At 40.5% G+C, this 144,179-nt stretch overlaps 2 protein-coding genes and 1 long non-coding RNA gene across 8 annotated transcripts in view; 2 read left to right on the top strand and 1 right to left on the bottom strand.

Moving 5' to 3' along the window:
• ZNF236 (zinc finger protein 236) overlaps nt 1-42,950 on the top strand; it is a 52,075-nt gene extending 9,125 nt beyond the window's left edge. For all 5 annotated transcript variants that reach the window (XM_082235247.1, XM_082235250.1, XM_082235248.1 and 2 more), the window contains exons 6-33: nt 1,003-1,175; nt 2,885-3,031; nt 4,953-5,024; nt 7,494-7,658; nt 8,638-8,851; nt 10,298-10,570; nt 11,714-11,917; nt 13,643-13,787; nt 14,889-15,149; nt 15,871-16,121; nt 16,577-16,678; nt 19,774-19,925; nt 20,335-20,435; nt 20,738-20,889; nt 21,465-21,677; nt 21,816-22,086; nt 22,853-22,956; nt 23,814-24,179; nt 24,781-24,926; nt 25,289-25,532; nt 26,601-26,780; nt 27,373-27,531; nt 28,125-28,303; nt 29,538-29,669; nt 30,754-30,951; nt 32,518-32,647; nt 33,662-33,838; nt 41,334-42,950. In XM_082235247.1, coding sequence (XP_082091373.1) covers nt 1,003-1,175; nt 2,885-3,031; nt 4,953-5,024; nt 7,494-7,658; nt 8,638-8,851; nt 10,298-10,570; nt 11,714-11,917; nt 13,643-13,787; nt 14,889-15,149; nt 15,871-16,121; nt 16,577-16,678; nt 19,774-19,925; nt 20,335-20,435; nt 20,738-20,889; nt 21,465-21,677; nt 21,816-22,086; nt 22,853-22,956; nt 23,814-24,179; nt 24,781-24,926; nt 25,289-25,532; nt 26,601-26,780; nt 27,373-27,531; nt 28,125-28,303; nt 29,538-29,669; nt 30,754-30,951; nt 32,518-32,647; nt 33,662-33,838; nt 41,334-41,449 — 5,027 coding nt within the window. In that variant the 3' untranslated portion in view covers nt 41,450-42,950. The remainder of the gene's footprint in view (nt 1-1,002; nt 1,176-2,884; nt 3,032-4,952; nt 5,025-7,493; nt 7,659-8,637; nt 8,852-10,297; nt 10,571-11,713; nt 11,918-13,642; nt 13,788-14,888; nt 15,150-15,870; nt 16,122-16,576; nt 16,679-19,773; nt 19,926-20,334; nt 20,436-20,737; nt 20,890-21,464; nt 21,678-21,815; nt 22,087-22,852; nt 22,957-23,813; nt 24,180-24,780; nt 24,927-25,288; nt 25,533-26,600; nt 26,781-27,372; nt 27,532-28,124; nt 28,304-29,537; nt 29,670-30,753; nt 30,952-32,517; nt 32,648-33,661; nt 33,839-41,333) is intronic.
• Nucleotides 42,951-49,972: 7,022 nt separating this feature from the next.
• On the bottom strand, nt 49,973-128,623 carry MBP (myelin basic protein). 2 transcript variants are annotated; one of them, XM_082235039.1, is made up of 8 exons: nt 128,552-128,616; nt 106,658-106,751; nt 76,624-77,051; nt 62,523-62,630; nt 59,562-59,597; nt 57,650-57,679; nt 55,212-55,334; nt 49,973-51,729 (listed from the first exon to the last, which is right to left on the bottom strand). In XM_082235039.1, exons 1-8 carry the CDS (start codon nt 128,597-128,599, stop codon nt 51,673-51,675), a joined length of 924 nt encoding a protein of 307 aa, XP_082091165.1. In that variant the 5' UTR covers nt 128,600-128,616; the 3' UTR covers nt 49,973-51,672. The 2 variants fall into 2 exon arrangements, with proteins under 2 accessions (XP_082091165.1, XP_082091166.1); XM_082235040.1 differs by lacking the exon at nt 57,650-57,679 and having other exon boundaries at nt 128,552-128,623.
• Nucleotides 128,624-130,790: 2,167 nt separating this feature from the next.
• Nucleotides 130,791-133,899, top strand: LOC309539706. Its single transcript, XR_014222971.1, has 2 exons — nt 130,791-131,011; nt 133,747-133,899. It is a non-coding gene; the product is annotated as an uncharacterized lncRNA (long non-coding RNA).
• Nucleotides 133,900-144,179: the final 10,280 nt, after the last annotated feature.

The following is a 144,179-nucleotide window of genomic DNA, read 5'->3' as shown; positions in this document are numbered from 1 at the left end:
GCTGATCCACGCCAAAGTCCACACTAACAGAAAAAAACCCCAAATGCCTCTCAAAAAGCTACAAACTCATATCGTCCTTTAAGAAACAAGCGAAACATCTCCTCAAAAGGCAAAAACCACATTCACCTCCCCAAATCATCCCTGCTCACCAAAAAAAACAAGCAGGCAACCCTCCTCCCACCAAATGGGCAGAACATCCTTTCAATTCCCCAAACTTATGAAGTAGCAATGGGGTCACTCCAGCTGCCCTGCTCTCTTCCTTTGTTTGCTGAGAGGAGTATCTCTGGGACCAAATGGAGCCTTGATATATGCTCAGTTTGTTTATTTGCCTTGAAGAGTTCCATTTTTAGTCATTTAAGTACTTGGTAAAATTATGGAAATGTAATCAAGTATTTCTTAGTTGTGGTTTAATAGAAGCATGAGCCCCTCATTTACTCGGTTCTCCCCAGGATTGTGAGTTATGTGATTGACCCTTTCCATCCTCATGATCTTGTTACAGCCCTGCTCCATACACAGCCCAGCTACAGCCAATCTGTGTGCATTGAGTAATGGAGCTTCAGGCTGTACTGGATGGAGTGTATGGAGGACTTCCCATTGCTACTTCAAGCCCAGGTTTACAGTAGCACGGTGTGTGCATATGCAGATTCTGAAAGCTGATATAAGTGTGTCTTGGAAGTCTCCAGGACTGTTCATCCAGAAAAAGTTGGTGGGGCCATTCGCTAAATAAGTACTTTTTATTGATGGGCTAATAAGTATACAAAGCAATATGATACTTATTTATGTATAGTTGAGAAGGATGATCAGACAAAAAATTACAATGTTTAGGGGGCTATTTTATCTACGAATGTTTGCTAGAGGGAAAAAATACGGGTTTCCAGTAGAGTATTGTAATCATAGCTCTGTTTTACTGTACTGTTTTACGCCAATTGCATTTAGAAATTGTTACCAATGAAAACTCATATTTCTGTTTTATGTGTGTGTATAAATATTTATTTTTGTTAGGTGAAAGGCCATTTAAATGCAGTGAATGTGGAAAAGCATTTAATCAGAAGGGGGCATTGCAAACCCATATGATTAAACACACCGGTGAAAAACCCCATGCCTGTGCCTTTTGTCCTGCAGCCTTTTCTCAGAAAGGCAATCTTCAATCACATATTCAGAGAGTTCATTCAGAGGTAAATAGCACAGCTCATTTCTGTTATTGGCTACACACTTTAAATGGCAACAGGTCCTGAATTAACATCTTCATCTATATTCAATGCCTGCAATTTCTGAAACATTCATTTTATGGTCTAATACTAGATAGAAGAAAAACATTTGGTTTCTTTTGTTTTCGATGCATCTATAGATTTCCATGGAATTGTAGTAGATAATTTTCAGTCACGTTTTTTATTTCTTTCATGAAAAGTTCTTGCTTTCTGGGGAAGGGAGGAAATTTTTTTCCCTTACATTGTTTTTACACCTGCCCCTTCCCCCTTTTTGCCCCTTCAGTGCAGCCACTAACAGCTATCATTACTTGCCCCCTTGTCTGTTAGATTCCATATTGTCTTCACAGTCACCCTATTTTCATCAGCCTCTTCCAGACAGGAGAGGAGAAGGACTTGCTCTGCCTGATTGCTGAGCAGCCTACTAAGGGGTATCGTCGTTAGAAATATTGGTGGATGATAATAGTGAAGTAGCAGTGATAATGGCAGAGTTCAGAAAGAATAAGATGAGGAGGTGTTCCATTGAAAGGGGATGGAGATTTAAGCGTGAAAGGTGTACAAAGGGCAGAGGCAGTATGAGTTCCAAAAAAACCATCTGTGAAATGTCACTGGTAATAGTGCTTGATATCAGCTGTAGTAAAAAAATTTATATAGCTCCTTCTGGAGCACACAAAAGCAGTTGTTCACTAAACTAATACTCCCCTGGTAAAGAGCTGTTTTAGGGCAAAAGTAGAGATGCTAGCAATGTTTTTCATTCTTGGCCTGAATATAAGCTTGAGAAGTTTGAAGTTTTTATCTCAAAGAAGAGCTGAGCATTGCAAGGTTCCCAAATCATTCTCCTTAGACTAAAGGCCAAGTTAGAAAGAATTCCTTACTTACATAGTCACACCTGAACCCTTCTCCACTTCGAAATTTAAACAATACTTTACTGTCCAGGAGAGCAGGGTTGGAGCACTCTAGAACAGGAGTGAGGAAGTGGAAGATGAGATCTTTTCCCTCTCTCCCTCTCCCATGAAGTAGGTTTCCCGTGGTCCTTCAGAATGTGGTTCTGGCTTCAGTAGTTGTATTGGCTTTGGAAAGAAGCTGAGCTGTTTCCTGTTGTTGGAGTTAAGTAACTGAGCTTACTTTCTGAGCCACTCTGACACAAGCTGGATGGAAGTCTCTCATCACTATTCAAACTTAATAGGTTTTATAGAATGTTGAATCATCTTTTTTTGTCCTATTTTGATTTGAGCTGCCATCCTCTTTGTGCTTCACTTCCCTGTTCCTACCTCCCAGGTGGCTCCATCTCTAATCTGACACTTTCCTGCTTATATTTTATGCCCCCCCCCAATTTTAATCACAGCATTTATATGAGGTACTAATTAATTTACTTAGTTTCAGCTACCAATCAAGCAAGCCCATTGACATTGTTATTCATGGTTCACTGTGTTTTCCATTTTTGGGGTGGAAGATAGTGTTCATTTGGTGAGTGGAAATAATTACGATATGCACAGTGCTTAATAATATGGCTGGGCTTTTTCAGATCTTTAATGCCTTGAGTTCATCTGTAATGCAAATTTCACTGCTCTGTTAGCTGGGGAATAAAACAGGGCTAAGGAGATACTGGCTATAGTTTGTTGTGGTTGTAATTGCAAAGTTTTAAGACTGAGCATTCCTCTCCTATTTTGTTCCTAAAGGTGAAGAATGGCCCTACGTATAACTGTACAGAATGTAGTTGTATCTTCAAAAGTTTAGGCAGCTTAAATACTCATATCAGCAAGATGCATATGAGTAGCACACAGAATACGACGAGTTCTACTACAGAAACATCTCCCTTGACAACGGTAACCTTTACATTCTCATCTCTTTTGGTAAAGGGAAGCAGACTCCCAATGTCTTTGCTCTTTGAGATAAATATTCTGTTTGTGTATGTGTGAGATATGTCATCACACTTGCTTTAGGTGAGGCAAAATCCAGCAAGAATTCTTTCCTTTAGGTCCCTCTGAAATTAATGGTTTCGCATCACCACAGTCCTCTTGGGCAATGCCTATTCATTTCAGTGAGGCGTGCCTACAGAATTGCCAAGTGAACTGTGCCATTGCCTTAATTTTTCTTTTTTTAAACAGGCGAGTGATAGATTCTTGACAAGTAATTCATTAATTCATTGCCTGGTGTCCCTGTATTGGGGATGTGCACTTTTGATCATTTAATCTTGCCTTGTAAAGCTTGCTTCCCCTTCCTCTAGATTCATCTGTGTATAGAAGATCCAGTACCTTAAGCTTTGTGCATCTGATGAAGTAGGCTCTTGACTGTGAAAGCTCACAGTGTTAGCCTTTAGGGAGCTGCAGGAGTCGTTGTCATTTTGATACAACAGATTTAACACAGTTACTTTTTAAAAACAACTTCAGTGTTTTTATTTTTTTTAAAGGACTCTTTTGACTTTCAGGTATTGCTGTTTTTCATTATTGGAGAAATGCTGGTTTTGTTTGGACCTCACCCTAAACCATATTTAAAATTAAACTATGGTTTAAACATGAACAAGTAGCATACTGGAGCATGCTGCTCAGTTGTCACTTCTGTGGTCCTCTGCTACTCCTTTTGTGTGCCAAGGAAAGAACAGACTGGAGGTTGGCTTCATGATGTACAAACATATCACTTGTGGCTTGTTTCTTGCAAACAAACTAAGTGGTAAGCCCCAAACAAACTGGTTTCTGCTCGTGGTTTGGTTTAGTGAGAAGCAAATCATGAGCATTGTTTCTTATATAACACAAAGCCTGGCGGTGTTTTGTTTCCCCTACCTTCCGGTGTGCTAAAGGAAGGATCAGTGGAGGAGTACAGTGGGGGCTTTTGAGTACCATGCGTTATCATGCTGCTTGTTCATGTTAAATCATAGCTGTATTTCAATACAGTGCTCAGACTATTGCGTTAAAGTCACACATTGCCTTTCTCTTTAATATTCATGTCAGATGCAGAATATTTCTTCCTTTCTAGATAAAATGCACTTAGGGAGAAATCCTGTGCACTAAAAGCTGGCCCAAAAGCAGGCCAGTGCAAAGTTACACCAGATCCAAACCCCGTTCAGCGGCGGGGCTACTGCTTTGGCTGTACTGAAGCCTGGCAGAGGGAAATCAATCCTTTAAACTAGTGTTCCATGCTGGTTTGCCAGGTCATGTGACTGAGCTGAATGGGTTTAGGATTAAGCCTAACCCTTCTCTCTGGTCCTGCCCCTGCCACACCCCTTTTAGGGCATGGTTGAGTCTGAGATCTGTTGTATCTTAAGCTGGTCATTGTGGTGGATATTGCCATAAACTGTCCCCTTAAGGAAACAAATTTAAAGAAAAAAACATTGTGAATTCAAAAATTTAACAAAACCAATTTTATGCAGTAATGTCCTTGTGGCTAAAATAAAAGGAAACAGCTAAGTGTATACTTTAATTTGATTAGCCATTATCTTGCTAGAGTTTTAATAGATTAGTTACCAGCAGTTGCCCTTATTCATTTAAGTGCCACTTATATCCAGTAATCAGGTATACGCTAAAGAGGAAAAGCAGGGTTTTGTATCTTAATTGCTAGAAAAGTAATACAGCTGAAGTAGCTGTGTAAATTAAAAAATGTGATCTAAGAATATGTTTTTCTGTATAATTGAATACTTCTTAAAAAAGCATTATACTGTTTTGCTTGATCTTAATTGGCAGTGGCAGTATAACCTTTTAGATTTGCATATTTTATTTTTGTACAGTTAATGCTTCTATTCTTTTTTCATAGGATTCTGTGGCTCAGCCTCTGACTTTAGCAACAGTTAATTTGCTACAGCCTGTTGATAATAAATGGAAGAATGTGAGTATTCTAATTCTTAGCTTAATTGTGTTGCATTGTTATGGTAAAACATATCTTGCAAAATTTTCCACATCTTTGGATTGTGCTACAAAGTTTATTACATCTCCGTAAAACAGTTCAAAGATGTTGCAAGCTACTTTAGAGACTTCAAAGAACTTTATGCTGTGCGTTTCCACCTTAGGACCCTATTTTAATCATTTGTAAGGGTAATTTTTGTGCAGCTTGCAAGAATGGGGGATGATAATTCAGTGGGAAAAGAATGTCGTGATCCTGTTGCCAGGGTTCACAGAGGGTGCACTTGCATGGTGCATGTAGTCACACGATAAGGGCGATTCCCTCATGGAATGGGGCTGAAGCCAAACCTAAATAGGTGGCTAATGCTATCAGAGTCAGTATTGTATGCCATTTTTTTTTATTTACTTTCAAATGTCTATACCACACTGCCATAACAATATAGCAAGGTGGCGTACAACATATAAACAAGGCTATAATAACATCAGTAAATACTTGTCGGTAAAGAAAGAAAGAAATGTTGCAAAGTTCTGTCTAAACAATATAGCTTTTGAAAGATCTAAATGAAGACATAACTTCTGCTGAACCTCTACTGGCAAGGAGCCTCACAGAACAGGGCCTGCCACCAAAGGCTGAGATCCTGGAAAAGGCTCACAGAACCTCAGGAATGTTGGGTGTGTGCATTGTGGTTTAATAAGAGGTTGATGCTCATGTAAAGTAGCTAAGATTGTAGAAGCACATTTCTGGAATGGGGCCAGTGTGCTTGGTGTGAAAGTAGAAAAGCATTGCTATTGCTAGCTTTTTAATACTTATTGACAGGGTGGACTTGATTTAAATCAGATTGATTTAAATCACGGTTTAAATTACTAGTCAGTAAGACTTGATTTAATTTTTTTTGTTTTTTTTACAGAAAGACTCATTCTTGCTGATATAATCTTAATATTTACAACCAGAGGAAGGTTTCATTTTTGTAATAATAAATTTTCAGAGTAGTTTTTTACATTTATATCAAAAATTACTGATTTGGTTATACTGTTAGAAATACATAGATAATTATGAAATTATTGTGAGGTTTAATAAGTTAACTTTATATTTGGACAACTTTTCTGCTGTACTTTATTGGAAGGAGAAAAATAATCATTTCCTTAATTACAATTTAAACAATTTATTTAACTAAAGCAATAACATTATAGCATATATATCCATGTTTGTTAACTGATGTGGTTAATCATTTTTTGTTGTTTCTTTTAAAAAAACAGAGTTTTAGCACACATGAAAAACTTAAAACAAAACCCTTATTTCCAGGTGAATAGCCTTTGGACTATAATGTAACTTAAGTAGAAAACTATCTTTAGAAAGATTTTTCCTCCTAACACATTTTATTTAAAAAATCTGATTTAAATAAAAAAAAAGTGGGTTTTTTTAAAAAAATCATTGATTTTTATCCCCCCTGCTTATTGATAAAATTTAATAAATAGATGTTCAAAATAGATGTATCTGTGTTCTTTGAAAGTCTTGAACTTTTGTTTGTGTACCCCCCTTACAGAAGGATAATTTTATAATTTAAATTACACCTGTAAATTGATATCTTATTGCCCCTTTCGTAGTTATTTTATTTTATATTATATATTTCTATATTTTGCACTTTTTCTGCAAATATTTAACCAGTTGGCAGATAAATTGGTTCATAAAGGGGAAGAGCATGCTAATATGAATGCACAACAGAAATGAATCCTGGATGTTATTGCTGCAGTACCTTGGAAATTATTGGCTTGCAAGTTCTGTTTCATACTTTCTCATTATTCCAGATATTGTGTGGTTAGAAATGAACTGGTCTTTCAGACTTGACGTTTACATATGGTAATAAATTAAGGTTCATTATTCATTAATGTACATCCTTTGGGGGGGGGGACGACCATATGTGCATTTTTCTAGATAGCCCAAGTTTCTTGAAGTTCATCAGTACATTCATAGTGGTAGTTGAACTAGAACTTTTGAAACCTTTTTCATAGTGATCCAGCTTATGTCCAGAAAGTAAATGGTTGAGCCTCCAAGGGGTGATTTTAAGACAACAAGGTTATTTGTACAGTCTTAATTTCACTTCTTTCATTAACACAAGTTACAGCCAGATCAGTATCACGCAAAGCTTCAATCCTCTTATGAGCAATCTACAAACTTTCATTTATGACTAAACCTTTTCTGACTGATAACAGTTTGTTGGAGTATTTTACTCGGTTGTTGTATGATCCACACTGGTTTTTTATTTGTTTCTGAATGCTATTCATGAATGACACTTTTGAAATACTAGCTCTTAATATAGGGATTACTGTACAATACATGAGTAAGCCAGTCCTGTAAAAAACAACAACAAACAGTTACTTTCCAAATATTTTGTATTGTTTAATTCCTTTACAAATGACATTTGTATATTTAAGACGACATCTCTCTTGTCAACAGACAGAAAATCCAGTAACTTCAGTGGCAGGACATCAAGGTCAGCAGTCTGTAACTGATGTCATTCAGCAACTGCTTGAGTTGTCAGAGCCAGTGGAAAATAATCAGTCTCAGCAACCTGGTCAGCAGCTCAGTATGGCTGTGGGAATAAACAGAGACATTTTGCAGGTAGGGTAAAAGAAACTATTTTGGAACCTTACCTACTCTTTCCTAAAATTTAGTAGGCTGGGTGGGGTGGAGGAAACAACTATCTTCCCTATACGGCGTCAGATCACCTCTAACTTCACCCTGCTAGATTGTGCTGGGAGCTGAGAAGAGTCACATGTGGAGAAAAGAGTACTAGATACATTAGGCTATGGTGAGTGGTCCATGACTGCTTTCATCCTCACCCTAACACAACAATAAAGGAGTGGGTGGTCCTCCAGTTGTTAGACTTCAGCTCCCATCAGTTCCAGCCAGCATGGTCAATGACCTGGTAATGGGAATCATAGATCTACAACATCTGAAAGGCTTCCCATCTCTGCCCTAGTGTTTGCTGTGTTTGATTCCCAGTAGCTGAGGTAAACATAGAAAATTATTGCTTGATGCAAGACTCCTCTGTCCCTAGTGTTGAGCATTCTTGAGGGAATGGCAATAGCAGCTGCTAAGTACTTCTTCCAGTGAGCTTCATTCTCCATTCTTCAGTGTCCAGAGCTGTCTTAATACTGCTTAGTCTCAGCTTTAATAAAAAAAGATAAATATAGGAATTTTGTTTTTTAAAATAATGGCATTATATGACAATTTTTCTTTTAAAAAAGCACTGCTAATTAAGCCTGGTAAAGCTGTAGCTTTTTGGAAACAGAGAATGTTCCTCTAGTTTGACAAAATTCCATTGGGTAATGGATTGAAATTGTTAGGAGTTCTGCTCTGATTTTCTGAAAGAGAGGGTGCTGCATTTGTTAGATTCTAAATATTGCTTCTAATATAACAAGTGACTGTTGACTTCAGATTTTTTCCCCACAAGTTAAAAAAAAAAAAGTTATCTGAAGACTTCAAAATAGTCAAAATAATAATTCTTTGTATAGTTGACTTATTGCATTCTTGCCAAAACCTTTGGTCACATATTTATGAATCATGCACTCAGTTTAATTCATTATGTTTGTCTTAGCAAGCCTTGGAAAACAGTGGGCTGTCTTCAATCCCAGTCTCAACAAATGCAGACTGCAGTGAAAACAAGACTCCTTCAAGTCAGGATGAAAATGCAGAAGTTCAGAATCAAGTCAACACTAGCAATCCAGAACCAATTAAAGAGCAAGAAAATCCAGAAAAAGTAGAGAAAAAGGAAAAAAGAGTTCTGAAGAAAAAATCCCAGTTTTTACCTGGTAATAATGAAATTGTTCACTATACAATACCATTTATTATTGTTTATCACATCCATTTTTCCTTCTTGTCACCATCCCGTGGAACAGATACTGGGTCATTTCAATTCACTAGGAGTCAGGTTCTTTGAAGACAACTTGGCTGGGGATTAGACTAGGATGCAATTTCTGCTTCCTCATTGGAGCCAATCTCTTGTCCTCTTGGGGAATTGGGTGGAAGATTAGATGGGTGAAAATATGAGGTTGGGTGTAGTTTATCAGTCTTGTAAACTTACTCCCCTCCTCCTGGAAGTCCAGGAGGGGTGAGGTGATCACTTTCTGGGTTCTTGATCTTGCCAATCTGTACCAAGGACTCATAACCAGACAGGACTCTTAATCCCAGTATTTCCAAGACTTGGGCATCCTAACCTTCTGGCTAGAAAAATTCCAATCTCCCTCTTTCCATGAGAAAGTTAGCTAATTCTTGCACTGTGCAGAACAAATAACTCTTAATGTGCTCTTCACATCAAAGGGAATGGATGATATGCAGGCAGATAGGTTAAGCAGACAGGATATTTAAGATACCTGGAGTGCATAATACCCTAGTTTTAGCAATGAGAGAGTCTACAATCACATTTATCACAATCCTTTTCCTTGTGGTGCTGTAGCAAAGGATTCAGACCCATTGTAACATCAGTTCCCATGTTCTGGTTTTTCTTGAAGATGGGCTCAAGCAAGGCCTTAAGCCTGATATTCTCAGTGACAACAGACAGACTGTTTTTAGCTGGTGAGGTCCAGTAGGTCTCCTCATGTCCTACTTCTTAGCGCTGCCACACATCTCCCCATTGTAAACTAAATATAATACTCCACCAAACATCTCTTCCGAGGTGTTTACTTTTTAACTCTTAGTCAAGACTGTATTTTTTGTAGTTATTAACTCACAGGCCAGACCTCTGGCCAGACCTTTTCTTAGTTCCTAAAGCCAATTCTCATTTCCATCTTACGCTCTAAAACTTCAGTCAATTCCCCTCCGTTTGCCACTTTTGAGGAGAGTTATGACACCTTAAACTATCTTACCCATGAAAAAACAGTGCTACCTGAATATTCTACTCTTTCCAAATATAATAAACATCTTCTCTTAATTAATACATTTTTCCAGTAGAATTTATTTACGGCAGTTTATCAGTTTAAATAAAACCTCACTGTATAATCTAATTCCATTTATTTCCCCTTGCTTGTTTTATTTTAATTTAATATTATGATTAAAGCTAGTTTCTTATACTTACAATTTTGTTTAAATCTGAGAAGAGCCGTGACTAAAGGGAAATGGAAGATGTCATCACTTTGTTTACCATAATTTAATATTGAGTCTCCTTTTCAAATTCTGACTTCTTTTTCTGAGACTGTTGTATTAATTGTATTTTAAGTAGTAAAATATGTACTTCTGTGATCTCTAAAATTGTATTTCAGGTACCATACGTGAAGAAAACGGAATACGATGGCATATTTGTCCATATTGTTCTAAAGAATTTAAAAAGCCCAGTGATCTAGTGAGACACATCCGCATTCACACTCATGAAAAGCCATTCAAATGTCCGCAGTGTTTCCGGGCCTTTGCTGTGAAGAGCACCCTCACAGCACACATTAAAACACATACCGGCATTAAGGCTTTTAAGTGCCAGTACTGTATGAAGAGCTTTTCTACCTCAGGAAGTTTAAAAGTGCATATTCGCTTACATACAGGTAAGCTGTCACATTTATCTTTTTGTAATACTGAGAGAACTTCCTTAAGAATAGGAAAGTCTTACTGAAAGTTGCTTATGTGCCTTTTACATGCAGGACATTTTATCTGATTAATTAGCAAGAAATCTGAAAATATTTTCCACCCAGTTGTTGTTGTTTTTTACAGTTTTAATCAGTAATATGAAAAACTTCAAATATTTTCGACTTCCAGGTTTGAAATCTTGCCAAGTTCTCACTTTAGCAAGGGATGTTAATTTTTTTTAATTATTAATTCAGGAGCTTCATCTGCATGTCTATTTTAACCAAAGCAGGGCGAGGCAGTGAAATTGTATTGACTTCATGCACTGTTCATAATATTTTACAAAAGAGTTGCCATGTTAGTCTTTTGCAGAAAACACACCAGAACTTTGTTTTTGCTTATCCTCTAATTTACTAGTCCTTAAGATGCCATAAAAGTAAAACTCTTCATTGGTTTTGGCTGTAATATGTAACTGATGCTCAAGTGATTTTCACCTTATGTTTCACATGTATTAGCCCAATAATGCATGATCCTTAAATGACAAAATTGGGATTATAGATGGACTTTATATTACATGTTATGTATGGATAACATGTGGTGGAAAGACGGATGGATGGATGAAATCTTGGTGTTCCACCACAGATTGGTTATACTTACTTTAGTCAGTGTTTGACTGGGACAGTAGTTGACTTTAAGATGTGATTTGAATAAGCATCCTGTAACATGTGCAATATTATTTAAATGTGGATATTGCCAGTGCTGTACTATGTTGCTTTTGGATGTGTATTGCCACCCACGGTCAGGTGTAACTTGTCTCATTTAGCTATGTTTAAGTAGAGCTGGATTGGGTAGTAAATGTTTTGGAGCATGGAAGAGGAGCAGGAAGAAGTGTGCAAGTCCAAATATTGCATATGAACTCAGTGTCCTACACTGGTAGGACATCAGTATCTCACAGACTTTATTTTGCACAGACTTTATCGCACAGACATATTTCACATGCTGAATTATGTATAGAGGCTGTAAAGGGGAAAGTTTCTAGATGAGGTCAAGAAATACATTTACCCTTTTGTCTTGCTTTCAAAGCTGTAGAATATTAAACACATAATACGCTATTTTTTTTTTAGGTATTAGACCTTTTGCTTGCCCACACTGTGATAAAAAGTTCCGAACTTCTGGTCACAGAAAGACACACATTGCCTCTCATTTTAAACACACGGAACTAAGAAAGATGCGGCATCAGCGTAAACCTGCAAAGTTTCGTACAGGAAAGACGAGTGTTCCAGTACCTGATATCCCTTTGCAAGAACCTATACTCATCACAGATTTAGGTAAAGTGTGCACAGTATGATTTGCTTGCATAAAGTCTTACTCTTTAGTTTTAGAATAAAACTAAAAACCAGGATTCCCAGTTGACCAAAGAGATGCCTGAGGAAAATGCTTGTTGATTGCGTTTGGATGGTCATTACTGTGAAAGCTGTTATGTAATTAGGCATGTAGCTTACTTTGTAGTCCTCTGAGCCATTGATTCGGTTAAAGAGACATTTTGGATAGAGCACAGTGTCTGCGGCAGTAATGCAGTTATCATGACTTGCAGCATTACACTTATAACACAAGCTCAGTATGTGGTTCATGGAACAAATCAGATTCGTATGCCTGTAATTGTGTGAAAAGCTGAAAGAAAGCTGTTCCGGAGGGGGGGCGGGGTCACCTGCCCCAGCCGCCCCACTTCGGAAAGCTGTTCCGAAGTGGGGAGGGGGGGCGGGGACACCTGCCCCAGCCGCCCCACTTCGGAAAGCTTTTCCGAAGTGGGGAGGGGGGGCGGGGTCACCTGCCCCAGCCGCCCCACTTCGGAAAGCTTTTCCGAAGTGGGGAGGGGGGGCGGGGACACCTGCCCCAGCCGCCCCACTTCGGAAAGCTTTTCCGAAGTGGGGAGGGGGGGCGGGGTCACCTGCCCCAGCCGCCCCACTTCGGAAAGCTTTTCCGAAGTGGGGAGGGGGGGCGGGGTCACCTGCCCCAGCCGCCCCACTTCGGAAAGCTGTTCCGAAGTGGGGAGGGGGGGCGGGGTCACCTGCCCCAGCCGCCCCACTTCGGAAAGCTGTTCCGAAGTGGGGAGGGGGGCGGGGTCACCTGCCCCAGCCGCCCCACTTCGGAAAGCTGTTCCGAAGTGGGTAGGGGGGGCGGGGTCACCTGCCCAAGCCGCCCCACTTCGGAAAGCTGTTCCGAAGTGGGGAGGGGGGGCGGGGTCACCTGCCCCATCCGCCCCACTTCGGAAAGCTGTTCCGAAGTGGGGAGGGGGGGCGGGGTCACCTGAAGGCGGTTTCCCTAGGAACGCATTAATTGATTTTCAATGCATTCCTATGGGAAACCGTGCATCGCAAGACGAAAAAACCGCAAGACGAAGAGACTTGCGGAACGAATTAATTTCGTCTTGCGAGGCACCACTGTACCGTATTTAAGGCTTTAAAGAGAGTTTTAAGTTTTAACATTCACATAAGCTAAAGTAACAATAGTATCTTCTTTTCTCCATATGAAGTGGAAGGAAGGGTATAATTACAATAATTACATTTTATTTATAATTGCATTTCATTTAAGAGCAGGAATATAGCTCTATTTGGACAATCAGGATCTTGGCTTAATATGCTGAGATAGGTACAAAGGTCAGGCACCTGCATGCAGCTATGTTACTCCTCCCTTCTTATAAACACATAATCAAGCCAGGAAGCCTCAGTCAACCAGAGCTTCTCGTTGCATTCAGACTGGGAATTATGGTTAATTACTTCTAAGCAAGCCAGAACACAAAGCCATGATTTAAAGATGGCTTCAGTATTCTGGCTGTTTTGGAAGCCCTTCACCATAGGAAGTGTGGTTCCTGACATGCTTCATCATTCATGTGAAGAGCAAAGCAATTGTGGGCGGCTGAAGTTTGTCCATATCTCAGTTTCTTAAGCTAAGAGCATGACAATTTGAAAACAGCTGCTGTTAGGTGTTACAATTGTTTTAGTATTTGAAACTGTCTCAGTTTGATCCGTCTTTTTCTTTCCTTCTCTATACAGGTCTTATCCAGCCAATCCCAAGAAATAGCCAGTTCTTCCAAAATTACTTCAATAATAATTTTGTGAATGAAGCGGATAGGCCGTATAAATGTTATTACTGTCATAGAGCATATAAAAAGTCTTGCCATCTTAAACAGCATATACGGTAAATTCCAGAGCAAAGATGTGGGTGGCTGAGAGAATGTTCTAAAAATTAAAGAACAGGAAATAGTTCTTTCTCTGTATTCTCACATCTGTCCTGTGCTGCTATACTGCCAATATACTTGCTGTTTCACCTTTGTTCCAAAGGCATAGAACATTAAGGTTTAGAAAGCACAAAATACAGAGCTGCAGGAGAGTGTGATTTTTTTTCTTTGTGAGATTAAGAGGGAATCTTCACTTCCCTAAATAGTGCTGACTTTGTCCTGTGAATAGTGAGGTGCCCTGTATACCCAAATTAGATAAATATATTAAAAGAAATAGATGGTATAATAATGTATTTATTGCATCATATAATTTTATTATACGCTAGGGCTCAGCACCCCTAAGTTTAGATCCCCCCAAATCATGATGCATTATGCCTAGCTTATTCCACCCTTCTCCCTTTGAACCACTGATTCTTCCTTAACAATCAGCAATAATGATAAAATAATTTTTAAAGTACAGCATCATGTTTATAACTTGGGCTAGGTAGCAACAAATTTATGGGTTCAATCCTGTAACTGGAAATAATTATAGATGTAGAATAAATAATTACTTTTAGGTTTATATATTTAAAAAACCCAGTTATAATGTAATTTAGTATGACTATATACTAATAACAAACTCATTCTCCAAGTACTTATTTGTTGGCACCATCTACACATAGTAGGAACATACTAGTAGGATTGGGGGAACCCAGAGCTTTACAGAAGCATGTACACATGCACACACCCATCAGAAAAAAATCTGTAAGGGAGAGAAGAGACATCAAAACAATTAAGTGAGGACCAAACATGTTCAGTGAGCACAAAACGCTGGCTAATGCTTTGTGGGGGAAGGCGGAGGGGTGGGTTGGAATGGCTTGAAACTTGGAACAGCAGCATTTCATTCAGCAGCATTTTGTTGCAGGTCCTACTGTGAACGTATAATAAAATACTTAGAAATCAGTTTTGCTGATTTGGGAACAGTTATATGAGCGCCCCTCTTCCACCTGATCATTAATAATCTTGAACTTGAACATTTGCTCTTCCTTCCGTCACACTTTGGCATTTATTTATCTTTTAAGATCACATACTGGTGAGAAACCATTCAAATGTTCTCAGTGTGGAAGAGGCTTTGTGTCTGCTGGAGTATTGAAAGCACATATCCGAACACACACAGGATTGAAAGCTTTCAAGTGTCTAATATGCAACGGGGCTTTCACAACTGGCGGGAGTCTAAGGAGGCATATGGGCATCCATAATGACCTTCGACCATATATGTGCCCATATTGTCAGAAAACATTCAAAACCTCATTAAACTGCAAAAAACACATGAAAACTCACAGGTACGTGCATTTTAATTGTATGCTTTCTACGAGCACTTGATCTTGTATTGCTACTGTCTGCTTGGGCAGCCAACCTTTTCAGTTTGGGAATTTTAAGGGGTCTTCTCAGTGTGCCAATAATGAATTTCTAGCCAACTTCTAAATGAGTGATTGGGGCTGGCATGGTGTCAGCATTTGGCTTGGTCATGCAAGGGTCAGGGCCCCAGCAGTTATACATTGGTACTACTTTTAAAAAACATGTTCAAGGCCTATCACTGGATAGGGAAGCACTAGGCTGGACATCTGTAGCATCTCCCTTTGTCCAGTGTTTGGTCCTGTCTCCAGTCTAGTGTTATTTTGCAATCTTATGTTGGGGCACAGAGGACCCTTAACAGATGTATTTTTTGGGGTGGTGGAGTAGGAAAATGTAGCTTGTGTGGGTCTGGAACGTCACATATTGTAGGACCTATCTCAATGTTCAGCTAACAGTGTCAATGACACTGTTGTCCTTGCAGCTCACTGTTTGGACAGCAACACGGTGCCCATTTTGTAAGTAATATTTTGTTGCAGGTGAACAGAACGAAAATTTGCTATGATTGAAGGAAGATAGGAAGGTAGTCAAATACAAACTAAGTTATTTTGTTATCCTGAGGTTTTTTAGCTAGACACACAGTTAAAAGACACTCCTACTGTCAACCTCATATTTTGTTAGTGCAATAGAACTGTCGTCTTCCTCTTTCAGGTATGAGCTTGCACAACAGCTGCAACAGCACCAGCAAACTGCTTCAATTGATGATACAACAGTAGATCAGCAGAGCATTCATGTTTCTACTCAGATGCAAGTTGAGATTGAAAGTGAAGAGCTGCAGCAAACTGAAGCTGTCACAACAGATCAAGAAACTATTTTAGATTTGGACCAGCAGCAGGTTGTGGACTCGGAGGAAACTGAACTGAGGCCACAGTTGACTGATCAACCACTTGGTCAAGAGGAAGGTAAATGTAGTAGAAAAAAATGGTAAATAAGTTAGTTTAAAGGGAAATTTGTTTAGCAGCTATCCTTAAATGTTGTGATTAGGTTTAATGAACCTGATTTTTTTTGTGAGTCTACTGTTCAAAGCTGCAGCAGTAGCTGAGTAGTGATATGAATGGTCTTATTAATGCATCATTTATTGGGGACAAATCTCAACTCAGTATGAGTTTCAGGCTTTCTTGAACCTTCCTTTCATTGCAGAAAGAAAGTCACATTAGACCCATGCTGCAGCTCATTCATTGAACATGATCGGCATTAGAAACAGATGTGACAGCTAGAAGCTAAATGATACCTTAAACCTGGGTTATGGTTACCACAACAGAGTGCCTAGGCATGCTTTTTATAGCAAGAATACAAAGCTGAAATTTAATGGACTGCAGTAAAATCTTATGTTCATTTTTCACCATTTCATTTCCAGATAGATTTGTGACATCCCAACATGCACTGCAAGAAAATATGAATCAGTTTGAGCAGCAGACTATAGCACAGCAATCATTTGATCAGCAAGCATTATCACAAGGTTAGTAAATGTCTAAATAATACTTTTCAAAGTGACCTATGAGTATGTTTTTGCAATGTTTGAAAACTTCAACAGCGTTCAGCTGCACAGTTACTGCAATTCCAGAACGTCACCACATCTACAGAAAAAGGTTGGTGCTTGTGAAACTGATTGAGTGGAGTTTCAGAGCCAATCTAATTTGTGAAACTACAGGTTTAATTATTTTCTTTTAGGAAAGTTTTCTGTTTTATTCATCTCATAGAAATGTAATGCTAGACAAAGCATGGTTTAAAATCTGTATTGTACAAGATTTCTATTTTACTTGGAATGCTCTCTACAGATTTCCTATTCTTTGAAGGTTATTTGTTATTCCTGGAGCCATTCAGAAATTTTATATCTCAGGTGTGTGTGTGTGTGTGTGTGTGTGTATGTATGTATGTATGTATGTATGTATTGTTGTTGTTTAGTCGTGTCCGACTCTTCGTGACCCCATGGACCAGAGTACCCCAGGCACTCCTGTCTTCCACATATAGGTACATATAAAGAAACATGTGTTTAACTTGATGGACCCTCTCTCTTTGTCTACATATGTGCTTCATTGTTCTTAGTTTGTTTTTTTTACTAGTAAGATAGGAAAATGAAAGTCTGATATTTTAGTTGCATTGTCCTTCCATGATGATAGTTCCCCTGTTGTCAGGGAGAAGGAGGGTCTTGGGGAAAGAGAACATCACTCTGAGGAAAAGGGAAACAACTCCTTAGGAAGGGACTCATTCTTTGGGGGATGAGCAGCTATCCTTGTGCTGAGGATATTTCTCTGGCGGGTGGGGTGGATCCTGGCAGTGGGCAATTTAAACATTAGGAACATATACCTATCCCCTAGATTGCCTGGTAGATAGTTCTGAAATGGAGTCAGTGGTTGTGATACATGGTGGTTTCTTTCAAAAAATGGAAGTCTTGTCTAAATGATGAGAACAAAAAGGAATATAAACTTTGGCAAAAAAAGTGCAAGTGTAAGGGATGCTTAAAAAAAGAATTTGAGAAACACCTTGCTAAGAACATTGAGACCAACATCAAGTACTGTAGTTCTTTAAAATAAATTTTAAAGTGTTCTCCTTCTGATTTCTCTGTCTTGTGATTATGGATGTCAGATTTATGTCCATTTATCCTTTGGCGTAAGGTTTGGCCTGTTTGTCCAATATAGACAGCTGAAGAGCACTGCTGACATTTGATGGCGTACAGTTTGTTAGAAGATTAGAAGATGAGCCATTAAGTAGGCCTGTGATGGTATGTTTGATGTTGTTGGGGCCGGTAATGGTATTACCCGGGTGTATGTGGCAACAAAGTTGGCATCTGGATTTATTGCAGGCTCTGGTCCCAGTTTCCATGTTAAGTTTGGTTGCTGTATTATTGTGGGTGAGGAGGAGTTTAAGATTGGGTGGCTGTCTGTAGGCTATGAAAGGTCTTCCTCCGAGAGCTTGAGACAGAGAAACCAGTAGGAGAACACTTCAGTCTCCCGGGACATTCAATACAAGATCTCAAAGTGGCTGTCTTATTACAAAAGAATCTCAGAAATAGACTTGAAAGAGAAGTTGCTAAATTACAATTTATCACTAAACTGAAAACTATGGCGAGACCTGGTCTGAACAGCAATATTGGATTCTTATCCCATTACACAGGCTAAAACGATTCTTGGTCCTTTACATACTGTCCCTTTAAAAAATCTCTTGGTTTTTCTTTTACTTGTGGGACTGTCACTAACGGACTTACCATACCCATTAGCCAATCACCCATTCCCTCCGATCCCTCTCATTATATATAGGGGTCTGATGACTTCTGTTTCAGAGTATCTGAAGAAGTGTGCATGCACATGAAAGCTTATATCTAAAACTACTCAGTTGATCTCTAAGGTGCTACATTATAATTTTTAAATTCATTTGGAAGGAAGGAAGTAAATTTTTATTTATACCTCACCCTCCCTGGCCAAAATCATTAAAACACAATCAAACAATAGATCAGCAGGCTCATCTCAGCTATCTGCCAATCTCCGATTCCCACCACCCTTCTGAGTAATACCCCTCCCCACCTTCTCACTATATAGAAGGATCTGGCAACTTCTGTTTCAGTGTATCTGAAGAAGTGTGCATGCACACGAAAGCTTATACCAAGAACTAACTTAGTTGGTCTTTAAGGTGCTACAGGAAGGAATTTTTTTATTTTGTTTTTTTCAGTGTGAAGTGCTGGTATAACATAAATTTCATGAGAGGAGCAAATAACTTCATTTTGAAGAGGCACAAATATAGTGGAATAGGAATTAGTTTGGGATAATGTTTATGTTGTTATTGTTTGTACTGAGTCTTACATTTTTGTGAAACCAATGTAGATAAAGAAAGCTGGGTCAACCTGTTAGACACATGTACACATAACATTAAATTCAGAATGTGAATGGCTCTGAGCTAATTGAGACTTTTTAAGGAAACTTCAAATTATGAAAAAACTTGGGTGATTATCCTTATTGCTGTGGCTGTTTATTGGATGCCAATAAAGTTTCTTTTTTTCTGTTTTCTTGTAGATGAAGAGGAAATAATTATTGTCTTTCCATAAGTTACCATTGTTTTGTTCTTTATTAGCTATGGTTTGATCCTATTGGCTATTGTATTGTCTCAGCAACACCTAGGATTAAGCTCTACAAATTCCATATCATTTTGGTGCCACTATAATGAACTTTTACCAGCAAGACTCCAAATCCCTGACCCTCCATGGCAAGGAGGACAGGGATTTTAGGATCTATTAATTTGCAAAGGCATGTTCAACCTATGATTTAAAAATCTATGGATCTATGATTAAAAATTGGTGCAAGGTTTTCCCTTACATCCCTTCTTGCTAGGTGAATCGTACTGTTGAGCTGTTATAGTTTGCAGAAAGTGAGTTGCTTGCATTGTAATGGATGAGTGTGAGTTATGTACTGTATAATAATAATAATAAATTGTTCTTTATTAAGGTCTCAAGGTGCTTCACAGGATTAAATCACAATATAAAAACACAAAATACATAATAAAAAACAAAAACAATCCAATAACCTCACACCTAATAAGGCTTTGTCATTTGTCTTTTGGTAGGTTTTACTGTTAATGATGGCTACAGTCAGCAAAATCAATTTCCAGCAGTACAGCAGCTTCAAGATTCAAGCACTCTTGAATCCCAAGCTCTTTCAACAAGCTACCACCAGCCAAATCTACTTCAGGTTCCTGCACCAGATGCTATTAATGTAGTAAGTATTTACTTGAAAGGTTTGTAGTTTTTTTAGCTTTGTGGAACTTGCATTCTTAGGTCAAATATTGCTACTTCAGAGAGAAGAGCTGTACCTCTTCACCAACTGAACATTTTGCCTCCCCACAATGACCTGTAATGCCCAGGACATTTGGGGGAAATGGAAATGGTGACTGGACCTTTGAGACATCAGCTGTTCTATAGTCACCACCTGCAACAGCAAAATAGAGTTAAAAAGAATAAAGAATCTGTCACCTTTGCTAAAGACAAGCTTCCTTTAGGAGTAGGCCATTTTATTGCCACACAACTCTACTTGTTTAAATGTAGAGTTTAGCCATCCTCGTTACATGTTTAGGTGAGTTGATTTTAGTATCGTATTGACAACTGAAAAATTAATATTTGCTTCCCAGACCACCCGCCTGATTCAAGATCAGTCACAAGAACTTGAGCTGCATCCTCAACGCTCTCAGTTTCTGGAAGATAATGAAGATCAAAGCAAGCGTTCTTACAGGTTTTTTGAACTTTACAATTGGCCATTCTTATGTAGCTGTTGAAAGGAAAAGTCCACTCTCTTACTGAACACAGTGGGACTTACTTCTGAGTAAACACAGATTTGCAATGTAAATTGGTTTATGGGCTGAATATATGTCACTGGGAAACATTTAAGTCGTAAATTCATGAACTACAATTCTGTATAATAATATCATTTGTTGCTAGCAGTAAACCAGGAAGCAATGACATGTCATATTTATTTACAGGCCATCATCAAAGTTGACTTTTCATTTCATTCCAATTGAACTTCCATTTTTGTAGGTGTGAATATTGCAACAAGGGTTTCAAGAAATCCAGCCACTTGAAGCAGCATGTACGTTCTCACACTGGAGAAAAGCCTTATAAATGCCAGTTGTGTGGACGAGGATTTGTTTCTTCTGGGGTTCTTAAATCTCACGAGAAGACACATACAGGTGATAAAGCAGTAGTAATATTTGATTCTTTTGCTAGTCATTTTAAGCCTTGTAATTCTCCTATGTCCAAAAGAAGAGCATGACAGGTAAGAATTTCCTTGCTGAATTAAACCAAAGGTCATGTAGTCCGGCTTTCTGTTCTCAACAGTGGCTACTGAGCATATAAGTCATTGCCATCTCCAGAATTCAAAGTATTCTGCCTGTGATACGGAGATCCCATTCATCTGACATGGGTAATGGTTATTGGTAGAACAGCCTTTTAAAATGGTCTAAATTAGAGCATTTGGTGTGGTGTTTAGAATGCTCGACTAAAAATGGGGAGAATCAGTTTCATTCCCCACTCAGCTATAAAGCTGATTCCATGGTTTTGGGCCAGTCACTGTTTCTGCTCCTTGGAGGAAGAGTGGGATAAAAATATAAAAAACAAAAAACAAATTTGTGACTATCAACACGTTTCTGATAACAAATTGAAAGCAAGTTGCTGCTATGTGCTTGGAATTGCACCTTAAATCTGACTCATTGTTGAACATTTTCTGTTAGATCACCAGAAAGCCTATTTGCCCTTTTTCCTTCAGGAGTTAAAGCATTCAGTTGCAGCATTTGCAATACATCCTTTACTACTAATGGAAGCCTTACTAGACATATGGCAACTCACATGAGCATGAAACCATACAAGTGCCCATTTTGTGATGAAAGTTTCAGAACTACTGTGCACTGCAAAAAGCACATGAAAAAGCATCAAACTGTGTCTTCAACGGCAGCATCAGGTGGAGAAACAGCAGGAGGAGGTGAGTTTTCCCCCCATATGCATGAATAATCACTTTGATATTTAAACAGTGTGATGTTCACAGAGGTTGTTTGATTATTTTAATGGGCCTCTAAAAGTACTCTATAACATGTTATTGCTTCTCTATTGAAATATGCAGAAGATGATGATGAGACCTCTGAAAGAACATCATCTAGAAAATCTAGACCTGGTGTTATCACTTTCACAGAGGAAGAAACAGCAGAACTTGCAAAACTCAGGCCACAAGAAAGCGCAACTGTTTCTGAAAAAGTTCTTGTCCAATCTGCTGCAGAAAAGGACAGAATTAGTGAAATCAAAGACAAGCAAGCAGAAATGGAAGCTGAGCCAAAATATGCCAACTGTTGTACTTACTGTCCAAAAAGCTTTAAAAAACCTAGTGATTTAGTCAGGTAAGAAGACCTGCCACCCCAAAGCTAAAGAATACACAAAGCACGTTATTTTTGCAGCTCTGTTTTAATCATTCTGGCCACAGTCTAAAGAATTCCAGCATTTATTGCATGCCAAGTTGTTTATTAACTAATTTCTTAGTAGCAGCTGTTCATATCACATTGGATCCACTTCTGAAATGTGGAGGAGCTTCAAATGTAGCTTGCAATATGGCATGGGAGGCAACAGTTCAAATTAAAAGTGTCTGAAGTCCTACTCATAGGACTTTCGCAGTGATGGTGCCCTGTTTCTGGAATGCCCTCCCTAAAAAGGTCCACCTGGTACCTGCATTACAGTTTTTTCAGCACAAGTTAATACATTTTAATTTGTTATCTTTCATTATGGTTGCTGATGTTAGTATTTAATTGTAATGGGTTTCAAATAGCTTATTATCTATATAGTTGTATATCACTGGTATCTTATATGCTGAGGGGTGGTATAGGAATGTTTTAAATAAATTAAAGCAGTCCCTGGATTGCAACCATTTTATGAAAAACTTGTTAAATGAAAATCTGTGGCTTAGTAGCTCCAGGTATAATTGGACTTGGAAAATGTTTCCAAACATGTTTTTCCAACTTGCTTAGCAAACCACATTTCAATGCTCCTCAATTTTTTTAGACCTAGATGTTTTAATTGCTTTGTAAATATTGGTGTTAGCCAGCAGACATTGAAAAACATATAGTATTCGCATAAGCATATAGTGATTGAAGAACAACTATTTTTGACTAGGCATGTGCGTATCCATACGGGAGAAAAACCATATAAATGTGATGAATGCGGAAAGAGTTTTACCGTAAAGTCTACTCTGGATTGCCATGTAAAAACACACACAGGTAAGCAAGATGTTTTATAATTCCAACTCTAATGAAATGTGCAGGTGAAAAAAACCCCAGGAACATCAAAACACTTGAATTTTTAAGGATGATAATCTGGCTGGGATGTTTGGGTTTTTATGGAATATTACAGCAGTGGGTGGTTGTTTTTAGTGTTGAAGGGTGCTTCCAGATGGAGGTTTATTGTGGAACAGGTGCTGCTAATGCATGTTAGCTTTTCTCACTGTCCACCTGATGTCATTGTCATCAAAATGGCAGCCTGTACTTAAAAAAATATGAATCAGATATATTTTTTTTACTGTGGAAAAACCATTGAGGAAAAATAACCCATTATACATATGCAACCATCACTAGTGTGGAACTGCCATTTCCCCTCCCCAGACAGTATGTGCATGCGTATTTCTAGCAGTTTGCCACACACTGAAAGCATGCTGCAATTTCAACAAGCCAGATGGAGCTGTTTTCTTGAAATCACTGCATTTGTGGGAGATGACTTTGGATACTGCGATCACAGTACATACTTAATTATTATTATTTATTTATATGGAGCTCTTATCAGCTAAATATCAGCCTTGTGCAAAACTTTTGTATTAAACACTTGCTACAGCTGTTCATATTTTAAACCATAAGTTCAGGGACATCCTACATTGAAATATATGTCCTTGCTCATTGTCTCACTTTCTGTGTGGAAAGTGGATTGGGAACGGAAGACAGGAACATGTAGGGACACAATTTTCTGACACAATGTTTGACAGCGGTCTCCTCTGTACACGCTCAACAGAATTGCAGTGGGTCATAGCTGTAAAGAGATTAGGATCTTTTTTTTTCACCTGACAGACTGTTTTCTTACTCTCCAGGTCAGAAGCTCTTCAGTTGTCACGTATGCAGCAATTCATTTTCTACAAAAGGTAGTCTGAAAGTGCATATGCGCTTACATACGGGAGCAAAACCCTTTAAATGCCCTCACTGTGACTTGAGGTTTCGAACTTCTGGACGGAGGAAGACCCACATACAGTGTCACTTTAAACCAGAGGCCAAGAAGGCCAGGAAGCCTGCACCTCGCACTCCGGCTGAGGGACTACAGCCAGTAAACCTTCTTAATTCATCCTCAACAGATCCCAATGTTTTCATCATGAATAATTCTGTTCTGACAGGCCAGTTTGACCAAAATTTGCTTCCACAAGGTCTCGTTGGTCAGGCTATACTTCCTGCTTCAATGTCAGGTAAACACTGTCGTTGTTCTGCTTGGGGTTTGAAGCCTCTTTCTGTTGGTATTACCTGATAAGGAAGAAGTAGGACTATGGTTCATGCTCTGAAAAAGGCACAGCTTGGGCAAGATTCACAGGTTTGGCTCACTCATTGCTCACTTCATCGGCTCACTTGGCTTGAGCAGCGAAGATCACTCTGAGGAGCTGTTGCATGTACATTCCTCTTGCACCCGCACTACCTGCCACAGTTCAGTGGCCCAGTAAGCCAAAGGGAAAGTTTGGCTTGGGAAAAGGTGAAGTGACTGCAAACAAAGCCCCCATCCTTTAGCCAGTCTGCCCACCTAGCTGGGAAAGGAAAGTGGGGAGGGGAACGGAACCGGTTAAAGTTGCCCCCCACCTGATAATCTCCCCCATCTACATCGGTTGCTTTTAGGATATGCCGGATAGATGAAAGGGAAGGGCAGAAAGAACTAGAGGAGAAAGGGAAGGGCAATTATCTTTGTTTACAAGCACTTCTTGTGGGCTGCTTATGAATGCGATATGTTTATCCATAGAAGATAGAACTTGTTGGCATGGCTTCCTGAAAATAAAGGATACTAAATGTTTTCCTTTATAGCTGGAGGTGATTTAACTGTATCCTTGACGGATGGTAGTTTGGCAACCCTTGAAGGAATACAGTTACAGCTTGCTGCTAACTTGGTTGGACCAAACGTTCAAATATCTGGAATAGATCCTACCAGCATCAACAACATTACATTACAAGTATGTTTATCCTGTATTATCTTTTATAAACAAACAGTAAATTTTGCACAGATAAATGCAAAGAGACTGCCTTTGTATATATACTGCTCATGCATATCCTGGCTTATTAAACCATTGGGGGGGGCAGGCTTAGCATTATGTGCAAATGATGTGATTGTAAATAGAAAACATCTTAATAATCTGTGCAATTATCAAGCTTTAGCAAAAACTAGATTTCATAACTTAACTCTTGCTACCATGGTTAGAGTTTTCTTTAAACTAGCTTACTTCGAAGATGGGGAAATACTTTCTCTGAGAAATTCTATAATATTTTGTGAGGAGGTGTCATCTATTTGCATCTCCTATATTCATTTTCTTTTCAGATTGATCCCAGTCTTTTGCAGCAGACTCTACAACAGGGTAACGTACTGACCCAGCAGCTAACTGGGGATCCCAGTTTGGCTACTCAGAACACCTCGCTCCAGACAGCAGATAGTTCAGTGCCAGCAAATGTGGTAATACAACCTTTGTCAAGCTTGTCCTTACAGCCCACTGTTACCTCTTCAGCAAATATGACAATAGGACCTATATCTGAGCAAGAAGCTGTTTTGACTACAAACACTGCTGGTAAGCATGATACAAAAGCACACACTTCCATTTTGAAGGGTTCTGTTGCTAAAAGCTCCCAGAATTATTGCACATTTAAATTTATTTTGCTCATCTTTTCTGTAAGTTTATTATATAAATATTAATTTCAATTTTAAGAGCAAATATATTATTGCCCTTGGCAAATACTGATCAACCATGTATTTCTATCAATAAAGATTTATTTATTTTAAAAAACACAAATTAAATTAAACATGTTCCTGGTTGAGGAACATTAATGTATTTTTAATTTCCTAATTGTTTAAATCATTTACTATGTGATGCATCATTACAGTGGTGCCTCGCAAGACGAAAAGAATCCGTTCTGTGATTCTCTTCGTCTAGCGGTTTTTTCGTCTTGTGAAGCAAGCCCATTGACGGATTAGCGGATTAGCGCTTTTAGCGGCTTATCTGCTGATCGGATCAGCTGATAAGCGGCTTAGCGGCTTAGAAAAAGGGGGGGAGGGGAAAAAAACCAGCAGGAACTCGCAAGACATTGTCGTCTTGCGAGGCAAGCCCATAGGAAATTTGTTTTGCGAAGCACCTCCAAAACGTAAAACTCTTTCGTCTAGCGAGTTTTCCGTCTTGCGAGGCATTCGTCTTGCGGGGCACCACTGTATCCTGAATAAATAGGGTGATTGGGTTCTTTATAAAGAGTTATTTGCATGTACATGGATAAATTCTTTCAAAGGCCTCTCCTAGCCCCCCGTCTGCTAGCACCCTGAAGCAGATGAGGCTGTATACAGTGGCAAAAGAGATTGACAACTACAGACAAAGGGGAGTGAGGATTTCTACCCATTCAGTTACTCCCAAACAAGTACTTGCCAAGACATAGGATAATCTGCATCAAAGTTGGGAACACATCTCTTCTCAAGCATTGTGATTCCTCCTGGGGTTGTTTATATTGCTTTTGTGAATAATTGGGCCATGCCAGTTTAAGTCCTGCTGCTGTGCCTTCTGCTTATCTTGGAACAGGCATCACAACAGTAAATATTAACATATTGAAGTTTGGCTGCTGATTATTATTATTACCACCCTGTTTGTATTTAGGTTCACAGGATCTGTCTCAGGTCATGACTTCACAGGGTATGGTTTCAAATTCAAATGGTCAGCATGAGATTACATTGACAATAAATAATTCGAGTCTGAGCCATGTTTTAGCTCATGCCTCTAGTACAACTACTTCAAACTCATCAGGAACCCCTCAAGAAATTACCCTTACCATATCTGGCAAGTATACTATCCTCATTTTGTGTGTGTAAAGTTACTCTGTTTGTCTGATAATATATGCTTATTACTTCACAAGCCCTGGTTCAAAGATATCCACACACTTTGGTGTAGTGCCATTTATTTTCCCTAGCATATTAACTCTTCCTCTATTTGCTGTTTTAACTTCAGGTTGTTAGCTGTGTTGGTCTGACGCAGTTGAAATAAATTGTCCAGTAGCACCTTAGAGACCACCTATGTTTGTTCTGGGTATAAGCTTTCATGTGCATGCACACTTCTTCAGATACCTTCTTCAGATATCTGAAGAATGCACACTACCCAGAACAAACTTAGTTGGTCTCTAAGGTGCTACTGGACAGGTTTTTTTATTTATTTTGACTGCTGTTTTAACTGAACTCTTTAAAGATGTTTTTGATTTACTGTAATATTAATTTAATATTTTCATTTAATATTTACAGTTTGACAGATTCCATGAGTTTATGTTTCCATAGCACTACAGCTATTTTTTCTTGTAAAATTAGAATATTTTTATGTATTAAAAATGCAGAAGCAAATATAGATCTTCATTGGCTTATAGATTCAATTTTGCATTTAGGCCAGGATCTTATTCAGCATAATTCCTCTGGAGCTAATGAACTGAATGGGAATCTACGACTGGCAACACCAACAATCAATAATCAGTCAGCAGGTGCTACATTAACAATAAGTAATGATCAACTCCTCTCTCAGAGCCCAGTGCTGAACAGTAGTTCAGGTAGGCATTTAATATTTTTTCTCAATAAATCGTATTGTGGCATCTTATTATATTCTGGCTTAGCAGTTTCAGTGAAGAAATGAGAACTGGTTTCTCAAAAACGCCTGATTTCATTGAAGCCCAAGTCATTCAAATGCCTTCCCTTTTTGCTCCTTCCATCAATTGCAGTACATTCTTTTATTAGATTTTTCCATTAAAAATGGCATTGTAAGTTACTTTTATGTTCATATTGTTTCATACTGTTATTAAAATGCTGTTATTTCAGCCTGCCTGAGCAATTTCCACTTGTAAATTATTACAGGCGGCAACCATTTTAGGCCCACCGATGTGCAGGTCCTTTTGGACCCAGAAGAAGGCAGGTCCAGTGGGGGCATGGCACACTTATTACCGCTCCACTGATGCGCACGGCGGCCGGGAACGGAATCTCCGTGTGAAATGGTTGCTGCCTGTAGTGTGTACACGGAACATGGTTATGAGAAGTGGACAGCCATGAGTATTCGTAAAAGTATAATGCTAGGCAGATTCACACATTTCCCAACTAGTAAATTATGATAATTATGTATAGAGTTTTGAAATATCATACCTTTTTACAGAGCTTAATGCATCAAGTGGGAACCTTCCTTCAACACCCCCCATGTCTCAGCCAGCTCAGAATTTAGTAATGTCATCACCAGGAGTCGGAGGAGATGGTAGTGTCACATTGACCCTAGCCGATACTCAAAGTATGCTATCTGCTGGTCTTGATGCGGTGACTCTTAACATCACATCGCAGGTTTGTGTCACAGTTCTAGCCCATTCCTGATACTTGGTACCTGCTAATTAATATTCCAGATACCTGCTAATTAATACCTGCTATAAAACTAGGGCAAAGGAAACCTGAATGCAGCTTGACAAAGAAAATATTTGTATAGTACAAATATTATGTTCCCTAATGTATAATGTCAATATAGTTACTTTTAAAATTTACTCTAATACTCCTATTGAACTTGTTTTGCCTGTGATTTTCAGTGCTTGTTGACTTGCAGTGTTTCTGCTGCTGCAGTTGTTTAAAGATACACTGTCAGGTTTCACCTCTTTTTGAGAAATCTTCATTGTTAATAGTTACTAAGGCTTTCTTTGCTAAGCAGTCATCCGCTGTTTTCTCCCCTAGTTTTACCATGTTAATTAACACACTTGCAATGTACCTGTGGATTACTGATAAGCAAATTCTTGCTGTAAGGGTAGTTTGAAAACAGCTTCAGGTTGCTGCAGGCTGCCCAAGCATTTGTAGGAGATGCTTTAAGTATAGGGCAAGACCTATTAAGTATATTAGAGAAGGACCTAGAATATATAGTAGAAGTGGCGTTCACTTTGTAGCTTTGCTATTCTAAAATAAACATAAAACATAAGAGTTTACCGACATACTTTGTAAATAATAGTTGGGAGAAGGAAAATTCTGTATATCATAAAAGGTCATTCAGCCCATGCAGTAAGGCATATCTCCCTTTATCCATCCCTGAAGCTCTGCATTTCCTAGTTTAATCCAGCCAAAAACTGCCTTAGGAAGTGCCCATGACATGCCCTAGGAAGCACTAGTGACCACCTGCCTCTTAAGGAGAGGCTCTGAGAACTGTGATTTCCAGTCTCTTACTCCCTTATCTAAACACACCTTTCCTTTTGTATCCTGTGACACAAATCCTTAGTCTCCATACCATACTGAAAGTAACACATTTTTTTTCTTGTAATGTATACCCTTTCCTCCCTTTCCCTCCTCTTTCTCTCTGTCTCATGTTGAGTTTTAGATGGCTTGATTCTTGGAGCCATGGGCTATGTTACTGGTTTCATTGTTGCTGTTATTATGGACTCAGTGAGATAGATAACCGTTTATGGCAACAGCAGATTTAAAAAGTTTCAAAGAAAAATCTGGTGTTATGACACATCAACAAATTCATATTTATAGTCTTTGACTGCGCATTGCAGTTACATTTTCTTCTAAATGTAATGCATTCCACTTTTTCTTTTGGCAGGGACAACAGTTTCCTGCTTTACTGACAGATTCTAATCTCTCTGGACAGAGCTCTTCAAGCTCCCAGCAAGTTATACTAGTGAGTCATACCCCACATTCAATACCTTCAAGCCAGGATGAATTAGCATATCAGGTAAACTTTTTTATGTATGTTGTTCCTTGAATAAAGATACAAAATAGGCTTGCTGTATATATTGTAGAATTTATGTAGGTGAAAAATTATGTTCTCATTTATCTTATCCTAATTAATTTAGTGTATTATGGAAGTTAAGAATGGAGGTTTAAATTTGGAGGTTTGACCTTCGCCTTTCCTTTTGAACACTGTGAATATTAAATGTGAAATTAAGTGCACATTCTTATGTCTTGGAAGTCTCCATTTTAAAGTTAGTCTAATTCTTATAGGTGTCTCTTTCTTCTTACATCCCTTTTTGTTTGCATTATATGCCAGTGGTGGGCACTCTACTGTCATAGGCCTTGTGTGGCCATTGGCCTAAATTTATTTTGAGGGATGCTGCAGCCAATGGTGTGGGACATCCCTCACCAGCTGATGGCAGGCAGGAGCAAAGACTTGTGGGTTATAGGTCAATTCCCTCAGTTTTTTTCCTCCTGCCTGATGCAGCAGTGCGCCATGTAGGTAGTATAAAGAAAGAAAGGGGGCGAACGACTGGTACTACCCACCATTGGCTCTGTTCTTGATCATTTCTGGTATGCTGCCAAAAACAGATTAGTCCTAAAGGGGTAATTGACAGGAAAAGGCTGCCCCCCTATGCTCTGTACCATCATTCCTTTGAATTCTTCTAATTCTGATGGGGATTCACTGAAATTCGCTTCCTTTATTTCCTTGCCCCTTCTTTTTCTTCTTTCAGAGTCAACCTGAAAATTAATTTATTATGGTGATGGTTATTTGAAAATAGTAATTGGCTTGTGGATCTGAATGGGAGTGGGGTTCTAGCAGTAGCGGAGCATGCCCAGGGATCCATTTCTTCAGAATTTCACCACAACCAGGCACTCGTGTGCTTTCCCTGAAGGGGTTAGCAGAATTGCTCCATAACTTTATTTTACTAATAAGTTGGAATAAAAGTTGCACGAGATTAATACCTATTCAATTGTAATGTGTTCTTCAGAGCGTCATTGCATCTGAAGAGCGATGTTTATCTCTTGAGTTTTAGGTGGCTTTATTTCTCGTAATGTGTGTATATTTTATGTAACTGTTGCAGGTGAATGAGATTTCTCCAAGTTTATCTAAAGGCATTCAAGCTGAAAAAGAGCCTCGTGTGCACCAGTGTTTTGAATGTAGTCAGACTTTTTCTTCAGCTGCCATGCTTATGCAGCACAGTAAAGAAGTTCATGGAAAGGAAAGAATCCATGTTTGTCATATTTGCAATAAAGCCTTCAAACGAGCAACACACCTTAAGGTACGAAATAAAATTCACAACTTATTATATTGAAAACCTCAAAGAGGTCTAACTAGGCAAAGAGGTATCCCTTTGAAAATGGCGTTCTTACTTATTTTTATTGTGACCATCTACCGCTCCTGCCAACCTAGCAGTTCGAAAGCACGTCAAAGTGCAAGTAGATAAATAGGTACTGCTCTGGCAGGAAGGTAAACGGCGTTTCCGTGCGCTGCAGCAGAAGCGGCTTAGTCATGCTGGCCACATGACCCGGAAGCTGTCTACGGACAAACGGCGGCTCCCTCGGTCAGTAAAGCGAGATGAGCGCCGCAACCCCAGAGTCGTCTGCCCATCAGGTCCCTTTACTTTTACCGCTTCACTGTGGGTATATTTTGGTGAAAACAGTTCTGTTCCTATTAGGAAACTTTGATAAGAGTTAAAAGATTCTTTATAAACTTTCTTCCATTTAATAACAAGTAGGGATGCTTTCAAAATTATGTCTGGATGCTGGGGTTCCAATAGTATTTCCTCTGATGCATTAGAATTCTTCCATTTTTTGATAGCTGGGCTGTTTTTCAACCTCCTGCCTTCTGGCTGGTTAATGGGATCAGAGTATGCTTTCCTGCATGTCTGTAGTCCCAGGGCAACTGGCAGTTGGAGCAGAGTATTCTTTAGCTAGTTATCTTCTTAGAGCTACTTCTTCTCTGGCAAATGGATGGGGCCAATTTGCTGCTCCAGCTGGTATGATATTCTTCCTGTGTGGCAGAGAGTGCAAACTCTCAAATGCCCTTATCTTAAAAAAGCAGCTGGTTACCTCTGTCTTGATGGTTAAGAGGCTCACCTGGACCATCCCTTTTATGAAAACTTCTGTTTAACTGTTTTAGTGCAGTTGATTCTGCTTGTTTCTTTTTCCATTTAGCATTGCATTTGTTTTTAATACAAATCACATTGTCTGTCACTATTGGATCAGGAAGCAAAATTACAATCTAATCTTATAGCATGCAAAATCTGTATTCTGGTTCTTTGCAGGTACAGAAAGAAAAATAAGTTTTGATTCTGATTTCTAGGCTTCGTTCAGACATAATGGAAAGCTGTTACACCTGAACTGAGCCATATTGGCTTATGTGGGTGTGGGCTTCTTTACTGGGAAAGAAATCTGGAATTTGGAGAAATGCTGCTTTTGTTTTTAACATTCTGCTGAAACTGCGAAGTTGCAAATGGTTGTGCTTTGCTTTTTTGTTCTAATTTTAAAATTATTTTTAATTCAATAAGGTCTTGTACTTGTTAAGGAATTTGTTATTTGCATTCTTTATAAAATAGATTGAATTTGGCCATTGCTGGCTTCAGATTTTGTAGGTCTTGACCAGGCATAGGTAAACTTTGCCTTCCAGATGTTTTGAGACTACAATTCCCATCATCCCTGACCACTGGTTCTGTTAGCCAGGGATGATGGGAGGTGTAGTCCCAAAGCATCTGGAGGGCAGAGTTTGCCTATGCCTGGTGTTGACAAAAGGATGTGTGAGCAACTTAGCACCCATTATTATTTTTCTTACCTAAACATGTTCTATGTATTTCTCTTTTTTTAATTAGGAGCATTTGCAAACTCACCAGGCAGGACCATCATTAAGTTCTCAAAAGCCAAGGGTATTTAAATGTGATACCTGTGAAAAAGCCTTTGCTAAGCCGAGCCAGCTGGAAAGGCATAGCCGCATTCATACAGGTAAGAAATTATCAGTACAGGTGGCTAGCCACAAGCTGTTCAATTTAACAAACGGTTAAGTAAATTGTAAACAACTTAATCCAAAAGCTATGATCCTACCCATCCTCACCATTGCATTGGCAGCAGAATCTGGGACAATAGGAAGTGAGAGGCAGCAATCAGAGTGCCTGGGCTGTTTATTTGTTTAATTTATTTATTAAATTTCTATACCACCCTTCATCCAAGGATCACAGGATGGTTTACAACAGTGGTGGCCAAACTTGGCCCTCTAGCTGTTTTGGGACTACAACTCCCATCATCCCTAGCTAACAGGACCAGTGGTCAGGGATGATGGGAATTGTAGTCCCAAAACAGCTGGAGGGCCAAGTTTGGCCACCACTGGTTTACAACATAAAATTGCAAATATGCGTAACATAGTAGCAAGCACACACAAAGACACACACACACACACACACACAGAGAGAGAGAGAGAGAGAGATTGTTTAAAAGGCCATAGATTGTTTAACTAGCCCAAGGCCTGAGATGTTTTTGTCTAGTGCATAAAGATATGTAACAAAGGCGCCAGGTCGGCCTCCCTGGGTGATCCATACTGTGGAAGTTGGAGGACTTTTAGGAGTAATGCAGCAACTGAAACTTTTACCTGTTTAACCATATGCTTTATGCTATCTTTACATGCCATGCCCAAAGAAGGAACAGCATAGTTCAAAAGGAAGAAAGGAGTTCAGCAAAGTTAACTGAGCATCTCTGTTCAAGAGTAAATTAGCAGTGTTTGAGCTATTCTGCTTCTCTGGGCCTTTTCCTAACCTGAGCCACAGGTCTCAGAGTCAGGTGCTCTGTTATTTCAGCCCAATGCATAGGAGCTAAATAGTTCCTTGTCTTGACCAGGTTTTAGTGAGAACGGTCCCTTAAATGGTGATCATAGCCAGTTCAAGTAAAATTAGTGTGTGTAAGGAGTTTTACTCCACTTTGCATCACTTTGCAGTTAACGTTCTAAAAGTGTCTTGTTTATTAAAGGAGAACGACCGTTTCAGTGCACGTTGTGTGAGAAGGCCTTTAACCAGAAGAGTGCTTTGCAAGTTCATATGAAAAAACACACAGGAGAAAGACCGTACAAATGTGATTATTGTGCAATGGGATTTACCCAGAAAAGCAATATGAAGCTTCATATGAAACGAGCCCATGGCTATTCTGGTATGTAAAATTTGCCAAGTGAAAGTTTTATATAGAATACTGTAGGGCTTAAACCAGCCCTGGCATTTATGGTACAATATTCTCAAGTTTCAACATTACTCGTTTACTTGGACAGCATTGAGTGCTGGGAGCTTATTTTACTTTTTCCTTCTTTTTAAATCTCAGCCCCTGCTCTCATTCTCCAGGCCATGAGAGGATAAAATGTCATTTTTGTCAGCCCATGTCCACTGTCACTCACCTAACCTCATAAAACTTTGGGCGTAGGACACATATTGCTGTGGCAGGCCAGACAAAAGTGGATTCTCACCCTTGCTGTAGGCATTCAAAAGTACATAATGTATGAATGTGTTGCTGTTTGTACTGGATAGTAACATTTTTCTTTTTTTAAATGATATTTATTAAAGTTTCAGAAAAGGTTACAAAAAAAAAGAAAAAAAGAAAAAAGAAAGTACAAAATACAGAAAAATAAAAACAGTTAAATACAAATCAATCTTTCCATGTCTTGGCTTTCATTTACTTGTTTCCCTGACCTCCTCACACCTCCCTTTTTTGTATTCCGGTTCAGTTAATTAATTCAGCAAATCCTTTCCCTCTTTGCTTTTATCTTAATCCTTTATCTTAATATATTATAACTTTAGATTCTCACCTGTTAACAATCCATTTTTACATACTCCTTTGTAACATTGCTGCTAAAACCACTTAACTTCATTCCGACATCATTCTAACATTCATTAATTTTGCAGTATTTCTGTAAATAGTCTTTAAATTTCTTCCAATCTTCTTCCACCGACTCTTCTCCCTGGTCTCGGATTCTGCCAGTCATTTCCGCCAGTTCCATATAGTCCATCACCTTCATCTGCCATTCTTCCAGGGTGGGTAGCTCTTGTGTCTTCCAATACTTTGCAATAAGTATTCTTGCTGCTGTTGTAGCATACATAAAGAAAGTTCTATCCTTCTTTGGCACCGATTGGCCAACCATGCCCAGGAGAAAGGCCTCTGGTTTCTTCCGAAAGGTATATTTAAATACCTTTTTCATTTCATTATAAATCATCTCCCAGAAAGCCTTAATCCTTGGGCACGCCCACCAAAGGTGAAAGAATGTACCTTCAGTTTCTTTACATTTCCAACATTTATTATCGGGCAAATGATAGATTTTTGCAAGCTTGACGGGTGTCATGTACCACCTGTATATCATTTCCATAATATTCTCTCTTAAGGCATTACATGCCGTGAACTTCATACCTGTGGTCCATAACCGTTCCCAGTCAGCCATCATAATGTTATGTCCAACATCTTGTGCCCATTTAATCATAGCAGATTTCACCGTTTCATCCTGAGTATTCCATTTCAACAGCAAGTTATACATCTTTGACAGAGTCTTAGTTTTGGGATCTAACAGTTCTGTTTCCAATTTTGATTTTTCCACCTGGAAACCAATTTTCTTATCCAAATTGTATGCCTCCATTATTTGATAATAATGAAGCCAATCTCGCACTTTGTTTTTTAGTTTTTCAAAACTCTGCAATTTCAATTTGTCTCCCTCTTGTTCCAGAATTTCCAATATTTCGGCCATTTGGCCTCCATATTGAGCTTTTTCTGAGCCTTCGCTTCCATCGGTGACAACCACCTTGGGGTTTTATTTTCAACTAGATCCTTATATCTTGTCCAGACATTAAACAATGCTTTCCTGACAATGTGGTTTTTAAATGCTTTATGTGCTTTAACCTTATCATACCACAAATATGCATGCCACCCAAATACATTGTTGAAACCTTCTAGATCCAAAATGTCTGTGTTTTCAAGAAGCAGCCATTCTCTCAGCCAGCAGAATGCGGCTGATTCATAGTAAAGTTTAAGGTCTGGCAGGGCAAATCCACCTCTTTCTTTAGCATCTGTTAATATCTTAAATTTTATACGGGGCTTCTTGCCCTGCCAGACAAATCTAGAGATATCTCTCTGCCACTTCTTGAAACAGTCCATTTTGTCCAAAATTTGCAATGTTTAAAACAAAAACAACATTCTTAGCAATACATTCATTTTTATCGCAGCAATATGGCCTAGCAATGAAAGCTTCAAATTTGACCATATTTCTAAATCTTTTTTCACTTCCATCCAGCATTTTTCATAGTTACCTTTAAATAAATTCACATTCTTAGCTGTCATATTAACCCCCAGGTATTTCACTTTCTTAACCAATGTTAAACCTGTCTCCTTCTGAAACCTCTCTCTCTCAGTCACTGTTAGATTTTTCTCTAAAACCTTGGTTTTTGACTTATTCAGCTTAAATCCTGCGACCTGACCAAATTCTTGAATCAGTTCCAATACTCTTTTAGTACTAGATTCTGGCTCCTGTAATGTCAATACTAAGTCATCTGCAAATGCTTTCAATTTGTACTGTTTGGCTCCGACTTGTATACCCTTAACCAATTGGTCCCTTCTAATCATATTTAAGAGGACCTCCAGGACCGATATAAAAAGCAATGGGGAAATTGGGCAACCTTGTCGTGTCCCTTTATCTTAAATTCTTCCGTCACCACATTGTTAACAATTAGTTTGGCCTTTTGTTCAGAATATATTGCACTTATACCATTTCCAAAACCTTGACCAACCCCCATCCCCTGTAGGTTCTTCTTCACAAAACTCCAGGAAATATTGTCAAAAGCTTTCTCCGCGTCCACAAATATCAAAACTGCCTTAGTATTAATGTTCACTTGTAATTTTTCTAAAATATTAATTATATTTCTCATATTATCAGACAAGTGTCTGCCCGGGAGAAAGCCTGCTTGATCTTTATGTATCTCTTCCACTAGTACTTTTTTAAATCTTTTAGCCTAAATATCTGCAAAAAATTTATAATCCACATTAAGCAGAGATATGGGGCGGTAATTCTTAAGCTGTGTCTTCTCAGACTCAGTTTTCGGTATAAGTGTAATGTAAGCTTCTTTCCACGACTCTGGTGCTTTTTTCCCTTCCAAAATTTCATTACAAACTTCCTTTAGTGGTTGTATTATCCAATTTTTCAAGGATCTATAGTATCTTGAAGTTAAACCGTCCGGCCCTGGAGATTTACCCAATTGCATATTCTGGATGGCACCTTCTACCTCCTGTTCAGTTATTTTATAATTCAGCATTAGCTTGTTTTCTTGAGAGATTTTTTGTAGTCCATTTATTTTCAAGAATCGATCTATATCAATTTCTTTCTGTGATCCTTGTGTATATAGTTGTTTAAAATACCTCTGGAAACAATTTCTAATCTCCACTGGGTTCTGTATATTCTTTCCTTCCACTTCCAAATTTATAATAGTGTTGAGTTTTTGTCTTTTTTTCATTTTCAAAATGTCTTTTGTCTCATCTGTTTAATTTCCCATTCTATTTCCTGATTCATCATTTTCATATATTGTACTTGATATAACTTTATTTCTCTCAAAATCTCTTGCGACTTTGGTTTTGCTCTCAATTTCTTCTCCCCTTCCTTTATTTTCTCCAAAATTTTGTCTTTCTTCTCGTTTTGAGTTCTCTTCTTTATTGCATTCTGTTGTATCAGAAACCTTCTCATAACCGCTTTACTTGCGTCCCAGATTACTCTTTTTTCAACAGTAGTATTCATATTTATCTTGAAATAATCTCTCAAGGCTTTTTGGGCCTTCTTAGTCACTTCTTCGTCCCTAAACAAGGTGTCATTCATCCTCCATCTGAAAGAGCCAATTGGTGTTAGTTTCATCTCCATCTTCACAGCATTATGGTCGGAGCAAGTTTTAGGGCAAATTTCCACTTGTCTTTGGAGCTAGTCCTCTAGTTACCCAAATTTGGTCAATTCTTGTCCATGTCATTTTGGCTTCAGAGAAGAAAGTTCCCTCTCTACCCAAAGGGTTCTTTGTTCTCCAGATGTCAACTAAATCCAAATTGTCAGTCATCTCAAAAAAGGTTTTTGGTAATCTGCCGTCCTTAGTAACTACCTGTCTCTGTGCCTTGTCCATATTTGTAGATACCACTCCATTCATATCTCCCATCATGATTAGATTGTAATCCAAATAGTCCATCAGAGTCTCATGCAACTTTTTAAAAAAATCTGATTTTCCCTCATTTGGTGCATAAACTCCTACTATCAAAAATTTCTCTCCTTGTAGTTGAATTTCAATTGCCACAAATCTTCCTTGGTCATCTTTAAATATAAATTTCGGTGATAGGCTCTCCTTTGCATAAATCACTACTCCCCTTTTTTTGACTTTGTCCGATGAAATAAACTCTTGGCCCAGTCTTTTATTGATCAATACTTTTCTGTGTAGCCTTATCACGTGTGTTTCCTGTAGACAAATCAAGTCCAGTTGTTCCTTTTTTAATAAATGGAAGACTCTTTTCCTTTTTTGAGGGGAGTTAAGTCCGTTAGTATTCCAGCTTAATAGTTGCAGAGCCATGATGTAGTTACTCTGATTTTCCTCCAACTGCACCAAGTGTTTGTTCTTGTTCTGTCGGTGGTATTATTGTCACTTTCTCTGGGCATTCCAATCCAAAGGGTAATCTTGCTATGTCTAGTATTCCTCTTTTTGATAATCCTCTGTCCAAAGCTTTTGTCTGTCTGTCGGTTCTCTGTCCAATGCTCTTGGCTCTTCTCCAGATTCTTTCTGCAAATCTTCTCCGTGGCCTTTCAAAAAAATTTCTTTGTCGTCCACTGATCTTATTTTTATCTTTCTTCCTTTAAAGCTAAAAGATAGGCCTTGGGGAAATTCCCACCTAAAAATAATTCTGTTCCTTCTCAACAGGGCAACCAGGTCTCCGTAATTGGACCTAAGGTCCAAAAGATGTTTCGGAATATCTTTAAATATTTCCACTCTTGACTGATGTATTTCCAAGGTCTTCTGAAAGTGCAGGCTCAAAATTTTGTCTCTCTCCTCTTTTGTTCGGAGGGTAATCAGACAGTCTCTCACCCTGTTCTTCTTCCCCCCTCTTCCAAGCCTAAAAGCACTCACTATCTTAAATTCTTCTTTCTCCAAATCCAAGTCCCAGAAGTCTGCAAATTCCTGCATAAGAAAGTCTGTCAGACTGTCCTTCTCTAATTCAGGCACAGCCCTGATCCTCAAGTTTGTTTGTTTCTCCTTACGTTCAATCATAGAAAGCGTCGACCTGTGATCCTCAAGTTGCCTCTGTATGACTGGTAACTTCTCCTCTACGGCAGCTGCTTTTTCCTTAGCTTCTTCAGCGGTCTGTCAGGTCAAAGTAGATTCCTGTAGCAGTTTCTCAATAGTTTCTGTATTCTGTATTCACCTTTTGTCCCAAATTGTTAATGCTTATAGTGTTTTGATCAATTTTAGTTGATGCTTCAACCACTTGTTTACTTAACTTTTCCAGTGATTCGTTTATTTTACCTAATGCAAGTGCTAAAACTTCTTCAGATGACATACCTTTTGACTTAGATTGTATAGATGCAGCCGCAGATGAGGCAGAAGGGCCAGATGTTGATGCTCTTCGTTGCCATGATTTCCCAGACCTCGTTGTTTTGTCTTGGAGCGAATCTACTTTTTCTTTTCCATCTGCCATAACACTTTAACTGAAAACCCAAGGTCAATCCCACGGCCAGAATTTGTTTTGAAGTGGAAAACTCCCCTAGCCCAATTGTTGTAACAATTTCAAAAACTTCCTCTAGGGGGGACACAGTAACAGTCAGTACTTGTTGCATTAAAAGTAGCACTTTTTAAGCCCCCATTTAGCAAAATGAAAGACAGTTTCAATTTCAGTTACTTTTCAATTACTTCCCCTTCTTTCTAAGATCAGGAGGAGACAGCCAGAAACAATGTATCTCCCTTGCAGAGCTAACTGTCAAAAAGTCCTCTATTCACAAGCAGTGCATTTCATAATGCAGCAGTCTTATTGTCCATTGGCAGCCCATTCCCAGGTTTTGAGCAGTAGATTTTTATTTCCTTCCCTCTCTCTTGCAGGCAAGTATAGTTCAAGCCTCTCCCCCCTCTTCTCCTGCAACCAAGGTGGGAATTCACTTATTTTGATGTTGGGATTTTAGTCCTTTCCGATCAACTTTCCAAGGCTTTAGTTTACAGCTTCTTTGCTTTAGTCTATTTACAAAAAAGCGGAAGGCGGACTTCCTGTTTATGCCTCCCCGCTTCGGTGCCAAATTAGACCTTTTTTTCCCTTCCTTTTTTCAATTTATCCTACTCACGGGTAGTTGCTTTTGTAGTCGAATTGTCACAGGAAAAAGTCAGCACTCTCTGGTAACGGCTGTGCGGCTTTGCTCCGCGGAAGAAGCAGTTGACTCACAGCACCGCGCCACTCGCCCCGCTTCGCTCCAGAGCCCGTAGTCGGGTTTCCTTGCGAATTGGGGGGGGGGCGCGAAGGGTGCCCACCGAGTCCCACGTTCACAGGCTTCACCCGCCTGTGATTTTTAAGGGGTCTCTGCTTCACCGTAGCAGTACAGACCCGATTTCCGCAGAGCTGGACCCTCCGAGTCAGAGGGAATCCGCCATTACCGATGGCGCTAAACCCGGAAGTCTCGAATAGTAACATTTTTCTTTGTTTCCTAAATTGTACAGAGTTATAGTCTGCAATTACTCAGTTTATTTATTTCATAAATTTATGTACTGCTTGATAGTAGGAAAACATCAAAGCGGTTGACAAAAATGATAAATCAATAAAATTTAAAATATCTGTTAGAAAGCTTGATGCAACTTCATAGGTTCTTTTTTTTGCCCGACACAGTTTCTTCTAAAGGAATAATTCTTTCCTAGATGCATGTAGGAGCCATATCAAAGCAAGGAAGTTCTTAGTGATAATTCTCTTGCTATTCACTGTGCCATTCCTGATGGCAATATAAACTGGTTTGAAGATCATGCTTAACCATAGTTCTGTGTGAAGTCAGTGAGCCTTGAGCTCTTGCTTTCTCCCCTCCCCCCTTTTTTCTGGCACTGTTTGTTGGATCAGACAAGACAACAAGTTGTACTGAAGCTAAACTGGAAGTGAAAAGCTGTTAAACACATGTGAGGGTAGAGGGCATGAGTCTGAGCCTCACTCTGGGTTCATTTACATTAAGGTGAACTTTTGCTTTCTGTGAAGCATGTAATGGAATATATACAGTAATTTTAGATTGCTGTATAGATGATAGTTTCTTCCCCTGATTCAATGACTTCTTGCATCAATAAATGTACTCCATTGCCCTCATGGACTGCCTCATTAATTCAAATGGACAGAATAGATTAAGCATTCACGTGCCTTAATGGGAATACATTTGCTCTGTCCATTGAAAGGAACAGTCAACTCACAGATGAGCGCTTCCATCCACAGCACTGTGCCAACATGATTACTTTCAAAGGATGTAAACGGTACTTTTTAATAGGTAAATATTACATGAAGCGTGGCTGGATTTAGTTTGCTTTTCCACCAAAGAAAACTTACACATTTCTTATTGGATGTTTAGTCAAGCAGCGCTTAAATGTAACTTCTGTATTTTCACTAGATCTCTCAGCATTATTTCTCTTCCTTGTTACGGTAGGCACAATACAAGAATCTACCAGTCATCAAGGACAGGAAGGTGAAGACATTAATCGTGCTCTGAATTTGGAAGAGGTTGTTCAAGAATCTTCAAATGAATGGACCAATATTTTTTGATGACAACCAAGGTGAAAGCTCAAAATGCTTTCAGGACTAGAATTTTTATAAAGATAGTCACCTATGGATTTTTACTATTAAAACTGAACATATTAAAAATAATAAGATAATATAACTTTTTAAATTTTACAAAACTACCAAAAGAATGATTGTCTTTTGTAAGCTTGTAGGATATTGAAGAAACACCAGATACTTTGCTATCTTGACTACAATCAATGATCTCAGGTACATGGAGTTTGCTCATCTTTTGAATCCCATCATACGTGTATTCATGTAAAAAAACAAACAAAAGACACACGCCCAGACCTTGGTATCAGTGAACGTTGATTAGAAGGTAGACAGCATGGAAGTTCTGGCAATCATGAGGATGTCCTGACTGTTTAAAATTAATTGGAAGAAAGAGTATCTCAAAGTTAGATGCATGCAGTAGAGAATTCATATTACAATACGGCATTAAATGTCTGGTATTACTTTAGTTCATTAATTGGTATTACATTATGGTGCTGGTGTTGCTGACATGTCAGAAAGTGATGGACCATATTCATTTTATTAAAGCTATTTTTAAAATTAATTTCTTAATTGTACATGTTTAGCTTCACATTCAGCAATAATTATTCAAAGAAAATGTAACTAATAATAGAATCTCCTTGAAGTGAACAACAAATGCACATATTTTCTGTGTTAGGTCTTAATGCTCAGAAGTTTTAGCTTGATAACTATGAAAAACATAAGCCATAAGTTAAAAATAATAGGGCATACTACCATGCCTTGTCTTGAGCAAACCAAGTGAGCTGTAGCACAAAGTTGTATCAGCAAATGCAGATTGGTTTCTGACAGCCCCCAATTAATATAACTTTGATTTTGTTGACATTTGATTAAAAATAAAAATAAAACTACCTAGGCTTTTCAGTAATGTTCTGAAAAGCCCCATTTACTTAGAAAAGGTAATATATCTAAAGAAACACTGGAATAAAGCATTTTCTGTTTTAAGACATTCCAAAGGCAGAAGGATTTTGCTTAATTTTACTTTAAATTTTTGAATTTCTTTATATGTTATATATATATGTGTGCGTATGTATATATACAGATAATTAAGCCTCTATGTGGCTGTTGAGTATATTTTGTAAATAACAAAAATCCCAGTTACAGGAAGTGCTCATAAAGTTTTCAACTTTAAGTGACCACTGCAAAATCAGTATTGATTCATTTTATTGTAATGTAGACATGTTATACCTTTCTTAAGAATAATTGCTTTTTATTTGCCCTCAGTTCCAGAAAGAAGATATATGTACATATAATTTATACTTGTGTATTATACGACTAGTTCTTTCTATTTCCTGAATGGGAAAAATCACTGCTTTTTGATAGGACATCTCATAATTGTTTTGTTAACTATGGACATATGTATATAAGTGATATAGCTGGTGACTTGAAAATAACACTTTGTTATGTGGAAATATTTAAGTCAGACATATTTTAAATAATATTATTTTTTTCCAAACTTGGTTTTGTGTCTAATATGTTCTTTTTCAGAAGCTTTGAATGGGTGTTCCTATCAATTTGGTGGGGAGGAAATCTTAACTAATGTGGCTGAACAAGAGAGCACTTGGTCTTGATTCTGTAGGCTTCTCATAGCTCAGATGAACCAGTATCGCCACACCATCCTTAGTTGCAGTACAGTAGTACCTTGGTAGTCAAACTTAATCCATTCCAGGAGTCCATTCGACTCCCGAAAACATTTGAAAACCAAGCCGCGTTGGACGTTTGGTTTCCGAAAAACATTTGCAAACCGGATCACTCACTTCCGGGTTTGTGGCGTTTGGGAGTCGATTTGTTTGGGAGCCAAGCCATTTGACTAGCAAGGTACCACTGTACCAGAGATATGTCCTTAGTGTTCCCCCAACTTCTGTTAAATCATTTCTTTCACAGTGGAACCTGTGTGTTAACATCAGTAGTGTTACTTCTGTCGTTCAGAATATTTTCAAATCATGTATCTATATCTTCCTACATTACATAAAAAGGTGAGGTCATCACACAGCCATGATATCAGAGTGTAGCCACCACTGGACGATTTTGCGGCCTCATCACAATCCCAGGTTTGCATAAAGTTAGGCCATTGGGTAGGGGAGCAAAAGATGGCACGTTTTAAACCAGGCTTCTTCAACCTTGGCCCTCCAGATGTTCTGAGACTACAGTTCCTATCATCCCTGACCACTGGTCCTGCTAGCTAAGCATCATGGGAGTTGTAGGCCAAAAAAATCTGCAGGGCCGAGGTTGAGGAAGCCTGTTTTAAACAACAGAGGTTTAAATAAAGCAAGGATGGAAGAACAGAGAGGAGCTGTGAGGGTATGGGGGGTCAATGAAGGAGTTGGGATATGGGTGGATCCTTGAAGGACTAGTGGGGGTTGGGGCTTTGAGTGAGGTATAAAGAGAGGGGCAGAATGCTGGGCTAGAAGGGCTTTTGTTTTTATGAGTAGGGTGTAGATGAGCAGGGGCAATAGCCCCTGGTGGGTGTAACCAAGCTGTAATTGGGGCATGTACAACACTGGTAAGATTGCTTCTCTTTAGAAAGGGTCACTGCTGGTGAATCAAGCTATCCCATTTCAAGGCACTTGTAGCCACTGATATCATGTGTGCTTCCATCGACAGTGCTGTGTCTAGGAGAACTCCCAGGCTGTAAATTTGATATTTCATGGAGAGTGCAACCCCATCCACAACCACTTACACTGACAACCAGATTTGCGGAGTTTGCTACCCACAGTAGATTATCTAGATTAGGTTTCAATTTGTTTGCCTCATCTAACCCCAAAGTGGTCCCAAACACCTGTTTGGAGCTGGAATTAAAAATGTGAAAAAGAATGACATGCCGATGACACTTTAGTCCAAAAGGAACTTGTCGCAATGGTTTTTACATAAATGCTAAATAGCATGTGACACAAGATGGCATCCTGAGACACCCCAAAGGCTATGGAATGGAATAGTAATCTCCCATCATTTCTCTAGGATAAATACTTTACCAAGATGACCAAAGCCATTTTAGTTCTATGCCAAACTAGAAACTTGATTTGAAATGGATCCAAGTAAGCTATGTTACCAGAATTTACAGTTCACTACTTTCTCGAAGTTACCAGCATGAGTTTGACCAAACTGCGGGAGGCAGTGTAAGACAGGAGTGCCTGGCGTGCTCTGGTCCATGGGGTCACGAAGAGTCGGACACGACTAAACAACTAAACAACAACAACACTTTCTCAGCTCAGTAGGAGGGAGGGATCCAGACATGGGTTTTGTCCACCTCCTACCGAGGAAAGGTAGGCTCCTGTGACCTAGATTTGAAGACTGGCCAGTAGTGCAGGCTCCACCCTAGTTCCTTTCCTGCCTTGCCCAGATCAGAGAAGCTTTCTTCTCTCACCATTTCAGCAAACTTTGAATACTCTTAGCTGAAGAGTGCAAGATTCCTAAGGCCCTGGGAATATCTGTGTTCTGTTCCTCCTCTCTAAATTCAGAAGGCTTAACAGGTGAAACCGTTGCAGAGGATTGTGAAGTATCCGTACTGCCATCTTGAAGCAACAATCTTGCTGAAAACCAGGAAAAACAAATACCATTCATCCCCTTCATTTGTATAAAGGCCTAAAGTTTAGAAACGGGGTGGGATGGAGACACAATTGTCCCATTTTGGTGCTATGCAGCAGAGAAAGCAACCCTAGCTGCTAATAAAAATAATAATTTTATTATTTATATTCTGCCCATCTGGCTGGGTTTCCCTAACCACTCTGGGCAGCTTACAGAATATATAAAAGCTGAGGCTGCTGAAGAGCCTCTGCTGTGTTGGGGCCTGCATCCGGTAACCCAGCCATGAGCTCAATTTGTGCAACCGTAGAAGTGCTTCAAATGGCAATTGCATTTTGTAATCTCAGTTCAGATTCCCTTAGTAATTAAGTTTTCTTAATCAGTCGCACCAAACGCAATTTTGTTCACGAGCATATGAGTCTGTGCTCAAACTCATAATTCCTGGTGTTCTGCCTCAGTGCTGTACCATATTTGCTGATCTGAGTTTCTGCTAAATGAAAATGAGGCCAGAAGTGACATCTCAAAAGCAACTTGCTTCTCTACATTAATTCATCAGTTTAGGTCCCTCTTCAGTGGGCTGTTGAAAACAACTATCTTTGTAGCTGAAGTCAATCAGGGCCCATGGGCTCACAGCCAAGTTATTATGCACCTGTTTTGCAGAGTTGCCTGTTAAATGTGCACAAAGTCCTTGGGATGGTACAGGCTCAATGGTGTCTGTTGGAGCTTGTGGTAGTGCAAGGGAAACTGATTTGAGGAGACTCTGAGAAATTAAGCAATAGGCATTGAGTACGGACTGCTACAAACACTTCATTCTAAAGGAGCATTTCAGTTTGAAATGTTAGGATTATAAAAACCGTTTCAAAACTGGCCTGTAGAAAGGACTTTATGAACTGAAAACAGAGTGTGCCTTTGCAAGCCATGAAAATGTTCCAATAAAAAAGCACACATACTTACAACAGCAGTATGTAACAAGAGACAAGTTCGAAAAGGTGCACACACAACAGGGGAGAGAGTCAGATTCTCAGAGAATGGTGGAAAGAGCTGTTCCCATTTTCTGGCTTCTACTGCTTTCAGCCTGTTTCATCTACCATTTTTGTTTTAGGAAATATGCTCCCGTTAGTAAGCTTCCAGTCGTGTGGGGAATAGCTTGCTATTTGTTGAATGGTTCATTAAAATGGGGAAAGAAAGAAAGAAAGAAAGAAAGAAAGAAAGAAAGAAAGAAAGAAAGAAAGAAAGAAAGAAATCTGCAATAATCTTGCATTTTTCAGAAGGCAAGTTTTGGGTGAGCAGAACGAATGTTCACAACTACAGGGACATCCACATTGATGCTATTTAACTTATTCATTTGGGAGCTTTCAGATTATGCCTCTTTCCAGGAAGATCTCCATGCCAAACTCCATCCTGATTAAGAGAAATCCTCTGGGTTTTATGATGACTAGGATTGTCAATCTTTATAAGGGTAGTATGCTGAAAAACGACAGCGCTCCTTCCTCAGCTATATGATTTGAAGCACACTTGAGCCCCAAACTTTGTTACTACCAAGAGAGCAGTTGAAATTGCTTCTTCACATACTGTTGAGCTCAATAAATAGTAAAGAACGTTTTACAGCTATGAGTGTGCGTGTTTTTCAGCTAACCCTCTTCTCCTTCATCTCTGAGTAACCTCTGCATGTTTCCTCTTGAGAGGATAGCATCTGCTCCTAAACTTCTAAGGGTACTTCATCTGCTAAAGCTCTTCTCTGAAAATGCAGACTGCTGGGAAAACTCCTGTTAAGTCAGTAAAGAAACTTTATATTCCACCCTGAAGATTCTTTGTATGCCCCTGCCCCAGTAAACAGCTTTTAAAGCCTCTGTGGAGGTTTGTTTGTGGCGTTTTTCTGTCAGTCTTATACCATAAGTACTTTAATATTTCACCTCCGCCCCCACAAAGCTCTAAAAATGTCAAGGCAGAAATAAGAGAGATGTCCTAGTGGCCTCTTCTGCTTTTTAAAGTTTTAAAACTGCTTCCTGGTAATTCTCTTCAAAAAAAATGGAAGGTCACGAAATCTTTTCCCTTTTCTGATCTGGATTTGGACAGTGATACCTTGGATATAAAAGGCTTCTTGCATGAGAGGAAGTACCTTCCACTCATACAAAGGGCAGGCTCAATTTGCAATATCCTGTGCCACATCTTGCACCATTTGGGAAGGTTTCTTGACAACTAGAAAGCTTTTTTGGTGCAGTCGAAGGACGTGGCATGTGGGGCTGAGGCACAGGACTGGGCCTTCTTGGTGGCAGCCCCCCCATATGTGGAACCTCCCTCCTTAGAGAAATCTGGTTGTTCCCCATGTACATAACATTATGGCATAAATGAAGAATGCCTATATTTTGCCAGGCATTGGGTACATGATCGCATTGGCATTTAAGAATTGAACTTTTATAATTTGCCACCGTGTTTCAATTTTTTAAATTTTTTAAAAATAAAAATATGTTAATTCTTTTATTATTGATGATGATGATGATGACGATGATGTTAGCTAGCCAGCCACCCTTGTAGGAGTAACTTATTTCATGAATGTAGAATTTTTATAGTACTCATAGATTATAGTACTCATAGATAATTTTCAGTGGGGTTAAAAGGACTGGTGTATGATGCTCAGTGACACAGACTGGGACCTGAGTTCAGGACAATGCCAGATCCTGGTTTTGTTTCAAGTTTTGTTTTAATACATTATTTTGCTTTATTGGTGTTTAATTCTTTGAGTTTGGGCCGCCAATGCTTTTCTTCCACCTCAGAATAAAATAGTGAGGCTATTTCCTAAGCATTCTTCAGTGTACAGCATAGATTTACACTTCTTGTAGTTTTGAACACCTCAGAAACAAATTTAATGCTCAAGTGAACTCTGTAAGTTTTATTTTAGTTACTTTCCAGGCTTCTGGGACTTTAAATCATATTGGAACCCCCCCCCAAAAAAAAAAGAGGTGGTTTTTTGGTTAATTTTGAAGAAGAATCAATCTGTGAGAACAAGATGGTGGACTAGATGGGCCTTGGCCCTGGTCCCACAGGTCTGTTCTATGCTTTTGCTGCAGAATTCGACACATTTCACAGTAAATCCTTATTCATCTCTGGAGTTAACTCTGCCAACTTCCAGAGCAGCAGTACCACATAGTGATGTCTGGTTGATATCTTTTACACCCATTAAAGGTCTGCTCTTGGTGGCTATACACTCTCTCCAACATGCCCAATTTCTCTCCCAAAGATCTTAGCCACTATTTATCTCATTTTATACCATTTCAGTGAAAGAAAGGATGTTATCTTGATTTCTTTGTGCACTGTTATCATGTTTCCACACTTGAATGCCTTTTAATTGAATTCACACCATGAGAAGGATGACACTTATAGTCCGTGGGAAAGATGTGTGCTTGTAGAACTCAATGCCCTTTAAGAAAAACAGTGTCCACAAATAGTATAATGTACTACTGTGAGCAGACATGAAGAATAATATGGGAAGTATATTTGTCAAGTTCCTTAGATTACAGCACCTATACCAATTGGCGCCATATGGATTCCAGCTTGATAGGGTTCAAAGTTGTTGCCCAATGTCAGGGCATTCTGAGAGGCATTAAGCATCTCACATTGTATTAGTTTCTGCACAGGTATACTCTCTAAGTATGGTTAAGGGGCCTAGGTTCATGCCCCAGCCCTGTGCTCGATTTCATTGAGTGAATGTGTGACAGAAAGTTTGTGGGAAGCAGGAAGTGTTGAGATGACTGAGAGTGTGCACAATTAACCTGTGAAGAGAAAAATCAGATTAAACCAATCAGAGGCCAAGTAAGCAAGTGAAAACCAATGAGTTGGCCATCTAGTTTTCACTCAGGCACACATTTTATGAGTGTTGTGTGGCATATTGGTAGGAATGCTGGAGACCAGTGTTCAAATCCCCTCTCAGTCGTGAAGTGTTCACTGGGTGACCTTGAGCCAGTCACTCAGTCACTCAGCCTATTCTACCTCAGTGGATGGTTGTGATGAAAAATAGGTTGGGGAGAACCTTGTAACCACCTGGAACTCCTTGGAGGAAAGGGTGGGATATAAATAAAGAAAAAAGTCTCTTGGTAGCTGTGGGGCTCGTTTAACTGAATAGTGTATACAAAAACAACAAAGTCCTTTCCACATGAAAAATGAGCATGTCAGGGAGAAGGCAAGAAAAGAGAAATTCTCCCTAACTTCTTTTTCCCCATGTGAATTGTGTTTTTTTGTGTGGAATAGCATTCAGTTATGTAAGCATCCACCTGCAGTCTGCAGTGTTATACCGGTAATTCACACTGGTTTTATCACTTAAGTAGGCCATTTTGCAGGCCAAGTGGGCTTCAGGAGCTATAGGAGGTCCGTTGTGAATAGAAGGCAAGAACTGATTAGTGCTTTCCTCTTGACATTTTTTTGAATTGTAGTCCTGGACTTTTCAGAGGGAGGCAGGACTTTTTTTCTTTTTGCCCGAGTTTGAGCACTTTGTTTAACGCCCCAGACTCTGGAAGGAAATGATGGTACAAGTGGCTTATACTGACATATACTGACAAACGTTCACTATGTTTCATTTGATGGCTTCGACTTAACGGAGTGTACGGAATGTACAATCCAGTCCTAAACATATTACTTGACTCTACATGCTTTGCATTTAAAATATCTTTACTTTGAAAGAACTGTGCACAGGATTGAAAATTTTCTTTTGAATAGATGAAAAAATATAGATAAAAAATAAATAAATCCACAGGAAGCAAAGACAGGAAGAAAATCATTTGGTGAAATGTGGATCTTTCATTTCCCTTTAAACACTTGGCAGAATGTTCTAAAAGATTAAGCATCACAATCAGACATAGTGTATGCTTGTGTGTAGCTTTGAAGCAGTTTGTCTGTCTAGTTTATTGGCTTGTGTGATTGACCTTAAAGTCCTAAACGTTTAAAAAAATTAAATCCTCCAAATTTCATTAAAAGTTGAGTATTTTATTTCAATATTGGTGGTTGTTTTTTTCCAGGAGTTGTATTCATACACATTTAAGAACAATACACTTAAGTGAAACTCACTATTATGTTGTGGAATACACAACTGGATGAGGCTACACATAGAAAAATACACATAGCCAACAACATTTTGAAAGAAGATGTAATGTGTTTGCGTGTGCTTAACAATTTTGGTATTCTGTTTCGTTTGTTTCTGTGTTTCTACCCTCTCATCTTTCATTGCTGCATATTAAGAATGTTGCTTGAAACCTATGGTAGATTAGAGTGATCTATCGCTAACAACAAGAACAACAACAACATCCACTATATGTCAGTTGGCATTAACGTCGGTAACTCCTCATGTTCATTAGCTAAAGGCACGTGCCAACTTAGTCTTTAATATAGTGTCTACAACATATAAGCTCAAATAAAACATTGCATGAGTACAGGAAGGTCATTTAGAGACAGAATAAGTTGAATATTATAAAACAGTGCAATTCAGAAGAGCATTTTTCTTCACGTAGATGGGTAGACCCATTTCCACATGTTTATTCCTTAGTATATGTGTCAACAATTAGCACCTATTTCTAGCTCATTAGTTTTAATACCTACAATCTAACAGTGTAGTTTGCTCTGGTGCACTGCATGTTTAACTCTGCTGCACTAACACGACAGCTAGGAACGCTAACTTTAGATGTGCAGATACTATCTGAAACTTCCTCACCAAAGGGCTTTCTGTTATTTAGAAATTAGACTCTTTTTTATTGTAGCTGCAAACGGACTTAGTTGCAGCAAGTGCCTGTGTAGAGCTGCAGGGACATTCATATGTCCAACTCTATGTTTTCCTTTGTTGGAATGACCCCTCATTTTCTGTTGTAACTAGTCTAATTCAAGTTTGAGATCCTCTTTTCTCTCTCCCAGCCACTCTTAATTTCTAATATGTTGGGTGTGATGAGCAATTGGTCATGCACTAGAAGGTGCATCATTCCTTATGGCCATAGCTCAATCTCATTGAAACAGTAACAACTGCCTTCTCCCACATTGCAACATACCTTGAACTCCCAGTAGAAGATACCTTTCTGTGACTGCCTAATCCAGTTAGAAAAAATCAAATACAAACTGTGAGAGAAAGGGGTACTGAAAAAATGAAATCATAATAAATCAAAACCAAATAATTAAAAAAAATTGGATAAACAGTCCTTACAACTTCTGCACATTTTTATTATTATTATTTTCTTTGTTTACAGCAGAGATCTCAAAAGTCTGTTAATGGCAAGGTTAAGGTAGACAATTGTGTAGTATGTTGTTACTTAAAGTTTAGTGAAAAAGAAATCTGAAAGGGACTTAATGTTGTATGTGCTTAAAAAATTAAAGCCCTATATTCTTTGGAAACACCTTGAAGATGAATGAATAATATGGGGGGACTGTTACTTTCCCTAAAGTAATGCTGTTGACAGCAAGTAAAAGCTACTTTGAAAATTTGGGAGTTTGCTTTGTTTTGCATTTGTTCTTGGTCAGCATTTGCCAATAAATTTTTGTGTACTTCTACTGCATGCACAACTCAGTGACATTAACAAATAGATTGTGTTTCTATCTAGGGAATTCTGCAGTTTGTTATTAAACCTTCAAGGCATCTATGTTATAAAGCAGAGAGTGTAGCCCTTTGGTAAGATCTGAGAGCTTCAGCGCCTAGCAATGGGAGAGCCAGACCGGGAGCCAGGTCGGGAACCAGATCCTCCCTTTGGAAAGAAAAACAACAACAAAGAATTGGATTAAAATGAATCTACTGCTCAGATCTAAAGTATAAGAGTGCTAAACGCAATTCCATCCAGACTCTGGTACAAATTAGTACAGATTGGTTCCACCAACCACGGGGAAATCTCTCACGCATAGCTGCTGAAATGGAGGGTACATATGCTTATTTGATTTTGTTCAAGGTTTCAAATATAGTTTGCCTTCGGGGAATTCTATTTTTACAATCAAATTTCAAAGTACAGTATGATGAGTTCATTCTAATTAAATTTCAGGTAACAAAACTTGATACTATCTTCTGTAACAAATTCCTCGATCAATGGGCTCTAGTCACTAAATATTAATTATTTCTAAAGAATTGGGTGCTATCAGTGTTGCTGGATAGGTCAGAGAAACCAAGGCCACTGAAACTAAACAAAGCTACATTGGCAGTCTCATTGAGCTCTGCCCTTCCAGCTTATGGCATGCTCTCCCCAAAGAGAACCACATGGCTCCATCCTTGTCATCATTTTCGTGCCGGGGGAAAAAAAGCTCCTCTACCCATACCAGGCACTTGGGCAGCACCAATGAGCTGCACAACTACATGGCCAAGGAAGCCTGCAAAGCAAATTTGACTATGCCATTCATTTTGTTTTGATCTGAGATATTTAAGGTTAGCAGATCCAAAGAACCCCATGTTCATTTTTCTGAAGGTTCTACTAAATCAGCAAACACAAGGCAGAAGACCAGGGATTTATAGTGAGATAGCTATAACCTCCACGAACCTCTTTAGGATTCTCCAGGCACCAGGTTGTTGGACTTCAGAATCTCTAGTAATAATGATGCTTTCTTCAGAGTACCCCAGGTCTACTGTTAGACCTCCTCTCACCGTTTTCCCAACACATGTTTGTCATTCCTCGTAGGATTTTGCTAGATGGTTTTTAGTGCTTTCTAATGGTGGTTCTATTATTACTTTTTGATGATAAAGCCAGCAATATTTCCCTGATCGTTTGTAATTGCAACTGCTACTGAGCCACATCATTGCTTAGTTTCATCAATCAAAATAGTTGGAGCATTGTAATTATATTTAATTGACAATTAATTATGCCCTATTAAGCACTTATTTCTGTTTTATTGCAGACATTTTAAATCCATTACTTCCCACAGAAACCTGTCTTTAATTAGATCTGTTTTAAGGAGCCACACTTTAAAGAAATATTGGATAACATATAAATAATGAGGACCATTTTATAGCAAATTATTACATATTGGATAACAAACTTCCATTTTTGCAGATGGTTAAAATGAGGGGCAATTCCTGCTTATGGAAACATGGGGTGAAATCACAACATCTACTAGGAGAGAATGAAGGTCTAATCTAATGGTCAACTCTAATGGCTTATAAACTTTATTGTCAAGTCCAATGGCTTACAAATTAAAACTTGGCATTTATAAATATTGTATATATCTGCAAATAACACAGAAGCTGCATGAAAAGAAAATTTCACCAATAATAGCTAATTCTGGAAACAGAGAAAAGGACATAAGACAGTGGATGGTAATAAATAGGAATAGGGATGGGCAGTTCTACCAACACACAAAATAGCAAGATGTGTTGGTCAATTGGGGAAAAAAGCCATTAACTTTTTACTATAACTGCTGGTTCACTTTAACTCAATGCATATTAAATGACCTTCTTTGCAACAAACGCAGGTGGAGCTGTGGGTAAAACCTCAGTGCCTAGGACTTGCCGATCGTACGGTCGGCGGTTCAAATCCCCGCAGCAGGGTGAGCTCCTGTCTTTCGGTCCCAGCTCCTGCCCACCTAGCAGTTCGGAAGCACCCCTAAGTGCAAGTAGATAAATAGGTACTGCTTTATAAGCGGGAAGGTAAACGGCGTTTCCGTGTGCTGCACTGGTGCCGGCTCACCAGAGTAGCTTCATCACGCTGGCCACATGACCCAGAAGTGTCTCCGGACAGTGCTGGCTCCCGGCCTCTTAAGTGAGATGAGCGCACAACCCTAGAGTAGGACACGACTGGCCCGTACGGGCAAGGGTACCTTTACCTTTACCTTGCAACAAACACATTTCCCCCTTATTTCTTGTAACCTTAGAATAATTTCTGTTTACATTCAGAGGTATAAAACATTATGTTCTTCCTTCCTCTTTTTGTCTATTTGCTTCATTATCATGCAATATAAATTCTCCACAGGGTCTCTGTTGCCACACAGAGCCTCCGCCAGAGAACTACATTTACAGGTAAGCAGCCTGTTCTGTCTTGATAAGGAAAATGTTTCAGGTGAAAATCCAGCTGTCTTGTGTGCTAATGAACCTTGAAAAGCTTTTGCAGTGCAACAGTGTAGCTTGAAGCATCACACTAGATAAACTGGATGAAGATACACCAGACTACAGTGTCAGGGACTACTACTCTCTCCAGTTGTACCAGTTATGGAGGTACCAAGCCTAGCAGTACACAACTAGGAAAGTCTAGACTAGAGGTAACACTCTTCCACAAATAGTTCTGTGGGCCTATTTTGATGCAAACTGTTAGCATAACGGAGCAGTTAACCTCGCACATATTGAATCGTATACTTTCTCTTTCATCTGAATAACTCTGAAGTTTATCCAGTTAAGCCAGAGTGCTTCATCTTTATGACTCTTGATGCCAATCAAATTTATATGACTAGCAGTTCCATTGGGTGGGATCTATTATAAGTTAGGGGAACGTGGCTGAATTGGTTTCCAGTGAAACCAATGGAACGAGTTAGCCATAATGTAATTTAAGGCCCATTGATTTCAGCTAATTTAGGCCCCATCTGCACTATAGCTTTAAACTGTCATGGCTTCTCCCAAAGAATCCTGGGAACTGTAGTTTATCAAGGGTGTTGAGAGTTGTCAGGAGACCACTATCCCCCCCCCCCAGAGAATTCCCTGGGAAGAAGTATTGATTGGTAAACTACTCTGTAAACTGTAACAGGAGAGACTTCTTATGGAAGCATTTGAAACAAAGTACTGATGGTGGTTACTTAATATTTACAAGCAAGGCGTTGCACAACCTAGGTGCAGACATGCTCAATGCCCTATTTCTTGCAGAAGAAAAGCAGATATAATGTGGCACCCTTCCGTATGCCTCCTCAGGTGAAGCATAAAGCTTAACCAGGTGTTTCTATTGCTCACTTGGCTCTAGGCTTCGGAGGCCTCATCATCTGGGTTATAACGGAAGTGTATAAGTTACAGCTGAGAGCTTTGCCTCAAGCAAAGAGAATGCTGGAATTTATTATCAGAAGTCCACACTGGATGGTCTTCCAAACCTACCATTCTTCTTTTTCACAAGCAGTGTTCCTGATTTCCAGGACAGTTGCTATGATAAATCTATGGTAAAACTATATATCCAATGAATGCAATAATCAGCTGTTCCTAGTTTTTCCCTTCCTCTCACATTTTTGCACCTACTATTTTAAAAATATGTATATATATTATATTTTACTTTACCAGTCTAAAGAGTCTAGACAGTGTGCCCTGGCCATCATAGTGGTATCCCTTGTGTCCCTTGTGAGCATACTTATGCTCATAGAATCTTCCACTTCCATATCCAGGCCTGTGAGTTTCACCACCCTGCAAAGAAAAGAAAATTGCAAATACAGTACTTTGTTTTGTCATTGACATATATTACAATAGCTTAGGAAGACTGCGAGCAGAAGGCTATTACATTAGCTAAGCTCATGAAAGGATAAGAGACAGGTAGGATAGGGCTCTCCCCGAAATAACCGGTGATAAAAGAAAATACCTCAATTGCTGGCAATGAAATAGATATTTAGAAGGGAGTAAAATGTATATACGGGAAGCTAAAGGCAAATCCAATATCTTTTACATGTTGGCTAGCATTTAAATGAATCTTACTGCAGTCTTTGGCCACATTGTTTGGGAATTGCCTGAGGTGATAATAATCCCTAATGACTAATAATGTGGTAACTGATGTAAACTGCTTAACACAACCAGGCTGTCAAGTGATAACAGCTGCCATCAAGTAAATGTGGAAGAAGGTACTATGAAAATAAATGTGTTTTGTCTTTCATACATTTAGCCCCTTTAAAAAGTCGCCCCCTCTGAATATTAATGGGGTGGGGGTAGGGTGAAGGTATATTGTGAAGGAAGTACTTACACATTACTGATGTCCATTTTTTTGGAAAAGCATTGTTAAAAATGAGGAAAGCTTGTTAAAGTAATTGCACACATGTCTGATGAAAACTGGTCGTTCAAGGAGGAATTTTCAACTAGCATTCTGCTCAGCAACCGCAAAGCAGTACTTTAATTTAAAAGCTTTCCCCTGCCAGGATTGGTATGCAACATCCAAAGTCGGGCAAACAACTCGGCAAACACACTGCAGTGCAAGTCAAGTCTGCCATGTCTTTTTTGAAAATGGTAAACTGTTCTAATCAGTCTTGTACACAGCAACCAGTTTAAAGGATAAAATACTAGCACAGTGCCTCCACACGCTTGGCCACTTCCTGAGGTTGCCAGACCTTTCCTGCTGCCTCCTAGTAAGAGCTTAGGCCATTCAAACATTTCACTAAAACTTTACAGCAGCTGGTAATGACCTTTTTTGGCCTAGCAAAATGTCCAGTGGATGATGGAAACATTTCTAAGCAACCTGGCATAACATAATTTTGTAATTTTAAAGCAAAAATGTAACTAGTTCTAGTAGCGTTTGATAATTGTGGCTTCTAATTAATTCTAATAAAAACTTTTTGTTCTGAACTCAGGTGTCTAAAGGAACAAAATGAGTTTACAACAGATGGGTGGGGGAGAGAACTATATGAAGAGGTCTTCTTGCTAAAGAACATTAGCTTTTCAGGACAACAGACTTTTTAGTAGAATAAGCTCTTTGGTATTTGACGGCATAACCTTTGTTGGAAAACTCTTGGAGGTTTAACTTAACACACAAACACTACACACTCTTAACATACAAAGCATTTAATGACACATAATATCTCTCTCTCTCTCTCTCTCTCTCTCTCTCTCTCTCTCTCTCTCTCACACACACACACACACACACACACACACACACACAGTGCCCCCTTCCCTCTCCTGTTCAGATAACCCTCTCCAGGATGGGAATGAAAATGGCACCTTTCCCACTCCTCAGTCTAATAGTTAATTTATTCTAGTGGTGTTCTGCATAGTGGTAATGAATATAATTTTGCCTACAATGAAGAACGAACATTATCATGTCTTCCTCATCGTCTTCTTTTTGAAAATATAACTGCTGGGGAACTGGAACAGACTCCCACAATAGGTAGTGGACCCTCCTTCCTAGGAGATTTTAAAACAGAAGTCGGATGGCCATCTGTCATGGATGCTTTAGCTGAGATTCCTGCATTGCAGGGGGTTGGGCTAGATGACCCTTAGGGTCCCTTCCAACTCTTTGATTCTACAAGTGTCAGTAAATGATATTGTAACTCCCATCAAATAACGGGATGCAAAATGTATACCCTGCATCTGTTCTTGACTATATTCATGATCCCAAACAAAAATGGAGCTGTGTCCAATTCATTATTTCAAGCTATCTTTTCTTTTTACCTCCCCGCTGGCACTCCACAGACACACAGAGATCAGTAGAACCTTTAAATTGCCTTAAAGGGAAGAGGTTTGCCATGCAGTGCAGTTTGGCTCCGTGCTCAGGCAAAAATAATTTAAATTGTATTGCAAGCTTGAAAGGCTTCTGGATAAAAGCAAGCAACAAAACCATGGGCATAAAGGAACTGATTGGGAGCCAGGAGGAGCAAAGCAAACAAGCCACAGTCAAAAACATGAATGTGAAGAGTCTGCAGCAGCTAGGAAGGCAAAACAGAAAAAAAACAAAACAGATGCTATTTGCACTTTTGGGGCGAAGCAAAATGGCTGCACAAGAAAGCATGTTCATCACCTACCCAGCTAAATCTGGAAAAGGATGATCTCCCCTGCGCATACAAGAAACAGAAACAGTGACATGGTGACCACCATGGGGCAAAAAGACACTGAAGACACTATACAAGAGAAGTATAATCAGTGAAGGAGGGTTTGTCTATTAACAAGGATCAAAATGAATGAGGATCAAGCTATACTTGGGTTGTAGTTTGCAATCGAGTGTTTAAAGGAGTTTAAAACCCAAGTGGCTGTGTGGAACATATTAGACTCAAGTGACCCTCCATTGTAAAGTACATGCTATTCATCCATGCTCCTACAGGTTCAGTCTTGGATAGTTCTGGTGCCAGCATTTGGAAAGGCCTTTGGCTGAGAGCTGCTTCGATATCAGCTTTCCAGTCAAGATCTAACAGTGCTGCTCTAGATGCACCAGTCATCTGGCATAATGTGCTGGAATAAGAGGGATTGATTAGGATGTTCGGATCATTTCAGATTTAGCAATGTCCCTTAAAATAAGGCATAACTGACAATTGCCCGTTCAAATTGCCTTATCAGGCGCTGGGAACAATCTGGAGGATTTGCCTTAGTCCCCAGTATGTGTAACGTAACCTAGTTAGATCCCTTGTCCTACATTTCCAGCGATCCTTTTGCAAGGGGCACATGTGTTCAAATGTGCTCAGCATTCCTTCTAAGGCTGGGCAATAAGCTGCAATGGCAAGTGGGGAAGTAAAGGGTTGGGAAGAAGCACCAAGGTCTTCTTGCAGTTCAGATTAGGGTGAGCTTAGATGTACTGTGAGGTCAACCTTAAGAGAAGGGTAGATACTTGGGAGAAAGGAAAGTGGCTTTGGAGATACAACACCAGCCTGGGGTCACAAAGGAAGATGGGAGAACCACTAAAGGGTATGAGTGTTGATGGAGAGACTATTCTAAGAGGAGGTGGCACTGGAACAGCTGTGGCCTCTCAAAGATGACCTTGAGAAGAGTGGGGCCTGCAATCCTTGTTGCAGCCTTGAATGAAGAAAAACAACCATATCTGTGTTATAAGCTGCTTCATGCTTGTTGTCTGAGGCCAGAGTAAGCCCCAACGGGGGACTGAGGGTCCACTGAACCAGCATGGAAGGACCATCACAGGGAAGGGTCAGAGCTCAGAGATAAAGCATCTGCTCAGCATGCAGATAGTCCCTAGCCCATCCCAGCATCTCCAGGTGGGTGTGGGAGAGACCATGACTGAAATGCAGGCAAGACAGTGCATCTGCACAGCCAATGCAGGTGCACAATGGTCTGACTCAGTGGAAGGCAAACCAATGTGTTCCTAATCAGATGCATGGCTCCTTTAAGACAGCAACATACATGCATTATGTGCTGTTTACATTACATAGCAGCATTCTGGGATAAATCATTCTATATACCGTATTTTCCCCTATATAAGATGCCCCCATGTATAAAACGACCCCTAATTTTCTTTAACCACAAATTAAGTTGTTTAGCTTTTTGGGGTGGGGGAGGTCACTTCCGCCAATCGCTCACCCACCTGCCCGCCACTGCCGATTGCACACCTCATCGCAGCCGCCAATCGTGTGCCCGCTCGCCGCCACCAACAGCCCACCCGCCCACTTGCTGCAGCCACCAGTCGTCTGCCCAATTGCCGCAGCCGCAGCCAATCGCCAGCAGACATGCCGCAGCCACCAATCACCCACCCAATAGCCACTGCTAATCTCCTGCTTGCTGATGCTATTAATTGCACGTCTCCCCTCTGCATTCACTATCCATGTATAAGACGACACCCAATTTTTGCCAATTTTTTAAAGCAAAAAGCATTGTCTTATACACAGAAAAATACAGTAAGTCATACTCTGTCAGGAGACATGACTCTTAGTCTTTGGCTTGCCGCAAGCTGATGGCCCATAGTGTGAATCAATGTCACATTTTCACACGTACCTTTCCATACAGGGGAGGAGTTGACCTGGGAGACACCTGAAAAACAACACAAAAGTAAGAGGAAAAGTAGGATCTGCAACAAAATGCTATACAGTTGAGTTTTCAGGTCTGCTTCCAGATATGCCACTTCAGGGCCCCTCCTCCTGGGCTTTCCATTCTCTCCTCCCCCCGCCCCACTACCAATAGTCAGCAAGCATTCTGTGACCTCTGAGCATGCTCACTCTTCATTGGGCTGTTCCTGCCTCATTTTTTTAAATTCCTGAATTATTATTATTTTTTAAATAGTGCAACTCCTCAAGCCTGCTGATGCCTTCTTGTGCATAGGTTTTGCTGTTTTTGCTAGCAAAAGGGTTGAGTTTACTCTTAGCACCTTGTCTGCCTGATGCTGTGCTAAAAATGCTTCTTGGCTGCTCGTTATGTGAAGATATTTGAGAAAGACTCCTGTGCTGTTTGATAAGAATTGACTTTTGTTCTTCAAACCCACAAACCCTGTTAAGATTCCTCAGAATGTAAATGAGCAATGCAAAAGAGGACCAGTTGCACGACCTTCATTAGACAACACTCTTGATCTGCCACTTTAATTACAAGCCTCATTCTTAATTCCAGCAACATTGCAAAGCTAGTTGCTGTTATTCTCACTCTGGTCCAACCAATGAATTCATGGTGGACCTCAGCTTTGCACCCAGATTTATTAGATTCTTAGGAAGGAACTAGATATTTTGGGAGCTGTGTAGCTACTGCAGAAAGCAACAGCCCTACATTTTTCTATCTCTCAAGTAATGTGAAGTGTAACAAGCCACATGAGACACTTTCAATACACTTTATGCATTTGTTACTTGTGTGTAGCGTGATCTTGAGTAGTGCCACACCTTCAGCTCTGCTCTGAAGCAAGGTCTCTCTCTCTCTCTTTTTTTAAAAAAAAGGAATCACGTGTTGAGCATTGCTGTCTGCATAGAGTCACCAATGTGTAAGCCTGTGTATGTGCTCAATGGGATAGAGAGAGTTGGTTGTGTTGGTGTTGAGATGGCATGGGGTCCCTACATGTGATGAGGCTCTCCCATGTTGGGCTCCCTGTATGCTCAACATGTGGTTATTAAAAAGAAGAGGCTTGTTCACATGTTACATTGAACAAGTTTCTGTGTACACTTGTTAACTATTGTGCACACAGACTGTTCAGTTTGCATTTAAAGGCAAATCCATCAAATTAACATTTTACAAAACAATACAACAAACATAGCCATCCTATGAAGTCTGCACTTACCAGAACTTTGCAATGTACTTCTCCAACCAACCAATATTTACAAAGATGCATATATTATGGGAAAGTGTATATACAAATGCATTTATAATGCATTGAGTTAGGGAAAATTTCTTGCAAAAATGTGTACATTAGTCAAAACTGCACACAAAAACTGTGTTTATTAGGAGAAATTGGCAGTAAAATATTGGTGAAGTTTCATGATGATTTTAGTTTGATGATTGCTACAGAAACACAGAGAACTGAATTTAAGATTTGAAAAATGAGAGAGAACCAAAACTGACAGACCCTGCCATCCTACTCAGAAGTAAGTCCTATTGAATTCAATGTGGCTTGCTCTCAGGTAAGTGGGATTAGGAGTGAAGCCTAAATCAAATATGCAATGTAGGTTTGCTCCTACAACCTCTTCCCTGATTTGAATTTCTATCCCCGTTTTTCAGAGGCGCAGGGTGGGAATTAGCTTATTATTAAAAGAAAACTTTCAGATAAGCCCTCTGCTTATGTAGCTGCTGGGCTAGGCTTATAAGAGTGAGTCTGAGGGATTTGCAAATTTCTAAAAGATGAAAATGTTCTAGACATGAAGGGAAAAGGTGGGGAAAACCTCTTCTTAACAAAACCACCATATATTAAATACCACCTGAGAAGCAAGGGACTTCCTGCTCCTCAGTGCTTATTAGTCTCTGGTAAAAATCCATATATTTGTTACAGCTCAGTGGTTTATGCAAGAGTTGTGTCCCAGATCCATGGCTCTGAAGGCTCCACAGGAAGTGAGCCACAACTCAAGACTGAAGTAATTTCTATAAATATTCATGTCAGTAACATTTGTCTCATTGGTATTGGCACTGACACAGAATATTTCTATCCATTTTCGTTTCTATTTGAAAGAAGGGAGCAAGTCCGGATTACAGTATTGGATTTTTCCAAAGATTTCCATGTTAGAATGGAAAAATTCCAGTTTCAAAACTGAGGAAAACCCTCTTCTGCCTTGGAAGACTGTCTTTTGCCTTTCAATAGCCCTTGGGCTGGTAATAAGCTGCATCTGCACACAGTTAGTTTGTTTGGGCATGTGACTTGCTCCAACATAGTGATTTGCTGCAGGAACAGCCAATTCTCATAAATGGTCCCTCTCCTTCAAAAAGAACCAGCTGTTCATCTTCAGTTCAGGAGAAGGTGCTACTGCCTCACATTCCCTTGAGTCTATAGAGTATGGCAGGCAAGGCTGGCTCTACCATTAGGCAGGCTGAGGCAGTTACCTCAAGTGACATATGCTTGGGTGTGGTGGCAAAGTGCCATAGGAGGAGAGCTGTCACATGGCTTGCCATGTGACCTTCAAGCTAGCGTGGTGCCACCAGATGCTACAGTCCTGTTGCCAGTGTTGATTCAGTTGCCAATCTGACTGACTTCTGTTGGTAGAATTGGGAGGGGGGCCACCACCTTGTTCTGTGCCTCAGGCAACAAAATACTGACAGGCTCCAGGTGAAGGAAATCTGTGAGCCCATAGAAATGCATACATAGCTGTGGATCAGGAGAGTGACTTCCAGTGCCCATCCCCTTACATGGTACACTGGATATAATTTTGTCTGCACTTCCTTTTAGCAGAGAAATTGTCTTCGGGACACTAGCTAGTTGGTGTGTATGTTTTAAAAAGCAAAGTAAGCATTTTTGTTTGGTGAAAGAATTACCAAGGTGAAATGGAAACTTACAATGTTCCTGAAGAAGTGGACTACTGGGTTCTCACCCACATACCGGCCATGAGATCTTGGATGAGGCAGGGAACTTACATGGCCAATTCTGGCAGCGTGATGATAATCCTGAAACAAAGGACAGGTTATGTTTGTAGACCAGCAAGCATTCTGAAAGGAATTTGAGTGCCCATTGGGGAATGATCAAACATTAAGATTCTTAAAACTCAAAGGAGAGATGATGGAGATGGAAACACACATTAGGTACCGAAGTACGTGAGAAAAGCACTCTGCCCACAGGGTCCAGCAGAATACTTCCAGGAACCCTGAAGAAGGATGTGGAAGCAGGAACTCTCTACTTGTTCCCCACCAACTGTGCTTGAATATCCATTTAGTTATCCAGGCCTTACCCTCCGTGAGTTTATCTATTCTCTTTTCCAAGGTAAGAAAATACCATGTGGTTGTTGTTACTCTTTAATTCCACAGCAGTGGAACACTTCAGGATGGTGCCAAATGAAATACAATACATTTACAGAGACCAGTGAATCCCTTGTGGAAGAGCATTTATCCTATCATTTTCACTCCTGCTTTGACTTCCCAGCCCTTTAAAAGCCATGCGTGGGAAGTAATGGCTGTTAATTCATATCAACATGTGAAGCTAAGTCACAGAGCTTTTCCATCTAGTGCAGGCCTGTCTACATTGCTCTGACCGGCAGTGGCCTTTCAGGGTTTGGGGAAGATGATCTCCAGAACTTACTACTTAAGATCCTTTTGGGTGAACATCCTAGTGGTGGCATTTCTGCATGTACACATGGAGAACTGGAACTTTCTGCATGTACACCTCATGTGGCCTGTAATGAAATTATGGTGCTGGGCTCTTGACATGTGTTTGAATAAAAAGGAGATGTTGCACAGAGGTTCTTGGCTATTGCAATTCCTAGCTGGTCAGTAATTCATGTGCTTTTGAAATGGAAATGTTTGTGTGTGATCATTAGGCTATTCTCTCCCTCTGAACTAAGCACAGATTCAGAAAACCACTTAGCATGTGGTGACTCACGTAAACTTAATGCAGGGTGCATTACTTCATATGACTAGCAGGTCAGCAGTGTTCAGCTGTGCACGTGCTAAGTCCAGTTTTAAAAGCTCACCGTCCATTATGACCAGATGCTATATAATAGAACCTTCCTGCATACTTTACTGACAAGTTGCCAGTGTGTGGTAAATGGTCAACTGCATCCACCAAGAGTCTTACAGCACAATCCTAACTATTAGAAGCAAGTACCATTAAATTTGATGTGTACTAATCAGTGCATTTAAGATTGCAGCCATTAGTAGCAGTGTTGGAGCAACAGAAGAAAAAACAAAGAGCAAACTAAGTAATATACTTTATTGGATCAGCTAGTGCTACAGATCTGGATGCAAGCTTTCAACTTACACAGAAATCTTCTTTAGGTATTAATGTTCTTATTAAAAAAACTAAAGCAAATAAAATATGAAATTAAAGGTGATGTTAACCAAGTCATGCTGAATGATTTTTTTAAAAAATCATAATTTTATATAAACATAAATATATATTTATATAAACGGAAAATGGGTTACAAATCTTGTTGAAGGGGCTTATCAAGGAAGCATTTTTTTTTCAAAAAAAAGCAAGATGCATGAAAAATGTTCAGCAAGAAAACAGATGCATCTTTCTAGAGCCACAAATCTCAGGTGTCATTAAGACCTTGTAATGCAAAAAGAGCAACTAATGCTATTGAGTTAGGGGTAGTTAAATGTGTCAAAGTGATCTTAGTGCTTTTTTGGATTGCATTCCTTGCATTTGTAACCAATTTTGCCCTCTAAATATCTTAGAATTAGCTACCTTTCCATTCCTCCTCATGGTGAATTCTGTGTAACTTGAAAGCTCCCATCGTCCTACACTCACGGAAGTCCTGATAGTGCTGTCATGTCTTTCAAAAGTACCGTGAGACGCAGCCCTGAGATACTAGGTAAAATAAGGTTCAATAAGCACTACATTTTATATATGAAAATATATACATTCTGGAATATCAATGTTATGCACTATGTCTGCTAATAGGAAAATGTGCATGCACTTACCTTCTTACAGTAGCATGGTAGCCTAAATCAGATGTTGTGTATAGTATCTGAATATTTCATTCTCACTTCTGTTGCTAATCATTTCTAACAAATTCCTTGCCATTATGCATCTCAGTTGCAAGCCAGGAGGAGGACATATATTTCACAAGGATGCACACTAAAAGACTGTTCACAAAGTAGTCTGAGATCCCACATGCCATTTGTATTTTTCTGTATCTTTTTAGCTTGATAATTTGCTCTCTGTGGAGCTTTGGGATGGGTCACAAAGCCAAAAGGAGCACAACTTAATATTTCAGTTAAATTTCCACATTTTTTCCTGTCTTAGCCTGAAGTTCCAGAAGTATATGCCAGACTCATTCATATACGGTATATATTCAACCTGGTATGTGCCAAAAGGCAGTTGCTGGATGTATCAGCATAATCTGAAAGGGTTAACTTCAAATTCTTTTGAGATGAGTTGGCCTTTGAAAAACCCATTGTGTGCATTAATGGAAATCGGTAAATCTGGGCTTCTTTTGCTTTTTAAATGCTGTCATGGCAATTCCTTTATATTTCTGCAGCTGAGGCACCTAGATAGCTTAAAAAAAATTCCCAAGATGCCAAAATGCATGCATGCATGCTCCCGTGTTGCTTGCCTTTTTGTTTGAGCTATGTGCAGAAAAACCTGCAGCTTGTATGTTAGACTGCAGTTGATAAAGGACTTGCCAAATAAATGAATATCCTAGCCTTCCCTCCATTTCCCTCCCCCTATAATGTTGTTCCTCCTAAGGATTATACTGACACAGAAACACACACTTTTTTTCCAAATGCCATGCTGTTAGGATGATCACTTGTGCACCAGAAGAAGAAGAAGAAGAAGAAGAAGAAGAAGAAGAAGAAGAAGAAATGAGAACACAATTGCATCTCATTGGTATATGCTAATTTATATGCATAGCTGCAACTTTTGAGCTAATGGCTAGAATTTAAATAGAAATACAGTATTTCTCACCACAGAGAGGAAGAACCTGATAAGGTGGCTGGTCTGCCTGCTCACTCTACTGACCAGGTGCTAACTGTTGAGGGAATCTTCAAGGCACTTTCTTTTCCTTCTTTGTGTTCTTTATCTTTAAACTCAACTTGGACTGGACATCCATTCAAACAGAGGACTGCCCTCTATAAACTAACCACATGGCCACCGCTCATACTGTAGGCCCTTTTTTCAGCTTGTTCTATTAGGTTTGCTCTAAATCCATGTTGTATGCATGCATTTATATACTAGAATAAGAGAGTCATTGGCTGTCGTGTGAATTCTGCCCATTCCCCAGCTTTGCTTTCCCCAGTTGGCACTTGCATTTTCATTCTTACGGTTTGCTACATTCAGTTTCAAAGTCACACTTTTACAGAATTAACACAAACACAAAAGACTGAAATGTAACTACTGATGTTTTTTATACCAACACTTTTTATTTTGCACGGACTATACACACGTGGCTGTGTTATCTGAAAATTACAGATTTGTTTCAATCCTGTCTTTTAGTTAACTGAAGATGCCATCCAGCCACTCTTCACCCACCTCTCCTGCCTGAGCCACATTAAGCACAGAAATTTCCTGCCAGTGACGCTCTGTTCTCAATGGCACTCGTCTTGTGGACTGAGAGACTAAAGGACCTGTTAAGTATGGAAGTTGTTTTTCCTAAGCCACCACACCGAATATCATCATAGCTTTTAGCATAAAGTTTTCAACAGAATGTGTTTTATGATCAGGTTCAGACATCAAAACAAATCCAGTAGGCAACTAGCTGCACGCTTAGGAATGGAAGAAGACCCTCACAATCATAGAATCATAGAGTTGGAAGAGACCACAAGGGCCATCGAATCCAACCCCCTGCCAAGCAGGAAACACCACCAGAGCACTCCTGACATATGGTTGTCAAGCCTCTGCTTAAAGACCTCCAAAGAAGGAGACTCCACCACACTCCTTGGCAGCAAATTCCACTGTCGAACAGCTCTTACTGTCAGGAAGTTCTTCCTAATGTTTAGGTGGAATCTTCTTTCTTGTAGTTTGGATCCATTGCTCCGTGTCCGCTTCTCTGGAGCTGAAGGGTCATCGACTCAAGGATCCTTTCACACAGTGGTTACCGGCTGCTCACAAGTCGAGGATGTTTACAATATCACAAGCCAATGACAAGTGGAATGTGTGCCTGTGGTTGTAGTGAACTAAGACCTCAGAGCAGACATGTTGAAAGTAATGAGCCTAAGTCAGTCATGTTTATTAACTTTAATGAGTCTCCTCTGAGTAAGTCTAGCATTGAATACCACCCTGTATTTTTAATGATACAAAAAAGATTTTTTCAAAATAAAAAAAATCCAATGGGAAACTATTTCTTTAGAAATATATGAGAGACAATAGGACAATTCCCTGCCCTAGTTCTTGTTACTAAGCAACAAGAATTGCCAAGGCAACCAGGCAGGCACAGGTGAATGAAAGCTAATATTTAAGAGGAATTGAGTGGTGGGGTGACTCCACACTCTTATTAAATGTCAGTGAAGGAACTATCAGACTGGGGAAGAAAGTAAGTGTCATACCACATTGTTTTATCCTTTCCTTTTTTTACTTTCATCCCATCCGTCTGGCAGTGCCAGAGGCCTACCTGTCAATTTCTTCTGGGAACTGATACATGAACTCGAAATGCAGCAACAGGCTGCTGCTATCCTGTGGAGTGGCTCCTGACATCAGAAACCTGTAGCATTTCCTCCATTGCCAATGTGAAACAGAACTTCTCTGTCAGGTAGACATGTTACAAAAGTAGTTGGACTATATTTCAAGGCACAACATGGCTCGCCTTCATTTCAGTGGCTTGATTCTGTTCCTTGGCACATACATACCAACATATACCACTCCGGCTACAACGCAGGAGGAGCTACAATCTAACACTATGTTTTTCATCACATGGAAGGCCTACAGATCGTGGGGAAACCTTGTGATGGTTGTATAGAGGATGGGATTTCAGTGGGTACAGCTTTTCATACCCTGCCTTTTCCTTCTAAAAGTGTCCTGTCTCATACCTTACTTTCTTTGCTACTGTTATCTCCACAGTTCAGAGTCGTTGTTTGCTGTTATAATTGTTAGTAATAATAGTAAAGTCTACTGACAGTCAGTAAAAATGAGGAAAATCAGTAACATCCTGACAGGAGAAGCTACAATTTCAGGAAGCTTGCAAAAAGTAGCTCTGTGTAAAAAAACCAACAAATCAAAAACAATATGAGTATATTGGTTCATTGCTGCTTTATATTTTCAAATCACTGGTCTAGAACAATAATTTTGACTACATGAAATCAGTTCTGGGTTATGACCTTTTTGTCTATTGGTCAGTGACAATTGCTATATAAACATGATATAGCAATTCTATACTATACATTTATGTGGGTATGAGACCCTACATATGTAAAATCTTCCTCTGCCCTTAACTTAATATAGGCGTCTGAAAGGCAATTAACATGGGAAACGGAAACAATTTGCATTTGCTTCTTTCATTTTAAGGCATTGTTGAGGGATTTTGAACCAGCAGATGGCGTTTCCTAGTTACAATAAATGTACATCTAACAGAAAGGGAAATTTCAACACCTTTTTGAAGGTGATTTCCATACCTGTTATTAACAGTGTTCAATTGAGACTGACATACATAAATGTACAGTCATCTTGTGTGGCAAACTGCAGATGGATGGCATGAATTTGATGTGCATACTAGCTGGAAAAGCCTTTAGATTCAGTAGTTGCAACAATAATTGCAATTTTAATTGGATAGGATCTCTTTTTTGCCTAGGGGTTCCTTGATGAGACTCTAATCACAAGGTTAGATTCATATCATATTGCTGAATACATGGCCTTGCATGAAGGGAAATCTAGCCCATTGACTCTGGTGAAACACCATTTATAAACTATATAAACAGTACTAACTTAGAATAACCTAGGCAAGAGGGAAGTTTTTGATTTCTTGCAAAACAGGAAAATTGTACTTCCACACTTGTTTGAGTACTGTGAGAAAAAGTTTGGTATGGGCTTCACAGTAGTTATTTAGAGGTGGTGTCAGGTAGCCAAAACACACACTACATATTCAGGCAGACAGCAATGCCCGTGAGTAGTTGAATGACAAATGTGCATGTGTGGACTCCTATTATATCTATTATTAATGGTGTTCAGTTGTGATTAACATACATAAATGCAGTAAGCTCAGGGGAGGTGAAATAAGGAGGACAATAGGAACTGGGATTACACAACATGAAGAAAATATACTAAATGAAAGGTTCTGAAAACCCAACAACAAACAAGCTATCATGCTAAGTTTTTTATGATTCCAGTTCAGTAAGGAATTTTATTTATTTATTAAATTTATATACCACCTTTATCTTCCAAGGATCTCAAGATGGTGTCCATGGTTCTCAGCTCCCCTATGTCATTATCACAGCTACAAGTGAGGCAGCTTAGGCTAAGAGATGGTGACTGGCCCAAGGTCACCCAATGAGCTTCATGGCTGAGTGGGGATTTGAACCCTGCTCTCCTAGGTCCCTAGTCCAACACTCTAGCCATGATGCCATGCATGTGGAATGGGTTCACAACGTGGGAAACAGCTACATTAGTAGCACATCTCCCCATGGACCAATTTACAGGGCTTTTGAGTGGTCAGCCAAGCAGGATTTGGAAGCCACATAATATGTCCTTCCCATATCAATGTTTTATCTAAATGTTACCTAGTGTGGCATGGAGCCAAGTCACAGGTACGGCAGGTCATTGACTGTTGCCGCCTCTTGCAGCAACAGAAAACATTTAAAAACATGCATTGATGGTTTCTACTTATTTTCAAGTTCTGTCTAAAAGGTGTGGTTAAAAAGAAGGCTTGCTTTCCAGCTCATTTGCTTATGAGCTGTCAGTGCAGACCCAAACTCAGTTTTATAATATATCCTTCTAAGCAGCTTTGTTTGCACAAACAATACTATATGCATTGCTGGAACAAGGCCTTATTCACCTGAAAAAGCAACCTGTGTTTTAGACAGCCAAGCTTAATTCTGACCATCTTCCAAGTAAATTTACTCAGATGTTGACCTTAGAATCTTTTAAAACACAGCTTCAGTTTAGGTATCGGGAATTAGCATTCAGGGCAGAGCAGAAAAAAATCACGCCATCATAGAGTTTAATAATTAACAGTAGCCATACCATTAGGGCTACTTTCTAAGCCGAAATGTTCCCTTTAACTAGCAGATATATCGACACAGCCTCTGTTACCGTGATCCAAATGTTGAAGTAAAAACATTTCTTTCAGTGTTTTTCTTCATTCCACTTTGGGCTGGAGAAATGTCTGCAGTATTGTACATCGATTAGTCGCTTATTTAGCATGTTGCAGTGGTTATTTATAGGTATATAAAAATCAAAGAAACAGAGAGAACTGATTGAAAATGTGTTTGCATACAACAAAGCGAAGCCTGATTTACATCATAGCTTAATTAACAGCATGGCTTAATGAAAACATGACCTTATGAATCTTTGTCTTCTTCCTTTTTTTACCAACAGAGCAACTACTTTCCTTATTAGAGAGTAAGCAGAATTGTATCATCTAGCGGTAAAAAACCCCTGCTCTACCCAGTCTGTCCATTTGGCGCATATGCTTAATATTTCCCTGGGGTGAGTTCTACATTTTCTTCCTTCATCAATTTGAATGCTATTTAATATGTGAATGCCCAAATGGCAATTCAAAAAGGGAATCTTTGTGAAAAATAATCCTTGCTTATTGGGAGCTTATTATTTCTCTTGCGTAAAGACAAAGAAAAGCTTCCCAGAGAACATTTTGGCACCTGCAGACTAACGAGTTAATCCTCTTGCCTACGCTTCTTATGTGCTGATCCATGGTCCACTCAGTGGGAAAACTGCATGCATCCTTAACTCTCCCAATGAAATTAAAGACGATAAAATTTGGTTAGAGTTCACTTTAGCATAGAGCAGGGGTGTGCATTTTTTCCATCAAGGGCATTCCCCTGGATATGTGCTGGGTATAAGCTAGCAGTGAGCAAGACCAGAGACAAAAGTGAGTGGGACCTCTCCTTTACTCTCTTTTCTGTCTCCCCCTTCTCTCCTTTTCTCTCTCTCCTTCTGATATCCTTTCTTGCTTTCTACCTCTTCCAAGGGATGGGCTGATTATTCTTGCTAGAGAGCGCAGGAGCCAACTCCCAGTGGCTGAGGTCCCTTTGGCCTTCCCAATAAAATATTTGAGCCCCCCTGCAAGCTGATAGGCATTGCCATTCAAATGGTGTGCATGTGCTTACCTGCCCCCTCATATTTTATTCACTCCAGCTTTAAATCCCTGTATCCTTCAAGCACTTTGATAAACAATTCAAGTCACAATACAGTATATAAAGATGGTTAGGTTCAGATGTTAATGTTTAAGTTTAAATAATTAGTGCACCACTTAACAGTGTGAAAGCTATTTAATAAATGCATTACCAATGTTCAAGAGTAGACAAAGGTCAAATATTGAAACAAAATCATGTCATGTTACAGACTCTAGGAAGCTAGTACCATCAATTATATATTTTACAATGCTACAATTTATACAACAGTTGTACAAAACAGTAGGTATGACATGATTTCCCTAGACACAACAAAGACTTGTAAAAAGAAAAAAAAATCACAATACATAATTTCCTTCAGACTACTAGATAGACGCATTGAAATACTCTTAATTAAGTGTGAAAAATACAAGTTATTATTGATGTGGCTAATTTTCCCCATAGGTTTCATATGCAAAACATTTCATACATATTAAGAGCATGGTCTGGTTCTGACCATCACATCTCAGTTTATCAAGTTGAGATATGCATGAACTTGAGCCTTTTACTCACACACAGAACCCCTTTGCAACCCCATGCAAAGTCATGATAAAGCCAGAAAATCTCTTAATTAAACCACGATTTTAGATTTTAGATTGTTCCAAAATTGGTTCTGATGAAATGGTGAACTATTCTTTATTAGAGACTTCCTAGTTTAATAGTGGCTTGCTGTAGTGGGGTCCTGTTCTTGAACATAAGGCACCTGCATATTTCAGCTTAGAAAGATGAAATTGATTAATGCCTGTAACATTCAGACATGTTTTCATTCAAATTAGGAGAAACTTATGATTCTTTAAATAAACATACTTTTTTGCTGTTTTGATTCCTGCTCAATTTTATACCAAGCAGACACTATTTCACCATTTTCTTTAATGATCAACTATTTCAACTGGTCTCAGCTCCAGACCCATCTCTTGGTTTTATATGCTGGGATGCAGCATTAGAAGCAAAGCAAAGCAAAACGAACAAAAAGTCCTTCCTGGGTTAAAAAATCCTGACCTAGATGGTGCTATGTTCATAGAAGGTGCTGAAGGTACTCCTTTCAGAAAATTGATGCAAAATAAATACAAATGAATCTGCATCTTCAGCAGGGTTTCTCCAGACCAGTGCTTGTGTTGTGGTTTGTTGTGGTTTTTTAATCGAATCACTCCCAGTTCTGTAAACCTTATTATTGCCCCATTTTTCTTGTGTCTGATGCCTTATCTCTCTCCATCATTGGGGGTTGCCTTAAACTTCAGTGAAGATTCATTCCAAGGAAGTGTATGCTCAAGTCATTGCTTTATAGTGTGGTGAATGTTATCTACAGCTTGATTGCAAGGTTTTATGCAGTATCTTATAATATGCCCTTCAGAAGGCTGTATTGACAGCCAGATTGACAGCTGCGCCAATGCAAAAACCCCAAATCAGGCTCCCTGGATTCAGTGTTGCAGAAGCATCACACTGGCAATCTCTACCTCGGCTAGACCAGTGGAAATGTTTAGGACCATCCCCTGTGTTAGATCAAGGGTTAAAACTGATCAAAGAATTATTTATGGCTAGTTAGTACTTGGTAAGGAAACATCAGAAAGTAGGAACCGTGAAGGGAAGAACAGGTGCTATAGCTGGAAATAATATGCAATAGCTTGAAGATGTAATTACAAATTAAAAAACATTCTCAGTCTGATGAGGGAATTGGAACAAACTAGATACAATTTAGGCATAACTGCCTAATGCATCTGTTGAGTAGGTATTTAAGCATGTTCTACCACAATGTGTACTAATTGTGACCCTAAACCTGGAAAATACTTAAGTGGCTGATAAATTTACTTTGGCACTAGATCTAATGGATTTTCCCTAATATATATTGGGTTTTGCAATTCTGAAAACTGTAATATTTCAGAGTACAGATTGTTATGTTTGAAAACAGACAGGCTTTTAATTAGCTTACATATAACAGTGCTGGAAAACATCCCTTTAAAAGTCCACTATTTGTCTAGTAGTTATTTGCTACCTCAACAAAGGCTGGACTAATTGGATTATACAACAGGGCTGTGACTGCAAGTTTGTTTTTAATGCTGCAACTATTTGTCTTGTACCAAGAGAAGTACGACCAGAGAGACTCACTTGAAGTTAAGTCAAGTGTCAAGTTTTGCCTAATTTTAAATGAGAATAATTTAATCAAGATCTGTTCACAATTCATTTCTGTATACGTATGTGTGCATTGCACATGAATCCACCAACTTGCACATACAGATAGATAGATGGTGCATGGGTACTAACCATGGGAACACAGGTGGCATGTTTTCTGCCACAAAGGAGAGACAATATAGCCATACATTCATATTGGTACATTTTATTTTTCTCCCACCCTTTCCTGATGTATCACAAATACCAGAGCAATGGAGAACCTGTCTTTTGAGAGGGTAGGCAGGGGAGGCGAAAACAAGACCAGCATTCTTCTATTTTCCCCTTCCTCCTCCTCTCTTTAAACAAAGGGGAGCGTTATTCACGCATGTATTCTTCACCCATGGATGTTAATAAGAAAAGAATATGCCTCCACAAGGAATTCACCATGCTCTCTGCCTGAATGTCAGTGCTTTTTCTGGACAAAAAGATGTTTGTGTTTGCTGCATTCCGACACGAGTGTGGGCAGATCAGATATACGAACCAGCACCGCAGGATGGGGAAAGGAGGCTGGAACAACGCCCTGACCATTACCCCAGCTCCTGTTACATAATTAGTTGGAGCTTTGGGAATCCTTACCAATGGACCCCAGGGAGCATATCCTCTAAGTCTGGAAAAAGACCTCTTCCATTATCTCCTTACCCTGCGTCTTTATATTCCTTTCCATGTACCTAAGTTCTACATTGTCGCATGTTTACCATGTTGGCTTGGTGCACACTGAAAGGCAGGGTTATCAGCAGCTACATTCAGTTGGTGATAATTCCTGTCTCTGGCAAAGATACTCTTTGAGTGTGTGATGAAGTATATTTGCAGGGTTTAGTTTCTGTGTCTGCCTCAGCTTTTTTTATTTTTATTTTTAAAAAAACCTTTTTCTAGACACTTTCAAAGTGCATCAGTGTTTGTTTTACTGTTACACACAATAATTAGCAATCATTATGTTTTTAAATACAGGGAGGAAAAACATATACCTACATTTCCAGCAACTTTGACATAATAATGAAGTAACAATTCTTATCTGAAACCCATACTATTCAAGACGATTGAATGACACTAATAACTTTATGCTTTCCTTAAAAACACACATGCACGGCTAGTATTAACAAATATTTGTGGCACTTGCTGAGTTAACTTCCAGCATTGAAAGTCTCCTGGAATGAATTCCCAAGAGATATTGTTCATTACCAGTATTATTATTTCTGAGAGCACAATGTTGTCACACAATGGCACAGCCAGTTCTTCACTGACTGGCCAAGATATATGAAAGTCAACATTTAAAAAGCAGTTGTTCTGTTGCAGCTAAATAGTATTTGGAATAATTCATAACCTTTTATTTTTGTTCTGTAGGCACTGGACTATGAGTTATGCAGATTTAAATGTACCAGTTGTGGCAGTGAAAATCTACAGCAGTGTGCTAGGATCAACAATACAAAAGATGATTTTTCACATGAGAGTGTCTATCTATATGCAACTCCACTCCTAACAGACAAATAGATTTCACAATTATAGCTAAATACAGAAATATCCACAGTCTGAACCAGATGTAAATCACTTATCACCAAATGCTTGAAATGAATACTTTTGAATCACTTACATTTCAGAACATGTAGTGACTGCTTATTGTAGGTGCGGGTTCATCCCTTAGTGATCTCCTAATCTATGGGAAATAGTGTCTTCGTGCTATACCTGTCAGTTTTGTGACATCACAACATTTCAATTTCAGTTTGAGCCAGATTTGAGCTAGTTGGCCATCAAGGGCAATACTGTCATGATGCAAACTCCCTTAGAAATTGATCTAAACTGAACTAAAGCCAACTATACGTGCTTGGCTATTTTTTTACAATTGCTGCCAACTTTCTGTTAAGTGACTTTTCCAGGACTGGAGAGGGAAGCAAATCAATACTTTAATTTAAAAAGAGAGTATGGAATGTCTCACCTTTTGGACCAACTACTAGCCCAACTACCAGTATCAGTGACTACTACCAACCAAGAAGCTCATGACTTTTTTGATCTGCCTCATGGTCTCTGATCAATGCTAAAGCATTTAAGAACTAGGTGCACTGCAATGGGTTTTTTAAAAAAAGTTTTATTAAAATATTCTGAAACAAAAGGGGGGAGAAAAAAACTAAAGTCAAGGGGCAAGTGCTTGAGAATGTAAAAAGACACCTTTCTTTATAGGCAGAGCAAAATCAAGTGTGAACTTTGCCTCAGGGTGGATGGAAGAGAGAAAGCGCATCAGCACTTAATAACAATGACTTCTCTTGCAGCAGCAGCTGAAGCTACCTTATACCCAGTCAGGTCAATGGTCTCTCTGGCTCAATAATGTCTACATAAGGTGGTTGCTCTGCAGAGGTCTTTCCTAGCCATACCTTGAAGATGCTGAGGATTGAACCAGAGATCTTCTAAATGCCATGCTCTACCACTGACCCTCTGTCCCTTACACCCAGAGAAGTTTTTAACTCTTCAAAATTATTTGCCAGATCAAAAATGTTAGCTATAAAAATACAAAATATAACAGCCAGTAGCCAAATAGTTTAGCAAACACTGCAATGATACATTAACAGCAGTGAAGGAACTGGTTTCCCTTCTTCAAATGTGTGTACCATCCTCCTGCTTCATTCCACTTCTCATCTTTTGAACAGTACACAATTATATGTGTGCATTGGCAGTGCTTTTGCTACTGACATCCCCCAAACTAGCTGAAAAGTATTTTCCTCTATTAAGGCAGCACTTCTATACACATTTGCCTAGACATGCACAGATTTGCACTGCGAACCTTCAAACATTCATCCATGAAAAAGCACAAGTTAATACAGATGTGGTCCGATCTTGTCACAATTCCCGCGTTCTGTTTTGTTTCTCTCATCAGAAAAGAAACAAAAGGCATTAGGGTTGGTGAGCTGTCCCCTGGTTTCACAAAGCTTCGTGTTAGTCTCACGACACAGCCTGGGGTTACAAATGCCATCAAGAGTCATAAACAGACATGAAGCCAACAGACGTTAAACTAAAGTCAGTGTCTATAAAGCTATCACAGAGCTGCTGTAAACAATTGTCTTTCTGTGACTCCTTTCCAGTCAGATTTTGAGAAACATTGCAAGGAAAATATCACTGATGGGGAGGAAAAAATTCAAAAGAACACCAAGCCTTTTCCCACCATAGGTACTACTTACAACCAGTTAACAACAAATCTCCCCAAGGGAGCCTCAGAGCATCACATCCTGATGTAAAAATAATCTCAGCATTAAGTTAGAAGAGGATTAGGGGTAATTAGAAGTTCAGGTCAATTTAAAAGGGGACTGTCTGTAGTAACATTCTCTAATGCATTATTTCTAAAATTGTCATAACAGCCAATTATCACATTAGAAATGGATAAACACAATTCTGAAGGCTAAGTCAACTGTTGCTCTACGGAGGTTATTGCGTTCTCTTGAGTTTCCTCCCACCCATCCTTTTACAATTCTTGACTTCATTGCAGCTATTCTGTTCTCCTTTCCTCTGAGCTCACCTTGCCCCTCCGGGGATAATGTTTGTCACCTCCAAAGAATCTGCCCAGTGAGTCAAGTAGACCTGGTTCCCTGTATCTTCTGGGGGATCCATGTCTAGCATGGTCTATTGTACTTGCAGTTGCAAGTTTGGATCCATGCCGGAAAGAGGAGCGTTTCTGTGAAGCCATCAAATCCGAGTTCTCTGAAGCTGCTGCACCGTCTTCCTGAATGGTCTGTAGCTCATCTGATTCAGAGGGCCGGTCTTTGAAGGTGTTGTCTTCTCTCCCTGGGGCATCTCGGGAAAAGAGGCGGACCAAATGCGGACGACCAGTCGTGTCAGCTGGGTTGGCCTCCTTCCAGGCATTCTTTGGGTCTGCTGCGCCCTTGGAGTCTGTCACCGCTGTGCTCTTAGAGGAGGTCCCATTGTTCTGGTTCACATCTGCCTCTCCTGCAAACAACAAGGATGAGATATAAATGCAGGCCTCTGAAAAACAGAGAGCTGGAACAATGCAGCTTTCTTCCCCTTGCCTTGGGCTTGCTGCTTCACACAAAGTCCATAGATTATGTGCAGTTGCAACAGAACTGCCTTCTACCAGCTCCAGTACAGATATATTGATTTTTATCAGAATATAGCAGGGAAGAAGAGTTGTCAGGCTGGTGCATGCCTATTTTATTTACTGACACCTGTATTTGGAAGAAAGGCAAAGGTCTTTAGTTGTTAACAAGATAGGGCACCCTTTTGCTTTGCCTGTTTTTGCAGGAGAGTATCAGAACAAATTTGTAATGACTGATAACCTAACGTTTAGGCTACACAAGCGTAACTGTAAATGTATCCTCTAAACAGCTATGTTAGGTTCTGGACCATGATAATCCTGCAAAACTATCTGGGAAAATCTACACTGGCTGACTAGTCATTTCTGGGTCCTATTTATGGCGCTGGTGCTTTAAAGTCCCAAATGGCTTAGGACCCAAATACCTGAAGGACCCCCTCTTTGCATACCAGGCTGCCCAGGTATTAAGGTCCTCTGGAGAGATCCTGCTTCAAACACCCTCTTTAGTAGAGATATACTAAGTGTTCACACAGGGCTTTTTTTGTGGCGGCACCCTGACTTTGGAATACCCTCACTGGTACTGACACTGCAAGCCTGCTATTTGCCCTGGCATTTTAGGTTGCAGGTTTTTTTTCCAGGTGAGGTGATTTCTATTTTTAGCTTTGCTTTTTGTCATATATTATACTTACCTGTTGCTTTAAAATTGTATTTATATCTGGTTATTCAAACATTTGTACAGACCCTAGAGTCTTCTGATGATAGACATTAAGTAACATTTTAAATAAGCAAATATGCATCTTCACTATCCAGCCTAACTTGCAATGATGAGAAATAATTACACGGACAGATTTCATTTTGGGGGGGGGGGAGTCTTATTAGCAAATCTACTCTGGCATAACTGTTTACTCAGAGGAAAAAGAGATTCACCACCATTTGCGGGGGGGGGGGGGGGATGATGACTGTTCACACATGTACAAAAAAGTGGTACTCAGTCCTCATATGACCTGTCTGGAATTGACACGTGTTTTGCACAAGCAATCACATCACCACTGGTGCAGAAAAGTGCAAGCGTAACAATGAGGAAGTTGGAGCAACTTAAAAAGTTTGGGGCTTTTTGTTTAGAGAAAAAAAGGGGAATTCCACAATACTAGAACCCAGGGTCATCCAATGAAAATGAATGGTGGGTGATTCATGACAAATGGTACACTACACTCCTTCCCGTCCTGCATGATTTATGCTCCCCTAAGATGCAGAGATGGCCACCAACTTGGACCATTTTGAAAGGGGATTCAATAAACCCATTGATCCCTACTTCAACCAGAGGATCCAGAATCAGAGGACAGCAGTGGGAGAGGGCCGTTGCACTCATGTCTTGCTTGAAAGCTTCGCCATGGCATCTGGCTGAATGCTGCACTAGACAGGCCTTTGTCTGGATCCAGCCAGGTTCTTCTTATGTGCCCAAAGTATAGAGAATTTCAAGGTCCTCTGCCAGTCTCAGATAGGTGCTCCGTGCCAGGAAGAATGTTCCAAGGCCGGGACATGTGCTCTGGCAGAACTAGAGCAGAGATAGAGAGCCACGGTGGCAGACAGTGTTTTAAAACTGATGCAGAAGGAACAGGCAGAAGGTGGAGGAACTGAGAGGAAAGCTGCGCTGGATGAAGCAAACAGAACAGCTTTCTGATCTCTCTGTCACGTTTTCTGTTGGGGATTATGCCTTGCTGCTAGCAGACTGCCAGAGATTCCAACAGCATCTCATCACTTCGGGTAATCCCTGTCGCAACCCTTGTGTTCATATTTTGTTGCCATTGACACATATGCACGCACTATTCCTTTTCCTGAAACTGCAGCTTTTTAAAAATTTGCAACCAACTTTTTCTTTTCTTTAAGGGAGGGGGGATTTGAGTACTTTTGCATTTGAATGCATGCCCCCCCCCCGCTTGCTTGGACCGTCTGCAGGGTCTGAGCTCAGTCATACCTGCTTGGCCTCAGTGACAGGGATAACAGTTTCCAAAGAAACCCATGAATGTAATTAAAAACGGAAAATGGCTGTGTTTAGTAGCAACATTTCTGTTGCTTGTCTGGACTTTTAGCAACTTTGTCGCTGACTGTGGAGATGTAAAGAGGTCGATCCCTTGCAATTCTGTGAAAATGTTGCTGCCCCAAGACTTTTTGAGATTGGAATTAAATCAGATATTAATTCCTGCATAAAGACCCTGTGAGCAACCAACACAATATAAGGAATTTTATTCATCAACACTGGCAAGATTCTATGCCATAATACACATTCATTCCAGGGTGGTGGGGGGAACGGACAGAACAATGAAGCTATTGTTTTTAATTAAATGCATTAACAAAACACCAGAGCATCTGCATGCTAATATTTTTACAACAGTTGTGCTTTGTGTCAGTGAATGCATTTATTTCTGGCCAACAAAGGAAAGCATTTGTGCCACAAAAGGAGCTTCTCCCAATACTAGCTAGAACATCTTATGCCTTCCTTTAGTAAGGAAAATATGTATTGAGAGCTTTTATTCTCCTGCTCCCTACAGTGGAGTGTCACCGTTTTAAAAGGTACAGCACAACCATAGGTGTACTTACCTGCACTTGCAGAGTAGCAGAGATAAAATGATAAACTAAAAAGGAATAGATTTTGACCAGCCTGATTGATGGGAGGTTGGCAACACAAGGCCTCAGGACTGCCAATACTTTCCCACTCAACGGCCACCACAATAACGTAGTAGCATGGGGACAAACTTGGTTCCAGTCTAGGTAAGATTCTGGGCACCCCAAAAACATTTACTATGTCAGCATCATGTTTAAAAGCAAATGTCTTAATAAAAGTGCAGTCCCTATACACAGCTTCTGTTTAGGCCATAGGTTGCTGGTATGCAGAATACTAGAATTATTTAATAATTATTCCTGGCTATATGACTGAGTAAGGTTGTGTGTGTGTGTGTGTGTGTGTGTGTGTACTAACCCATGCAAATATATATGAGTAATTTCTGCTCTTTGTCCATACATTATATACCATAAATTTATTAATGTGCCTATTCTTCTCTTGGAAGAGGCATGAGGCATAATTTTGGGACATCCTAATGCCATGCTCGATAATTTTAAAAACCCTCATAAATACGATTGATGCACCATTTTCTAAATGTAGTTTAAGTTTTTTTTCTGTTCAATCCAACACTGCTAGAATAATTTCAGAACTGAAACCATATGTATTAAAATTGTCAGATATTAAAATGTAATGAGCCACTGCTTTTGTCTCCAATTCTTGGTCTTTGAAGTAGTCCTGATCACTGCATCTGAGCTTTGTCTGACTCATTATTTCAGAATAAGAAAACCATTTCGTTCATATACCCTGTTCAAGTTAATTACACACAGTTTGATTCGTAGGGACACCGTGAGTACCTGCTCTTAACTGTTATCTCTTACTTTCCTTTTGTCATTAAGGCTCTTCCAATCTCCTGAGTTAAATACACTTCAGTGCAAAAGTTCAACATAATTTTATCATGCTTTGAATGAATTCCTCTGAAGAAATGGTTAATGCAATTTTATCTGTGAAACCTGTGGGTTTTGCAGTGTTGGAATTTTAGATCAGTACACTTTGTTCTCTATGACTCAAAGATGAAGTATGATTCTATAAAACGGGTACTAAAAGCCAAAAAAACAAAACACTTCAAAGTCATTGAGAATACTTGTGGAATGTCATAGAATTTCAGGGGCTTCTATGTACAATGCAAAGTATCTTTGGTTATGCAGAACAAATTTTTACTTCATGAAACCTGAAGATGTGCTGAAATATCCTGTGAAGTGTCTCTTGCCAGAGTGTTCTAAAAGTCACGTAGAACCAAATGGTGCAGATTGACCCCAGAATTGACCCCAAAGCCTTGCTAATTACCGAAGTGGAAAAAAATGTCTTGTAGGAGCTGCTGTCCATGACAATAAAACCTGAAAATTCACATGAAGACAGGTTAAAGATGCAGTAGATGGACAAATGCAAGGTTGAATCTGTACCCAACCTTTGTACAGTTGTGAAGTAAGTGGTCGGTGTCTGTTTGCATTAGCTATACGGAGCACAATATTGATGAAGTTGCCAAAACTCTTAGCTCAGGAATTGGTGGCTCATGAAGCTTACCTCAAACACCACCTCCAATTTCCTCAATCTCAATTTTTAATCTGAGATGGAGAAGTCAGTCACTCCCTACTTTTCACCCAACCAGCTTCCAAACGCCCCCCCACACACTTAATTGCCTTTCCTGGTTCTCTGGCAGTGGGATAGAGAATGGTCCCACTTTTCCTCTGACTCAAGGCATGCTGCTATGGCTAAAGCTAGATTCCAGGAGCACTTGGAAGCTTCTATCTACCAGAGCTTCTGTGCCTGGCCCCAGGAAGGGGCAGGCCAGAGAGAACCCCCACCTCCTTTCCCCATCCCACATAGAGCAGGTAAGTGGATGAGTGGTGAGGAAGGGGTCTGGAGGGAGGCAGGTAGTAGTTGGTTGAGTGAGGATTCATAGGCTCATGGGGGAAAGTTCTGGGGGAAAGATGAGGTCTCGTAGATGGAGATGAGGTAGCGTCAGATGTGGCTTGAAATGGAATTGTGCTTGGTAAACCAACTGATTTTCCAAAGTTGGAACCCAAATGAAGGAATTTGCTCCATCACTAGTTTGGAAAATCACTAGATTTGCCACCCTGGGCTTCTTTGTGAGGAAGGGTGGGCTATAAACTGAAAAATAAAATAAATAAAATCACCTTCATGTTGATACAACAAAAGCAAGTTTTGACATGCTTTGTGACTTCCTTGAATACATAAGCATCTTTACCAAAGAAACATAAAAATGAAATTAAATGATACACACTTTTTCTGGAATGTAGTCTGTGAACTTAACACCTGTTTATTTTACATTCAATATATATATATATTTTATTAGGTAAAGGTAAAGGTACCCCTGCCCGTACGGGCCAATCTTGACAGACTCTAGGGTTGTGCGCCCATCTCACTTAAGAGGCCGGGGGCCAGCGCTGTCCGGAGACACTTCCGGGTCACGTGGCCAGTGTGACAAAGCTGCATCTGGCGAGCCAGTGCAGCACACGGAAACGCCGTTTACCTTCCCGCCAGTAAGCGGTCCCTATTTATCTACTTGCACCCGGGGGTGCTTTCGAACTGCTAGGTTGGCAGGCGCTGGGGCCGAGCAACGGGAGCGCACCCTGCTGCGGGAATTCGAACCACCGACCTTTCGATCGGCAAGCCCTAGGCGCGGAGGCTTTTACCCAAAGCGCCACCCGTGTCCCTTTTTTTAAAAAAAATAGTTGATAATAAAAATTGAAGTAACTTTCAGATTGTAATGTATTTTCACACACTGGGGCACAAGCTGATTTGTCAAGATGAAGTAGAACAATGGCTCTCAAGTGGAATTTGGTAGTGTGGGCCTAGTTTGCAGCACATCCTCCTTGTTTTCTAAGTACGTCTGGCATAGATTCAGATTACTGAGGGTCATGGGGGAGAAGGAGCAGGAAACAAAAGCCTGTGGTTGCAGCCAGTGGGATTTGCTATGGCAGAAATTTGGAATCTATGAAAAGCATGTGGCATACATCCAGACAACCCCGCAGAGACCCAAGAAATAAAATAAAACCCCAAAGCTTTCTCAACAAATAAATTCTGTCAAGGCACCCACACGTTTCAAGCAGAAACCATCCTTTGTGTGTTTAGAACATAGTTTTTGTTTAGCTATAAGCATCTCACACAACAGAGAGTACAAAATGTGGCATGATGAAAATGTAATATTCCCCCTCCCCCCTTTTTTTCCTGTGGAAGTTTGCCTCCTATTTTACAGAAAGTGAATTGTTCAAATGAAGATATATAAGCATTCATTCTACAGACTGTTAAGAGTTGCTTCAGGAAAGGAATGCTTAGCTGTCTTCCATGTCATAAATCTATTAATGAACACCTATGATAACTTTGGGTTGGCAGCCTTATGTGGAACAAAAGTGGCTTGCAGAGAGGAAATCAACCTCTTTAAGATGGATGTCCACAGTATAATAATGAACTCACTGCTTATGCTTTATGCAAGTTCATAGAGAAATTATGTGCTGGAGATATGCAGTGGGCATGCTATTTCCCTGTAATAAGCTTAAAGAAAAGAAGAAAAGAAAAGAAACACTTATCTTAGCAACAGATCTCAAATGTCATGCTATTTTCAGTGCTAATTGAAGTGAGGGCAAGTGGCAAGTCTATTTGACTTTTAGAAGACATGTTCATGGAAGTTTTTAATGATTGATGTTATATTGTGTTTTTAATATTTTCTTGGGAGCTACCCAGCGTGGTTTGGGCAACCCAGTCAGATGGGAATAATAATAATAATAATAATAATAATAATATTTTCTCATTTGCTGATCTCAAGTGAGGATCATGGCTTCCAGGGGTCAAAGTGGCCTAACCTTTATTTTTTTGTATGCTGTTCTCCCATACGTATCTCTCATCACTTCCAGCCAGCCTGACCAATGATCAGGGATGACGGGAGTTGTAGTCCAAAAACATCCGGTGGGCCACAAGTTCCCCATTTCTGGTCTATAGGAGGACATGTGAAGCCAGCAATGGATTTACTTCTTTTATTTCCTCTTGTTTGGCCACCACCAATTCAAATACTGAGCACCTTGTCCAACATAGGCAAGAGCATCTGTGCTGTTTTACTACTGACGGCACCTTCCAGCTGTGATTCAACAGATCAGTTGTTGATACCTAACCTAAACACATTATTTAGACGTAAGTAAACAAACAAACCTTTATTCGCTTTATTTGATGGGTTTTATGTTTTTTATCTGTGAAAACCATAGCTCTGGAGTGGCTAACACATTGTTTGTTTGTTTTTTATTAAAGATTTTCTTGATTTACAAAAGTGTGTGCAATCTCTCTCTCTCTCTTGTATATTTCCCCCCCATGTAACATTTTTATAAATCAGTTTCATTTGTTGAGACATTAGGAAGAAAGGGGGGAAAGAGGTGGAGAAGGGGGAAAGATGGGTGGGGTCGGGTGGCGATGTTTCTATTTTACTTACTATATGTAGGGTTTGGTGTCAGCATTGCTTGTGGAGGTTCTTTGCTGTTCACTTGTGTTCCTTTGGTGATGAGAGAGGTTGGGGTTGGCCTAGGATGTGGTTGTTCATTTGTGGTTGGCTGTGGTGCTCTTTGTTTTCATGTGTGAGTGGGGTGGGTGGGTATTTTGGATCAGGTTAGCCATATTGATTTGTATGCTGTTGGTGGGTTTTTGTCATTGTCTTCTTCGGCTGTGTATGTGATAAAGGGGAGCCATACCGGGGTGAAGGTGTCGTCTTCTATTTCTCCCCCTGTCAGTTTCAGTTGGTTAATTTTTCTAGTAGGGCTGTTTCCCATACTATTTGGTACCATTGGTCCATGCTTACTCCTGGCTAACACATTGTTTCGCGCATCTTTTCTCTGATTCAAGTACCAAGGCATTTGTAGTAAAAAAGAGATAGGAACTTTTTGTCACTGCCTCCAAAAGTACTTTCTCCCTGTAGATCGGCTGGGATCTTGAAACATTTAATTACCTCCTGTTCTTAGGACTTTTTATGACTGCAGCTTTCAAGCATGTTTTATTGTGGCAACTTTAGCATTTTTTATACGGTAACGTAATTATATATTGTCGAAAGTATTGTCTTTGAATGGTTTCCAGAAAAGGCAAAATTGTAATAACAATCGCCGTCATGATCATATTGGTGATGGAAATGGTGTTTTCGAGATTAAGGGCTGTTTGATTCCATTCTATTTCAAAGTGTTTTGTTGCTCTCTAAAAGAAACCTGAATTCTTCAATATTAGATTGAAACAGCCACTGTGTGCAAAAAAAGGTTGTGGAGAAGAGAGTTGTTTGGTGCAGTTAATTAATTTTGAAATGTAAAAACATTTCCCTGTAGAAAATCCATTTCTGTCATCAAAAGTGACACATTTCTTTCTTTTTTAACCTTTCCTGTATATTCATTTGTCTTCATACTCTGGGAGTTGTTACCAACAAGATCAAAGCAGCCATTAAAGTTTTGGCCATTACATTGTTAGGTTCCTCTTCCCACTCTCTTTCTATGCTTCAAATATGTGAGGAAATAGCAAGTGATACTATCCTCTGATCCAGAAGTATAGCAGGAGCAAAGACTGACAGATCCAACATTTTAGAGTGGGGTTGATTTGGAAATATGCCTAGCTTTGGTACTGCTGCCCCAGCAGATTAAATCATCGTTTCCTATGACATCCTGACCAGAAAACTGCAGTTTAATTACTGCAGGCAAACTAGGTTATGAAACCAGGATCTGATCCTGGACAGAAGCACTGAAAAGGTAAAGTAAAGGTAAAGGACCCCTGGACAGTTAAGTCCAGTCAAAGGCAACTATGGGGTTGTGGCGCTCATCTCACTTTCAGACCAAGGGAGCCGGCGTTTGTCCAAAGAGTTTTCCGGGTCATGTGGCCAGCATGACTAAACCACTTCTGGAGAAATGGAACACTGTGATGGAAACCAGAGTGCACGGAAACGCTGTTTACCTTCCCACCGCAGTGATACCTAGTTATCTACTTGCACTGGCATGCTTTCAAACTGCTAGGTTGGCAGGAGCTGGAACAGAGCAATGGAAGTTCACCCAGTTGCGAGGATTTGAACTGCCGACCTTCTGATTGGCAAGCCCGAGAAGCTCAGTGGTTTAGATCATAGCGCCACCCGCATCCCTACAGAAGCCCTGAATCGAAGTGTGTTAAGGGGAAAGATAAAGAATTGAGTGAGAAGGCAGAGATGCAGGAACATGGTTCTTCTGTGGGTCAATGAACCATGACTTATCAGCCCAAGAATTTGACATCTGAACTGTGCCACTGTGTTTCAGAAAATAGGTTCTAAAGGAATACAAATGAAAAGTTTAAAAGCCATTCACTTTAAAATACTCTAAAAGGGTGCTAAATGCCTGTGTTTGGTATATGTTGGGATTTAATTAGAACTAGTATGTTAAAATGGGATGTCAGACCTATTTGTCTTAAGATGTGTGTTAGAGGCTGTTAGTTCTCTGAAATTACCATGTGAGAAGGCTCATTAAGTCAGACTCTGTGTGCTAAGCTGTGTGCCACACATCCCTAATCCTGTGGTATCAACAAGTATAAGACAAGTGTAAAAAGTAATGGAGTCTGACTGTTTTCCTTTGATGTAATGGCCTGGGGATAATGATCCATGAGCACATCAAAGGAGTGGGGCTTTGGCTGGTGTTAGAAAAAGCAGAGGCCATGAAAACTTGGGAGAAACAATGTGATGAAAGCTGACAGGAGGAAGTTACAGGTCAGAGGGAAATGGCTTTTTGCTGTTAGGCTGCAGGGCTGTAGTCCAGAAAGGAACAGAAATCTCTTGGGGAGTAATGCAGTGAACCCCTCCATCGTAGGTTCAGGTTGCATATATGTGAAGATAAACCATATATCATAAAGACACCACAGACTCCACAGTGCCCAAAAAGAAACACAGATGTTGGTACTCCTAGAATCTCGCACTGCTCAGAGATTGGGTGGAGTGTGACCATACCTTTTATGAAAGCTACTGGCAACAGCAAAGTCAAATGAGGGACTGCCTCCATTAGGCTAAATATGGGGGAGCATTTAACAAAACACCTCACAATTCAGTAAACCACACAGTGTTAATAATTTCCATGGCTTTGAGTTCTGTGGTCCCTAAAAATATGGAAAAGGGAACTTTTGCAGATTATGTATAATTTATAGAACTCTGCAAAACAGAGGGAGGCTGGCTTTTTTAGTGATTGCCCACAACTGTGGAACACTCTTTCCCCAGACGTTCATCAACGTTGAGAATGAACAGTTTCTGGAAAAGTGTGCATTTAAAAAATATTCAGCCTGTCATGCAACCAGGATTTCACAGAGGTGGAATGTTTCTAGTCTTATTGTATATGCCCCAAATTATTAGGAAAGGATAAGCTAGAAACCAAATTACAGACTCAAATGTACCAATCATAGATCATCCATGATTCAAAATGCAGTTTTGTAAAATTTCATTTTAAAGGCATTTTACATTTTTACATGAACACTGAAGAAACACATTTCACCTCATTTTCTATATTATTGTGATGACTAGAGTAGAAGGAGAGGTGAGTTTCTTATGGCCAGTGGTTTCTATAGATTAGTGGTTTTCAGACTTTGTGCTTTCAAGGAACACTTGGCTGCTTAATGCACCCTGAAAATCTTCCATGGAACCCCTATGAAACAAAGAAGATTCTGGAGTATATTTCTGGGCACATGCTCAGTTCATATGGGAAACTGGTCAAGCGTGTTGGGCCAAACCCACAAACACATCACTTACTCCAAAGCACATCCAATAGTATCTATAGCTGGAAGATTGATAGTGGTGGGGAAATTTAGAAAAGTAGAGTTAAAAGGAAAATGTTCCTCTTCAACAAGGGCATGCAAATATGTCTTCTGAGTTAAGACACATCAGAAGAAAGAGTTGTTGTTGTTTTTTGTTTCTAACAGCAAGCTTCTTACACGCATTATGGCAAATTTCCTTAACTGAGTAAAATTAGTTTGTGCTAAGGATCAAACTGATTGGGATGAAATCTGTTCTGGAAAGCCCTTGCAGAGATCCTATTATGCACTCCAGCATGTCCCCAAATACCCCTTTAGGCAGGACTGTGAGGAGCACAGCACCAGAGCGCATAGTCCCTTCTGGGTCCTATTGACTATTGTGTAGGGGGAAGAGCAAGAAGATTTGCACTGAGCTTCTGCGAGCTTTTCAAAATGCCTTTGTTCGCACACTGCATAATCAAGTAGGCCCACACAGGCAGGGGGAGGAGGGGCACAGTTTGCTTTTGCCAGAAAAGTTAACATTTAAAAAGGGATCAAACTACTGACAGTCCTCTCCATTTAGAAAATGCAATAATCCCAATGATGATAATGTAAACCTTCCCACAGTTTAAACTTTCAGTCAAGCATTGTGATCTTCAGCTTCCCTTATCTATATGGCTAATGGCTGCATGAGCCTTTCCTCTCTACTCATTCCCTTTCCAAGTTTTCCTTCCATTCACAGAAACCACCCTTTGGCCTTTTCTGATCTTAGTTCATCTGGAGCACTCCCTCATCCAACACTTCTGTCATTGGCCTCTCTGCTTTCTTTTGCTTGTGACGTTGCAAGGACCAAGACTATTCATTTCCCAAGCCACCTGTTGTTTCTTTTCCATGTCCTTTCTGAACATCAGAGCACCCGATCCAATGAACATAGAAAGTTAACTGATACAGAGTCAAATGGCTGATACATCTTTTTCACTATTATCTACTTGTTGACTGTCAATAGCTGTCCAGGGTTTGGGACAGGGGTCTTTCTTAACTGGAAATGCCAGGGGTTGAATCTGTATGTTCTCTGTCACAGAGCTACAGTGATCCTTGCTCACCCACACTGCCACTTGACTTATATTTTGCTCATATTGTGTACTGATTAACTCCCCCAAGTCCAAAAGCATTTTTTGTTGTTCCGCGAATGTGCTTTGCAAAAACCTAATCTCATCTGCTGAATCGAAGCTCAGTTAAGCAAAATCTCTCTTTGTATTTTCTGTGCATCTGATAATAAGCACTAAGCTCCCTCTGAGAGTTGTCTTCATGGACAATTGCTTAGGGCCAGGCTACGAATTTGACATCCCCATGGTTCTAGGTTCAGAACCAACTGTGGACCATAGCAACTGAGCCGGAATGTGAACTTAGGTCTCCAGGCTCCAAACACAGTGGGTTGGAGTCAGACTCAATTGGGTCAACTTACCGTATTTTTCGCACCATAGGGCGCACCGGACCATAGGGCGCACCCAGTTTTTAGGGGGGGAAATCAAGAAAAAAATCTTTTCTCCCCCCCAGCCCCAAAGAGCAGCGTACAGGGTGCGCACAACCTCTCCCTGCCGGAGGGGTTGCGCACAGCTATGGAGCAAGCCAAGTTTTGGCTTCCCCTTTAGCCCCATGCAGCCTCTCCTTGCCGGGAGACGCTGCGCAGGGCTAAAGAAGCCATAGCCCCCTGCAGCCTCTCCTTGCGGAGGGGCTGCGCGCAGCTATGGAAGAAGGCAAGGCAGCGAGCGGGATGGATCCCGCTCGCTGTTTTGCCTTCCCCTTTAGCCCCGCGCAGCGTCTCCGCAAGGAGGTGTTGCGCGCAGCTATGGGAGAAGGCAAGGCAGCGAGCGGGATGGATCCCGCTCGCTGTTCTGCCTTCCCCTTTAGGCCCGCGCAGCGTCTCCGCAAGGAGAGGCTGCACGGGGCTATGGGAGAAGGCAAGGCAGCGAGTGGGATGGATCCCGCTCGCTGTTTTGCCTTCCCCTTTAGCCCCGCGCAGCGTCTCCTTGCCGGGAGACGCTGCACAGGGCTTTCCTGGCTTTTCTGGGAGGTGGGGGAATTCCCCCACCTCCCGCAAAACCGGCAGAAGCCACGCGCACTTTAAAAGGGCTGCACGGCTTCTCCTGGCTTTCCTGGGAGGGGGGAGAAGGGACTGATGCGGCCAGTCAGTCCCTTCTCCCTCCTGTGGAAAAGCCCGCAAGAGCGCACGGAGCTTGTGTGCGGCTCTTGGGGGCTTTTCCCGTCTGCATCCCCCCCCCTGCATTCGCTCCATAGGACGCACACACATTTTCCCTTGCTTTTTAGGAGGGAAAAAGTGCGTCCTATGGTGCGAAAAATACGGTAATTCACATTGATTTCACCATCAGAAAGTGTCTTTCATGTTCTCCCTAGAACCAATAAATACCATTTAAGCTTGTTGAACCTCTAGATATTCCTTAGCTGGTATAGGATTTTCCAATATGCAGCTTGAGGGTACTCCTGGATCCTTTGCTGCCACTTGAGGCTCAGGTGGCTTCAGTGGCGCAGAGTGCCTCCCATCAGCTTTGGCTTGTGGCCGAGCTGCAACCATATCTGGACCGGGACAGCCTAACTACTGCTGTCTATGCTCTGGTAACCTCTAGATTAGACTACTGCAACTGCTTTATGCAGGGCTGCTTCTGAAGACAATTTGGAAACTTCAGCTGGTGCAGAATCTGGTGCCCAGGTTGATCTCCAGAGCAGGGTGATTTGAGTATATTACATTGATCCTGGCCCAACTGCACTGGCTGCCAATTAGCTTCCAGGCCCAATTCAAAGGGCTGGTTTTGGCCTATAAAGCCTTAAATGACTCAGGTCTGCAACACCTCAATGACCACCTCTCTCCACATGAACCTACAGGCCCTTCAAGTGTCCCTATTTTCCAGGGACGTCCCTGATTTAGAGAAGCTGTCCCAGTTTCTGATTTGATCCCAGAATGTCCCACTTTTCCGTAGGATGTTCTTATTTTCACTGGAGAAATATTGGAGGGTATGGAGTTATCCAACCCCCGAGCCATCTGAAGGCAATCCTGCATGGGGAAGTGGTTATTTAAAAAAATGTTTAATGTTTTATTATGTTTCTATATATGTTGGAAGCTGCCCAGAGTGGCTGGGGCAACCCGGTGAGATGTTTGGGGTTTAAAGAGTAAAATTATCATTATGGAATGGGACGTGCCTATTTTCATCGGAGAAACGTTGGAGAGTATGAACCTACCTGGACCCTGAGATCATCCTCTGAGGCCCTTCTTCATGTGCCACTTCCATGAGAGGTCTGGAGGGTGGTAACACAAGAATGGGCCTTTTCTGCAGTGGCTTTCTACTTGTGGGTTGGTTTGCTTGGCACCTTCATTATACACCTTTAGGTGTCAGGCGAAAAGGTTCGTCTCCAACCAGGCCTTTGGCTGATTGACATCCGATGCCCTTTTAAATGTGTTGTGGGATTTCTGGTTTGTTTTTGTTCTTATTTTTATTAAGCATTTTGTGTTTTGAATATTGTAATTGTATGCTGTGAACTGCCCTGAGATCTATGGATGAAGGGCTGTATACTGCTGCTACTACTACTACTACTAATAACAACAACAATAATAATAGAATTATCTTGAGTTTGAAAGTTATTTCCCCTCAATTTCTCTTCTCTCCATCCCCTCCTCCTGCAAGTGCATTCTTTGCCCTAGATGTGATTCAATGCAGCACCAAGAACAATGGTGGCTCATGGTATAGAAAAGCAGCAGTGATCGATGGAGCTTAACACAATATCAGCTTTTCAGTCAGAGCATTCTCGAGTGAGAAACTGCTTGCACAGTACCAAGCTTTGTACCAGTTAGTGGGAGTTACTGCTATTAAAAAAACACCACAAAACCTTTTTGCAAAAAAAAAAAGAAAAGAAAAAGTAGTTAGCTTTCCAAATATGTATAGTATTCTTCAGTATAGCACCGTACAAAAAAGGCACACAGAAAGAAAGATGTGGGTTTTCCAAGAACAAAGCTTTAGGAATGGTAATAAAGAAGCAGCTCCCAATGTTCCAGGGCTTGGAAAACACTTTCTGAACTCTACTGGGTCCTGGTGAGTTTTTCTTCCACTCATATAATTCCATGTGACTCAGAACCAACCTGGACCACTTGGCAATTGTAAGTAATTGATGGTTCTTCTGAGGGATGATGAAGAATACGCGATTCCAAGAGAACTGCTATGGTTGCACTCTCCATCCCCTGTAACAGTCACACTGCAGGGCTGTAAGCTCAGTGATCAAGTGTCTGCTTTGCCTGCAGGAAACTCCAGGTTCAGTCCCAGGAGTTGCCAGGTAAGATATCTCAGGTGGTCAAGATTCCAGGCCAAGGTATGTGGGGCAATGGGAGTTATATGGAACACTTGTTTGTCCTCTTCAAGTATAAAGGAGGACAGGGTGTCCATTTTGCTACAATTCTCAGAGTTCCCCATGAAAAGAGATGGATTGTTAAACCACTTTGGCAATGGTAGCTCTGGGAGCCTCCTAACACCTCTTAGCACTCTTAAATGAACTACAGCTCCCAGAATTCTTTTGGGGGAACCATGACTGTTTAAAAAAGTATCATGGGGCTTCAGATATATGGCATGGGTATCATCTAGAATTGGCTAATTGGTTCATATGAAAAATAAAAAAATCCTTCCAGTAGCACCTTAAAGACCAACTCAGTTAGTTCTTGGTATGAGCTTTCGTGTGCATGCACACTTCTTCAGATAACTTCATATGACTCTGATCTTGTATAATCTATACTAGTGGCCTATTCATTTCCAGGCTCTTTAAACCATCATGACCCACGTGCTCCACTCAATACCTGAGGCTCATCTGAAGTTTGGCACAGTCTTCTCATCTGAGGCACCAGCATCATGACAAGCCCTCTCCAAGAAGGCTGTCTAAATCTCACCAGTTTTGGTCTTCAGACACTAGAAAGGCCTTTCCAGAAAGGCCTTTGGGAGCAACTAATGCAGTGTCCTTGATTTCCTTAATGGTGTTTGTTTTGCACTGTTTTGCTTGGTGTTGAGTTCCTGCGGTTACGAAATAAATTACCACAGCAATAAAACAAATGTTTAATTTAAAAAAAAAACTCACTGTGTTAAATGAAAGCTACTTTGAATTAAAATCAAAGAAAGTAGCCAAGAAAAACAATGCATTATGTCTGTGGACCATAGACTTTAATTTATGGGATCTGCAAGTCTCTGGAATATTGCTTGCGGCAATATCACATAATTTGTAATAATAAAAGGTATGCTAGCTAAAGGTGATAAACTCAAATAGACCTGTAATTCTGGAAAAGAACACACTCCCCACTCAAGACAACATTTCAACTATAGAAAAGTGCTGTGAAACTAATCTTATGGCTCCTGGAAGAAAGGCAAGCTACAAAATGCTAGCAATATTATTTGCTGTTGTTAAGTGTGATCAGACTCAACCATTTTTGATGTGGTAGCACATACTTTCAATTTTAGTAGCAAATGGGTTTGGAATGGCTAATGTAAACTTCTGCATCATTGGTTAAAAAACAATGTTAGCTTCATTTATGGTTGCATCTTATAAAACAATTTCCATCCTCTTTACTGGCATATACTATAATACAGGGGTCAGCAGCCTTTTTCAGCCATGGGCCAGTCTGCCATCCATGTGGTGGGCTGGACTATTTTTTTTTGGGGGGGGGAATGAACGAATTCCTATGCTCAACAAATAACCAGAGATGCATTTTAAATAACGACACACATTCTACTCATGTAAAAACACCAGGCAGGCCCCACAAATGACCCAGAGATGCATTTTAAATAAAAGGACACATTCTACTCATGTAAAAGCACGCTGGTTCCCAGACGGTCCGTGGGCCGGATTGAGAATGCTATTGGGCTGCATCCGGCACACAGACCTTAGGTTGCCTACCCCTGCTATAACATATATATCACAGAGTGCCGAAAGATGTGAGCTGACATTAATTCTGTATGGAGCATCAAACGTTTAATGAATTACGCATCAACAAAGTCTCTTCCATACCCTCCAAACTCAATTACAGATACATAATTCATATCTACCATCCAGGGCTTCCCATCTCCACCTTTGACTTCCTTGGAAGAAGATGTGGGGTAAAAATCTAACAAATCGTTATCAATGTCAACATCTCCTGGCATAACAAAGTACTCAACAAAAAGTGGATCAAACCCATTTCCTGTATTATCTAGCTACCATTTCTGTTGATTTGGAGTCCTTCCAGATATACCTTTTACAGTGCTATAGTTTCAGTTTGTTCCTTAGTTTTTTTTAAAAGTGAAATTGTAGCAGATTCCCCACAGCACCAGTCAGATGTCACTGTTTTTTCGACAGTGATTGTATTGGTGTAGATGGGGGAAAAGTATAATCACTGTTCTGTGACTGTAGTACTGTGTCTTCTGTTCTGTTGTTCCTCTAGCCATAAAATGTTGGAGTTCTGATTATTTACAGCCCTTTTGGGGGGTGGTACTGGTGATCATTAACACCTAGTATTCTGAAAGTTTGTTTGCGAGGGAGATAAGCAGGTGCTTACTGACTCTTTTGGTCTGAGCTCTGGATGACCTCCTGTCAAAGGAGGCCAATGAGAGCAGAAAAGGCATGAAACAGAAGTTGCTCAAACCAGCTCTGCCCCCTGAATGCCACACAAAATGCAGGAAATTGCTCAAAAGTCTTTTCACACAACAAAAATACCGCATAACTTTCCATATATTTCACAAATGTCTTTTTTTGTAATAGAAGAAAAAGTGGATTGATGATTGCACGATCCCATTCCCTTGTTTCCATTAGTGGCCAACATTTTCAAAGCCAACCACACTGACTGCTTGGTTTGCACACAGCTGAGGTGCAAGACACTTCTGTATAGGACAGAGACGGGGATCCTATAGCCCTCCAGGTATGTTCTTTTTACTCCAACTCCCATCAGCCCCTGCTGGCATGAAACAATGGTCAAGGATGATGGAAGCTGTAACCCAATGGCATCAGGTGGGTGGCAGGTTCCTCCTCCCTGCTATATGTTGTTGGCATCTATCTGTCTTGAGATACAATGAAGTCCCTCTGGGGGCGATGTCAAACTGCTGTGTTAGCAGCACTGAAATGACCACACCAGGGCACAAGCCTGGGCAGGGTGTATGGAAGGTCCTGTGATGCCCAGACGACAAGATCCAGCTCTCAGCTTTCCTGATGTGGTTCAGAGGAAAGCACAGCAATATGTTTGGCACCAGCTTGGCTGCAGGAGTTGCTAGGAGGAGGTGCAAAAGGTGCCTTTCTTCTCCCTAAGATATCCCACAGGGCAGCAGAGGTTTCGGATCAGAGTTCTGCTTCTCCCTTGCTAGGCTGATGAGCCCCATCTGCCCGTCTATCCCCTCTAAAGCATGTGCAAAACTACATGATTGAGCACTGCACCCACTATTGGTCTCATCTGCTCTACCTGCCAAAGCCTGCCTTTGCACATATAATTCACACATTCAAACAAAGGACAATCAGATACTACAGTAACCTGAGGACAACAAATAACAACAACAACAACAACAACAACAACAACAACAACACCAATGGTGTTTTTTTTTACAGTACTCACTGATACAAAGTACTCAAACCTCTTTTTTTTTGCTGCCCATGGCACCCATTTTGTGCTGGCACCCACAGCACATTTATCAGTATTGGCACTTCATTTTTTAAAAAAACAAAGAAGTGCCAATAGTAAAAAATAACAACAATTCTGCATTCATGACACTGATGTATCATTCGTATTCTTAAGAGGACACTGATTTATTTCCAACAGATAAATGATAGCTTCTAAGCACTGCCCAAACTAGAAGAAGCTAGGAAGAATTAATAGGAAATGGTTTTACTGTCAATCCAAGCCGTTATTAGGCATTTATATTAAGCCTATCAACCTATGTCAACCCTTTGGGCAAATCCAGCCTGAAATGGAGCTGTCTGCCATCACAGCTGCCAATATATAGGAAGTGAGAATATAATACCGAGCAGGTGGTGTAGGAAAGCAGGGTAATTTGCCATTTTCTATCTAATTACTAATCTGGACTCGTGATACCAAAGCACACTGCTGCGAGCTGTTAACAACAACATAAAGGGCTGCCCAAAGGAAGAACCACACTTTTCTGCAAACAAAATGAAACACCATCTTCAAGCAGATTGCCCAGCCCGGAGTTTGTACCCAGCAGCGTGGACATTTCCAAAGGGCTGTTGCTCTGGGCTGTGAGAGCCTTAGCCTGGGTTTTGAATGTTATTGAGACTTGCTTGACAGGAGTTGTGGGGCCCAGAAAGGAGATGGGGCATGAAGGTCTCCCTGTTCACCATAAGACCACTTGGGTCTCTCCCCTTAATTCCTTGGTCCAGTTGTAAGAGCCTTGTAGCACCTTAGTTAAAGACTAACACATTTATCATGGCATAAACATTCATTGACTGGAACCCACTTCTCCAGATGTATGAAGTGTTATTCTCAGTTCCACTTAAAACATCTGATGAAGTGGACTCAAGTTCATGGAAGCTTATGTGCAACATATTTTTTCATCTTCAAAGTGCCAGAAGTATCTTTGTTGTTAGTAGAGGACAACACTTCATGCATCTGATGAAGGGAACTCTTGTTGATTAAAGCTCACACTGCAACAAATTAGTTAATCTCTACACACACTTTCTCCATCTGTGCAATAATTCTCCATGCAAAAAGGAGTGGGGGAGATGGTAGAAATCAGATATACTACTTAGTGTAAGGTACATGCACAAATACCTTGCCCCAATGAGTGTATATGGATTGGTAAATTTAGAGTGTGCTGACTCACAATTTATCCAATATTCCTGAGATTCTGACAGGAGAAAGCTACCAAAGAACATACCATACTTTTCTATGTATGACACAACCCCATGTATAAGATGCCCCCTATTTTTGGGGACTCAAATTTAAGAAAATAGGGGAAGATGGCACAAAGTTGTAGAGCTTTTTTGGGGGAGGATTACCCAGAGTTGTTGAGCACACGCTGCAAAATCAGCCTCTCGTCTGTCCCCTCGATGACAGAAGCTGCAAACCGCCCGCCCAACTGCCACAGCGTTGGCCAATCAACAACACCCATTGATGTAGCAACCAATAACACGCACAATAGCTGCTGACAGCCGCGGCAGCAACCAATCAAACGTCCACCCTATGCACTACTCATGTATAAGACGACCCCACTTTTAAGCATTATTTTTAATGAAAAAACCCTAGTCTTATACATGGAAAAGTACATTACATAGATACTGAATTTCTGAAGCTTTAAAGAAGGGTGAGATAGAGGGTGGTAGTATCCCAAGCGCTGGTTTCATCTCTTTTGTGACTTGCATGTATGGCTGAGTAATTATAGATGAAATATCACAAGCTGATTTTGCACGTGGCTTCAAACATAATGCTATTCAATGGAGCCAAAGCACATTTTCAGCTGTGAAGTCATTAAGTAGTGAGAATTCAATCAAGGGTTGTTCATGTAGTTGTGAACCACTCTTTAGCAGAAGGCTGACAATTGAGTTTTCCCTTGGGAATATGGATCTGCTTCCCTTTTCTAAATAGGGCTGAGTTCACTGCTAGAGTGTTAGCTGGGTCAAAGAGATATTCTGTGCCATTAGGACTATGACACAGTGCAGAGGTTATAATGAGCTGCAAAGGTGCAACCGGCCTGCTTCTTCCAATGCACTTATTTTGTCGTATGCACTGAAGTGCCAGCAACTCACACTATGGTTGGCTTTTTGCATCCTTGGCAAAAGGTTTTGGCTATTGCTGTGGAGGATTCTGAAGCAGTGAGGGTCTTTGAAGCTATCTTCTAGAAGCCAAGAAACAGAATCATGATTTGGACCAAGAGTTAAGACAGCTAACTGACATGAGAGATTGGTTTGTTTCAGATCTCTCTCTCCATCTGAAATTACAAGCTGAAGGCTATGGAGAAATTTCACATTCTGCATTATTGCTGCTGATGTGTACTTGAAAGGACTGCATACACTATACAGGCAAATGATTATGGATGCCTCTTATATGCACTTGGGTTCTAGGGCAAAAGGAACTGTTCATTTTCTCACTGTATGTAATGTAATTTAATTTCATAATGTTCAAATGTACTGAAAGATTGGGAACACCTCACTTCTCATATTCTTTGGAAGCAAAGGTCACCTAAATTGGAAAATGCTCCTTATCACATCCCATAATGCATATACTATTATTATGCTAAGAGGGTGTTTTCCCCCCTCCCATTTTTTATGCATGACAGCAAGACAAGGCACAAAAACTATACAACCAAAAATGAATAAAGAGGATGATGCACCTATCCGTTTCTTTTTTTCTTGTCAGAAATGAGTGTTGGTTTGATTAACATCATGCAAATGTCATGTTTGCAATAAAGCATTTTTCATGCAAATATGACTGCCTGGTACTGAATCTGATCCAGAGGAATAGCAGAATCCATGCAGCATACAAATTGAATTAATTAAGATAGTGCTGTGTTACTTCATTGAATGGGGCTTGCCTAGAAGGCAAAGGAAATGGAAAAAATGATTTTGTCGCAGATCAATAGCAGCGCCTCTCCAGCCACATCACCCAAAATACAAAGGGAACTCTGTGTAGCTTCTGGGACTCTCTGCCATTACTTCCTGCACTGCGGGAGTGCATGGAGCGCACTGAGAGTTCACACTGCGCAGTGTAAGAATCACTAACACTTCCATACTGCTCTAGGAATACCAAAAGATCCAGGGCATGCTTCTGTAAATGGCGCACCTATTTAGCAATCATGGCAAATGGACATTAACTGATCTGTCCACCATGAATGTCTCCCCCTCCCTATTAACACTGTTTAAGCTGGTGGTCACCAGCACTTCTCAAAGTTCTGAATTTCATGAACATATTGTGCATGTGAAAAAGTATCAGAAATATAACTGCATTAATAACAGAAGAAAAATGACCTTGATTTAACTCTATGCACATGCAGTGACCAAATTAGATATACTGAAATGTGCCAACCAGTTATCCAGCACAGAGGGGAGAGCAGGAAGGAACAAAAGCGAAACTCCAATGACGAATTATGGTTTTGTTTCAATGAGGGAGTGGATGCTTCCAGCCGTGGTCTGGAATTACAAGCACTGGACAAAGCCATGGGTATTCTGCCATTATGTCTAGCTTTGCCCTAGTATCTCATAAGTATGCTTTTACCCTAAAGGCAGACTATTTTGTTGTTCCAACTTCAAGCCACCTATTGCCCTCTCATAAAAAATAATTGCTTTAAAATCACCCAAGCAATGCAAAAATATTATGAATCTCAAACTGCCCGGAGCACTTGGATATGAGCCTGTCAATCAAAAAGCCTTTGCTCAGAAAGGGATTTAAAGACACACAGAGAGAAAACTGCTAGGCTTTGGCCTTCAATTGCTTAAGGAACATTTGTACAGAAACAGCATGGTTTTTTATAGTAATTATTTTCATTGCTATAATTGTTAGTAAGAGTGTCTTGTGTAATTTTACCATACTGACCATTTATTGAGCTGCCTCTTTAGCAGCTTAGGACACAGCAGTATTTAGTTTACTTTTATAGCTGGTTAAGATATTGTTCACAGGGGCAGTCCAGAGCCTACCTCAGCATGTACATGGAGATGATTTTTGCTTGTAACATCCCATAGGCCTAAATCATGCAGCTGATTCCGGGGGGGGGGGGGGAGTCCTGGATGAATCACATGATTTTTGGCTCTCATATTTGTTCCGGAAAATGAGAATCCTTTGAACTTTGCACTTCTTTGAAGTTTGCAATGCTGTTCCCCCAAAAAAATCGTAGAGGAAAGGGCATGCTAAATGTGAAAAGTACATGCAACAATTCTTTATGGTAGGGATTGCTTGTGAAAAATGCAGGCGCGAGGCAAAATTGCATGCAGAAATTTGTATACCAGGTGAAATGTGCCTGTTGAATTTTCATGAAAACTTTTTTTCTTAATCACAATTTGCTACTTCTTAAGACTAGAAAAAGGAGAAAGAAGTCAAAGTAGATGGATTTGTGCATCCTTACTGGTAAGCCTGACTGACTATGGCCAGTCTTACATGGCATGTAATGCTTCCTGTGCTGGCAGAGATCCAGCTCCCCACACAAGAACTTCTACATTTGTGCAGGAACACAGGAAGCTGCCTTAGACCAAGTCAAACCATTGGTCCACCAATGACTTGCAGTGGCTTTCCAGGGTTTCAAGCAGAAGTCTTTCCCAGCTCTGCCAAAAGAAAGCAGGGTTCATAAAGGGGCACTATTGCATGCCAAGTATTTGCTCTAGCATTAAGCTACAGCTCCTCTTCTCCTAAATGTTTTGCCCATGGAAGGACAATGTCACAGGGTTCTGGAGGTTACAAAGACTAATTATTCAACTGATGGAGCAAGCGTTGCTTTTGCATCCTCCTGTGTTCAGTAAGCCGCCCCCCATTCTAAGCAATTTCTGAATCTTATTCAGAAATGAGATCAGTTATTATACAAGAAATGGCCTTTTCTGCAGTGGCTCCCCATTTGTGGAATGCTCTCCCCAGGGAGGTTCACCTGGTGCCTTCATTATACACCTTTAAACCAGGCAAAAATGTTCCTCTTTAACCAGGCCTTTGGCTGATTCACACCCAATGCCCCTTTAAAATGTGCTTGGGGAGGGGGGCCACCAGGGGGCGCATTGGAAGATGGCCGACAATAACATCTCTCCGACCCACACGAGGTAATTAAGAGGCTGATATGGGAGTATGCAGCCTCCCTTGCCCCCCAAGGGAATGGGGGGCACTGCCTGGCCTGCTGAGTCCATAATTCACCCCCGGATTCGAAAGAAGGGGGTGAGGGCACTAGGCTCAAAAGCCCTCGGGTGGGGCCGGCTCTCCCGGACGCTGTCTCTAATCGCGCACTGGTTTGCATCAGCTCGAAATATATAATTGGAAAGAAGCAAATGCACATACTTCAAGTGAAGATCGGGAGTAAAGACTGCTGGTTAATGGGATCTCTGTGAGCGGAGCGACGGGCTGGACAATAAATCAAGTGAAGACTCATCATTAAAAGATCGGTATGTTGGAGTGAAACGGAAAGTGGGGGAGGAAAAAACTTTTCTTTTTTTGTCTTATGTGAGTACCCAATAACCCTCCCCCCCCCAGAGAGAAAGAATCGTTGCAAATTACTAATCACAATCAGGAGATTAAGAACTGTGTGGAAATGAATTACTGATCAAAGAGAGGACTGGTGGGAACATTGGGAATGGAAAGAAAGCTTTGTGAGGCAGTTTCAAATGGAGATTCGTTAAGACAGGCCTGCCCACAGGAGGACGAGGGGGAGGAGGACCAGGGTCATCGGAATGTGAATGTATGGTTATCGGAATGTGATTTCGACCTGGCAGGGCCCCCTGATACACAGATTGGCAGGCCTGTGGAAATCAACGGACAGACTGTGGGAATGTTCTTCATGGAGGTGTGGAAATGGCCTCTGATATGGCTCTTGGAGAGTGTAAAATCCACACAGGATATGTTTGTTTTCAACCCGCTTGTGAAGATTATCAGAGATCACAAAGAAAGGAATATATAATAACAACAAGAAGATGAGGAAAATAACAAAGAGACTATCTGGACAGAACTGGACAGAACTGTGTAATTAAAGAAGCAGCAAGAGTGATGTTTGGATCCCTTTCGGAGCTCGAAGTATGGGTACCCCCAACAAAATTTTTAAAAATTTGGCTGTATAATTTGGAACTAATGTGATTTGGAATTAATGTGATTTGATTGGCCTGTTAATAAAAATTATTTAAAAATAAAATGTGCTTGGGGAGATTGATTGGATTGTTTTTTATTTTGATTTTGTATGTCGTGCTTTTATGTTGCGGTTTTATCCTGTGAATCGCCCTGATTCGCGAAGTAGACGAGGGACTGCAAGTCACAGTACATTTCTTAATTCACACTTGCGGCGAATGAGTTGCCCTTTCCTTGATTTGTAATCTTAAAAAGTAAGCTGCGCTTCAAATGGCTTCTTTATGCACAGGCTGCCATTGCTGTAATGTGCAGTGGAAGAATGAGGCTCAAGCCCACAGAAAAGCACCAAGTGGTTCGGCGCGCTAGTAGCAGAGACTGAACCAGTTTGGGAGGGGACTGGTTCTTAAGCGCTGCTACAATAGAGGGTCTTTATAAAGTCCCTGCTGAGCTGTGCATTCAGAATCCCCTGATAAATCAGGCGTTTCACTGGAGCCATAAAAAGCGATGAGAGGAGCATAGGGAAGGCACTAGAGAGCGATCGTCCTCTGAATGCTGCTGAAATAAAGGAGAGCATTATCAAGGATGCGCTGCAATACCCACAAGGAACTGCCGTCTTGTCGCCACCAGGATGTTTCTGCACGAGTGTCACTGTATGGAGATGGAAAATACTAGTTCTTTTCACTTCTCTTTTCCCTGTTTCAATTTCAATTTTTTTAAAAAAACCACCCCCAAATGCCAGACACTAATTTCTGTTGTGGACCTCCTTGTCAGTTCTTAAAGAGACACTCCACGTGCCTACAAAACGAAACAAAAGCAGGTTCTCTTATACTAGATAAAAAAGCCTTAATAAGCTTTACATTAATGGCCTCTTTTAGTGGGGTGGGACCTATATTGCCTGTTTCCCCCCTATCTGCATAGGATGTGTTTTTAGGCTTTCATTGGTTGTGTTTGTTATAATCAGTTTTAGTAGATATACTTACATTTCTGGGGTCACATTTGTGAGGAAAGCAGCTAACATAAAAATTCTCACAGAAGGTGCCCACTCTCTCTTAGCAGAATATTATACCATAAAACTGGGCCGATGACACCAAAGGCTCATTTTCTTGTCGTTGTCAAATTAGCCTCACCAACTCAGGGGATGACCAATGACGCTCCAGCAGATGATTTCAGTGGGATATAAGTGTTCAGGTGATCTCTGAGGTACCCAGGACCTAAGCTGTTACTAATAAAGTGGGTGTAAGCACACAATGGGTGCCATGGGCAGAAAAAAAGGTGACACTGCTCTGTAGCAGTGAGTACCAGCACACACACAAAAGCACTGACTATTTTTTCTACTATTTTTATAGCATTCATTCATCGCTTACTACAAAAATGTCTGAAAGCGGCTTACAATGATAAAAAACATAAATAATAGAGAAATGTAAAATACAACAGAACGATAAAAGAATGACTAAATGTGCCCCTCTTGCACCAACAGAAAAAAGGATAAATCCTGCCTCATCCTGCTAAAAGATGAACACCAATGCAAGCCAGGGTATCATCATGTCACATGACTCCAATTAAAAGCCAAATGCCTGGATGAACAGGAATAGCACCTTAAAGCTGATAAAGATGTAACTAGGCACATCTCTCCAAAGAGATCATTCCGCAATTGGGAGCCACCACTGAAAAGGCCCATTTTTGTGTTGCCACTCACAGAAGCTCCCTTGGAGGGGGCACACAAATAAGGGCCCCTGATGATTGATGCAGGGTGTAGGTAGGCTCATGTGGGGAGAGGGAGTCCCTTCCCTGAGATATTGGGGTCCTGAGTCGCAGAAGGCTTTATAAGCCAAGACCAGCATTTTGAATCGAGCCAGGAAACTAATCAGTGTAGCCAGCCATTGGGGTTATATGCTCAGATTTCCTACTTCTAGAACTAATTCATCAGATCATAAAAAGTAATTCTATAAACCTGTTTTCACAAACACAGAAGTGGTGGTGCTAACATAGCTTCACCTCCTTATCCTGCCTTTTGACACTTGTTGATGTGTGTTTTAAGAATCCACCTTATTTTTGTAATATTGTTTTCAACTGTTCTTGATACTGTGTAATATTGGTTTTTTATATTAATGTTGTGTTTTAATAGCTGTAACCTGCCCTGGGACCTTAGGCTGAAGGGGAGGTAATACTGCAGCAATAATAATAACAATAGTATAACAATAGAGGCCCAACTGGGATGGTTAAATTCTGGCCTGACGCGAGAGATGCCATTGCTCTGAATCTATGTGAAGTATCATGCTTGCAGCTAACAAGAATAAAGTGATGGCTGGTACATACAGTTCATGGCCTTTACGTTAAGAAATAATGCCTTGAACGGATGCTTACAAGTTGGAATTAATTTGATCAAAATGAAGCTTTGGTGGAGTTGGCTGAACTTGGAAGGAACTTTACAAAAAAGATGACATGCTGTGCATGTGCAAGAGAGGTGGAGAGAAGGAAGGATGGAAGGAAGGAGTTTAAGGCCAGATGGGTATAACTGAGATTGTCTATTGTTTTTGTTACATATTTTAGAGCATAGGGGGAATAACCTGCATTCTGCTCCCAATCTCATTTTATGCAGCCTCCAACACCTCCTCAGTTTGCCCCATTTCCCCATCTCATCTTGATTTTTCCAGGTTTTCAAGATCGTTTCCACCCTTTCAGAACACTTAAAAGGGTCAGTATTTTATTTGAAAAATATTCATAAATTATATATTTAAAATTATTGATCGTGTGGCTTGGGGGTATTTTTCTTTCTTGCTAATTGTGCTGCTTTAAATGTGCATTTTATATTTGACTTCCTTTAGAAATGTTTAGATCATTTTTTTTTATTAACTTTGCTGTGTTAAATGTGCATTCTGTACATGATCACCTTAGTAGGATTTTATTTTGAAGTCTTTAAGATAATATTTAGTTTATACTAAATATAAACTAAATATTTTAGTTAATAATTTAGTTAATTACACTGCTTTGAATTTATATTTGGCTTTCTTCTGTAATGTTTCACTCTGTGTTGCTTCATGTGACATTTTAATGTATGTTGTAAACCACTTTGAGATTTTTATCTTAAAAATACAAAGTGGTATAGAAAGGAAATGAATAATGATAATAATAATAGTCCCCCCAGCTGCCTTTAACAAATGATTAGACTTCGATCATCTCTCTCTCCCTACATAGCACATTACTGTCAGAAATTATTTCCACTTCCTTTTCAGAACACTTACAATGTGGTCAGAAAAAAAAATGCTCTTTTTATGTATTTGACACTAATCCATTAAGTTCACTAAACAGATGTTACTTTTGATCACATTTGCATTTGATTAGCAGAATTACTTAAATGTCATTTTGTACAAATGCTATAGAAATTAATATTTCTTTATAGGATTAGAGCCTGTTAATTAGCATTGCTTGCTCACTGGAAGGACAGATCCTGAAGCTGAGACTCCAATACTTTAGCCACCTCATGAGAGGAGAAGACTCCCTGGAAAAGTCCCTGATGTTGGGAAAGATGGAGGGCAGAAGGAGAAGGGGTGACAGAGGACGAGATGGTTGGATGGTGTTCTTGAAGCTACCAGCATGAGTTTGACCAAACTGTGGGAGGCAGTGGAAGACAGGAGTGCCTGGCGTGCTCTGGTCCATGGGGTCACGAAGAGTCGGACACGACTAAACGACTAAACAACAAATTAGCGTTGCTTAGATTCTGTATGATGGTCACTAAGTATTGGGATTTGTCCAGTCCATAACAGCACTAGTAAAATCCTCACCTTGAAATGAACAAAAACAGGGGAGGATTGTGCTGTGATCATGGCACCACCTTGCAACAACCTCTCGGCACTCTCTTAACCAGAATGAGCTTTGTGTTGGTTTGTCACCATTTGGCATTAATGCGAAGACTTGTTCTCAAGGAACAATTGTGCTTACAGCTGATGGATGGAGCTGCCCAGCAGATCACTGTGAACTGCAATAACCTCACAGCCTTCATCCACTGCATGGCAGCTAAACAGCGTCGGCCAAGGAAAGAATTAATCAGGTAAGTTGCTGTGTGTCTATTTGCTTCCATTCGTGCTTGCTTTTCTTATCTTGTTTACCGCTGCTGGAGAATGGCAGTGAATGTGTTATATAAATGAACCGCATCAAAAAGCAGCCCAGATATAAGCTGTAATTGCCATTGCCATATCTACTGCATTTTATTTTATTTTATTCTGAGTCGTTACTCTAACATTCAACTAACTTTTACTCAGCTGACCCACTGAAATAAATGGTTCTAAGTTAGTCATGGCCATTAACTCTGATTGCTTTACTCTGAATAAAGGTTAGTTCAATGCAACCCACTGTTTCCTGCAAAAACCTACCTCTTAAGAAGCAAAATATAAGGCACAGTAAGTTATCAAGCGCTCTTAATGATTCCAGTATTTCACTTTCTCCTCCTACATACTCAATCTCTTTCTCTCCCCCCCAAGCAGTTTTTGAACTTGTTTTGTATAACTTTTGTTTTTCCTTATTATTGCGCCAACATATTTTTTAAATGACATATCCACAGAGCTTTTAAACTGATGAATTATGTTTAACAGTAGCCACTGTTGCAATACAAGAATATGCTGTTAAAGTGCACCATAACTTCTTATTCCCAGCTTTCTTTACCATTGAGCATAACTCCCATGTGTTGCAGTTGTTCCCTCCACTTCTCTCCAGTGCTTATGCAACGGTCCTGAAGTTGTATTTCACAGTACATTATTATATACCACTGGATAATTATTTTGAAGTTCAGTTTCTCCTAACATGGCCAGAACAAATGCACATCCCTTGCTCCAAATGCTATCGCCACCTCTTCTAATTTAATTGCTCTTGTCATCTACGCAAACTTCTTCTGCCACAACATAAGATATTATGAAGATGTAAATACCCAAAATCAAGCCTTTCAGTTAGGGATGGGAAAGCTGTGACCTTCCAGATACTGTTAGGCTCCAGTTGGGCTAACAATTGGGGCGATGGATGTTGTAGTCCACCTGAGTGGAAGCATGCATAAGAATGGATTGTAAGTCACAATTATCATGTTGAACATTTAGAACTATGTCTCCCCCTTCCGTCCCTTTATTTTCTTCCTTTGCAAAGGCATCACTTGCCTCATCCCTAGCCAGTGTGCTGGTGATCAAATGATGACATACATACACCTGCCAACTTCACAGAAACTTTGCTTCTTTTAAAATGGCGTCTAGTGCTACCTTCTACAATACAAAATATCAGAAATAAAAGAAACTATCTAGTGCAACACACTACAGTTGCTAAAAGAGGTGGGTGGGGCCTTAAGTGGTACACCAAAACTCTCAGCAAGATTTAAGTGGGGAAAAGGGTTCGGGAACCACGTCTCTGATACTTAGGTCACATACCAAAAACTTCGTTGTCCTCAGAGGGTTGCTGGGTGAGCCGGTCTGCTTTGGGGCTCGCTTTGTTTTCAGCTTCCTCCACTTTTCCTTCAGTGTTCTGAAAAAAATGTACATTACAAGAGTCAGCAAAGGAGCAGCTGCAAGAAATTATTGTTCATCAGCAAATAGGCAGTTCTTAACTTCTACAGAGAAATACACCAGGAGCCAGGCTCATGCTGCTTTGAAGTCTGACCTCTGATCCTAGAAGGGACAAAATAGACTCTGTGCACGTGCTAGACCTTGTTTATATCAATTCTTCACATGTGCTGGGGAGCCTAAAAACATGTCCAGAGGCTGACTCCTGACTCAATTTTAAGCCCTGATTTTGTGAAACTGACAGAAAGACATTTACTGATGTCAGTTTCTGGCTTTCGTCATGGGTCAATGGTGGCCGCTGCTCGCTGCCCTCTGACAATGTTGCCCAGCAGGGTCTGGGGAGTGCACTGCATCCTGCTGTGTTGCTTAAGTCAGTGTCTGCCAACCTGAAAGGCAGAACAGGTGCGACATGGGAGTGTGTCCATGCCATGGAAGAGCCACGATTTGTGCTTGGTTCCTCCATAATTTGGAATATTGGCGTTAATCAAGAGGTGCTCATGGACTGGCATTTGGCAATGGGCTGCAATCAATCAGCTGCCGAAAGGACTGGGCTTGGTTCTTTGAAGGTATCTGAATTTTGGAAGCAAAGAATCATAGAACTGTAGAGCTGGAAGGGACCATGAGGACCATCTAGTCCCACCCTCTACAATTCAGGAATATGCAGCTGTCCCAAATGGGGATGGCACCTGCAACCTTGGCGTTATCGGCACCACGCTTCAACCAACTGAGCTATCCAGGAGCACTGGAGGACATCAAGAGCCCGCATAGAATAGGAAGCAGCACATTGGCCATGAAACTGTGAGAACCTAGTTGAAATTCTGACTCTGCCTTACCATGCCTGCAGTCTAACCCACCAAATTTTGACTTTGGGAATGGCCGCAGCTCACCAGTAGAGCATCATCTTTGCATGTAGGTCTCAGGTTGATCCACGGCGTCTGAAACCCTGGACAGCCACTGCAGACAAGACTGAGCTAATGGTCTGACTTGGCATGAGGCAGCTTCCTATGTTCCTATGGCCCACCAAGCTGAATGTGGCCCTGCTAGGCTGGTTAGATTGTACTAGATACAGAAGGAACAGAATTCATGGGACATAGCTACACAGCGATTCCCCCTCCAGGTTTGGATGCTCTTATTCAGCATACAGAATCTTCACAAACCATACGAAGGCAAGCGGCCTGGCAGGTGAAGCACAGTTCAGAGGGCGCCCCTTCCAGATAATAATGTCTGCACAAGTATAGATGGGAAAAGGAGAGCCATGAAATATTTAGTGTTAGGATTATGATGTTCCGTTCCACCTAAACAGATGTGTGGAGCTGTTGTATGTCACATGTCTGTTTACATTCCAGCATAGCTTGCTGGGAATTCATGTTGGTGTATTGCTTTTGCTTTGTGCTTCCTGCTTTTGCTTAGACACAAAAGAGAGCAGACATGTTTTCTTTGTCTATGAACTATGCTGAATAAAATGCTTGTAAATACGCTTTATATATGCCTCTGTCCGCCACTTCCGTTGTGAAGAGTTATTCACTCTGCTGATTAGAGCGTGCTCAAGTTTCTGAAGGCTTCTGAAGCTATGAGTCGCTGATTGGTGCTGTTCCAAGGGAGACCGGAGTTCACACGGCTGCCGGCCGGTGGGCTGGAGCAAGCTGGCGGCCTGCCTGATGCCCCCGTTCCCTGGATGCATCCCAACATTTAGGTCCTAAGCATTGTAGGGCTTTATATCTCAAAACCAGAATGTTGACGTTGGCTCATTTGCTAGTGGGTACCAGATGTTGTGAGAATTTTCTACTACAGATTAGGATGTAAAAACCTAACTCTAATCTGACTGTCTATTTTTTCTTTCCTAGTGTCTTAAGAGGTCTTGCAGTCCATTGCTCACAATTTAATGACAAGAATGGAGAGCGCATCTTCTAGTCTCTCAGCTGGCTGGAGAGATTCATGACCTGTTTGGGTGTGTTTTAATTACCTAAATATTATAATTATGAGGTTTATATTAATTGCTTTTATTCTAATACAAATGAAAATGGGAGCCTATCCATATATATATCTACACTCTCTTAAATCAACTACTTTAAGAAGGCTACCAACTACGATGCAAAGTGTAGTCCTGTCAATGTCTTCTCAGAAGTAAGCTCATTGAGTTGAACAGAATTTACACCCAGATTAATGTGCACTGGATTGCAGCTTCAATGCCTATGTCTCTGCTTTGTTGCTGTATGGACTAAGCAGGTATTGCTTACTTCAAAGGTGGAGAACAGGTGGAATGGAACAGGCTACAGTTTGGTCCACCTTGGCTGACAAAAGCCAGCTGCACCTGACCTCAGGACTGCAGTTGGCCAAAGAAAGTTGTGGCCAATTATTTTTAATCCCAGAACACTGCCTTGTCCAGTTTTGTCACCATTCTTGGGTAAGGCCTTGCTCTCTGGGGAAGGGTCACTGTGGGTGGGTCCGTAACAACAACACACATGTTCTAAGGTGTTATGGATTTGTTAAAGATGGCGTTTGTGTGAACATAGTTTGTTTTATGGAATTAGGTTGTGTATCGCACCCATTTGCTTTAAAAGACAAATGACAGCTAAAAAATTACTGGAAGTGGCTGTTTTGCAGCAGCCTTACTTATGTTGGCGTGTCAAGTCTCTTCCACATATACCCAGAATATAAGCCATTGTTCTCTGAATGAACCAAAGCTTCCTTGAGTTATTTCTGTCTCAGTGGTGCTTTGTGCACTCTAGTGCTATGGGAAATCTCTGACAAGAACTTGTCGCCTTCCACAGTGCTTCTCAAATGTTCTAGTGCTCTCTTGTGCTTGCTTCAGTATCTGCAGGAACTTGATCTTTTAAAATTCAGGCCTTGGGCTAATTTACATCTGATGCCCTTTTAAATGTGTGGTGGGGTGTGAGGGGGTTATTGGGTTGTCTTTGTCTTTTTTATTTTTTCTTATGTATTTCTGTGTTTTTTATATATTGTAATTCTATGTTGTGATCTGCCCTGAGATCTACAGGTATTTCCCAAACATAGGAAATAGCTGTAAGAGCAGTGTGGCCAACCTCCCCGGCTTTAACATAGTCAAAACCCCTAGCCACCAGCAGGTTACAGGAAGCTGCCTTCTACAGAGTCAGACCATCAAGGCCAGGATTACCTACACTCTCCAGTGTTAATGGCGCATCTTAACCACTGCCACATACACAGCCCTGCCATTCACACTGACAAGGGCAAGTGGTGAAGAAAAGCCTCTTTGCTGTGCCAGCTGGATCCAAGCAGGGCTGAGTGGAGGGATACTACCACCTGGTAGTGGATTGAATGTTTCAATCATTCTGCCTGTCATACACAGCCCATAGGCTTTGACATGAGTAAGTCTGGATTGAATCCAGAGTTCAGGCAAGTTGAAGGTGCAAGGTGTCTGAGACATAGTAGGTCAAGGCCATGATTTAGGTGAGAGACTAAGAACAAGTATGCTGCTCTGATGCTTCCAAGAGACGTAAAAGAGACAAATTAATTCATTACACTGCTTACACACTTCTGACTTGACATTAGTACAGCCATTAAGCAATTAGGCAGAGATAGCCGAGAATCCCAAGATGCGGATGTATAATACAGGAATGTCATAAATAAAAGCCACTTTCCTGAATGAAAGACTAATTTATTTCAGCACTGATTTTTATGCCTAATCCTAACCCTTATCTATCATAGCCCTGAAGCTATAAACCTGTACATTCCAGAAGCAAGAATGTTTGAAATGCTGCAAGATCTAAACATCTGCTCTGAGTTTATTGCGGATTGCAGAGCAATAAAACCTATAATCTTGAGAAGTTAGCAGCAGAAAATGAAAACAACAACAACAACAACTGTGTTGTGTTCACAGATGGTATTGAAGAGTGTTTCTGGGATGACATGGGAGCATTAATGATTTGAAATTAAACAATGCTAATAAATGAACCAGCCATGTAACCAGTGTTAGAAACTGAGATATGAAAGCCAGGAGCTAAATGGCACCTTAAACCTAGGTTATGGGCACAACAATGGAATGTCTAGGCACACTTTTTAATAACAAGAATACAAAGTTGAAAATGAATCACTGCAGCTAAAACATGTTCATTTTTCACATGGTCTAGTCTTTCCCCTGCTCACCTCCCCCTAATATTCTTAAGAGGGTCTCTTCTCCAGTCTTCAGAGAGTAGGTGGAAGTGGGGAGGCAGAAAAACCTCCTCCTTTCCTTCCACTCTGCAATTTTAATATGAAATCTTAGGTGCAGTACTGCACCCAAAGCTCAGAAACTGCTCGCCCTAATGAAATTCCCTGTCGCAAAATGTGCCTGGAATGATGGGACACTGCATGTAACATTCCCATCTTCTTCAATTTATTTAGCTTTACTGATAAATTCTGTATTCAGGTGAGATTGCAGATATTGTACTGTTGTGATACAGTAGATTTGTTTGCATCTGCTAATCTGGCAATCACAAGAATTTAACGATGGAAAGTTTGTATCCATATGAAATCAGAACCAGGTAACATCAGTAGAAATTAACTCAGAACAAAATTTAATTATCTGCAACTGCATAAACCTGAAATTCTGGATTCTGCAGGGAAATCACAACATTCTCCTTTAGAAATGTGCCTGTATATTTAACAGATGTTAAAATAAAATTGGGATTAAACAAATTGGAATAAAACGATATAAAACCTGAATGAATAAAAGTAGGAACAAACTCAAAATTTTGACTCTCTCTGACAGGACACAGCACTGTCTCAAAAAATTCCTCTTGTTGTAAATCACTACAGGAAAGGATGCTCATCCCTGTGCTTAAATGTACCCAGTAATATTTAGAAGTCATCTGTTCATCAACTTGACTAACAGGCAAAGAAGCATGCTATGGAGATGCCTTGAGGTCCCCTCCTTCACTTAACCACAGCCATGAATGGCAGTGAAATATCTGAAAATGACTAAGATTGTTGGGAAGGTGTCTTCTTCTGTCCATACCCCAGTCTTTCAGCCAAGCTAAACTTTCTGGAAATGTGCTGAATGCACTATTAACATGACAGTGGCAACTGACACTAGGCTGAGTATGTCTTTGTTGGGCTCTCAAAGGAGTCTAGGCCACAAATATGAATATTGCAATCACAATGTACTTTTAGAACTTGCTAAAGAACAACACAGGCAGCCTCATAAAAGCCTACAGAATGTAAACTACCTGAAAGTGATGTTCAATGGACACTGCAAAAATTCTGTGTTAAAAGTACCTGGGGGGGGGAATAGAAGCTGGATAGATTTATAATGTGATCTCCTAAAGCCATCTATTACAAGTACACTACAGTTAATGCAATGGAGCGCTGATGAGGTATCTGTACCATAAGAGAGCAAACAAACACAAATAATAATAATAGTAATTAGGAAGCAGGGAAGGTTGGCTGGCAACTGGAGACACTGAGAGGCACACACAGACACACACACACGTGTTTTTCAGCAGTTGGCTAATGGTGTAAAGCGCTTTTGATTGTCCAGAGGAAATTATTACTACTACTACTTATTAAATTATACAAACTCTGCAGATCTCAGGGAGGTTCACAACATAAAATTACAATATACAAACCACAAAATCCATAGTAAAATTAACAACAAACCAGTACCCCCCACACAATACATTTAAAGGGGCATCGGGTGTTAATCAGCCCAAGGCCTGGTTGAAGAGGAACGTTCAGCTACCAGCATTAATAGAAGTACAGATACCACATGGACTGCTAAGTTTCTTTGAGCGGGACGGGGGGGGGGAGAGAACTAGGGGAACCAGCAAAGGTCTTCGGTGAATGCAGTGTGAGACAAAGCTGGACTAATTCTAGGGGATGGCTCCTGGTTTGATGAAAAACTTCCATAGTAGGAAGGTGTTTGCCTTTCTTCACTGGACTGCCCACCTGCCCCATCTCACCTGCTGCAGGTGAACTAAGGTGCTTCACTGGCACAAAGGTCAACTTCAAGGCACTCTCATAAGGGAGTGTCAGATTTGAGGCCTGGATGTTAGTAATCACCACGCCTTGCGCGACCCGGCAGGTAAAAAGGGGATAATTCTGTCAAATTAATCCACAATTACATCCTAAAGGAAATTATTTCACAATGCTGGGGACATTTATTTCTTGAAACCACTATATAATTCTTTTTAGGCTGTTAACTCATTTATATGCTGCAGTTCATCACCCTTCTCCCTTGCCACCACATGCCTGGTGGAATTCTAAAGCACACCCTTTACCTCAATTCTGAACTAAGCTTTTATCTGCAGGTCAGTTCCATCCCTGTCATAAGCTCATTATTTTCCACAGTCATCTCAGAGTAAAAAAAGGAAACAACAAGGCTTCCTTTCTTTGCCGTGCCAACAAAGAAAAAAGCGATTGGTTCTCTACCTTTCTTATTCCAAGTACGAAGATGTTAGCATGTCAATTAAATTTCTAATTTATTTTTTTTCAAAATTACAGCAATTACTATATAATGGATGAAAGATTTCCTAACATTAAAAAAATGATTTTTCTATTGCACCAGCAGCATGCACCCTGAAGTGAAATGTTTGCTCAACATGAACATAATTTCCTGATGCTATCCTTTTCTCATTTCAGCAGGGATGGGGAACCTGTGGCTCACCAGCTGTTGCTGAACGACACTACCCATTATCTTATTTAACATTATTTCAAAACCACTGATCATTTAAATAATCTCCAAGCAGTGCATAACATTATTATAAAATATACAATATAAAACCACCAATATAAAACCCTTAACATTAAAAGCAGCTTCAGAAAATACAAAGCTTCAACACAAATAACCGGGGAAGGCCCGAGCAAAAATAGAAGTCTTTAGATGATGTGTAAACAGATGGTGCTTCCTGCACAGCAGGGGGCAGTAGCGGATGGCAAGGTGGGGCGGAGGCGCTTTCCTGACCTCTCAGCAGGTGCGTTGCTGTTACTTACCAAGGTTTAGAGAGCTGAGGTGGCAGGGAGGGCAGCACAGTGCAGAAGCTTTAGCAGGGGAACAGATTGGCTCTGCTTGGTGCGTTTGCACCTTGCTGACCTTGCCACCACCTTTCCTCCTCCCTTCCAGTAAGCAGCAGCAATTCACCTGCCTCCACCTCACCATACCACCTCCTATCAGCAACAGGAAAGATAGCCCCAAAAATAGGCACAGCAGTTGAAAATGCCCCTTTCCAGGTCACCACTATACAATAATCTGCAGGTTGTAATGCCACTAATAAAATTTCCCCTGATGACCTTTGCAGCAGGTCTGGAAAGTTCTTATGGGTTTATATGTTAACAACAAGACCTTGAACGGGGCCAGAGGCTACCAGCTCAACCAGTGCAGGAACCTCTACACAGGTGTCAAATATGCAGAACCAGGTCCACGCTCCCCAGCCACTAGTTTCTGGTTCAATCTCAAGAGAAATCCCAAATTGAGATTACCTATGTGTCAGTCACAGTGGCCAAGTTATGCCAGGCCAGGAAAAAGCATAGTTGGTGCACCAACTGGAGTTTGTAACAGGTGCTCCTCACAACATAGGTTACCTGAGTCTCTAGAGACAATTATGACTCTAGTAACACCTCTAAACTATACACCTGTTCTTGCACAGGGAGTGTAAATCCACGCAGAACAGGCAAGTTCCGGGAACCACTTTTCGCTCAGTCTGTCTTATTCAATTTCAGTTTAATGGCCCTTCTCCAGACGACCATTGCATCCAGGCCCCAGTTGAGAACAGGCAGAGCTTCTGCTGGTGTAATGGAGAATTAAAGCCACATGTTTTCAGCATACTGGTGACACCACACCCCAAATCTCCAAAGGATTACTCCCAATGGCTTCCAACAGATATTGAATAGCATAATTCCTGGTTATCGGTCATGGTGGCCAGGACTGATGAGAATCCAGCACCATCTGAATGGCTACACTTTCTTCCTTCTTGCTTTACTATGTAAATATCTTCCTTAAAATCCTATAATCAAATAAAAATAACTGATCAGCAAGTGTGTTACATTACAGAAGCTTATAGGCTTGTATGCAATACTGCACTAAGTAAGTGTTGCATCAATGCAAAGATTCCTGTTATTCCCCCTACAAATTTGCCACAAATCTGCTCTGGAGGGTGGGGGGAAGCCCCAGAACAGACCAAGGGGGACATGGGGGAAGGAGAGAGGGGAAGCTGTGTTGCACAAGCAGGAATCCTTGCACTGACAGGACGTTGACTCAGCATTTCCTTAGATACAAGCCATGATGTGCAAATCATAGAGATATGCAACAATGCTAATGATTTATAAGGATTTCCCTTAGATTTAAGAAAAAACTAAAACCAGGTAGATGTGGCTAGCTAAATACTAAATCAAAAACATTAACTCTTGCATTTTAGTGTTTAGTTTTGTTTATTTACAACAACAGTGGCATTTGCACAATATTTGGCTGACCTCAGAAAGTCTAGCAAGAAGAGAGCTTCATATCACATGAAATTTCCGTAGCAGCTTCAGATAAATATCTATGATTTCTAGCGAAGATGTGGAAATTGCAAGGAAATGATTCACCCAAATACCATAGCAAGGAGTGGCTTGTTGCCTTTCACTCCCAGGTGACAGCTGATTCATCTACAAATAGAAAGTCCTGTTCTGCTAGAAACAATCCATTATTTTTCACCCAAACATGGTGTGTCATATCTATACAGTTGTTGTTTTCAAAAAAGTTCTCTTGTACAGCTTACAGGTTGAAACTTAAAAGAAACTTCTCTCACACATCTCATTTGGTCAAATGCAACTCCAGAAACTATCCTGGGAAATGAAAGGGGATGTTTAATGACATCTTGTGGCTAAAGGAAGGTATCAATTTTAACTGCAATTGGACAGCCAAAAACAGCCTGTTGTTCTAGTTACCCTTTCTCTCATAATGTAATAGACATACCAATGATCCATCAATCACAGGGGCCATGTTTTCAAAGCCGTTATAGCATTCCAGGATATTAATGTGCTATTTCTAGTAAACTGAAATTATATTTGAAAACAACGAATTCCAGACAGCAGTAACAAGTACATGTACTGACATGAGAACAGCAATACCAGAAAGAAGCCCAAGTTCATTTCCAGAACATGCCCTACGGATAAGAAACATTTCAATCTTTTTTCAGCTGAACATTATTTGGTGACAGAACCTATGGAGTAAGCTGTCTTGAAGTAAAATAGCGGATGGCAGCACAGTAAACACAACTGCTCCATCAAGATTAAGTTCTCCTTCTAACAAGGCAGGCAAAGAGGGGCATCTAAAGAGGTGGAAATAATTACGGAAATAAGGACACCATCTCTAACTGAGCAAAGGAAGTAACTTGGAAACATACTGTGGAAATGTATCTGGCTAGGCATATAACCCCCTTGGGATTAGCTAGCAAAAAATTGCATTTTGATCATCAGTTGCTGTTTTAAAAAAAAAGAAAAAAAGAAGAAGAGAGATTGATCAATTGCTACAATTAATAAAGGCTCTGATTTAAGTAACTGGAAAATGCAGGAAGAAATTTGCTGAAAATGAAGGGGTATTATTTTAGGATTGTTGTAAATTTGCAATAATATCTGGAACATTATAACTGAGGATATCCTACACAATTTATTGTGGGGCAGAAACACAAAAAATATGCAAAAGAAAATATATGAAAAGTGATTCTCTCTTTCTCTCTCTCTCTCTCTCTCTCTCTCTCTCACACACACACACACACACACACACACACAGGCTTATCTTAATGAATTTGCTGTGAACTATGAATTCTCTCTCCAGTTAAAAGTTATCTCGGGGATTTTATTTTCAGATAGAGTGGATCTGTATCACATCTCTGCCACTGGTGAGAGACAATGTTTATCAAATGAGAGAATGTGGACATGGCTTATCAAAATAGCAATTGTCTTCGGCTAATTACACCTACCGATGCCCTATTCCATGAGGTGCCTAAGATTCACTTTCAAGATGTGACTCTGCTTTCAGCTATGGACAGCCCCAAAGTATCTAGGAAGCTCATGAGCATACTCTGTTTCTGCTCAGGAAGACTCAGAGGAGTTCTGGTCACTCCAGCTCAATAAAAAAAGTAGATGCAGCAGACAAGCCTATCTGTATAGCATGCCCACAACAAAAATAAAAATAAATACATAGGTGTGCACGTATGGGAAGAGGAGAGCAGAACAGGGAATTTGCCCACCTGCAAAAAAGACCTTTTGCTTCAATCAATGGTTTCATTTATAACACATAGTCTATGTTTCAGTTTGATCATTCTTTCAAAGCCAGTGGAAAACTCAGCCGTATTATGCCTCATTACTCAGGAGTCCTGGTTTGCAGTTTCCCAACATACTTCTTTTCTACCTCCTCAAATATCATCCATCAGATTTGGCTCATTATATCTTCTGGGCAATGGGACGGCAAAGAAAACACATAGAAGTGTCAGTGATCTGTTTAATACTCAGCGTCTTGTCTATTACACAATCAGAATGAGAAGAACTTCTAGAAAATCTGTTTCATGGGAATTAAGCAAATTTAAAAGTAGAATTCCTGAAGCTGAAGCTGAGACACCAATACTTTGGCCACCTCATGAGAAGAGAAGACTCCCTGGAAAATACCCTGATGTTGGGAAAGATGGAGGGCAGAAGGAGAAGGGGATGACAGAGGATGAGATGGTTGGATAGTGTTCTCGAAGCTACCAGCATGAGTTTGACTAAACTGCAGGAGGCAGTGGAAGACAGGAGTGCCTGGGGTGCTCTGGTCCATGGGGTCACGAAGAGTCGGACACGACTAAACAACAACAAAAAGTGGAATATTTTCCAATTACACCTCACAGCTAAGCCTGTTTTCTCCTCCAGGCCAGGTGGAAATATTGGGGACTCTACAAAGTAGGAATAGTCCTAGTGCCCCCCCATCATCTCCGACCACTGTTCATGCTGGCTCAGGCTGCTGAAATTCAACAGCACCTGGAAGGCCACAGACTCCCCCTCCTTGCTTTAGACTCCACTAGCATCTATTGCTCTTCTCTTTGATCTTTTCTCCAGTTCTTTCTAGATCCTGATTCTGCATGTGTTACTGGAATATGATCACAGCCTGTCAGTCTTAATAACTAATGAGCTGAATTCTGCTTCCAGTTGAAATTGTTATATCAACCCAGAAATCTGTGAGCAGATTCTTAAGAGATCTTTTGTCAGGTCTATTTATCATCAAAATAATGCGGGGAGTACCTCCATGTAACAAAGGCTCTCCGGGGAAGTGGTTATTCCAGATATGTTCCTCCCAAGAGGTACTTTAATCTTCCGTTGATTAATGACTTGCTGCTATAAAAGAAGCAGAAATGCCATTTGACTTGTCTTAAACTGATGTCTCTGCAGGAATAGATAGATGCATTAGAAGCAGACACAGACTCTCCTGGTCTAAGAAATATTGCCATTAGAAATGGGTCATACGAAATTGCAGACCCACAGAGGCCCAGCTGAATGGCCAGCAGTTCTTCAGCCTAAAAGGCCATACACCGCAGACTTAAAAGGGTGAAAAGCCGTAACTGATGCCACCTCAGACTCAGTGAACACATCTTAACTCCCTCCCCACAACCCTTGCTTCTCACTTTCCTCCTATTTTCATCAGTGATGTTGCTTCTTTCCTCCCTCTCCTATCCAGGCTCGATAATCTTGGTGGGGGGGGGGGGAGTGGGGACGACAATTAAATTTCTCCTTCTGCTGATGCCAACTCTTCTTCTAGACTTCCTTGGTCTTAAACATGTGGCTGTTTCTCTATGTTCATAACTGAAATTCTCATTCTTCAAGAGAATCATATGTGAACTGTGGCTCATAAGCCCATCATAATCTTCCCTGCTATGGCACAGCAACAGAATCAATGGGGATTTTATTTTATTTTTAATTTCTTTACAAACATGGCGGCATAGGAAGATCCTGCTGAATCACACCAATGACCCATCTTGTCCAGCATCCTGCTCTTACAGTGGCAGACCAGATGCCTATGGCAAACCTTCAAGCCAGGACCTAAGAGAAACAGCACCTTGCCCACCTGCCTTTCCAAGCAACTAGCTTTCAGAGGCATACTGCCTCTGACAGTGGAACACAGGCCTCATGGCTAGTAGCCACTGGTAGCCTTCATCTCCATGAATTTGTCGAATCTTCTTTTGAAGCCATCCAGGTTGGCGGCCACCACCGTCTCCTTTGTGAGCACATTCCATCGTTTAGCTATGTGCTGCATGAAGAAGTCCTTTCAAATCCTCCAGCATTCAGCTTCATTGGAAGTCCATAAGTTCTAGTCTTAAGGGAGAGGGAGAGAAACTTGTCTCTATCCAGGCATCATTTTATAAACTTCTATAATGTCACTTCTTTTTTTTTTTAATAATTTTTTTTATTGCTTTTTTCCAAGGTCAGAATACATCGTCAATAACACAACAAAAGCGATTTTACAGAAAAAAAGAAGAAATTATAGAAGAAAATTCACTTTTTCAAATCTATTTTCATAATCAACTGGACTTCCCCACGTCCTCCATCCCCTGCTTTCTTTACAATGAAAATAAACAGCAAATTGATACCTTATTTTATGTGTTTTTGTACTTTCATTTAGTTATATAATCTATAATTTATACTTTTCAAAATCATAACTTAATTTCCATCATTTACCAATCTCAATACTGAAGCATGTTTTTCCCAAAAGCTTAGCAAATTCTCAACATTCATATAACTTATAGTGTTTTTGTAGATAGTCCTTAAATTTTTTCCAGTCCTCTTCCACTGCCTCTTCTCCCAGATCTCGGATTCTGCCGGTCATTTCGGCTAATTCCATGTAGTCCATCAGCTGCGAATGCCATTCTTCCAGCGTGGGTAACTCCTGTGCCTTCCAATATTTGGCTATAAGGATTCTTGCTGCTGTAGTTGCATATAAAAAGAAAGTTCTATCTTTTTTTGACACTCTCTGGCCTACAATGCCCAGGAGGAAGGCCTCTGGTTTCTTATGAAAGGTGTACTTAAACACCTTTTTCAACTCATTGTAAATCATTTCCCAAAAAGCCTTCACCCTTGGGCATGTCCACCAGAGGTGAAAGAGTGTTCCTTCAGCCTCCTTACATTTCCAACATTTATTGTCAGACAGATGGTATATCTTTGCAAGTTTGACTGGGGTCATGTACCACCTGTATACCATTTTCATAATGTTTTCTTTTAAGGCACTACATGCCGTGAATTTCATACCGGTGGTCCATAACCTTTCCCAGTCTTCAGACATAATGTTGTACCCAATGTCTTGTGCCCATTTTATCATAGCTGATTTAACTGTCTCATCTTGAGTATTCCATTTAAGCAACAAGTTATACATTCTTGAAAGCACTTTCATCTTAGGTTCAAGTAGTTCTGTCTCTAGTTTTGATTTTTCCACCTGGAAACCAATTTTTTTGTCCTTTTTAAAGATCTCTAAAATTTGGGCATAATGAAACCAGTCTCGCACCTTTCCTTTCAATTTTTCGAAACTCTGCAACCTCCAGGTATCACCATCTCTTTCTATTATCTCACAGTATTTTACCCAGCCACTCTCCATATTACGTAGTTTTATGGCCTTAGCCTCCGTCGGTGATAACCACCTCGGGGTCTTACTTTCGAGTAAGTCCTTATATTTAGTCCAGACAATGAATAGAGCTTTCCTGACTATGGTTTTTAAACAATTTATGAAACTTTATCTTGTCGTACCACAGGTATGCATGCCACCCAAAAGCATTGTTAAACCCTTCCAGATCTAGGACATCAGTGTTTTCTAACAAAAACCAATCCTTCATCCAGCAGAAGGATGCAGCTTCATAATACAATCTTAAGTCCGGCAGGGCAAACCCCCCTCTTTCCTTTGCATCTGTTAGTATCTTAAATTTTATTCGGGGCTTTTTGCCCTGCCAGACAAACTTCGTGATGTCCCTCTGCCACTTTCCAAAACATTCCACTCTATCCACGATCTGAAGGGTTTGAAACAGAAACAACATTCTTGGCAATACATTCATCTTAACTGCTGCAATTCTTCCCAACAAGGAAAGTTTCAATGTTGACCAAGTTTCTAAGTCCTTTTTAATTTCCGACCAGCATTTTTCATAATTATCCTTGAACAAATTCAAATTTCTCCCAGTCAAGTTGACCCCCAGGTATTTCACTTTTGTAACCACATTTAATTCTGTTTCCTTCTGAAACCCATCTATTTCTGAAGGTGTCAAGTTTTTTGCCAAAACCTTAGTTTTTTGTTTGTTCAACTTGAATCCCGCCACCCGACCAAACTCAGAAATTAGTTCTAAAGCTCTTTTTGTGCTAGTTTCTGGCTCCTGTAATGTCAAAACCAAATCATCTGCAAAAGCCTTCAGTTTATATTGTTTTTCTCCGACCTGTATTCCTTCTACCTGCTGGTCCTTCCTAATCAAGTTCAGCAACACCTCCAGGACAGAAATAAATAAAAGGGGTGATAGGGGGCACCCCTGTCGTGTCCCTTTTTCAATTTTAAACTCCTCTGTCACCACATTATTTACTATCAATTTAGCTTTCTGTTCTGAATAAATTGCTTCGATACCATTTTGAAACGCCCCTCCCACTCCCATCCCTTCCAAATTTTTCTTCATAAATTTCCAAGATATATTGTCAAAGGCCTTCTCGGCATCTATGAAAATCAAGACTGCTTTCGTATTCAAATTTGTCTGTAATAACTCCAAAACATCAACAATATTCCTGGTGTTGTCAGACAAATGCCTACCAGGGAGAAAGCCTGCTTGGTCTTTATGAATTACTTCATTTAAAACTTTTTTCAGTCTGTTTGCCAAAATATCAGCAAAAATTTTGTAATCCACGTTTAGGAGTGAGATGGGACGGTAGTTCTTAAGTTGAGTCTTTTCGGATTCCAATTTTGGTATCAAAGTAATGAATGCCTCTTTCCACGATTCTGGTGCCCCCTTCCCTTCCATAATTTGGTTACATACCTCCATTAATGGCTGAACCAAATATTCTTTCAATGTCTTATAATATTTGGAGGTAAGTCCGTCTGGGCCTGGGGATTTGCCTAATTGCATGTTCTGAATGGCACTTTCAATTTCCTGTTGTGTTATTTTATAGTTCAGGGCTGTTTGTTTATCTTGTGTTAACTTTTGCAGGCCATAACTCTTTAGAAATTTGTTTATCTCAGTCTCTACTTGGGGTCCTTGAGTAAACAGTTTTTTAAAATATTTCTGGAAACACTTTCTAATTTCTTCTGGTTTCTGAATACATTCTCCTTCAACCTCCAGGTTGGTAACAAAGTTCAATTTTTGTCTCTTTTTCAGCTGCCATGCCAGCAGCTTCCCACATTTATTTGCCGATTCAAATGATCTTTGTTTCATCTGTTTGATTTTCCATTCAATTTCTTGATTTATCAATTTCGCATATTGTGCTTGATGGAATTTTATTTCTCTTAAAATTTCTTTTGATTTTGGGTTTAGTCTGAGCTTTTTCTCTCCGCCTCTTATCTTCTCCACAATCTTGTCCTTTTTACCATTCCAGAGTTTTTTCTTAATAGTGTTCTGTTGTATCAGGAACCCTCTCATAACAGCTTTGCTCGCGTCCCAGATTGTTTTCTTTTCCACCGAAGTATTCAAATTTATTTCAAAATAGTCTTTCAACGTTTTTTGGGCCTTCTTCACGATCTCCTGATCTCTAAACAAGTAGTCATTCATTCTCCATCTGAAGGATCCAGCTGGTGTAAGTCTCAGGTCTATTTTCAAGGCGTTATGGTCGGAGCAGGTTTTAGGGCAGATCTCTACTTTTTTTGTCTTAGGTGCCAGTCCTCTAGATGTCCAGATTTGGTCGATTCTTGTCCAAGATAGATGGGCCTCAGAAAAGAATGTTCCCTCTTTACCTAGAGGGTTCTTTGTCCTCCAAATATCAATCAAGTCCATATTGTCTGTAAGTTCAAAGAAAGTCTTCGGAAGTCTGCCATCTTTGGTCAAATTCTGATTTTGTGACTTATCCATGTATGTGGAGACAACCCCATTCATATCACCCATCAGGATGATATTAGTATAGTCAATGTAGTCCAACATTATCTCATGCAACTTCTTATAAAATTCCGATTTCCCGTCGTTTGGTGCATAGATTCCTACTATCAAAAATTTTTCTCCTTGTGATTGTATTTCGATCGCCAAAATTCTTCCTTGTTCATCTTTAAAGACCAACTTTGGTGCTAGGCTCTCCTTTGCATAAATCACTACTCCTCTTTTTTTAACCTTGTCTGATGAAATAAATTCTTGGCCTAGTCTCTTGTTAATTAACACTCTCCTGTGGAGCCTGGTCACGTGTGTTTCTTGGAGGCAAATGACGTCTAATTGTTCTTTTCTCAATATGTGAAAAATCTTTTTCCTTTTTTCGGGAGAATTTGCGCCATGAATGTTCCAACTAAGGAGCTGCAGAGACATCTCGGACTAGTTTATTGGCCTGTGGGGATGTCTCCTTTGTCGTTTTTGTCTGGAGGTGGAACCGGATTCAAACCAAACGAAGGAGGTGGCCAGGCTCCTGCTACTCCTTTCCGAAGGTCCTCCCCGTGATCGTTTAGGAACTTTTCTTGCTCCTCTGCTGTTCTGATTCTTACCTTCTTCCCTTTCAAGGTAAAAGATAGTCCTTGAGGAAATTCCCACCTGTAAGGGATTGTATTGTTTCTCAATAAGCTTGCCAGGTCTTTATATGTAGCTCTTAAATCCAGTAGCTGTTTTGGTATGTCTCTGAAGATTTCTGCCATCTTTCCCTGAATCACCAATGAATTTTTAAAGTGCAGGCCGAGTATGTTATCTTTTTCTTGCTTAGATCTCAAAATGATCAAGCAATCTCTTGGTTTGTCCTTCTTGGCCACTCTTCCTAATCTAAAAGCGGTGACAATTTTAAAGTCCTTCTCTTCTGCCAAGCCCCAGAACTTGGATATTTCTGTTGTCAAAAAGCCAATCAAGTCCTCTTTTTCTGATTCTGGGATGTTTCTAAGCCTGAGATTGCTTTCCCTGTTTTTCAGTTCTGCCAGGGACAGATACGCTTGCTGTTCAGTAACCTGTCTACTCAGTGGTCTTACTTCCCCTCTTAATTCCTCTATCCTCTTTTTATTTTTGTCTGCTTTTGTGTTTACTTCCTCGACTAACTTTCGATTTTCTGTTGTAGTCTTTTCAATGTTACCTATTGCCTGTGTATTTTTAGTGACTTGGTCTGTCAATTTATTAATTGAAGCTGTCACCTGGTCAAATTTAGCAGCTTGTTCATCAAATCTAGCTGCTTGTTCATCAGCTTTCTTATTCAATGTTGCCAGCTGGTCCAATATTTCTTTGGAGACAGGATCTAACCCTCCAGCAGCCATCTCCCCAAGAGCTGGCTGTATGGATTGTCCTTCTTGCAGACCTGTCACAATTGGGACAGATGATCTGCGTGGCTGCACAGGCAAAGTTGATTGCAAAAGTTCAGTTTGTTTTGCTTTCTTTCCAGCCCTTGTTTTTGCTGCACCACTCATTCCACAGCTGTCCATGTGTCAAGGTCAAATTGTAAATCCCATGGGAAAGACAATCCAAAAAAAAAAGTAAACATCCAGACATAAAAATTCCAAATCAAACAGCAGTTCTCAGAGACTAATAATTCTACAATCCAGCAGGGGGAGCTCCCCAGAAATTAGGGAGAAGGATAGAAAATTTCCACCATTAAGTTCCCACAGAAGAAATTAAATAAAATCCAGAACAGGGGGGAGCCCTCCACATTCAGTTTTAACTGCAGAGAATAAAAGTTCTTTACAAAGGTGCATGCAACAGTTCCTTTTTTACAGCTTACAAAGTAGCCCAATGTGACTTTATATTTTTATATACAGTTACCGCAGTCCGATGTCACTTGTATCCAGACAGACCGAGAGCAGGGTTTCATAACTTTGTAATCCACAGGAAGATAGAAAGAGGGATCACAGTCTTTGTCCACTTATAAAACTGTTATAACTTTTCTTTAGCTTTTAAACAGTCAAAACCGAATTTGCAGAGTAAATTCCAACTTCTTTTAAACTTCTTTCAACGCTTCCGCTTTAAAGAGTCTTTGCTCGATACTTTAAACAGAGCCGGAAGACTGACTTCCTTTTTAGCGTCTCCCGCTTTCAGCCAAAATTCGCCAAATTAGGTTCAAATAAAGCCTCAGATTTCTTACTCACGAGTAAGTTGTTTCAATTTAGTTGTTCAAAGAAGAAAGGTCAACACTGATCAGCAGCAGCCGCGCGGCTTCACTTCCGCGGAAAGAGCGATGGATTCACAGCACCGCTACCCCCTCCACGTTGCGAAACCCCTTACGGGGTCTCTTCTGCGTTTCCGAGGTCGCTTCTGGTGCCCGCCGAACCCCACGGCCACGGGCTCACTCTACCCGTGGTTTCTCTAAGTGGGTCGTCGCTGTGCCGCAGCGCACGACCCTTTTCCGCGGAGCCCCTCTTCAGCAACTGAAGAGGACCGCCATTGCTGAACGCGCCGCCTCCGGAAGTATATAATGTCACTTCTTACTTTTCTTACTGTTTAGGGAAGCTTTTTAATTTTTGACGGACTATTGTATTTTAATATTGTATTGGAAGCCGCCCAGAGTGGCTGGGGAAACCCAGCCAGATGGGCGGGGTATAAATAAATTATTATTATTATTATTATTATTATTATTATTATTATTATTATTATTACTACTACTACTACTATTACTACTACTATTTCTCTAATCTAAAAAGTGCCAAATAACAAAACTTTTCCTCACAAGGGAGTTGCTCAGGGTGGTTCACAGGATTAAAAAATAAACAAACATGCAGATGCACCATAGATTTGTGTCATGGCATTAGGATATCAGCCATTTTATTTCACATTGAATCGCATTTGCCATTTTACCGCTCATTCACTCAGTGAATGGTCTTTTTGGAGTTCTTCACAATCCGTTTTTTGTTTGTTTTAATGACCCTGAACAACTCAGTATCGCCAGAAAACGTGCTCACCTCCCAGCCCACCCCCAACTCTCGATCTTTTATGCACAAGCTTAAAAGCACATAGTGGGGTAATTACCTTCAGACAGAAATGGCAGGGGTGGGTGGGGAGGAATATAATTTGAAGAAAAAGAAGGTTATCAATAAGCCATGCTTTGGTTTCTGCAGGGCAGTTCACGCCGTTTTTTAAATTTACAGTATAATCAGTGTGGTGAGAGCCAGTGTGGTGTAGTGGTTAAGAGCAGTAGTCTCGTAATCTGGGAAACTGGGTTCGCGTCTCTGCTCCTCCACATGCAGCTGCTGGGTGACCTTGGGCCAGTCACACTTCTTTGAAGTCTCTCAGCCCCACTCACCTCACAGAGTGTTTGTTGTGGGGGAGGAAGGGAAAGGAGAATGTTAGCCGCTTTGAGACTCCTTAAAGGGAGTGAAAGGCGGGATATCAAATCCAAACTCTTCTTCTTCTTCATCAGCCTGGATACAAACTGAAGTCTGCTGAATGTGGGAAAACAAAGCTTCCACTCTCCCCATTACCTCTTCCGCCCTGAAGACCAAAGCCACAAGAACACTGCCACTTCCTGTCTTGCAAAAACATCTCTTTCAGCTCCTGCCTTAATTATTTTAAGAACAGTGATCGAATGCTGCCTGATAGAAAGTCACCAACAACAAAACACACAGTATCTTAAACATTTGTACTTCAGAAACAAGACAATTTGAAGAGCGCTTTGCAAAAAGCAAAGAGAAAGGGGGCAAAATTTATTTGTCAATATTCCCCCTCTTTAAGGTAATTGTACCCCTGCTCTTTGTGGTTTTAATAGACTTTCTAAGCCTGTTTCAAGCGTTCATGTAAAGAAAGGCTGAGAAGAAGCAGGTTGATGACACAAGAAGGGAATCATAAATGCAGCTGGGTTATTTTAAAGGAAGCTACAGTTCAGTTTGTCCATTGCTTCTTTCGTTGGCAGAGCTGGCTAATTAAGGGAAGGTGTTCAGCACACAGGTTTTATTCAAAACACCCACACTGGCTACATAATGCCTATACTGTATAGTACAAGGGAATTATTTTCCTGAGAAGAGCTGTTGACCCACAGTCGAAGGGGAGGGTGCACAACTGACAGTTGGCTGAGGCTGCATGGTTGTGAAATTGCATAGCTCTCTCTCTCTCTCTTTCTGTGCCACCCCATCCCTCCCCTCCCTCTCTCACACACACAAAATGGAAGAAGAAGCAATTCCCAGAGGGGTGGTCCATACAGCAGGAGTGGGCCCACAGTGTCCAGAGAGCTGGAAAATACTGCAGGCCATATGCAATTAATTTAAGGGTCTTTGGGCTGAAGTCACCCCAGTGCACCTTAACTTCACTAAACCACCTGCCCAAGTAATAATATGAGTATTTCAAATCATACAGCTGTAACAATTTCATATCCAACCCCCCCCCCCTTTGCAGGTCAGGATGATTTTACTTCTTTCTCACATATGGTGGCTGAAGGTGGATGCTCAGCACTTATTGCTAAGAACCTGCCAGAACCCTTTCGAGTGACGTGACAATGTGATTGCACCAAAGACAACAGATAGTAACTAAAAACACAGACAGACAGACAGACAGACAGATCTCTGCAGGCTGCAGCTAAGATAGGTGGGGTTGTTTGTGAAATCTCACTGGAAAGTTGTCCTGACTGCCACGTGCAGCTAAAAAGAAGGAGAAATCCTATGTCAAACTATTATTATTATCATTATCATTATCATCATTATTACCACCCTACCTATCTGGCTGAGTTTCCCCAACCACTCTGGGCAGCTTACAGTACTGTACATATAAAAACATAGTAAAAAAGCATAGTAGGTATGCCAGGAAAAGGTTCACAGAACGGTAAAGTTAATTGAACGAAGTCACGTTATATGTTAGAAGGAATTAATTCTGTGCCCCATCTACATGTTCAGCACTCTACTCTGGGTATTTCCTTCCCAATAAAGTATTACTTGATTCTGAAAATTGACTCTGGAAAAACACAAAAACCAATACATGCTGGTTAAGATGTGTTTTAGGATATGTTGAAACACTAGCAAAACCAGTCACTGGCTCATATTTCAAGGGAAATGGCAAGAGAGAAATGAAACAGTTAAAATGAAACCAGCACATCTGAATCACTTTATTTGCAAACCTAAATATCAATGGTACAGCCAGCAGCATCTAATCACCACACAGAACCTCCCCTTCTTCAGCAGCAAAATTATCCAAGGACTTTTGTAAAGCTCCAAATCAAATATGCCATTAATTCCTCCCTCCACGCCTTTTGCTGTTTTCCTTAGCAGGGATAAATAGGAGACTCTTCCAAGTTTCCCAAAAGAATGTATGTGCTTTGAGGGTGTGTGTGTGTGTGTGTGTGTGTGTGTGTGTGTGTCTATGTTGACTTCTATTGGGAAAAGAGCAAAGACAACAAAAATTAAAAAAACTCAGTTTTGAATCCTCAGTGGATGAACCATGTGGGGAGATCTTCTTATATATGAGACATAAAATCATGCAGCTTAGAGGTCAAATTAAAAAACAAAAACATACTTTATATTGAGCAACGTTCCTAAACGCTGATCCAAAGAACACTCTGAGTTTATAGCTGTTATATGAGACAAAGCCAAATCCTGTTGCTGCTCTGAAATGATGGGGACAAAACTGTACCTACCAAAATTTTCATCAACCATGAACTTGAGTAGCAATAAAAACTTCCAGGAAATGTAAGAAATTATCTCTAAATTATTTCAATTTGTTATCCAGTTAGCACTATGCTTGAAATCAGACTCTCTCTTACCTTTGCCTTCTCGGTACTCTGTTCCCGTTTTCCAACATGGTTCCCCATGGTGCTCCTCAAATTTCTTCCAGAACTACAGATAAAAACAGTGGGGAAAAAGTTACGTTATTCCAAAATCAGCCAGTCAACTATAGTCTCTTTAACTCTACGTACGCTAAGGAAGGGGTACCCCATGTGGTACCCTCCAGATGCTGCTGAACTCCAATTCCCATTAGTCTGAACGAGCATGGCCAAACGTCAGGGATGATGGGAGTTGTAGTCCAACAACATATGCAGAGCACCACATTGACTACTTCTGTATTACTGACCAGAGGGGCTGGGCCTACAATTTGTTTATGCCAGTTTTGTGGATATCCATGTCCTCCTTTTTGGGGTGATGCAACCTGTGATTCTGCAGAATGCTGTTGGAATCATACTCCCATCAGCCTCAGTCAGCATGACCAATGATCAGGCATGGTAGGGGCAATATCCAGACTACAGGGTTCACTGTGTGGCAGGTTTAGCCCAATGCATAGAAAGTTCTTGATTGTTTTAAGCTGTTGGCACACTGACTCACTCGGAAGCCTGATCCTAAACAGCTGTAGGAGTGAATTGTTATACATCAAATATTAAGCCTGTGCATGCTATCAAGCTACAAATTACCCGGAAGCATTAGTGAATTCTCCAAATCCAAGTCATCCTCAAAATCTGCCTGCTAAATGCTAGCGTGGTTGATTAATATAATTTACCCAGTAATAAGCCACAAACCACTTCTGGGAGTTGGCAGACAAGAAGAAATAAAAGATCAATCAACAACAGTTAACTCCCATTCTTTATAGTATACAGAAACACTATTAAAACATCAATATCTTGAAAGCAAGTTGGCTGTGCATGAAGAATCGTGCCGGCTCTGCTGACATTTAACTACTTCCAGTAAGATTTTTAAAGGCTGTGCTCCCCACAGTGACCAAAAAAGAATGCTGACTCTCTGAAGTGGAACAGAAACCAGAGAGAAGCCAGAGAAAAAAGTCAGTTGGCACGTCTTTCAGAGTGGGTGAGAGGGAAGCAGGGATAGAAAGGTATGCCACTTGGAAAGACAGGGAGAACAAAACAGGCTGCAAACACAATGCAAGCAGAACCCAATGTTTGTTCTTACAGTGGGAGAATCCACTGAAATCACATGAGTAAAATTGACATGATTCTTGTATTGCCAACTTCTTTCAGATTAGTGATATTTTAATAGCACTTCTGTATGCTATAAGAGTGGGAGTTAACCGCTCTTTATTGATCCTTATTTCATATTGTCTGCCAACTTCTAGAAGAGATTCCCCCCTCCACCAATTTGTGCAATTTGAGCAACAGCATTTAGGTTTTGCTACAGCTTAGTAGTTAACTGTGTGAGCCCAGAAGATTCTGGTTCACATCTCAGGTAACCAGTTGGCCTTCAACAAGCTAAACTACCTTAACCAGTATGATGCAGTGGTTAGAGTGTCATACCAGGACCTGGGAGATTAGGGTCTAATTCCCCCCTCAGTCATGAATCTTACTGGGTGACCATGGGCCAGTCATTGCCTCTCAGCCTAACCCACCTCAGAGGGTTGCTTGTAGGGATTAAATGAGGAAGGGGAGAACCACCTTGAGCTTACACCACCTTGAGCTCCTTGGAGAAAAAAGTAGGATGTACATTCAATTAAAAATAATATAAACCCACATTGATTTATATGATAATAATTATATTGGCCTTCCTTAATACTGCCTCTGGATTAATGGTTACTGAGATCATGTAAATCAGAGGTAGCTGAGATAGTGCACTTTAGATGCTGTAGGACTGCAAACACTCATCATTTCTGAACATTGGTTGGCCATTGTGGCTGGCTATTCCTAAGAAATGTACAGTGGTACCTCAGGTTAAGTACTTAATTCATTCTGGAGGTGCATTCTTAAACTGAAACTGTTCTTAACCTGAAGCACCACGTTAGCTAATGGGGCCTCCTGCTACCGCCGCGCCACCAGAGCATGATTTCTGTTCTCATCCTGAAGCAAAGTTCTTAACCCGAGGTAATATTTCTGGGTTAGCGGAGTCTGTAACCTGAAGCGTATGTAACCCGAGGTACCGCTGTATTCCACTTTATGACATTAACTGCAGAGGCGCTGTACATATGCTGTACATATGCTGGCGTGCTCTGGTCCATGGGGTCACAAAGAGTTGGACACGACTAATCGACTAATCGACTAAACAACAACAACAACATATGCCTGTTTTCCCCAACAGTTTTCAGAAGAAGAATGAGTGTTGCTGTACACAGGTATAAACAGAAGAGACGCGAAAGATATTTCTGAAGTATGTTCCCGCTTGGCCTGTTTGAAACCAGTTTGACCAGCCTGGACGTGCTCAGTTCATTGCACAAGACAGCCGTAGCCACAGGAATGGTGGCAGACCCTACCATGAAGCTAGCATGAAAGAAACATCTTTCCCAAAAAGTATTTATTAAACTTATTAATCGCTTGTCACCTGACAATATGTCACCATGTGTGTATGTGGTTGTGTGTGTGTGATATACAGTGGTACCTTGGTTCTCAAACGCCTTGGTACTCAAACAACTTGGAACCCAAACACTGCAAACCCGGAAGTAAGTGTTCCGGTTTGCGAACTTTTATTGGAAGCCGAACGTGCTCTACCAGGGAACACTGGTAGAGGAAGAGGAGTGGAGGGGGAGCGCACCGCCCCCGGCAGTGCGATCACAGCAGGGTGCCATCGCGACTGCTCCCCCGCCTGCGCTCAGCGCCATGCCCCTGCAGGCGCGCGCCCTGCCCCCAGGAAGCACGCCAGCCCTGCCCCCACCTGCTGTCTGTCCCCCGCTGCCAGAGCATGAAGCTCTGCCACTGCCTGGGAAGAAGCCCAACTGAACTCAGTGGAACTTACCTCTAAGTAAACATGCATAGGATTGCTACATAAATTGTCACCCTTCAGTTCCTTAGGATTTGGGAGTCAGAGTTTGTAAGAGAGTTAGATTTCAACAAGGAAGATTTGATTTCAAAGCCCCATTCAGCCATTAAGGAATGGAATAGACTTAGACAGGTCCCTCCAGTCTATTCTTATATTGCAGAATTATTGCAAGGATTGACAGGAGAACCCCATGTATGCCACTTCGAAGGAAAGCTCAGGTATAAACACAATTATTTAAGAAATAGCACTAAATTTACAAAATTAAAGGATGCTGTACTTTTACACAAAACACTAATTAATAGTAATTAATTAATTAGTACAGTGATGCCCACCCACTGTTAAACAGAACAAAATTATGATACAGAAAACTTCACAAAAGATTTTTTTAATGGAGAGATTTAACTACGTTGCACTGCAAAGGCAGAGGAAACCTTAGTGATTTATAGGCCATCCAGAAATGAAATGGAAGCCAACACAGATTACCCAAAACTGGAGCAATACACTCCACAAAGCAGGATCTGAAGCTTTTACACCAGTTGTAAAATCCCACTGAGACTACACTGCAGTAACCCAACTTGGGCCTAATTGTTGCTAATTTAACACGGCACTAATTAAAAGAAGTATTTCTGAAGCCATCCTTCACAATGTTGTTGTTGTTTAGTCGTTTAGTCGTGTCCGACTCTTCGTGACCCCATGGACCAGAGCACGCCAGGCACTTCTGTCCTCCACTGCCTCCCGCAGTTTGATCAAACTCATGCTAGTAGCTTCAAGAACACCATCCAACCATCTCGTCCTCTGTCGTCCCCTTCTCCTTGTGCCCTCCATCTTTCCCAACATCAGGGTCTTTTCCAGGGAGTCTTCTCTTCTGATGAGGTGGCCAAAGTATTGGAGCCTCAGCTTCACAATCTGTCCTTCCAGTGAGCACTCAGTGCTGATTTCCTTCAGAATGGAATACTAATGTTTAATCTGAAGAACTGATATAGTTTCTCCTCTCACTGTATCCAATTATTTTTGTTGTTCAGAAGATCTATGAAACTTGAAATTCATTGAGATTTTTGATGTACAAAAGGAAGTCCTTCTTTGTGAAGTGCATAGGTAACAATTTGCCGCCGTAGGGTGTGGCCACAGCCACCTAATCTTGAATGGTTGTTAGGGGAAAAAAATGTGGATGATAAGACCATTGATGGCTGCTAGTCATGATGGCTATATGCTACATTCAGGTTCAGAGATTATATGTGGGTGGGGCATTTTTAATGCATTTCCTCTTGGTTTAAATGTTTCCATGTGAGGTTATTGTTGTTTTTAATCTACTTGTTGCAAGTTGCTTTGGGTTGCCCTAGACATGATAAAATGACTAACATTTTTTTTTTTAAAAAAGAGTTTTTTGTGTATGCAGGGCCGTCTTACCCATATGTACTAGGGGTATGGGGCACCCAGGCACTGGGCTCTCAGGGGCACCAGGCCGAGAGTCCGGGGCCCGAGAGTTGAGTCGGGGAAGAGCCCGTCCATTGGTTAGAGCACTGCGGCAGGCTCTTCTGCTGCAGGTGGATCTGCGCCGCGAGTTTGGGGGCGACTGAGCCAGCGAGACGCTGAGGTGGCCGGCAGGCTCTGCCCTCCTGTGTGCCTGGGACAGGGCAATCTGGGGGTGGGGATCTTTGCACCCCAGCACCGCATATGCTTAAGACAGCCCTGTGTGTGTTTGATCCAGAAGCACTTTCTTAAGTGCTTAGTTTGCTCTTTATGGCTAAGGCCGCAATTCTATGTACCCTTAGCTGGAAGTCAGTCTCATGGGATTCAGTGGAACTCAAAGTCTCAGCAGACAAGTATAGGATTAGCACGGTACAATGCAATTCCAGCCTAGAACCATCCCCGTATTTGGGGATGCAAAGATGCGCTTTCATAATTGAATTTTTTTCATTCTTGTCTTGGAAAATATCCAGTCTTTAATTACTTGTTATAAACACTGTCCATTCATCAATTAGCCAAGTCTATCTTTATTAGTTACTCATCTATGAGCTGGTAGGCAATTAAAATGTTTTTTTAAAGATGTTTTCTCATAGTGCTATTACATGGCAGCATATGATATTTCTCATGGAATAATAATTACACGGAATGGTATTTTTTAATTGGCTTTTACAAAAGAAGAAGAAGAAGAAGAAGTGTCAGTAGAACTAACCACACGAGTTCCTGTTTGCCGCATTGCATGAAAACATTTAATTGCCTGGTGTCTATGCAAAGTCACACCTCCTTGGTGCACTTCCTTTTTCAGAGTGTGATTCAGACAAACCACTTCATTCCATCTGCCTGATGCTAAAATCATGTGGAACAAGATGTTTTGATGGAAGCCTTTGAAATACAAAATGTAGATCTTTCTCAAATGTGCATTTAACCTATGAATATATAAAGCCTCTGAGGAAAAGTGTGAAGAGTCTCCTGTATTAATTAAGCGAAGCTGAAAACTTATTTGGTTGTTGTTATGTAGCTGCGAATTTTTAGCCAGTGCTGTCAAAAGGACTGAAGTCTAATGATCAAATGACAAAGATAAAATAGGTGTCTAATATATAAAGTCCGCTGACACTTAATGGATTTAGTTTTAGCTCTAGAGAGCCTGTCCAAATAAAGAGGCCTTAAATGCTGCTGAAAGACAGAAGGCTACAGCTGGAAGGGGCTTCAATAGTTATTGAGCTGAATCCCAATCCATTGCAGGAAATCTGCTGCTATAACATCCCTGATAAAAGACATGGGAGAATGGGGAAGAGTTCTACTTTGAAGGACAGTCAGTGGGAACAGGTGTTGGAGCTTGGCACACAGGTTGCATCTGAACTGATAGAAGCATGGAAGGATGCAGTCTTCAAATTATTAAGTAACCATTACAGCCCCAGTGTAGAGCTCAATATGTGCTTTAAGCATGCAGATGATGGGCTAAGTATATTGAAGTTTAAGGTGAAACAGCAGCTTAGGCACATAGGGTTGGAGATGTCTCTTAAGAGAGCGTCCTCATTCACTTCAGTCAAGCTTACAGCTCCATAATTTTAAAAGCTCTTCTCCGTAGCAGAGAAGATCCATGTAGACAGCAGAGCTTTTACACCTGCAAGGAACTGTAATGCAAGGACACATAAAGAGCAAGAGATTGGATCATTTTTTAATCTAGAACTGGCCTGTGCAAGATCACTTTTCCAGCTGCTGTTACTGCTGTTATAAAGCATCAATGAATCTCCAGATTCAGGGAGCAGCTATAAGACTGGGAAGCCAAAATCAATTAAATAGCCTTCAGATCCTTTCCTTTCCGTGTGTGTGTGTGTGATTTTGATTTCTTGTTAGGTTTGTAGTGACAGGGAATATTATGAACAATAAAATGGATGCATTTCTTCCAAGTGCACATTTGTATGAATACTGATTTTGAAAGAGGAATGAGAAATATTCCACAAAACTATTGCCACATCCCCATTTTGAACAAAACTGCTCGGCAAACTGTTCTGTACACAGTTATTTTTAGAAAAGTGAGAAAGGGCACATAATTTGGGAAGAGTACATAATTTTAAGACGTTATCTCTATTAAATACTTTCACAAGAACAGCAGGGATCCTGGTATCAGCGATAGCTGTCGACAGAAATTGCCGTTGTAATGTTTCTTTTGCACAATCTTCTTTGCAAGCTTATATTTTTGCTATAAAAAATAGCTGGTTGGAGTCTAGACAGCTCCTTCAGACATGCATTAGGGCTTATTTTCCATTTGAGCTTTTCCTTTGAAAATCAGTTTGCCTTCACAGAATAGTTCTGCGCTGTGGCATCAGGAAACAGGGTTTTCCAATATGGAAGGGGAACTATTTTGGGGGTTGTGTTTAGAATAATATGAAGTTTCACCCTGACTCTCAAGAAAGCATCCATGGGAATAGTTAAGATTACTGGGGTTCTGAGTGAGCTGAATTGCTTTCTCAGCATGACTACTGTAATTCTGTTATTTAATTTCAAATTTACTTGAGGGGAGGGAAATATTAATTTATTCCAACAAATTTACTAATTTACACTGGGAAATATTGCAAAATGTGGTACCAGTTGCATGGGTTTATGTTCAAACAATAAAGGCAGATAGGGCATCATAAACATTTAGGGCCAGGATATTACTCTGAACCGATGACAGCAGAGAGAAAAAGTAACATTAAAATGACATTAAAAAAAAAAGATTTCAAAACAGTCCATTGGCCTATACCCAAGCTTATTTTCTTAAAAACAGCTCCTGGGCACCAAATGATAAATATTTGATTCTCAGCAGCAGGGAGTTGGCAAATGAGTAAAACAAATTAAGCAAGCAATTGAGCTGAAGAAAATAGGTCATTATTATCCCCATGAATCTGAGGAACATGCCTTTAAGATGCCTAATACTGCTGTACCCGAGGACAGCAGATCTGCACCTGACCCAAACGGCATGTGTTGACACAAAAACATGTGCTCAGCGGAGTGTGTGACCTTATGCAATCTGTAACTAGAATACAAAAAGCAGCCATGTGAAGATTATGCATTCTGGTTTGTTTTTTTTTAAGCACAACATGTCAAGGCTGACGTTAAGCCAGAGCTCTTGAGGATCACTCCGTGTATGCCAGCTGGCACAACTAGTCCACATTGTTCCCCATCTGGATCCTGCAATTTCCTGCCACAGCCTCTCCTGCTGTCCATTTGCCACTTTCTGTAATTCACGAAGGCTGGTGCAGCTTTCCTCCTGACTATTTCAGGAACAGTGAGTGGGATTAAGGGCTCAGAAGCAGATTTTTTTTATCTTTTCAGAGTGAGTTGGGCTTGGTTTTGTGAATACGGTTTTTTAATTAAAAACAGGTTTCTCGGTCACTTTTTCCTCAGCATAACCCACCTCACAGGGCTGTTGAGAGGATAAAAGGACGTCCATAAGATCCTGGAAAAAAGAGGTGTAAGCACATTGCAATCAATTGACCAATTACAAGGCCTGGTGGAGCAAGCCAATGTCTCATTAGTCCAGCATCTTGTTTTCACAGTGGCCAACCAGTTGCCAACTTTCCTGCATGGAAGCAGGACATGAGTGCAACAGCACTAGCTCTTGTGGGAACAGCTTCCATAGTTGACCTGTGAATTGTGTGAAGAAGTACTTTCTTCTTTCCTAGAAATAGCTTCTTTTTTCCTTACTGAAATCTAAGCCCTGGAATCATAAGAGAGACCTGTGAGCAAGAGGCAATCCTATCACGTTTGCTCAATCATCCTACACAAAGCTCACAACAATGTGCCACAAATACACCGCAAAATGAGTTTTCTGAGCAAAAAGTGGCAGCTGGCTGAAGTAAGGGAGCCAAGCCCAGTTGGCTGCAGGCAAAAAAACAAAACAAAACAAAATCCCATTGTTTGCAGATAATTTGACCTGGGCGTAATTTATTTTGAAGAATGAGATGCTTATATTTCTACATGTCTCTGTCCCAGGATAAAATGGTGTAGCATGTAGTCTGGGCTGGATAATTCCTATGGGGGAAATAGACAATTCCTTCAAGAATCAGATGAAGCCACACAGAAACTCAGGCCCCATCTTCACTATACATTTAAAGTAGTATCATACCACTTTAAACAGTTGTTGCTTCCCCCAACAAATCCTGGGAGCTGTGGTTCATTAATGGTGATGAGAGTTATTAGAAGACTCCTATTTCCCTGCCCATAACTGCTCAGAGTGTTTTAACAGTCAATCCCTCATCCCACTGAACTCTGGGAATAGTAGTTCTGAGAAGGAAGCCATGACTGTATGGAACGGTATGATACTGCTTTAAATGTATCATACAGATGGGGCCTTTAAAGAACAAAGTTATCTAGCCCAAGAGAGTCCTTAGTAAAAGCTGGCAGCGGCTTTTCAGAAAGAAAGAAAGAAAGAAAGAAAGAAAGAAAGAAAGAAAGAAAGAAAGAAAGAAAGAAAAGTCACAAAGACAGGGAATAAAAACACAAAAGGGCCTGCAGAACTGTGGACAGCTCCTAAGAAACAAACATCTTCCAGTGACGTCCGGGGCAATACTGAGTGTGACATAGCAGGACAAAAGCCCTGAAGACTGCTATCCTCGATAAGGAGAGGATTTCTTAAAGATGTGGCGGTTTGCCCTGAAGCCCAGTGCTTCTTCAACTTTCTGTCATCTCTTCAGGGGGACGGCCTTTATTCTAGGTTAAGGTGGGGGCTCAGGCACTGGTAAAATGGATTATCAGAGGCCTGAGTTGCCAGTTCTTTCTTCCATGAAGGAGTCTGTGTTCAGCACATCCCAGGACTGGCCTCAAGCATTTGGGGGATATGAAGTTCCTCCAATACTATGCCATCACTTTAAACAATGAAGGCATTATTCAAGGCCAGAGACTGTACTATACCATTTTCTCAGTTTTGTTGACCATCATGGCAATCCTCAGCTTGTTTACTCAGGACAGAAGCAAATCCCATAGGCATCTGGTTGACTATGTGGGAAAAGGATATTGGACTAAATGGGCTTTTGGACAGATCTAGCAGTTTGTGGATCTTACATTCTGAAGCCTGTGGGATTTGAACTCAGGTGAGTGAGCACAGAACCGTAGCCTGCCCAGGCCACAGATCAGGGTCAGGATACTAAGAAACAAAGCCTTACAAATTTTCTGCTGCAAATTTGTGCATACCTACTTGAAGATCCTGAACAATTAGAGAGATATTTTTAGCAATTAATATCATACAGCCCCTTTGATTCCGCTGGGATTCACTACTCATCTTGAGCAGGAAATGAATACATTATTTCCGTCTGATTCTTTTAGGAAGCATTTTAAGTAGGCAGAACATAATTATCAGCTTGGAATTTAGACAAGTCACTATATTAACACCTCTCAGACTGTGCAGGTATATCAAATACACCCGTGCTCTGCTCTGTTTTCAAATTAAAAGATAAATGCTGCTCAGACTTTGTACCTTGATATGGCCTTTATCTACTCACATGATTAACATTTCATAAATCTGAGATGGGGAAACTTTGGCCACCTCAGATATTGTTGGACTACAAGTCCCATTTTCCCTAATTATTGGACATGCTGGTTGGAACTGATGGCGGAAGGAATATAACAATATCTGAAAAGCCACAGGTTCCCTGTCCTTGTGTATGTGTGTATCAAAGCCAAAGAACATAACAAAATACTCCCAACTTCATCACTAAAAATATATATCTGAAAACAAACACTGAGAGAGAGAATACGATTTGTAATAACGCAACAGACATTTACAAACAGCTGTATCCTGTCTTAAGAGAGGAATTTTGAACTGGCGACACCTTTGAGAAAATAAAACCTCATGTGCTATTCAGATCATGTTCTCTTTGCAGTGTTGATAGCATGATAAAACTGCATTCACCACATTCATGGATTTCAAACCCCAGCCTATAGTGGAAAGACTAAATTAAACACCTACACTATAACTCAATCTTATGAGGAGGGAGCTCAAGTACACCACAATCACAAGCTGAAATTAGTCTCATGAATTTATTTCATTTCTACCCTATCCTTCTCTTGTTAGGCACAAGGTAGCAGTTGTGGAATTTCCAGGTCTTCCCTCAAGACACTGACCACATCGAGGCCAGCGTAGATTTAGTAGGTTCCACTGTACCATGTGCCTTCACCCCATGCTCTGAGCCCAAGTATATCAACAAATACAGCAATTCTGTTCCCACTCACCTGGGTATAAGCCCTATTGAACTGGATTTATGATCGAATGGATATACATGTATAGGATTGTGCTGCAAAATGGTAAAAATTCCCAGCCTGAGATGGGGAGGAGGAACAGAGATCTAAAGGAACATACATTTGCAAAAGTCAAATGCATCCTAGGAAGTATTGTGTCAGGCACTATAGAACAAACGCCAACAATCCAAATGGGACTCCGTATCAAATGACAGAAACAAACAGTCAATTCTCAATGAAATTCTTGCTTCTAATAGCATTCCCTTAGGCTAGGTCCTTACATTCTTCTGCTGATGAGAACATAAGAACTACCCTACCAGATCACAAGAACATAAGACAATCCTGCTGGGTCAAGCCATGGGCCCAACTAGTCAAGCATCCTGTTCCCAACTAGATGTCTATGCAAGTTCAGTGCCATTCTCCCCACTTGTGAATACTGTAACTGCTATTCAGAAGCATATTGCCTACAACAGTGAAGGTAAGCAGAGATATCATGAAAGCAGCCACTGAAAGTCTCATCCTCCATGGAGCCACAGCAAAGTTTTCCCTGCCCATGTTGCTATGAAACGTAAGAAACTTGAACCATCCTGGAAGAACCAAATTGTGACTTCTCCCCACATCACTATTTATCTAGTTTTCCAAGACTTGATGCTGGTGTTGGGAGAGGCCACAGCCTTTCACCTTTTCTTGGCTGGGATCTGTCCTCAAACTGGGATAACACCCCTTGTTTGTCTGGGTAGCGGCAGTGGCGTAGCGTGGGTTGTCAGCACCCGGGGCAAGGCAAGTAATTTGCACCCCCTAACCCATGGATTTGCACCCCCTAACCCTAACCCCCAGATGATGCGCCCGGTGCGGCCGGCCCCCCCTGTACCCCCCCACGCTACGCCACTGGGTAGCGGATAGATGTGTGTGTGGATAGCTTTGACTTATGCATGTCTGGAATGAAGATTACTATAGAAAAATAAGAGTCACAACCACTGCCCCAGTACTTTTGCCACTGGCGCTGCCCATCCCTGCCATACGGGCCCCCCCAAAGGTCACTCTCGATGCAATGCAGCCCCTGACCGGTGGCATAGGAAGGGGAGTATGGTGGGTGTGGGCCACCCTGGCTGTCATCACTGAGGGGGGTGACCGCGGGGCCTGGCCTCCAGCACGCCCAAGCCACACAATCTCTCCTGGGAAGTGACGCGGTGGCTCGGGCACCTGTAGGCTCCACGCTGCCCGAAATGGCAACGTGGGGCTTGTGGACTCTGTGGAGGTTCTGTGCAGTGTGCTCTGCCCCAGCTTGCCCCGCCCCCGGGTGCAGGGCATTTGCGCTGCCCCGGGTGCCCAAGCAGCTTAGCTACGCCCCTGCCCCTGCTCAAGACAAACCAGGCTTTTTGGAACACTGCAAATCCTTTGAAACCCCAACACGGCAGAATTGTGGAAATAAAGAAATCCATGTTACCCTGCAAAATTAGCATAATATATCCTGAATGCAGAAGTTGGAAGAAAGAAAGAAAGAAAGAAAGAAAGAAAGAAAGAAAGAAAGAAAGAAAGAAATGCTACTGCTGTGGAAAACTCCATAGCTCTGCAAACATTATGCATGGTGCAGCACAAGGCATCTTAGAAAATGGATCAATGTAAAATGACAAGAAAAAAAAGAACCGGGTGCTGTGGAAAGACAGAGCTAGTAGATACAATCCTTATGTTGAGCAAAACACATTGCAAAACTACTGGAGCCTATTGTACATTCTGCCAATAGCCTCACATCTATACTACGCCTGCTACTGTTTCATGTCATCTTTATTAAATATAGCCTGACCTTTTCACTGAAACCCATCTCTGCAGAACAAAGAGATCGAAGAAGGGGGGAACCTGACCCAAATAATAATTGTAATGAATGTCAGGAGAGAGCAGCATTTCAGCTGCTTTTTTTTTTTTAGTCTTGGTCACAATTTATATTGCCTGCAGAACAGACTACTTACTGAGAAACTGGGGCATCACATCCTTTTCTACCTTGTTATAAAACACACACACACAGTGGAAGTTGCTAGGCATCGTATACAGTGCTTCTAGAGCAAATTTGCAATAATCATAAGTCAGTCACCGCAATCTGTGAAGTGACAAAAGGCTTGAAGACAATTTGCAACAAGTAATATTACACTTTTGCATTATGATACTAAAATACAGCTTTGAACTCTCGGCTCCTTATTTGTTTTTAACTGCGTTTCTTTGGAAGCACATGCAGAGAGAGGTAACAGATTAATCTTTGATAAACCTCGACGTTATCCCAATAGTCGTTTCTCCCTTTTAGAACTAGAAAGCTGTTTGAGGCCTGACAGTCAATACATCTTCTAAAGCAGTTGGCCTGAGTAGTTTTCTTCTTCTAGGATGGGAGATGCCCTGTCTTCCTTTTTTATCTGTCTTTGTTCTATACGCTTGTTTTGTTTGCTGTCACTTGAAGCTACTGACTGATTTGTCATGGAAACATATTGCTCGGAATAGTCAATTATGTTGTCACTTGAATCTTGAAGTTGTCACTTGAAGTATAATCAGTGAAAGACCTTTTCCACAACAGGATGAAAGAAACCCTCTTTGAGCATTTGAGATGGTTCAGATTTTCCTTCAGAATGCATTATCCACAAGAGACAGAGTATCTTCAAGGAAAAGGGGAAGGTGTGAATGACTTCCATGTCTTCTTTTGCAACTTCTGCTTACGGTAAATGTGTGATATGCACATGTTGCCCAGAGGAAGATCTGTGAGCTTCAGAGAACCCCTGCAATGGTTCCTCGTGAATCTCACCATTAGATGGATAAATAAAAGTTGCAATAATCTGCCACTCTGCATCTCTTAGAAAAGCACAGTAAGACATTTCTACATCAGTCCCTCTCACATTAAACTTGGATGGTGGAGTGTCCACCAGTCATGAACCAAAAGAAGGCCACACAAAAGAAAGGCGTGTTTTCCGCATAATCAGGTGTCTTCCTAGCTATCCCAAAATAGAGGTTAAAGCGAGTGTAAACTTTTATAGATTAAAAACTCAAACAAGCACCCGTGAGCTCACAGGCAGTATGAAATCTTGAGGTGTTGGTTGTGAGGGACAAAATGGAGGATGGAGGGAATTTGGCTGCTCAGAATAAGTATCATAGAAAGGGGTTTAAAGGATGGGTGGATGTATGCTGTAAAGTTAAAGGACACGTTTTACCAATCTCTACACTATAGCTATAAATATTTTGTATTTTTATACTGCTAACCACCCTGGGATTTTCAGATGCATCTTTCTAGTTTCTAGCATCCTTCTAACCCTTGAATGCTTTCCCTTCTCGCTGTGCACCACAGACTGTCTACAATGTGATGCGACCTGGTATTTTACACAAGGGGCAATTCTGTTTGCATAGCTGCCCATTTACGACCTTTTATTTTTGTGTTTTTATATTATAAATTGCCCTGTGATCTTCGGCTGAAGGATGGTATAGAAATTTAATAAATAAAAAGTTCCTATTAATAGAAGGCATATGCTAAAATTCTAACTCAGCCAGGAGTTTGAAAAACTATTGCTTCCACAACAAAAGAAAAGTGTTTTGTACCATGAAATCAAGGTTACAGGTTGGCTCGTGTCCTGACTGACACAAGGATATTTTCTTTGCCGCATTCTCAAGTCAAAAAATCAATATGGGATAAAAGCATGACATTATCTCCATTCACTTAGCCAGGATTCCCAAAGGTGGATTAACAGGCTTCTTGACAAGCTAACAGCAACTACTTTGTATAGAAAGAAAGAAAAATTAAGAACTAAGATGTAACATCTCATTCACTAACCATCTCCAGCCGGTTCTAAATTCCTCTTGAAGCATTTCTTCTGAAGCAATAAGGCCCGGGATATTATCCCACAAAGAAAGAAGCTTACTACTGAGAAGAACTTGAAGATTAGCACCTCAATAGCCAACACCTGTATAGCAGAATTTATTCCCTTTCACCATTTCATGTGCAAGACTTGACCAAACCCTGCAGCTTAAGGGTTCACAAATTCATTTGCATACTAAAGCAAAGAAACCAAAGCAAAATAAATTATGAGGTACAGTTTCTCTGAAAGAAAATATTCTGTGGGGAATAGTGGGCAGAATTTAACATACTGCTAAGTGGCATATGCCGCTTTCCCACTTCTCCTCCCTCACCCCCACCCCAAACTTGTTCTGTACTAGTGGGTGCAATCCAATGTATGCATGGAGAGCATAATTTGAAAACTCCTACAATCGCCATCATCTGGATTAAAACCCCAAATATACCATTTTAGTGCACCAATACCATTTCCTCATTCATTCCCCCTCCTCAATTCTAAACAAGTTAATAAAAACAAGCACAACGAAAGGACGTGCCCAAACTCAAAAGTCCCACACATTTTACTAAAGCTTTAACCTTACTGATTTTTGTAAAAACCTTAATCTATAGCATTGTGCTTATTACAAGACTGAAAACAAATTAAGGCAGCATAGTACTGGAATGGTATGCACACTCTGTTCACCATAATATCACAGGATATGAAATAATATATTTTGCCAGGCTTTGTCAGAAACGTTTCTCAAAAAATTATGACTATATGCACAATGAACTATTTCCCCCTATCCCAAGCAAGACAGGGGACCAATGCAAGTCAACAAGTGATCATAGGAGTAAGGCATGCAGGAACATCCCTCCAGGCAATTATATTGCAAGCTGTGACATATGAATGTACATGTACTCAGGCATTCAAGTGTTCTGCGCCCACATGATTAATGGAGTGATCAAATCATGGAGCATAAACAGTTGGGCAGGGCACATCCTTATCTTTTAACCTGAAAGGTTCATGTGCTACACACACACACCATTTGTATGTTTGGAAATAAATAAACAATATTTCTTTTTTTAAAATAATCTCAGGGCCTTTCCATTGTAAATACAGTTATCATCGGAATGTGCATGTACAGAGCAAAGTGTGACACTCTTTAAGCTGCCAAACCAGACAAAGTAGCAGTGCTGTCAGGCACCCTCAGCAGCAC

Source organism: Podarcis vaucheri (assembly GCF_965113315.1).
Source record: "Podarcis vaucheri genome assembly, chromosome: 8".
NCBI classification, from domain to species: domain Eukaryota; kingdom Metazoa; phylum Chordata; class Lepidosauria; order Squamata; family Lacertidae; genus Podarcis; species Podarcis vaucheri.
Note: the sequence above shows the minus strand (reverse complement) of the source record. Positions and strands in the feature narration are given on the sequence as shown.

Bases quoted from the DNA above. Each gene is read 5' to 3' on its own strand.
- MBP (XM_082235039.1), bottom strand. From the start codon at position 128,599: ATGGGGAACCATGTTGGAAAACGGGAACAGAGTACCGAGAAGGCAAAG. The intron at 59,598-62,522 runs GTAAGTTTCCAT...GTTGTTTTTCAG, and splicing joins TCCACTTCTTCAGGAACATT to GTGTCTCCCAGGTCAACTCC. The intron at 57,680-59,561 runs GTACGTGTGAAA...TTGTATGCGCAG, and splicing joins CTCCTCCCCTGTATGGAAAG to GGGAGATCATCCTTTTCCAG.